We start from the raw sequence: 119,085 nt of genomic DNA on the forward strand, positions 1-119,085 counted from the left end.
TAAGTTATAGGGCAATAAGTACAAGTAGCGTTTTATGATTTCCAAACCTTTCTTTCCAAATCTGGTCATTCTGCCTCCATCTCCTCTTTGGAACATCTTTGAAGCCGGTTCACTCAATTTATCCCCATGAAACCATATATTTTTGGAAACTAGACACTCCAAGGTATTTCAAATGCTGGTATTTTAACCCTTTCCATGCACTAATTGTACAACCACACTTTGTCAAACTTTGTAATAGTATTTAAAAAAAAAAAAAAATTCACACAAATTGGATTTTAGTTATAAATACAAATATATATGGTGTATGTCCCTGTCAAACAACACCCCAATATGTGTTCAGCAACATCTCCTGAGTATGGCGATACCTCGCATGTATAGGTTTGTCGGATTGTTTGGCTGGTAAAAGGCTACTTTTGGGACATGTGTAATTCAGGTTTTCAACACAGACTTTTAGCATCTGGTCATTCTGCCTCCATCTCTTCTTTGGAACATCTTTGAAGCCAGTTAACTCAATTTATCCCCATGAAACCATATATTTTTGGAAACTAGACACTCCAAGGTATTTCAAATGCTGGTATTTTAACCCTTTCCATACACTAATTATACAACCACACTTTGTCAAACTTTGTAATAGTAATTTTTTTTAATTTTTTTTTCACACAAATTGGATTTTAGTTATACATATAAATATATATGGTATATGTCCCTGTCAAACAACACCCCACTATGTGTTCAGCAACATCTCCTGAGTACAGTGATACCCCACATGCATGGTTTGTCAGGTTGTGTGGGGGCTAAAAGGTAACATTTGGGACATGCGTAATTCACGGTTTCAATTTGAAATTTTGACATCCGTTAAAAACTTTTTTTGTACCCAACTTTCGGAAGGGGCAGGCTACAAGAAAGCCTGGCCTTTCTCCAAGAAGGGATTTGATCTAGCACCGTTAAGCGATTCCCTCATGCCATGGGAAAGACACAGAGGTACAAAAAAATCTAAAAAAATATAATAGTGGAACAGGAACAAACAAAAAATAAAAATAAAAATGGGCAGTTGTGTGGTACAGCTTAAAGCAGTTACCAAGGCAGAGTGCAGGTTCTCCAGGGCAATCTGGACAGTAGAACGTGGTGTCCTTTCTTTGCCCCCTGCTGTAGCATACCCTGCATCTTTTTTGGGGACTCTGCTTCTTCTTTGTAGGAGGAAGTCTAAAAAGCCCCAATTCTATTAGACTCTGTCACTGCCCGGGGAACAGGTGCATCTTGGTACAAGATACCCGAAATAACTTGAAGTTGAAACTGCAAAAAAGACAGTTGCATTACGGGATTTGCTTTTTTGTGCAACAAAAAAGCATTGTAGGTCGCAATTTGCATGATATAAATTGCAACCTTCTTGTACCAGGCCTTTGCCTTCCTCATAATGAGGTAGGGCTGTAGGAGTTGATCTGACAGATCAACTCCACCCATGTTCTTATTATAGGCCCTGATGCACACTGGCTTTCTAGTGACCCCAGCTCTGCCACGGACAGAAACCTCCACAGTTTTCTCATCGTGGATGGTGGTCAGCATGCACACCTCTTTTCTGTCCATGAACTTCAATGCCAAGAGCTCCTCTTGACGTAGAGCTGAGGTCTCCCCCTTTCGTAGTCGGGTTTGTGCCAGATCTTGTGGGAAACCCACGCGGTTCTTTCTAATAGTACCGCAAGCTACTGTGTCAAAACAACCCAGCAGCTTGAACAAAGGGACGCTTGTATAAAAGTTGTCAACATACAAGTGGTAGCCTTTGTTCATAAGTGGGAATATTAGGTCCCACACAATCTTGGCACTGGTGCCCAGATGTTCTGGGCAACCTGGAGGGTCAAGGTGGCTATCCTTTCCCTCGTATACCCGGAAAGCCTGAGTATACCCAGTCTCGCTCTCGCAGAGCTTATACAATTTTATGCCATACCTGGAGCGCTTGGAAGGAATATACTGTTTGAATCCCAACCTTCCTTTATACTTCATCAGAGATTCATCCACGCAGATATCCCTTCCAGGTGTATAAGCCTCTGCAAACTTGGCAGCGAGATGGGTAATCAGGGGGCGGATTTTATAGAGCCTGTCAAACTGTGGGTGTTCCTTAGGGGGGCACAGGCTATTATCGCTAAAATGCATGAAATGAAGAATCATTTCATACCTTCTCCTACCCATGCACTGGGTGTAAATGGGGGTACTAAGGATGGGGCTGGTACTCCAGTAGGAGCGGATGGAGGGTTTTTTAATAATTCCCATCAGCATAGTTAACGCCCAGAATTTAAGAAATTCTGGCACGTCAATGGGGGTCCATGGCTGCTTTGCAAAATAGGAGTCGGGGTTAGCAGCACGGTACTGCTGGGCATAAAGGTTTGACTGGGAGACAATGTCTCCCAAGATATCTTCTCCCAAAAAAATCTGCACAAACTGCAATGGGGTGAATCCTGTAACATCAATATTGATGCCAGGAATTGCAGTAAAAGGAGGGATAGCTGGCTTATACCTATTAGGTGCTACCCACTCCTCAGGTGCCCTGCCACCACTACTTGTGGCAGCGGACCCAGCAGCCACAGATACATCACTAGATGTATCTGTGAACTGACCAACATCAAAATCTGACGCTGTGTCAGTGGCCTCAGAATCTGAGGCCAAAAAATCATACGCCTCCTCCGCAGTATACCTGCGCTTCATCATTAACCCCTAGCCGGTAAAATGAAAAAGAAAATAAAATATATATAAAAAAAATACAGTAAGCAAAAAAGGTGCTAAAAATAATAAAACAATATAAAATAAACCTGAAAAAAATGTGGATAAAATAAAAGGGCACAAACAGCAAAAAAGTGCTGATGTGCAATATCACTGCCTATGCAGTGATCAACAGTAAGGAAGGGGTTAAAAAGAAAAAGAGGGGCTCTTATAAGAGCCTTTTGTGTAAATGTTTATTTTTGATAAGATTTTATCAAAGTGTACCTGCTTTCTCACGATCTGTCTCTCTCCCTCACTAAAAGCAAGTGATGGAGGGAGGCAGATCTTTACCGGTCAAAGGCAATGTTTATAAACATTGCCTTTGACTGAGCAAATCAAGATCACTCTCCTGAGTGATCTTTAGGCTTTGGGTGTCAATCAATGGATGCTGATAGCATCCAGCAACACCCCCTGAGTGATGAAAGCGATTTGTAATCGCTTCTGAGGCTACTGCCAGGAGAAGGGCAGCGCCATCTTGGAAGGCAAGGTAAGCATGGCGGCTCCCTGCCACTAGAAACTTAGTTTAAGAAACGATCAAAGGTCGTTTTTTCCACTAAGTTGGTGTTCTTGAAATGCCTCGATATCGAGGCATTTCAGTAACACCAACTTAGTGAAGGAAACGATTGCCGATCGCTTCCTAAACAATTTTACCGGCGGCATGGCGCCGCCATTTTTAAACGAAACGCCGTCTTTTTTATTAACTATTATAAACGCTCCGGGGAGCGATCTAACCGCTCCCCAGCGTTTTTTTTCTGTGTTGCTGAATGCCTCTATGTCGAGGCATTACAGCAACACCATCTGAATGAAGAAAGCAATCTTTGATTGCTTTCTGAAAAAATTTAACGCATGACGTGCCTGACCCGGCAATGGACGTTAAGGGGTTAAAAATGAAATAATACAAAAGGGGGGGTGGCTGGGTTGTGGCATTACAAAATCAATATAAACAGGGGTGTGTGGCTGGGGGTAATACACATGGCAGTGGGGGGCATCAACAATAGACAAGAGTGTGCTTGGGCATCACATTAACCAATACAAATGTGGTTAGTTGGGGCATCACATAAATCAATGCTGGGGGGGCAATACACAAGGGTGTGGGGAGTAAATGCACAGAGGGGGCAATACACAAGGTTGTGTTGTGGGGGGGAAACAGTAATCAATACTAAAGGGGGACCTGGCTGGGGCATCAATACACAAGGGGACAAAAATACAATAGGGGGAGTTAATGACAAAGTAGTGTAGAAAGTAAATTGTTTATGCTTCAGTGTGGCAGATCCTGTCCTGGTGTGTGTATTTGGGTGTTGGTGTGGCAGAGCCTGTCCTGGTGTGTGTGTTCGCGTGTCAGTGTGGCAGAGCCTGTCCTGGTGTGTGTGTTTGGGTGTTGGTGTGGCACAGCCTGTCCTGGTGCGTGTGTTTGGGTGTCAGTGTGTCAGGGTTCGCAAATCAGACCCAGACAAAGTCACTCTCCCGAATACCCACTGTCCACGGGTACTGAATCATCTGACCGTAACGTCATCTAAGCGCGTTTCCTGTCGTCTCCATTCAGGGCCGCATAAAGTTGGTTGACGGCGCGCGCGCACCTAGCGGCAGTCATGCTGGATGAGGAAGCCGGAGGTGCGCGCGCGCCGTCAACCAACTTTATGCGTCCCGAATGGAGACGACAGGAAACGCGCTTAGATGCCGTCACGGTCAGATGACGTCACGGTTGGGGACGAGGCAAGTCGAGACAAATGAAACTATCTCCTACTTAACACAAACATGTTTATGGAACGCCACTAGATGTCACTGTAAACAAGTTACTGAATAGAAGACCATTTTACAAGGAATAATCCTGGGGCAAATGACTCAACATGAATGAATGGAAGAAGTACTCCATGATAAACACCCAAGTGAAGTATATAGTCCTTTGGGAATTATGCACTAAATCGTGCAATTAAATATTTCATCTCTCCATGCACAATGACAAACAGAGGTGTCTATTTTCTAAATGGATAGTTGTCATGGATGGTTTAAACTCTTGCACTTCCCTATTCACCATGAAGGTCCAATCCCAGTGAGCTTCTGGTACATGAAGAGCCTGGCTGCCCTTATATATAAACATTGGAAATAGTGAGATTTCCTTAAATTACCTATACAAAGTGAACTATGCATTATGCAGGGCCAGCCCAGGCCTTCTTAAGGGATAATGAAGAAGAGAGTTATATCCTCAATTTTACAGGCAATGCTCTCCTTTGTGAATAGACCTCAGAGATTTTCTTCTGCAAGAAGGTCTTTAATAATGTATAGTTTATTCATGAGGCCTTTTTGAATTTAAAGGACACTATGCAGGGGTATTTAACTCATTTTACAAAAAACACACACCACTTTCTGTTCAGTTAATAACACCTTTATCAATATGTCCCACAGTGCCGCTAATCTGATTGTTGGGCCCTGGATAAATGATCAAACATGAAACAAACATTTTAATGCAGCCTGTCAGTTAACAAAACATTTTCCCAAGTCTATGTTCTTTGAAGAAACTTATCATAAACTCTCAAAACAGTTTAATATTATTATTGTTTTATATAGCTCCATCAAATTCCGTAACGCTGTACAATGGGTAGACAGGACCTGAGAAGTAGTACTACATAACAATATGGCTTACAGAAACAACTGGTGAGGAGGGCCCTGCTCAAGAGCTTACAATCTTAAAGGAGTTAGGGTCAATATGTAAACGTGCCATTGGTAGGGATGGAGCAGCCAACTAGTATAAGTATTGCAGGAGAGGGACTAGGAAAGGTGAGCTAAGGGAATACGGGAGGGAGTTAATGTGCTATGTTGTAAGCTTCCTTAAAGAAGCGGGTCCTAAGGGATTTTTAGGAAGGACCGAAGGCAGTGGGAGAGACGGATAGACCGGAGGAGAGCATTCCAGAGGATAGGGGCAGCCCTGGAGAAATCGGAAAAGCGTGCATGAGAGCTAGAAATCAGAGGAGAGGATAGAAGGAGACCATTGGATGAGCGGAGAGACCGGTTAGGAGTGTATTTAGAGATGAGCGAGGAGATGTAGGGAGGGGAACCACTATAAAAGTAAGGGATAATGAATCCTGAAGCACACAGGCAGCCAGTGAAGAGACTGACAGAGGGGAGAGGTGTTAGTAAAGTGATGGAAGAGGAAGATAAGTCTGGCAGCAGCATTCATGGTTACGGAGGGGTGAGAGGGAGACTAGCTAAAACAGTTACAGTAATCAAGACGGGAGATAATGAGGACATGGACAAAAGCCTTGGTGGCATCCTGTGTTTAAGATTGTTTCCACTCAGCTGTGATATTTTTGCAACAATCTCACATTTGTTTTGTTTCCACAAACAGGTGAAAGGTCCGACTGCAGTTCTGGACTCTAGCGCACCCTAACATTGTTATATTTACACCCCATATCCTTTGTTTTACCATTTCGTTTTTTGTTTATTAGCTTGTTTAAAGCTCGCTGGATTCCACCGAAAATAATCTGGTAAAGAGCCCAGAGACAGCATTGCTACTCAATTAAGATGGCGCTTTATAAATTAATAATAATAATGCAACAGACAGGCAATATTTCAGCGCTGGTATTTCAGCTGCGACTCCCATGACACAAAGCCAGCCGAACAAGGGGGCGTTAAGCAAGTGTTTGTCTCCTATCAGCCGCGGTTCACACAACCGCGCTACCAAGCCTCGTACGCCTTCTCCAAGGGACGGCGGGTAGGCAAGACCAGCGGACATGACGTCACGGACTGCTTTGAATCTGTTGCCGGGTTGTTGCCTTTCCAGCATCCCATAGAGGAACTTGAAGCCCGTTGGAGCGCTCTTAGCTTTCCCTCAGACATGTCTGCTGTTAGCAGCAGCTCCAGCGACGGGCAAAGTGAAGGCGCCGTGGGCCCACAGGTCCGCCTGTTTGACCGCCGCTCCGACCAGGCAACAGAAGAAGAGAAACGTCTGCATGTCCGAGGCAGCTTCGCACTGTTCCGAGAAGATGTCTGCCAGGTGAGGGACACTGTGCGACATTTGGGTCCCTCATAGAAACTTCTGAAGTGATTCTCTCGTCAGAAATTACGAGGGAACTGAGTGCATAGCAAGGGTGGATAGATATGAGTAGCCGAGGTACATGGCTTTATTTGCATGGGCTTTAATTATATCTATAACTAGGACAATGAAGTCATAAATTACTATAAGCCTATGTTACTATCATATCCTGTCAATAGTGCAGTGTGTGTGTGTGTGTAGTCCTCAGGTATATTTGCCAAAGTAAAGGTAACAAAACGTGTATTTTTCAACTAATTCAGTGTTATTTGTTGTTTATGTAACATGTACAAGGAAGGAATAAGCAACTTCCTATATATGTGTGTGTGTATGTATATATATATATATATATCATTATGGTAAAGAAAAAAAACACATTTCATCCGGGCATTTAAATTACTGTTAAAAAATAGAATGTCTGAAGTCAATACAAATGAGTAAACTGCAACAGCCTAAAAACATGAGCTAATTGAAACTAAATAGAAAAAAACACTGTTCTTGATAATAGTAACACAAGGAAATGGTGGGAGTTCCCCTTTAAGGATATACACATTAATCCAGTGATATAAAAAAAGTGTTTTTAGGGAGAGCTGTCAATAGTATCAATCTTCCTTTGACATTAAAAGTAATAGGAATAGACTATTATGATAGCAGATTACACTCTAAATCAGGGATTATTTCATTTAATGTGAGACCAATATGAAAGGGGACACTTTTTGTGATGGCTGATGGGTGCAAAAGGCCAATCTCAGCAAATCAGTGATCTTTAGAAGTAGTGAGGAACTTTGGCAACCTTATTACTGTTTTAAAGTAGGAAGTGTCTGTTCCCCTGAAAAAAGCAACTTCAAATTTATTAAGCAGAAGATGTATTCTGGCAATTTGGGGTTATTGGGAAAAATAATTATATATTGTTTTTTTCGAGACAAAAAAAATCAACATCCTTTTCCATTAATAGTAAAATATTAGGCTTACGGCACATTTCGAAAACAATTTTTTTTGTTTATGTCAAACCTGATCGTTTGACTCTATTCTTGCCCACTGAATAGAGTCAAACTATCAGGTTTGACATAAACAAAAAAAACTCCAAAGCAGCTCCGCAAATGCTTCAGAAACAAAAAAAAAACAAAACACCCACACAAGCTAGGTTATTTAACAATACCACTTTTCAAACAGTGATTTCCGACCATCGTCTTCTAAAACGTGTGTTAAAATAATAACTGAGTTTCTAAAACGCCATTGCCGTTTAGCCCAGGATTTACTTCACAAGATAGATGCCCCTGATTTGAAACAGGACAGAAATATTCTGGGGGTACAGTAATATACCACATACACTGGTTTTTATGTCTAGGACCGAAAAGGGTTGTCATTATAAGAGGTTTACAGGTGAGCATTAAAGACATAAACAAATATGTTCATTTATTTTTTAAATGATCTTTCTCCCTCTCCTTCCCCTTTTGCATTTTCCTCACACTGACCCATTTAACTTAATTTAGAAACTACTCTAAACTGGGTCCGTGACATACCAGTCAGCTTTTCTTGACCTATAACATGTTTTCTGTTTAGTATTTTTCGATTTGGCGAAAGAAGTTTGATACCCATGTATCACCCATACTACAATACAATTGCTTGCCTTTTAATTATTTTCTTTGGTCTTTTTTTAGGCTTTTGGAATACCTTCCGATGAAATGTTTGTTATCACCACAACAAACAGAAAAGCAGTCACAGAAACCAACTTTAGTAAGTTCCTAGACTAGTATGTCTGAAATAGTTGTGCTTCAAACCTAAAAGGGAGCTCCTGCTACCCTGCCCATTGTTTTCTTAAATAAATGAAGTATGTAAGTAACACATACTTAATGCTTTGTCTTATACCCCCATCATTTTTTTAAATTTGTACTTAATGTTTCATGTGAGTACTTGCCTAACCATGATTCCCTAGCTCACTCCATCCTCTGCCCTTCCTACTTGGAAGCCACCTGGAAATTGGAACACTGCTACGATTATTCCACCTGCAAAGTAGGGTGAGCCATGATTGCGTATGTATGGATAACAAATGGCATCTAGGGTCCCATACAGAAGACCTGTATTGCCAAACAGGCTAAAAAATGCTGACTTTTTTTATATTAGCAATACATGGGTTCACATATGGTGTGTCTGGGATCTATGTTGGATAGTACAGCCCTGTTAAGTCTGGAGTTTGATTATGGGAATGTGATGCTGAATTGCTGTGAAGAAAACATAGCAAGTCATGCACATGGAGGGGAACTAAGGACACCCATGCAGTGTCGGGTAACTATCTACTACGGACATATCACTGGGTACCCTACTCACTGCATAACCACTAACATAATTTTGTAAATATACCATCATTAAGTGGCATGCCCACAGTGTTAGTGTATATACATATACAGCTGTGTACACCAGTAGGCTACAAATGCATGGTTAACATTTCTGTTGCTGTAGTCTAATATGTGTAATCTTGTTTATGGAAATGCACAAAGCCAGGTTATAAATATATTCACATTCTTTTACTTGTATTTTTTTCATACATAAAATTTCTCTATAGTGCTTTTATTAATCTGATGCTAAATATTTTATTTATGTTTAGAACAGTCAAATATAGGCATTGAATTGAAGCTCAAACAAACCTTAAATGCTTAAAAGTAATGTTTGTTACATATGTAACGTATGTATTTTGTAGGTGTGGCTATCAGAGAGGGCACAACATTGTACATTCTCAAGTCTACTGACCAATTACTAATTTTGTCAACAAAAGAGAAAATTGAATTTTTACCGCACTATGATACATTGGTAAAAAGTGGAATGTATGAATATTATGCCAGCGAAGGACAAAATCCATTGCGTAAGTATCTTGTGTTTTCTGCTTTGTTTGTAAATAAATGTATGACACCTGGGACTATCCCAGGGTTCAGTGCATCATTGTATCAATAGTTAAATTGTTGGCAGCTAGTGATCACCTGCAGGGATTTTTGGTCACTCATCTAAACAAAATTCCCACTGGCGACTTAATGAAACTTAATCGTCAGGTGTTTTTTTTTAATTATTAAATGCAAGTTTGCATGCAAAGATAGTTGTGTCATAATGTGAAGCAGCTCAAAAATAAGCAATCCATCAAAAATAGAGAAAAAAAGAGGGAGACTATAAATTAATATTAATCTAAACTCCCAATTTAAATCTGGGTTTGCTGAGAACATGTTCATCATTAAACATTGTAGTTTGGGCACATTGGCTTTTTACATGTATTTTGCTGTTGAATAGGGGCCTTCTAGTCATGAAAATCTTTAGGTTACTTCACATGTATTCCCCATGTCTCACACTGCATACTAAATTCCCTTACATGCAAAGATGATCACACAACTGACATTCTATTTTTTGTCCTGTGCTCAATCACTATCACAGAAATCACCAGGGGCGTAACTAGAAGCCTCAGGGCCCCCGTGCGAGAATCTAAGGGCTCCCCCAACCCAATCTACCCTCCTCTCACACCATCTACCCCCTCTCCCCCCTTCTCAGGCTATCTACCCTATCCCTACCCCCTTCTATCTACATTTTTTTTTTGTTGTTTTTATTTCCTTTTATTCGCCAACCTGACCCCCTCTCAGTTATGCACATCTGCCCCAGGCTTGCCACTCTGCCCCCTGATATGCCTTTTAACCCCCTATATGCCTCTCTGCCTCCAGAAATGGCTTATGCCCTTATACGCCACTCTGGTTAAAAGGCATATAATGGGACAGAGTGGCATATAAGGGGGTATAAGGCATTTCTGGAGGCAGAGTGGCATATAGGGGTTAAAAGGCATTTATAGAGGCAGAGTGGTATATAGGGGTTAAAAGGCATTTCTGGAGACAGAGTGGCATAAAGGGGGTTAAAAGGCATATCATGGGGCACTCTGTCTCCAGAAAAGCCTTATGCCACTCTGCCTCCCCGATATGCTTTATCAGCGTGAGGGGTGAAAGGTCCGTGCGAGGGGGCGGAGCTTTCACCCTTCACGCTGCTCCCATCACTAGGCGGCCATCGCACACGGCTGCTGGGTGCTGATGCCGCCGGCCGGGGCTGCTTTAATACATTTTTAAAATTTAATATGGCAAGCCGGACCAGCTTGCCATATTAAATTAAAAAAACAAGTATTTTAGTAGCGCCGGCCAGCGGCATTAGCACCCAGCGGCCGCTTAGATTAGATTTCGGGCAGCCTGGGGGGCAATTGTCCCCCTGCCCAGCCCGCCCCGGCTTCCAATCCCGAATCTGCGGGCCCACCGGGAACTCCAGGGCCCGGTCGCAGTTGCGACCCCTGCAACCCCGGTAGTTCCGCCACTGGATATCACCTTGTTCCCCCTCTCTGAGCACAACCTGTTACCCAGCTATCTTGCTCTGCATCCTACTCTACCCCATGCCATCTGGTCAACCTTGTCCACCCAAATAACTTAGTCTCCAGCAATTCTCCACAGATCTACTACCCTTACTCTCCCCATCTCAATCTCTTTGCACCTAATTTTAGCTACCTCTGTACAGCTTCACCTCTGTATCTGACTTGAGAAAGTAATCCCAACCATGACATGCTTTCATGACATCACATTTTCAACCCCGGCACATCTTCAATGTTGCTCCAGAACTGCTGAAAGTAGCTGGTGGTAGTCTTAATCTATGTTGAACTTCCTGCAGTATGCATTAATCCTGCTTTCCTATCACTTAGCCTTACATCTTGCCAAGCAAGCCTTCTCATTGTCTTACAACCTTAAACGCTTCCTTAGTACTTCTGGTTTGCTACTACGCCCAGTCACAACCACCCATTCCACTAACCTTAACTGCCTCCAACTTTGCAACTTTAACCCCTTAATGACACGTAATGTCACATCCCTGCAAAAGCATACTTTAAGGACATGGAGGTAATAGTACGTCAGCAACCACTTTAAAAAATTGTAGCAAATTTCTGCCAGGATCGGATGGGGACCACTGCTTTTGGTCTGCCCTGGACTTCCAGCAAACAGCAGCAGTCTCTCCTCTGATCGCAGTGGGAATTGGGCGGGATTGTTAAAAGGAAGCAGGGGACCTAACGTTACGTGCACTGCTACCTTTAAAAAAATAACTTACACTGTGGCTAAGGCTCATGCAGGCTTTACTCTGGGATTGGCAGCTTCAGGGATTTCAGAGGTTATCTTTGGTTCCCACCATGTGTGCAGTCAAAACATTGAAGGGGTTATCTCCTGTGTCTTCCGGTCCCACAGGTCTGTAGGGACCCAGTGACAATCAAGGCTGTGCTACAGTACCCATTATGCACATTTAAAAATAAAATATTTTTAACGTGACTCTAAGAGGTTGGTTATTTTATATTTTTTTAGTTAATATTGTGGTGGGGGTTAGTGGAGAATTATGACTTGATGAAGATTTAGAAAATTAAATTAAATTTAGAAAGGAATCAAATATATTTTTGGTATTCTCCCCCCATTTATACTAAAGCGAATCCTGTTCCTTTAAGGGTTGAGCAGCATAAAGGGATCGTTTGGGATAAATGGGATCGTTTGCTTTTCACTTTCTGACATAGAAAGAAAACAATAGTTTGAGGTGCATCTCTCTATATAATTTTGAAGTTAATTGGGAGAGTCTAAGGTGTTCAAGCAGTAATTGTCTGAAAAAATCCGATAAGTCAGTGTAAATGTAGCAGTGACCTGTTATAAAACCAAAGCATTAATTGGCATCTTTTCATTTGTTTAAGCTTTTGCACTGGCGGAGTTAATTGATAATTCACTTTCGGCTACAGCTAATAATCGAGGTGTCCGAAACATTCAAATAAGATTGGTAAGAAGTTCTGCTGTTTGCATGGTGTTTGTGGGAGTATGATTGCATAGAAATCTTATCTTTTTTCCTGCTTATTTTTTTTTTCCATTAAGATATTTGACGAAACACAAGGAAAGCCGGCAGTTGCTGTCATTGATAATGGAAAAGGAATGAATTCAACACAACTTAAAAACTGGGCTGTATATCGTTTGTCAAAGTTTACAAGAGAAACTGACTTATTAAGGTTAGAATTGGGTACAATCTAAGAGTTGGCTTGGGATATATGTGTGTATGTGTGTGTGTATATATGAATATATAAAATATGTATGTATATAATACACACACACACTATATGTACAAAAGTATTGGGACACTTGACCATTACACAACAGGGACTATTATGACATTCTAAATACATATACATTAATATGTAGTTGGTCCCCCTTTGCAGCTATAACAGCTTCCACTCTTCTGGGAAGGCTTTCCACATGATTTTGGAGTGTTTCTGTGGGAATTTTTGCCCATTCATCCAGTAGAGCATTTTTGAGGTCAGACCCTGTTGAACTGAAGCATTAATATTTTCCTTCACTGGAAGTAAGGGGCCCAAACCCTGAAAAACAGCCCCACACCATTACCAAGACTTAATCACTACTCAATCCGACGCTTGTCATTTTATTGGTGATGTGAGGCTTGCATGCAGCTGCTATGCCATGAAGCTCCTGCCGCACAGTTTTTGTGCTGATATTAATGCCAGTGGAAGTTTGGAATGCCTCAGCTGTGGAATCAGCAGATTGTTGACGACTCTTACACAGCTTGCACCTCAGCACTTTGTGACCCAGCTTTGTGACTTTACATGGTCTTCTGCTTCGTAGCTGCTGTTCCTAAATGCTTCCACTTTCCGATAATACCACTTACAGGGATGAAATTTCACAAACTGACTTATTGCATAGGTGGCATCCTTTCACTGAGCTCTTCAGAACAACCCTTTTTTTTCCAGAAACATTTGTAAATGGAGACTGCATGGCTAGGTGCTTGATTTTACGCACCTGAGGCAATGGATCGGATTGAAACACCTGAATTCAATAATTAAGAGGTGTCTCTCAATACTTTTGTCACTATAGTGCATATATATATATCTGTTAATCAACTTTTAAATGTAATTGCTTGTATTAAATTACACATTGAACAAGGTTAAATGTGTATGAAATTACTGTTTTTTTTCAAATAGTCTTTAAACATTTACTGAAATAACCCTCCTAATTATTCTATTCACTGACCATATGAGTTGCAGAGAGTGCATATGCTTGTATGTGGGTTGATGTGGACTTAAATAGCACATATATACTTTCTGCTTCTCATGCGCAGGCTATTCACTTGGTGCCTAAAAGCGGCCATGCTATGAATTCTTAAGATGGTGTTTTAAGTGTCTGATGGGAGATTGACAAATCCCTAGTTTAGTGAATACATCTCACAACTGTTAACCACATATAACAATTATGGTTTTCTCTTTCTAACCGCAGTGTACATACTCATAAATTAAAACTTTTAACAGCAAGCGTTTAAAGTTTAATGGCAACAATGACTTGTGCTTTTGACCGTTTTTCTTTTCCAGCGGTGAAGTATCCTATGTTCGTCCTCCACCAATGCTTCGTAGCCTAAATAGTGACATCTCCTACTTCGGGGTTGGTGGAAAGCAAGCAGTGTTCTTTGTTGGTCAGTCTGCTAGAGTAGGTATTTTTTTTTAATTTATTTTTTATAAAATCTTACACATAACTTTTGATAGTTCTTTCATTATGAAGACATGTTTGAGAAACATTCCTTAAATGGCAGCAATGGGTCATAAGTATGTTCTGTGTTTTAGGAAAAGCAACCTAGTTTGAGGAAAAAAAAAAGTTAAATTCAGTTGCATGATCTGCTAAAGCTAACCTCTTTATAGCACAATGTGTCACAACCTGTGTCCCATTGTATTATAAGATCTGCTTATCTTTTTCTGTCACACGTGATCATGAGCAAATTTGAAGAACTGCATCTCCATGGCTCCTAAAATTTCAGCCTTAACTTGTTTGTGCTGGTTTTGTATACTCATCCCTGTGGAAATATCCTCTATTTACATGTGCATTGTAGTAAAAAAAAAAAAAGTCTGGGAAAGTAGCAGAAATATTGTACAGCTTTTGTATTTTGAATGATATATGTATGTAATCAGGAATACTGCTTTTATGCGTTTTAGATTATCACCAAGACATTGGACTCACAGGATGTTCATGAATTTGTACTCTCCAAGGAAGATTTTGAGCAGAAAGAAAAAAATAAAGAATTCATTTACAGTGGCTTCATTAGAAATAGAAAGGTAACATTTAAGATTATGTGCATTTTATTTAATTTGTTCATGAGGTACAATGTTAACCTTAATACCAATGTACCCTTAGACGATAAACTACACATGAAATAATCCACATAAATGATAAATTGGGTGTAATCCCATTGAACGATTTATATTCGTTTTTGTTTTGCTGTTACACACTTTTTCTGTTATGCATGTGGACTAAATATGCTTTAATGATGTACTCAAAGTTCTGGAGCTTTTCTTGCAATTTTATGATATACAGTCTTGTGAAAAAGAAAGTACAACAATACATGACATATTACACCGTGTTATGATGTATTCAACAAAAATAAAGCCAAAATGGAGAAGCCCCTTTTTCATTTTTAATGTACCCACACAATAACACATGCTATAACATTTTAGTATAGAGAAAAAAACTGCATTATTTGTTGCTTTGCTATAATGGTCATTAAAGTGGTTGGGTTGACCAAAATATATTAATTTAACCATCTTAAATTTGGAAATGCCTTATATGTATGTATGTTTGGTTTTTTTCTTCAATATAGCCAGCTGATTCTACTCATGTAACAGATGACGAACGCTTCCTTCATAACCTTATTCTGGAAGAGAAAGTAAAAGATAATTTTACAGCCGTGATTATAACTGGAGTACAACCTGAGCATATACAGTACTTGAAGAATTTCTACCACTTATGGACAAGGCAATTAACGTAAGAATTCTAATGTGCTATTATAATAGTGTTTTCAAAGTTTCCGTGTGGAGAGTTTATGCATAATGTGAGTTAAATGCGTTGGGCATAACTTATTTCACATTTTTTGTATTTTTTTTTTTTCTTTCACTTCAGGCACATCTATCATTATTACATTCATGGACCACAAGGAAATGTATTGAATGTTGCCAAAGGAAATAAAAGACCAGGAAGCAATATTGACATTGAGGTGAACACTAATTCCATGTTTATGATAAACTGGCTCCAAGACAGGCCATGAAGAGATTGGATGCATTAAAAGGTTACCATAAACCAGCCATGTGAATATCTGGTTGTTTGAAGTCCTTGTTGTGTGGTCAGATTTTTTTATAAAAACTTTCGGACAGGATCTGGCATTTGTAAGGTGCTTTGCTCACCCGTTAAGTTCAGTCGAAAAAAGATAACTCATGCATCCATATGGGATATATATAAAAGATATATCTTTAAATTAGTAACAAACATATTGTATGTATTTTTTAGCCAAACAAAAAATTAATAATATAAGTCAGTTTGAGGTGTAAAATGTTTGTCCACACTGATTTTGATCTGTGTAGGTCTAAACTTTGTAATTAAATTGTAATATGAACATAAATTATCTTGCAGATCTACATGTTTGAGAAAGGGAAGTTACCCCGGATTATTAACCTTAGAGAGATCAAAGATGACATGCAAACACTTTACATCAACAGTGCATCCGAAAATTTTGAGTTTAAAGCACTTGTTGGGGGAGATGGCGTTGTTGAAGGGATTATACGTTATCATCCATTTTTGTATGACAGGGAAACCTATCCAGACGATCCATATTCTTCCTCAAGTAAGTGTTTTTTTTTGTTTTAATAGGAAACCTAACTTCAACATAATGCTTTCTTTTTATGTCGTTGATAAATTATAGATAGTTACAAGTATAAGAAATTCATAGTTATTATGAAGTACCAGCAATTGGAAACCTTGGACAGTATGTAAGAGTAAGATATAATATTGTAAAACTGCAGGGACGTTATGCATATGAGTTGTAGTGTTTTCTATAATAAAAACTATTAAATTGTGTTAAAAAAAGTTTTACCGTGCTCACTAAGTATATACATTGTGCATAAAAAAAACAATGAGTATATATTTTGTAAATTATATTCTGCACAAATATAACGAATTTTCAAATATATAAATATCTCATTATTCCAAGCTAAAGGAATTAGATTTTTTTTTTTAATGGAAAATGTATTTTTTAGTCATGAAATTAGTATGAAATGTGGTGTGAATTATATTAAAGGTACTAATGTTGCACCATGTATGTCCTGCTCACAGCAACGACTGTTCAATTTGTGCACAAATTACTATGAAAGTTTATCTATGCACTACTTCCTACATAATGATGTTTTATAAAGGAAACAAAAAAAAAAACCTTTTCTGAAATCCAAAAATTATTTCGTTATTGTAGAAGCTACCAGTAGCATTAATTTTAGTTGTCTTCAAAACACATTTCCTACAGTAAATTCAGATGATTGTTCAACTACAATGCATCAACTATGTAGTAAAACCGAAAACTCGTTGTAATTTGTAATTCGATTTTGAGGGATTCCAATTTCTCTATTTGATTTTGTAGGGGTTGGTGAAGACAGTGATGACACAGATGACGAATGCTTCATAATTGAAAAGGGGGGTCGAGGGAAAAGACCAATATTTGAATGTTTCTGGAATGGCAGACTGATTCCTTACACTACAATTGAAGAGTAAGCTTTGTGATTTAAGCCTTGATTACCTTTAGGACACACCTGTATGTCATGTATTTTTCACAGTGGCAGGGACATGCCTGCCTGGACCATCCCTGTCAGCAGCAGCCAACGTTGCTGATTTCCCGCCAACCAATCGTGTAAGGGCGCTCTCACTGTTGCATAAGGAATGCCCGATTAGGCATTCCCTTCTGGTAGGTGTCATTGCATTGCTGACACCTACCAAAAGCTCTTTGGAGGAGTGGAGAGATCCAGTAGGGTCTGTCTATCTGCTGCTGGGATCTCTGTTTGCTCCCCTGCTGGCTAATTGCGCACATTGCGATCAGCAATGCAAGGCTATGCAGCCCTGTTCACTGATCAGTATTACAGCAGCAGAGATCGGGGAAGAGCGTAAGAATCAGTTTCCTTGAAATGTAAATACAAGTTAAACAGTGATGTCATTGTGATATCAGTGGTTATACATAAGATGTACAAGAGACTCCAAAAAGCATCTCTATCCTATATTTAAAAAATATAATCACTACCCCAAACCCCTTAAGACAGATGTATTAAAAATACTAACCTATAGAGCACAACATAAATCGTCATTGTTCATCAGTGGCGGCTGCTGTGTAGAAGAAGTTCTAAGCACAACTGCCAAAAAAGCTTTTAATTTTAATATAGGTTTTTTTACATTATCAAACCTTGGCACGGAAAAGGGTTAAATCCCTTAAAGTAAAGGGATGTGCGCTTCAGAAAGTTGATAGAGTAATGGTGAAAGCTTTTACTAAAGCTTTTTTTAGAATCGCCTGATAGGTGTGCAGACGAAATTGCTAAATGAAATTTGTGTTCATCGGTGCTTAATAATTCACTAATATTTACATTGAAAATATTATACACACACATTTTTAATCAGAAGAATCCCACTAAAAGGGCATCACATTGTTTATTTAAAATATTGTGTGTGTCTACAAATTACACAACTTTCCACCCTTCTCACCTCTTCCTTTTAATCTTGTCTCTTTTTTTCTAGTTTTGATTGGTGTGCTCCTCCAAAGAAGAGGGGGCTGGGTCCGTTGGAGTGTTATAACCGAATCTCTGGCGTGTTGTTTACCAATGACAAGTTTCAAGTCAGTACTAATAAACTGACTTTTCTAGACCTAAGTTTGAAGCTGCAAGAAAAAAACACACTCTTTACAAGAATAATTAATGGACAGGTGAGCATTGCGTGCATATTGCGATTTTAAATAATTTTTATAAATATAGAGTAGATTATACATTGCTGCATTTTAAAGGGACAGTCCATAGCCCTACTATCAATAAGAATGCATATTAAAGTAAAATACTTTATGTATATATTCTTCAGGAACCTTTTTCTATAATATATATATATATATATATATATATATATATATATATATTTTATATAATATATAAGCTACTTGCCTCTCTTGGTCTGATGATTCTTGAAGTTTGATAGACATATAATTTGACAGCAGATAAAAAACATTCAGCACATCTAAATTTTTTAGATTCAAGCCTTAATCAGTGCTTGGTCTTCTCTAAGATTCTTTATTGCTTTATACCTATTGCATGCATTTTGATGTTTAAAGCAGCTACACGGTGTCAGAAAACCTCTCTATTAAAATCAATGGAAGCACAGAAGAGCTTGGTAAATTTAAACGGGGCACTGTCATAGGACACCACCTTTGCCACAAGTCAATTTGTTTGTTTCTGTCCTGCTACACCATAAGTGCTGTTATTGTAAAGTATGTGTGCATGTATAATATATATACATACACACACACGCACGCAAATAATTGAGCTTGCGACCATGTTCAACATTGATATTTCATTATTGAAATTTTTGTGCTCCCACCTCAAAACAGGAGCAGAGGATGAAAATAGACAGGGAATTTGCATTCTGGGTGAAGGAATGCCATGAAAAATATGACAAGCAGATAAAATACATTGGATACAAAGGTACCATCACACGCACAGACGTTGCTTCAAAACGTATGCAAAGTTCTTGGGCCACCTACTCGTCCATAGAATGGGATGGAAAGGCATACAGATCTGGGCAACTGGTAAGATAAATTGTCATCCTGATCCATTAATACATTTGGGATCTGTTGCAAGGTCCATAGTTTGTAAATCAAATTCTGGTTTCATCCTGTCGAATCAGTTTATATTGTTTAAATATGGCTTTTATCCTTACGCCATGAAGAGCACATCAATAGTTAAATAGAAAATAAGAAATCCCTAGAACATCTAAGTACTTCTATAACATGCATTAATATTTAATTATCTATACAAGTAGCAGATGCGGGAAACACCCCTTAAATACCGCCTTTGAGGTACCTTCATGATTTGTTTGTCATGTTTGTCTCGCATGTATAATTATCTTTTTTGTTTTTTGCATTATACAGATTGTTAGGTTTTTCACCATTATCTTAAATTGTGCTTTACTTGGTTAATGGAATTGATTTTTGTGTTAACAATATTGATACCTAGATTGTAAGTCCCTGTGGGAACAGTGCCCTTAATTCTTCTTGTATATCTCTGTCAATTGCTTTTTTTATTTTATTTATGTTTAAGTCCATATTGGAATATATACGTATACAAGTTACATAACCACTAGAAGTAATTTCCATTATTATTTGATGTTCATGTCAGACATTAATTCAATCCAGTATAGGCAGTGGTATCTAATGTGAGCTCAGCCTGGTGTGTCAGGTTTCAGCAGCTTGTTGTGAGAATAAAGCTGAAGACAATTTTGTATTTCTGTAAATTTATTATGGTGTAATAGCATTACATTTTATGTTGCCCATAGGTAAAAACTGTAAAAACTGTGCCTTTATTCTATGGAAGCATAGTAAAGTTTCTTCTACACGGAGATCATGAAGGTGATGTTTACGCTACAGGAGGCGAGGTTCAAATTGCTTTGGTAAGCATTCAAGTGTTTTTAAGGTTGTCCTATGCAGTTGTTTTTATAAAGGAAACAATAAAAATTACCCTGAAAGCCTGTGTTCACTAGAAAGCACACAGCCCTTTTAAATGTAACTGAAGTATGTAAATTTGCCACCACATCAGTTGAAAAAGCATCTCAGATCTTAACTTCCCAGTTGGCATATTTTCAAGCCATATTTGGAAACTCCGTCTTCATAGATGTGATATTCTATTCAGTTTATTAGTACTGCTAATATGTGATTGAATGAGAAGTTTGGGACAGGTATTTTTGTCAGCTGTTCCACTGAATCACTGCAAGAGACTATAGACTGAGAGAAGGATTAAATACAGTTCACGTTAGACAGGCATAAAACATATGATGAAAACAGATGTCCATATCAACTAATCTTTAGTTTTTCCTAATAGGAACCTAAAGAATTATATGATGAAACAAAATGCGTCCCCATTTCAAAACTTGACAGACATGTGTCAATAGCTTCAATTAAGAAATACTTAGAAGATGAAATGGCTCGGTAAGAGAATTGTATGTGGTTTTCTTTATTATAACATCTCAATAGTTGATCAGTTCTACATAAAGATTATCTTGTGTTAGGTTCCCCAAGTCATTGTCGGTGACATGGCCTGAAGGAGATGCCTTACAAGAGAATGATGAGAAAGATGCGGGAACCCCAATAGGTAATTATCAGGAGTTGAAAAGTAAAAATACACTGCCATGTATGTTATGTCGCTTAGGTATTTGTTTCTGAATGCAAAGTGTAGTTTTCATTTTTTTAAGAAGATTACGTTGGCATTTAAATCTGTTAATTATTAGCAATGTGTACTGTTTTGTAAAGTTTTATGCATGTCTTTTGTTTTATGTTGATTAAAACTCATTTTATGTAATGAAACAAATTTCATTTAAGGTGCTTTAAAAGTTGAAATATTGAACAAGAAAGGAGAGCCAATGCAGAAACTTCCAGGTTCAAGCCACGGCACCGCAAAGAAACTCTTAGTGGAACTGAAAGTGATTTTACATTGTAAGTTTGCAAAATGCTGCAAAAACAATATCTATCTCTCTCTCTCTCCAGACTGGAATATGCTGAAGGCAAGATAGAAAGAGGTCCCTGAATTATTATATTGAGAAGCAACATTTTCTCAGTCTCTAGTTAAAATAAAAATAGCTAGATGAATTTAAATAAAAACATAGCTATAGGAAAGAAATTTAAATTGTACAGGTATATTTCCAAATATCACGCAGACTTGCGTATTTCTGCAGTCAGCAATCCTGCAAAGCTAAAGTAAGTAGCTAAACAATAGCAATATATATAGGGACTTTTTAAAAATTGCATTTTTTAATTTGTGTTCCTTAAAGTGTTAAAGTAATGGTTTGCATGACAAAGTGTCATATTTGTTTGGACTGAATTATTAATGTATAATAGTATGAAAAGTAGCAATGTATCTATATTATATTTAAAGCTCCGAGTGGCGATAAAGAAGTTATTTCCCACATCAGTCAGCATGGTGGAAAATGGCCTTACTGGTTTAAAAAAATGGGTAAGTCTCCTCCCTCAAGTCGATGTTTTGGGTAATTGCATATTTTCATCAGGTTTCATGATGCCTATGTGTTGATTTTCATTGTCCTAGAAAACATCACTAAGCTTGGAGAGTATACCCTGAAACTTCAGGTTGTGCTGAATGAAAGTAATGCTGATATGCATGCTGGAAGACCACTGCCATGTAAAAATATTCTGTTTAAAGTAGTAGGTGAGTTTAAAGTTATTGGATTTTTTTTCTGTTGACATAAATGCAAACAAGATTTATCGCAAGTAAGTCTTCCAGGTCATTGTGATATAGTAATTAGAGTAACTGAAAATGAATATATATGAGTGTTTTGTTTATTTCATTCATTTTGTCTCTTACTAGAGGGTAAACCAGTCAGGTTTTCCGTTGGTATTTTGGAGCCTCCTTTTCGGGTTGGCGTGCCTTTCAACATGCCACTGGACTTGCATGATGAATTTGGTCATTCAACATCACCCGTGATTGGAATTAAACCAGTTCTTGAAGCTAGGTGTTGCTTTTTTCTCTCAATTTTTCATCTATATAATTTAAGAGGAGTCTGAGATTTATTTTCTTGATGGGGCTTTTATAAACTTTTTGTTTTGTATTTATTATCTTCAGTGACCTTACAGTTGGTTATGAATCATTAAGGATTGACCCTGGATTTACTATCAAAGGTGTTATTGCTAGAGGAAGGCTGGACAACTACCAAGGCAAGGTAAATTGTTTTAGGATATGTTAATATGTATTGAATTCACTTTAGCTAAAAACAAACAAACAAAAAAAACACTTTGTTTAAAAAAAAAAAAAAAAACACAAGAAAACACACATTTCTTTTTTAATATAAATGGCAAGATTTATTGTTTTTTTACTGTTGCTAGATTTTTTTTTTTAACTACAATAACACATTTACAGTAATGTTTGGAGGATTGTTATATTGCTTTCCCAACCTTCATGTGCAGGGCCGGCCCAAGACTTAATGCCGCCTTGGGCGAAGTTTAAAATGCTGCCCCCCTCCCTGCCGACGCCGGGGGGGTGGGCGGCATTTTAAACTTCGCCGACGCCATTATCTACCCTCCCTCCCTATTATCTACCCTATCCCCCCTCCCCCCCTTTGTACTTACCTTGAAACAGTCCTGCGGCGCCCCTCTCTCTCCTCCGCTTCAAAAAAAAAAACAAAAAAAAACGCTTGGGGCAAAGTGCCGCCCCTTCAAAAGTGCCGCTTGGGGCAATTGCCCCACTCGGCTCCATTGTAGGGCCGGCCCTGTTCATGTGTATGGGTTTTTTTCATTTTATTTATTTTTTCTGATTTTCTACAGAATTTCATACTGAAGGTGACACTACCTGGATTAAAAGAGGACACTCAGAATATCAAGCTACGGTTATTACCTGGTGAGTACCTTTTTTTCCTTTTTCATATTTTGAAATTATTAGGTAAGCTAAACTTGCAAATGAGTTCTGTATAACAGAAAAATGTAAGTCATGTTTTTCTTAAAACTACAGTCAGACCTTGCTTAGCATCTCAGATAGGTTCATGAAACCTGCGACTTTAAGTGAAAGGATATAGGGACACTAAAGTGGTCTGCAGAGAAGGTAGGGAGACATTGACCGCGCGGGTGAGTGGTTATCAACATTAGAACTAAATAATGTTGAACAAAACAACTGAGGACTAACCGTATTACAAAAAGAGAACTTGTTAACAAAAAACTTTGCATAACCTTAGTTTATAGCATGTATAGCATGACTTAATTATTAGCAATACAATGTAGATGCGACTGGATGATATAAACTGCATATCAATTAACCAAAAAAAAATAGAAAAATAAGAGTGACAATAAATAAAATCAATAAAAGTATAAGCTAATTAGCGAACAGAAAAATACCTTATATAAATAGTCTCAGGTTAACTCCACAGTAGGTTAAGCGAGATGTCTGTTTAACAGTTCAATTGAGATTCCTCTTCTAAATCGCCAATGCAATATATGGTTTTCCTAAACTAGCCTTGATGTATAATTCCAAATCAAGAAATTCAGTATGAGTCTTTGATTTGGTTGTGATATGTGTCATCTATGCAGTAGCGCACCTAGCGGGGGGCGGTCCGCACCGGGTGCCGCTCATCAGGGGGGTGCCAATTTGCCGGCACCCCTCCAGAGACGGACAGTAATGTCCGCCGCTGGAGGAGCAGGCTCGCAAGGGAGCGGTATCGGAGGTCTTTAACAGACCTCCGGGTCCCTTGAGTGATTTTAAGCCTGTTCAAGGATCTTCCTTGTCTGCGAGTACCGTATTTGCTCGATTATAAGACGACCCCCCAAAATCTGAATATTAACTTAGGAAAAAAAGAAAAAGCCTGAATATAAGACGACCCTAAAGGAAAAAAGTTTTACCAGTAAATGTTAATTCATGTAAACTATTTTTTTAAATAAAAGCTATGATTGAGAAAAATATTTTTTTTGTTTTTATTTCCTTGTATTTTCCAACCTGTCCCCCAGTTACGCACATCTGCCCCCAGGCTTGCCACACCAATATGGCACTGTGGCCCATGATATGCCTTTTAACCCTCTATATGCCACTGTGCCCCATGGTATGCCTTTTGACCCCCTATGTGCCACTCTGCCTCCAGAAATGCCTTATACCCCTATATCCCATTCTGGCATTTAGGGGGTTAAAATGCATATTATGGGGCAGAGTGGCATATAGGGAGGTATAAGGCATTCCAGGAGGCAGAGTGGCATTTAAGGGCGTTAAAAGCCATTGTATAGAGCACTCTGCCTCCAGAAATGCCTTATACCCCTATATGCCACTCTGGCATTTAGGGGATTAAAAGGCATATTATGGGGCAGAGTGGCATATAGGGAGGTATAAGGCATTTCAGGAGGCAGAGTGCTCTATTAAATGCCCCCTTAACGCCACTCTGCCTCCTGAAATGCCTTATACCTCCCTACAGACATTTGCAATATTTGTATTGATACAATTCTCTGAAAATAAATCCATGAAATAACAGAACAAAGCATTCAGAATTGCCAATTAAGGCCAATATGCATACACATAGTGTAAAAAGTTTTTGTCTTCTGTCTGATTTTATATTTTGTAAAAAAAGAAAAAATGGTTCTGCACTCAACTCCCAGGAAGCTGGGTGCTAGCAGGAAAAAAGGGACAACATAAAACCTCTTGAAGCATACAAACAAAGAAAAGGAACCCCATCACTCCAAACGGCTTCCAGTCTCTAGGACACTTTATTACGCGAGAACAAACAAAAGCAACGTTTCGGCCGAAACGTTGCTTTTGTTTGTTCTCGCTTAATAAATTGAGTCTGTGGGGCAAAATAGAAAATACAAATATCTGGTCTTTAGCATTCTCTACCATATAAATACTTTAATTTCCAAAAAAAAGACTTACTGTTACATGTTCTAAAAACAAAAATGCATCCCAATTTACTGTCGACAGAATCCCAAAGGCATTCAGGCAGGGCAACCAATGTAGAGTGCATTCAGTGCATGAAGCAGCTGGTGCAACTTTCTTGCATTTACTGGACTGACCTGTTTTATTGTCACGTTACCTGACAATGATTCAGTTGCTATGCTTCCCACCTTTTTTCCCCTGCTGCCTTCATCTCATTCCCATAGGTTTTTGGGTATGCCAAACTAAAAATGCAGTGTTCATTATGGCTACTACCTTTAGGCAGAACAGTTTTTTTGTTTTTTTTTATTGTACCAGGGCATTAACGATGTCTGCAACCTGTGTTCTAAAAATTAAGAATTAAAATCGCATCTAAATGTTTCCACAGGGCCGCCAAAGAAACTAAATGTGGCTCCGGATTCTGATGTCTTGTTTATAGAGAATGGGACACCTTTCCCTTTCCGCGTTGAAGTCTTAGATGAGTCCGACAATATTACAGTGCAGCCTAAATTAGTAGTTCAGTGCAAGGTGAGTATGTGTTGATACCTTGTTAATGATTGTAAAATGCAATTTTTATCTTCTACATCAAGGCCAGATTAAGGAACCTGGAGCACTTTCACAAAAGCACCTCTTTTCCGCGTCAACACAAATAAAACCTAACGTAACATAAAATAAAACCTCCGCAGTCCCTCATGATGTGGCAACGGTTCATATTAAGTGCTGGTAACACAATATGTCCCTAATCTAAAGCCTGGTCACTACACTTGATGCATTTCACTGTGAAATGGGCACTGCGCATGTGGAAGACAATGAAGTGCCAATCTGTTGTCACATAAAGTAGGCCTGTAAGCAAGTTGCACAAAACTCCTGATTAAGACTGCCCCATATATAATCTATAACATATTACATTTACCACACAACACAGGTGGGGGGGGGGGAACTAGGCTCTTATGATCCTCTAAGCCTGCCCAGAGTTTTTATCAGTGTTTGCACATCAAGACACTTGTTGCCTTTGGGCTGCTGTGCTCTCATCTGCAGAGTGCCATCTCTTTCGCAGCCTTTGACTGGGCACACAGGCTCATTAAAATGGCGAGTAATAAGAGACGATAAATGAAGGAAGGGAGGGAAGGATGAGACTGAGCTCACTCTGTGACCCAAAGCCCTCAAATTCTTCTTTTGTAATCATGCAGCTAAACCACTTTACTAATGTATCAGTTTGACATCTCTTACGGACCTGGATATTTTTTTTTTTTGGTAAGACATGCATAACATATATATAGATAGATATTAACATAGTTTGGAGAAGGCATATAAGTCTGGTAATGTAGATACATGTTGTAACATGAATGTTGCAGAACCTTGTAATCCCTCTTTATTGATAATTTCTTTTAAGGGCAGGGTTGGTACGGAATGCGTGGGGAGGTTTGTTATAACACCAAAACACCCCCCCCCCCCCCCCCCAAATTATACTGGGCTTGTGTGATTTAACATTTAACCTGTGTGTTTTACTTTGCTGGTCAGAAATGCATTTGACTTGTCATTACAAAATACTGTTAGTCCCATAATTATTATTTAATGTTTTTATATAGTGCCTTCATATTCTGTAGCGCTGTACAACTGGTAGACAGGACATAACAAGTAGTATATAACAACAAGAAACCGGTGAGGAGGGCCCTGCTCAAACGAGCTTACGATCTACATTATATATGTGGCATCTACACTACTGGACTAAAACAGCTACTCCTAACTACACGAGGTTACCTTTTGAAATAAATATCTCCTAAATAAATATACCAATTCACAAACAAAACAGCTATAGGTAAATTTAACCCCTTAAGGACAATGAGCGGTCCCGAAACCCATTGAAAACAATGCATTTTGAGCCTGTAGATGTCATTAAGGGGTTAAAAAATTAGTTATACTAAACACTGGGTATTGATGGGTATCATGAGTGCATGATATAAATGAAAGATGGCATGGCATAAAAACGCAACCTTGAGTAGTTATCTCCTTTCTATGAACTGACAGTGTGTTAAATTCTGTCCTTTCCTTATTTAGCTTTTTTGTTTTTAACATTACACTTCAATTCATTCCATTTCACCCGTACAAATTTTCCTTCAGTTTCATCCTTACTTTTTAGCATTGCTTTTCTTCTCTTCAGTTTATGTTGCATGAAGTACGCATGTGTGCAGTATTTTGAGATGCATAACAATTCTTCATCTTTTTGCTCCCTAATAGTTTTCTGGAGCTTCAGATCTCCCGGTTTACACGCTAGATTGCAGCAATACAGGAACTGGCATTTTAACAGGCCTTGCTATTAGAGTCCAGGATATAAAGAAAGTAAAAACACTGAAAGCAAGGATTGAAATAGTAGTAAGTATTGCATGCTTTATTTTATATCTGGCTTAGTGTGTTATTTTAAAATGTATTTTTACTCCAAGAAATAGTGCATCTTAAGTATCTAACAAATTAGTAAAAAAAAGTTAATATCATGTATTACCTGAGATACTGTAAATGGACTAGACAAATTATTTAGGGTTTTTGCTACGTCTCTATCTCGTGATCTCTCCCCTTTCTCTTTACCCCCTTTATTTGTCCCCTTTCACACTCTCTCTTCCATTTCTCTTTACTTTCTATGTTTCTATATTCTCTCACCCTCATTTTTCTTTTTTTCCTTCTTTCTTTCTTCCCTTTCTCTTTCAACTCATTCTCTCTATCTCTCATTTCTTTATCTCCCCTTCATGTTTATATCAGTTCTTTTCACTTTTTTCTTTTTTATCTCTTATCCTCTTTCTCTCTCCCCATTCCCTTTATTGCTTCTCTGTGTTCTCCCTTTTCTCTCTTTCACTCACCCGTTTCTCTTTTATCTTTCCTGATTTTTTTTGATCTCCCTTTCTCATTATATCTCCTTTTTGTAGTTATCTCATGTCTTCCATTCCTCTTTATCCCTCCTCCTACTTCTCATTATCCCTCCTTCTCTCTCATTATATATCTCCTCTTCTTTATCGCTTCATTTTGTCCCAATCTCTCCTCCTCTTTATTATTATATTTGGCACACACTGTTTCCCTTGCTTCTCTCTAGTAACTCACATATGTACTGACACACACCTTTACACACATTCTCACATTTGTACAGTTACACACTCCTGCTTCTCACTGAGCTGGTTACAAGGGATCTTTGATCTCCCTAGCCAGCCTATTTACACTATGGAGGCTCTGCTGATTTATCACAGCCCTATAGTTTGCGTTAGAAGGTGTCATAGTGCCGAGGAGGGGCAGCTAGGGGGGAGCATTCTTTGTAATGGCACAAGTAAGCCAAAACTTGGGACACTTCTTAGCAGGGATTGCGTTGTAGGACAAGCTATTACCGTATTTGCTTGATTATAACACAACCCTGATTATAAGACGACCACCCAAAATCTGAATATTAATTTAGGAAAAAAGTTTTACCAGTAAATGTTAATTCATGTAAACTATTTTTTTTTTTTATAAAAGCTATGATTGAGAAAAATAGTTTTTTTTATTTCCTTTTATTTCCATCCTGCCATTTCCATTCCAGTTATGCACATCTGCCCCAGGCTTGCCACTCTGCCCCAGAAATGCCTTATGCCCTCTATATGCCAATGTGCCCCATGATATGCCTTTTGACCCCCTATGTGCCACTCTGCCTCCAGAAATGCCTTATACCCCTATATGCCATTCTGGCATTTAGGGGGTTAAAAGGCATATTATGGGGCAGAGTGGCATATAGGGAGGTATAAGGCATTTCAGGAGGCAGAGTGGCGTATAGAGGGTTAAAAGGCATATCTGGAGGCAGAGTGGCATTAAGGGGGTTAAATGGCATTTCATAGAGCACTTTGCCTACAGAAATGCCTTATGCCCCCCATTTAACACTCCCCCCCCACCCCAATTTACCGGTGTTTCTGACTCCCCAGGTAGACGTCTACGCGATACGCGATTCGCGTAGACAACTTCCGCTGCAGCCGGAAGGAGGTGCGGTTAGCAGCGGGGGTTGTCTGCGTCCATCGTGCATACACCCTCCGACTGTCAGAGAGAATTACCCACACCTGTGGTCCCCTGCAGCGCTGTGGGGATCTGGATGTTAGACCTATTTGAGGTCTGATTATAAGACGCCCCGATTATAAGACGAGCATTTGCTCTGGGAAAAACTTCGTCTTATAATCGAGTAAATTTCTGGCCTTTCATGGCTTCTGGAGTTGTTCTCATATCTCTGTCTCTATATCATCAGCCTACCTAATGGCAAATCCAAATTAAAATACGTAGTAAGTATGTCACCTGCTTTGCTATTCTTTTAACCTGCAAGCTAAAGAAAACCTCATCTGCTGAAGATGCTACACCTCCCTTCTCCTATCAGGATTTGTGTGCAGCAAAAATAGAATTGTAAAATGTAAGTGTTAACATGTACCTTAGTTTTTCTCTCCTAATTCTCATTTCCTAGACTTGTTTCATGATATATAGATATGTCTAACTGTATATATTTTTTTCATTAAAGGGATGTAAACAAGTAAAAGCTGTGGAGAAAACTATAAAACTTCAACCCAGCACCCGTGTGGCAAAACTTCTAATTTTATGTGTCGATGGTGAAAAGGCAATCCAAATTAAACATAAAGATGAGATTGAATGGGTTGCAGGTGACACCATGCAGAATCTTATTTTTCAGTTGTATGATGAAGGTGATAGAGAAATTAATATTACTTCAGAACTTGCTGAAAAAGTCAAGGTATGTCAATGTACTAGCTTTTAATATGCATTTAGCACATTTGCGTTTGAATTCGTATTCATGTAGCTAACATCCTGCTCCTGCAGGAATATAGATATATATAGATATATACGCTGAAGCGCGTAACGTGTAAAAATCACTCATCTTTAGCATAGCTTAATACAGAGTTCCAAGCTGCATCTGGAAGCAACACCAGCACTAGCACTGTTCATGGGGAACTTTTATGAAATAGGTTTCCATGGCAGAGCAGCTGCACACAAGTCTGTGCACAAAGCAAGGTCCATAAAAACATGTTTTTGACAACTTTGGTGTAGAGTTCCCAAAGTCCTGACTTTGACGCTATTGAACACCTTAGGGATGAATTAGAACCGCAATTGTGAGCCAGGGCTCCACGTCCACCATCATTGTCTTGACCTCACAAACACTCATTTGGCTGAATTGGCACAAATTCCCACCCACACTCCAAAATCTAGCGGAAAGCCTTCCCAGAAGATTGTAGGCTGTTGTAGCAGCACACAGACAGATTTACCTTCATATCAAATGATGTTTAATGTTTTATGTTTGGTTAACTTTAGGAATAGTATCTACTTCAAAAGAGTAGAAATCTCCCATACAGGTGGTTCTCAAATATCGTATAAAGTTGGTGGACCTTCTTAGCCGGCGCCTTGCCTTTATTTATCTTGCTTAAATTGAGTACTTTTAAAAAAAAAAACAAAAAAAAAAACATTAAGGCTTTCAGTTAGGGCTTTTTTCTGTACCCGCTGTACAGGCCTACAAGGAATTTATCCATGACAAACATTCAATTTAAGCATTAAGAAGACAATTGAAACTTAAATGTCCTTTTGGGATATTTACCAGAACCCAAAAATGCATGTATGGGTTAACTGTATCATTAGCTTTTTATTTAGTTTTCTTTTCTTTTTGACCTTCTTAGGTTAATTGGACCCCCAATGTTCCCAAGGAGAATTTGGTGAAAGGTCTTTTGCCTGATGTTGAAGTATCAAATTCAGTGAAGGACATTCGCTATTGTCAAGTGTCTTTTCATGATGATCATGTATCTCTGGAAAGTGCCTTTACTGTCAAGTATGTGTTGGGGTTGTAGTGCATCAATATAATAAGATAGCCTAGTAAACCTAGCTTATACCCTTGGTGGTGTCGCCAACAGGTTTAGTCCTGCAGTCTGGTTAAATCTGACAGGGTGCTCTGCAAAATAATATCAAACAGAGCAGATTGCGTATACGCAGTTGAATAAAATTTTGCTTATAGGAACAAATTGGACACAGGTCGAATATAGCTCAATGCTACTCGGCATGATTCCATTCAATTAAATATTAAGTCAATCGAGTGTAGCGTTTTCCATTTTTTTAATCTCGTAGATATAACATTAATGCTGTTTTATCTAGCTAAAAAATGTGAATGGCATGCATTTTATGATATTAAGAATAACGTAGGAAGTTTTCAAAAACTATTACTCAAAGGAATATTACACTTGTACTTTGACATTAATAGCAAGGTGTATTTAAGTTAAAATATGACAATGTAATGTTAACATTTTCTGTAGGTGACAGATTCAACTAAAAAAAAGAAAAAAAAAAGCCCCATATTTTTGGAAATATTTACTTAAGTTTATATATACCGTTGTGTGAAAAAGAAAGTACACCCTCTTTGAATTCTATAGTTTTATAAATCAGGACATAGTAACAATCTGTTCCTTAGTAAGTCTAAAAATTTGTTAAACACATGACGTTACAAAAATAAAGCCAAAATGGAGAAGCTGTCACACTACAACTCATAGTACAGCCATACTGCTATTTCAGACCATGTTTGCATTGGGCAGCTGCCTGCAACATCTAATTTAGTATGTATTATACAACCAAAACGTTTGGATCATCGCACACACTGAACACTGATAAATAAACACAACCTGTAAGTGATGTACATTTCACAATCTTATGCAGTTGATACAGTGAGGAGTTGTAAGTGTCCGTGGGATAGGTGTAAGAATTTTTAAACACATAGTAAAGCCAAGGATTGTTTTCCTGAGGTCCCCAAGAGCAGTGGCACGTATTGTTTATCTGCATTGCTATTTCAGGAATCACATTATCAAAATAAACTGCACCAATGCTCTTGTGTTTCGATGGTTACTTTATTTCAGGCCTCTTCCTGATGAGCCAAAGCATTTGAAATGTGAACTGAAAGGAACTAGTGATGTTCATATGGGTGAAGAGCTGAAAAGTGAAATTGGTAAACGACACTTATTTTCAAATTATCAAAACCAAAAAATCAATATAATAACCTACACACATTTCACTGTTGTATATTAAGGAAACCCTACACTTGTGCAATTGCAAAGAGTGCATAAATAAAACATGTATGCATGTATGTTAGCGCTTTCCTGTACATGTCCAATAATAATTATTCAATAACACTACAAATGCACAAGCTCTTTTTGTTTGCTTTTCTGGAAAATCAAAAAACGGAATGTCCTGCTGAATTACAAATGCTTTTCTTTTTGTTTTACAATTTATAGAATTAATGCTTACAGACCAATTTGGTAATAAAATACAGTCACTGTCCTCTTCGTGTGTGAGTTACCTGGGTGTTTCAGGACCAAACCTTGACAAAAGCAATTTAAAAATGACATACCAGGTATGTTAGACAATTTTTATATCTAATATATTATAGTGTGTGTGTGTGTGTGTAGATATATGTATATAGATATTATAATATACTTGTTTGAGTCATGTTTTGCTTTCCAGAATAAATATGGACAATTATATATATATATATATATATATATATATATATATATATATATATATATATATATTATATAACTAATGTCATTAGATGTATTTATTTGACTTATCTTTTTTTTCTTTTTTTTTTCTTTCCTAACAGGAGGCCACACAGTCTATGTTCGTCACTGGGATAAAATTTCACATTGGTCCTCCAGAGGATAAAGAACTCTGCTTTGCATGGCGCTCCTTTTCATGTTACATAAGACTAAGTCTTGTTGCCGGTGTTCCTGCCATGTTGGATGTGGTAGACTGGCCAAAAACAGAGGTAAGTTTGGTATTTCTATAAAAAGTAATATTCACAAGAATTCCTTCCACAAGAGACCAAAAATATAATCTTTATTATCAAGTTTATGTGTACACATTCCTGCTGTCTCTTAATATTTTATTGCAGCGTATTGTGTGACATTTATTAATTAAGAATACTTTATGTGAAATGAAAAGTCTTTTGAAGTGTTATTTAAACAAGTGTTTGTCCAACAATAAATTTGCAATAATTAACAGTAGTTTTTAAATCTATTATGTTTACATTTTTGGTACACAATATTGTCAGATATTTTATCATAGAAAACATGTATTCCATATATTCTGTACTTTACATGAACACAAAATGCAGTCAGAGCCATTTTATTTTACTTAATCATGTAGTGATGATTTCTTTTTGTGTTTGTTCCCTCTATAATAGAGAACAAAGAAGTATTCATGTATATAGATGTTTCAGTATGTATGATACAATTAATGTTATCTTCCATGAGAAAGTTAAGGAGTAGACGCTGCATATCTTTAGAAATGTAATTTGGCATGGGGGATACATGGTAAGACTACCAAGGCCTGAGTTACTATCTAGGAGGTAACACCTGGCGATTAGGGTGACCAAGGATAAATTCCAAACACATATGTAATGGTTTTAAGTTAATTCTTAGACCAGAGCGTCTCTCACAGGTAAATTAAGAAATTACAACGGTGTAAATATGAGTAGAAATCCTAATTTTAATGGGTAAAACCTACCGTTATGATTGGAGAATTCCAATCAAGAGGTGGAGGCTATGATAATAAGCTCTGTTTTTAAGCTTATGTCTTGGATAATTGAAAAAAAAAAGGAAAAGGACGGACTGATTCACCAAATTTACCCCAGAGAATTGGAATCTAAAGATCCTGGCACCATATTTCACTCTTAGAGTTACTTGGAGTTCTAACCTATATAACGTTTAGAAAGTTATATTCTTTCCCACTTAATTTCTTGCCACTGAACCTGGATTAACTTCTACAAGGACCAGTTGGACAACAGCAACAAGTGGTGGTAAATATAATTGTTTTATTATTCTGAATAGAGATGAATTTTGTCTTCTTCATATAGAATTCCCTGTTTCTGGGAAATAATATATTGCATTATTGTATATGACGGCTTGTGAGACTGCAGCTTATAACCCGTGATAATAACAATAATGAAAAGGTATTTTTACCTGTAGATGAAGTTTGACATCATTTGCATCTATTAGGAATTTCACTAATACTCGTAGACATTATTAAATTATTTTTTAATTTGTTATATTAGTTAAACTAATATAAGAGAGATAGTGATATCTTTATTACTGCCCTGATTATTATCAATTTTTGGTTGCTGAGTGGACTGGAAATTAATTGTGTGTTAGACTCATATCGATAATATATTGTATTTAAATTGATTCAATTTTGACATGTTTTAAGAACGTTGTGTTTTATATTATGCACTGTGTGACTCATACATAGATTTGATAAATTGTATTCACAATAAATAAATATTTTTGATTGACTATCGTGGCGATATCTATCTAATTTGAATTCTAATTTTCGGCGATCTGAAAGAATTTAGGATCGGAGATAAAATATAGGGTATCTCCTTAAATTAATATTGTGGATGTGGTACTGCAATGTTTGGTAGCGTCATTATTTTGTGTGTGTGACGAAATTGGTTTTGCCTATTTTGTCTCATTAATATCCCTAACAATATTAAAAATTGCCTAACATACCTGGTATGTATTGACTCTGTCATGTAGTTGCATAGGAGGAGGTTGTCAAGGAGTCTCCTATATGTCTTTGACTGCACGTTTCCTTAATGAGTTCCTAGACAGAATCCAACTGTGTGATACAACCGGATAATAAATAAGGGCAAGTGAAATAGTTTTGTTTTTTTCTGTCCTCTTTGGAATGCAACTAAAATTTCAAATATTTTAACATGTAGGGTAATGTACTTTCATTAGATTTTACTTAATTCTGATGTAGAATAATGCATATTTTACATTTGTTATTTCAGTCAATTATAACAGTCACTGGAAAGCCATTGGAAAAGCCTCTTATTGTCCAGCTGTGTGATGCATGGGGCAATCCAACTTTAGAACCAAATGTGAAAATTGTTCTGGTTAAAGACAATGCACTTAAGGTAATCATACCATGTATAAACTATTCTAATATGGATACTTTTTTTTTTTTTTTCCTTTAAAGATCTAGTTCTCTTTTTTAGTTGGGGATTTATTACCTGTATATTTAGTATTATACTATTTGTTAGAAAACTGTGAAGGCCATTCTATAACATTTAGTTGATTTTGAGGTTTTCTGTTTAAAGTTGTGAAATCCAAATTCTTTCAAGCGTGTTTACTTTCTAGTCGGGTAACATTAGATTTCCATTGTTGATACATAGAAGAAAATGTTGTTCCATTTTGCTGTGCCACTGGTTGTCACATATTTTCAAAGCAAAATAGAGCCATTTTCTTTTTGTAATGTCCGTAATGATGAGATTTTAGCTTGGTTTAACAACCAATGACGTGCCAGTTACATCATGAAAAGTTGTTCCTAGTGTGGTGTTTCACCAAATAGAACACAATAGTTTATCTACATTAAAAGGTATTTATTATAAGGCAACACAGCAAAACACACTTATCCCAAATACGCACACAGCCAAACCCCACAGATCAACAATCCGCTTTTTATCTCTCTTCCCAATCTTTCTCTCGCTCTCTCTTGCCCCCACCTTTTCTCTCTTGCTCCCCACCACCTTTTACTCGCTCACACGCATAGTTTGTGATTTAACTCCATGTCCCCAAACAATGTTTGTAGTCGTAGTTGGTTGCAACTGCTAAAAAACTGCAATGAAAGCAACAGGGAACCAGCTCAGCTAAGGGGGGGGGTGACGACGCTCCAGTGGGTTTATGTAAACTAACCAGGGTAGAATGCATATTAAAGTGCTTTAAAGGGAAAAGAGGAAAGTTGTTTAGGAGAAACTTTTGGTTGCTTTAAGCCGACCAATGGCTTAAGACAGGGGTTATTGTTGGATCCCTAGAACAGTTGTGTTAAACCGTGCTTTAGCTGGTCTGCAGAGAGCAAGAGTGGACCATAATCATGGTTTACATCTGTATAGATTTAAAGAAGTATCATGATCATAGACAGACGCATTCATAAAAAAACAATATGGAAACAGGAGCTCCTAGTTTTTAGACCATGGTTGCAACAATAACATTTTCCGTATTACCATTCTGAATAGATGAGTCCTCAGCAGCATCATCAACATCTGAAAACTAATACTGAAGGTCGCGTGGACATGGGCTTGCTTACATTTACTGCTCCAAGGTAAGTAATATTTTAAAATAATTAAATGTGCTTAGCAATGCCATAGAAAGCATTCTAGTTTCATGCACACAGCCATACATATTGGTGACTATAAGGCTCTGAGTACACATAGAACTTCCTGTCCAGGAATGTGACTCCAATAAGAATTGTATAATAAAGCAAGGATCACATTAAAATAGTTCCTGTTGTGCCATTAGTATTGTTTTCAGAAACTTAATGATGTTTCCACATAGAGGCCCCTTCTGATCTGTTAAGCCCCATATGCTCCTCAGAGAAAGGAGGTTCCTAAGGATAGCCAGATTTTGTAGACCATGAACCTACACTATACACCCAGAGTTAAACCCACTGTACACTGCTTTAACCCTCTATTGTGAAATGCAGAACTATATAAATGAATAGACGGTAAAAATGTGCTGCATATTGCAGCAATTCATCCTGTGAGTCAAAGGATGAGCAATGCTGTGAATTGTTTGACATCTCAGGTGGGGCTAAATTAATTCACAAGGAATGTGTTTGACAACTTTTTGTAGATAATTATCTGAACAAGAATGCGTTTTTTTGGTTTTTTTTCTTTTTAACATTTATTAAATTCTTTAGGGGAGACTATTGTTTACAGCTAAAGGCCACACATAACAAAAATACTCTGGAAAGCCACAAAATAATGCTGAAAGTTACCCCTAATCCCGATGAGCCTTCACACGTTGCAGTTAAATTTGACAAAGGGGTTGAATTAGCGGCTGGGAACATTTTTCCAGGTAAGTAAATTCCAGAGTTCTTTGTGCAATAAGACTCCAATACTAGCGTGCAGCCTGCCAATTTATGTACAGAAAACATGAGGAAAGCATATTAAAGTTGAACAAAGCCATGCTAAAAATGGCAAAAAAACTCCAACCACTTAAGGTAAAGGGGTCACAAAAGAGTTAAGTAACCTTGGAATTTACAGTAGAGATGTTTTCATTAGCATGTTGCTATGCTGCAACTATGATTACTCATAAATTATTTTTCTTTCTCTCTCCTGTGATTAACATCCATTCAGAGCATGGTTTAGGTCAGGGGTGTCCAACCTCCAACCTGCAGCCTCCAGCTGCTGCAGAACTAAATCTCCCATAATGCTCTTTCAGCTAAGGGGCTGACTGAGGAGTATGGAAGATGTAGTCCTGCCGCGGGTTGGACACCCCTGGTTTAGGTCAATGCATTGACGGGTCAGGCACGTCACTCAAAAACGGCCAGGTGACGCGTCATTTCATTAAATAAGCTTAGAAAGTTATCTATGATAACTTTCTTCGCTTAAACGGTGTTGCTGTAAGGCTAGGTTTCCACTTGGTTTTTTTTAGCTAAAAACGCCCATAAAAACGCCAATAGCGCCACCTGGCGTTTTTTTTTGTGAAAAAACGCAGCAGCCAGATGTTAGCTGTTCTTCAATAGGAAATCGCAGAATGCCATATCCACTTGGCGTTTTTTTGTTTGGCGTTTTTTCAGTCCTCTTTGGCGTTTTTCTGCTTTTTTGGGCTCTGTGGCAGTTTTTCAAAATCGCAGCATGTTGACACTCTGGCGTTTTTTGCAGTGGAAATCTTGGCATTTTTCTCCAATAGAAGTCTATGGGAGAGAAAAAACGCCATGAAAAAGCCATGTGGGTTTATTGCCTTGGCGTTTTTATTGGCGTTTTTTTCCACAGTTACAATGCAGAGGATGGACCCGGTATCTGTGTGTCCTACGAGAAATAGGCTGGAAACAAACAGTTTCACACAAAACAAAGTTCATATTGAATTCTACACCATTTGGAACAAACATGCCATTACAAACAAACATACGCGACGCATCAACTGGATCCTGCGTGCCAAAAGCAACAGCAAACAATTTGCACCATCATTTGGGGCCAATCTTCCTAGAGGAGCAGACATTCGGAATAAAGCATGCCTTACAAACCACAGGAAAGTGACAAAAGGGTCCGCCGGGGGGTGTTTAAGTAGAACTCTACCAAGTAAATGACATCAGGGGGCAGATACTTGCCATTTATCCTAATCCCTTTTAAGCTGGGTGAAACTTCTAACTTGTAAAGGCTGGAAAAACTGCCTAAGGTCAAAAAAAGCAATTTCCACAGAAAGGCTAAAACGCCAGAAAAAACTCCAGAAAAAAACGCCAAAACGCAGGAAAATGCAGTGGCAGTTTTCTTGGCGTTTTTCATCAAGAAAAAAAACGCAGGACAAAAACCCAAGTGGAAACCTAGCCTAATGCATGTCTGGCCTCTCCCGGGGCGTCAACATCCGCCATACAGTGTACATACAGCCGACGCCCGTTTTAAAAGATTTAGGAGGCGATCAACGATGTCACTGAAATGCCTCAAAAACACGGAACACTCACACTAGTATGCGCCGTGACACCGCCACTGCGAGTGAATTTGCCAAAAAACGCTAGAGAGACCCTCTTGAGAACTCTGGCTCCACTTGCAGGCTGAATACAGGTACTGCATGAGCTGTTAAAACTCTGCCCCAAAGGGTACAAAAAGTAACAGCCTGGTCCTTAAGGGGTTCACTAGAAAACTTAAAACAAAAAAATTAAAAATATTCAAAGTTTAATTTTGACTTTATGCGAGTACATTAATTTTTTCTCCTCGCGCTCTCTCTCTCTCTGATTCAGAGTTTGTGGTTAGCATTGTGTCCGAAGATAACCAAATTATTAAAAAGCTTAATCAAGCTATCTGTACCATGCAAATGTGGAAGTATCGGACGCCCGAGGCAAGACCGCCTGCAAATGTGAGCTTAACAATGTAAAATATTTCCTGTATATGTGTGGACCCTCACACCATCGCTAAAGCTTCAACACTGATTCACTGTTAATTCTGTAATAGTATAACTGAAAACAGTATATTTGTCCATGGCAATGTTTTGATGTTTTATAGTTGCCATTTTTGCTGATTGTTGTCTCTTTTTCATTTAAAAGAATGTTATAAAGTGTTTGAAAAATGCTTTCCCTTTATGGCTTAATCTGGAATGATCACACCTTTATAGCATAACATAGCATACAAAATCAGGGATAGGCGTTACAGAACAGCTTCTTGTGGTTCAGAATAGAACACTTTACATGTTTTGTATTCATGCAGGCATCCACATTTCATTGCAGTAAGTCAAAAGGCAGCGACATGGAAGGTTGCTTTTACTTTAGGTATGTGTCATGCGTTTTGTTTCCTAATCATTTAGCTGTATTTGCGGATCACCAGACCTTGTAAAGTACTGTACACTTCAAGGGTTTTCCACTCTCTTCATGCAGTTATTTGTCAGATTTGCAAGACTAAAGACCTCAACCCAAAGGAAAAACACATTTCCATTTAAAAATTTGCCCAGATATTCTAAAAAAAATTTTTTTAAAAAAAGCTAAACTGCACATTTTTTGCTGATGACCTTTAGGTCTGGGGTAAACCATACAGAATATATTTGGTACTAAAATGTGGACTATTCTGTTTTAAATTTGAGCACACAAAAAGCAGGGGCCTTGGAAGCAGTAACCAGTAAATCCCCATATAACTACTTATAAAAAGTGGAAACGTGTGTGAATTGCCATAGATAAATAAACTTCAGCCAGCAACATTGAAATATAATGTTGGAAATACTGCATTATATAGGCTTTTTGCATCTCCCTACTATGGTAGTACTTGGGCTTACTTTTGTATATTTTTTTTACTTTTGTTTTACGCTAAACGCTTGTTTTATCATGCATATTTTTATTTGCTTAAGGGACAAAATGATACCAGATCGTGTTGGGAAATATTGTATCCAATTTGTGTTCCTTGCTGAGAAAAACACTCTTCTCAGTGAACAGGTGTGTATGTATTTAATGTAGTCATTGCTTTATCTGCAATGTCTTATTAATCTCTTCCTGATATAACTTTTTTCTTTAAAGTTGGTAATAGATGTTGTTCCGAATATTCCTATGCATTTGGTACCGCACCCACAGCCTGCAACGCCTGCTGTATCGAATGTTAAAGATGAATTCAGCCGAACCCTGGTGAAAAATCTGTCGCTAAAGACTGTGGTTAAGTAGCATTTTTCCCCCCCATTAAATTGAACGCATTTCCTGGAAAGAAACCATTCATATAAACACCCATTTTGTGCTTCTTGTATACCTGCATTTGAGGATTATAACACTAATAACACTCAGTATTTTGGCTAAGTGCCATTTCGGTTATAACTGACTTGCAACAGTGGAAAAAATATTTGTCTCTACAGAGGTTGCTTCATACTTTTAGAATTTGATTTAATGTTTAGTTTGTACAAAAAAAAAAACAGCAGAAGGATCTTTAAAAAAAATAAAATAATAATAATAAAAAAATAAACTTCTTCCTGTTTTATTATTTTTGGCGCAAAATTACATGATTGACAACGTGACTATGTTTTCCTAAAGGATGAGCATAACAACATAGCAGGAGCAAATCTGAATGGCAAGATCATTGCTAAGATAATATGCGCCGCAGAGGATAACATAGAGATTCCACAGTTTGAGTCTAAAGTTGATGAAGTTGAGTTTCCATTTACAAATGGATCAGCTGAGATCGACGTGAGTATCATACGTTGCAAAAAATTTTTTATTTTTTTTTAACGAATGAAAATATAAGTAATGATTGTTTTCATTATTGTTTATAGAGACTTGTTCTTGTTGAAAACAGTCCTGGGAAGGATAGTTCTGAATACCAGCTCATGTTCACGCTTGTATCACCTTCCATGAAAGACCTGAAATTGGATCCATATTGCCTACCATTTATGTTTTATAATGGTAATGTAAAGTGTACTTGTTTTTCCCAATTACAGTTCACACCACATTTATATTTAATAGTTCAGTATTTAACCCCCACCAAAGAATTTTGTTTAAAAAGAAGTTACCACAAAAATGAAGACGTTTATAGACAGTCCAGTGGAATATAGAATATCTAAAATGTTTAATGGGGGAGTCGAGTTCTATTATACAGATTATAGCCCCTAAAGCTAGAAATGTGCATTTCTTCCTGCTGCATCTGCACGTTTTTTTTGTTTTGTTTTTTTTCCAGATTTCCAGAAACAGCAACAGATGGCGGAGCTTACGAAGGAAAAAGATCGACTCTCACTATCCGTTACAGCTTACAGGTGCTTATTTGACACCACAAATCAGCTTATTGATGAAATAAAATGTAAGTCTCTTCTGACAGACTTTTTATCTACTTCCTTCTCTAGCTATCTATTTTTATGGACATGATTGTAGAAAATGGAACGATACATAAAACAGCCTCTGCTTTCCAACTTTAGTGAAACTCATTAACTAGTAAACGCAATAAAATAAAAACGAATGGTAAAATTAAGTTGAGAATCAAAAACTGAAATAACTACTGAAACTACTAATGTGTTCAAATGCAGATATAAATGAAGATATAATAAACAAATGCTGAGCGGCCCACTAAGTGGTACTTACCACTGAAGTCCCAAGTCAAGATTTAAAACTACGTCTACATGATCTGTTTCCTCAGCAACCATCATTAAAATTTTAAGGGAAATGTTGTGCTCAGCAAGACTTTTTACTAAATTTAAAGAGCATTCGCACATTCCAAAAAAATATCAAAATATAAATATGTGGGACATGGTAAGCTATGAAAAGGATAATGGTTCATTGTCAGGGCCACCTTTAATACTGATTGGACCCTGGGCAAGCATTTGCTTGGGTCCTCTGCCACACACTCCCTGGCATACAATTACACCCTCCACTCCAACACCAAAAAAACCCGACAACAAAACAAAAAAGTACTTGCCACACTGCACATAAGGAGGAGACTGTCGGTGCAAAGTCAGTGCAGTCTTCCCTGACCCTAATGTGACTCTTCGTGAGACCTTCTCATGCCACACGCACAGGGCAGGGAAGGCACAAAATACGAGGCTGCGCACATAGCGAATAACGGGTGCAAGTCCAGCTAATGACCTGAGCAAGAGTCATGATCAGGGCCAGCTTTAGGTGTTCAGGCTCCCTGTGTGGGCCACCCCAGGTGGCCCCCTACCCCTGTCATCACCCCCAGAGAGTCTCTTTGCCCCCTCCTTCACTGGACTATACCTCTTTTCCTCCCTCATTGTGAGAGCGCAGCAGGGCCATAGACGTAACGTAAGATGACCCTGCTGAGTTTCTGCTTCCCCTCGGCGCAGTGGGCCCGTACGGAAGTGATCGCAGGGCTTGCCCGGGCCCCCTTGAGTGGCAGGCTCCGTCGCTACCAGTTGCGAGCGAGGTGACTGTGGGCTCAATGGGCTACTGCTGTGGGCTCAATGGGCTACTGCTGTGGCCCCCCCCCCGCCCAGGAGTTACTTGCGTTAGAGGGCCCTGTTCATGTAGAGTGTAGAGAAGAGGCAGATTAACATCTGTAGTAAATTCGTAAAGCATGACTAGCAAATTAGTCAATTAAACACAGGAAAATGATAAACCAAAATGTATTGCTACTAAACCCAAACATAATTATGCATATGTGAGCTGAATTATGCAAATGATCCCAAATAGATACAGGACAATCTGGAATGATCTAGCATATCTAATTTTAATATTTGGAGAAAAAACTCAGACGTAAATCCCCTGTAATGTCCTGTCTGAATTATTGCAACCCCCTATGAACCAATGTCCCTCTCCTCGTTTCACCACTTCAATCCACCTGCTGCCCCGCTGTGCTCCATATTCCACCTCAGAGTTACATTCAAACTCTTGACCTGAGAAGTCCTTAAAAAAAAATCTGCATCCCTTTATAGCTTATCCAAATATTCTACTAACCTTCTATGGTTTGCATATAGATTTTTTAGCGCTGTCATACACCCAGCCCCCATGTAGTATCCCCCGCTTCTTGTAAAATTACATTTACATACTCATGTATACATGGGCCTTAATTGTATCACAAATACCTGCATGAGAAATGAGGTGAACCCATCCCTGTGAATTTGCATCCTTAAACAACCTTATTTTGAATGGAAACAACCCAAAGCTTAATGTCACCCTTGCAATCAGTAACATACTTACCCACACACTAACATACTTATCCAAACACCTACCTTTGTTGGCTCAGCAAGGGGAGTCCAGCAGCCGATGACGGCTATCACTTGCTTCTCCTTATCAGTCCTCACGCTGCCTTACTAAGACTTGGTGCTGGAAAATGGCATCATATCCTGGCACTCCAATATGCCGCAATGCAAAGGCCTCCATTACAGCAGTGGGGCCAGTGAAGAGATTCTATGATCTCCTATGACTGGCTGCACCCCCTATTCTGTCCCTGTGAGGAAATCACTACCCCTGGAGATTGTCCCGCCCCTTGTCATTTATTTACTTTTGATTTAAAAATAGTTTTTAAAATGCAAACACTGGATTTTGCCTCTTTTCTTACATGCAAGACATCTTGAAGAGAACATATCCCCTTCATAATCAAGTGACCGCTGTATGATAACCATATGTTTTATTGTGAGGATAAATACATGTATGTGTTATTGTTGGCAGCGATCTTTTGTGATCTTAGAAGAGTTCCAATCACACTTGTTTTTTACTTCAGGTCAAGCAGATGAAGCTAAAGCCAAAGAGATGCACCTGATGACGGAATTAAAGAAAAAGCAAATAAAATTACCATCTAAAATCCAGGTATGTATTTGCATGTTACATCAATATGTCTTACATGCAAGCAGAACCAGAAGGCCAAATATATGTACTTATTAACAGCTTTGTTCTTTTAACTTTGTGTTCATACAGATATATGTTCATAGTTAATGTTTATATTTCTTTTACAGCTGTAAAATTTGTAAGGGTTATTGAGAAACTATTTTCACTATGTTGTATACCTCAAATACTGATTCCCAGAAACGGCAGTACCAAATCCTTGGACCACAAAATGATTTTGAACTATTTTAAAGATTTTGTCATTATAGAACTATTTGGAACAACTTGACTTTTAATGCATACTTTAATTCTGTATGTTACTTATGTACAGTCTATTTATCAAAGTTTGAAATTCCGTAAGCTAGCCAAGTGACTGGTCCCTAAACAGGGCCCTATCTGATACACACACAGACTTTTGTGCTTGTGAATGTGGCAACATTTAAAGTTGTTGATATTGCTTCTTTTAGGCCAGTGCTGCATAACTTCAGTCCTCAAAAGCAGCAGACGGGCCAGGTACTAGGTGTATCCTTGCCTGACAACAACTTCTTTAATAATATTTTTCATTGAGGTGCCTGCATTCTTACTGAAATATATACCAAAAAATACCCCTCAATGACTAGGGTTGTGCAGCCCTCCTCCGAACTATTTTTGTCGAACATGTTTGTCACACTTTTGTACTTCTCTGTGCTTTAACCACCATTATTCCATAACACAAAAGTTGTTTCCTGACCTATAGTTTATAACTACATGCTGAACATTGTGCTTAGGAACCAAACATAACTGTGGTTTTACTTTTTAGGCTGAACACATTGATGCTGTCATAAAAGACAAGAGCACAGAAAAAGAAGCACTAATGAGCCAGCCTAGAAGAAAATGTTCGCTTCCACAATATCCAAAGAGTAGTACAGATATCTTAGGAAAGGTGAGATTTGCTTTCTGTCTTTGACTGCTGTGACAGAATGAGACAACGAGAGTCATGTTTGGGTCATAATGATTTGAATGCAGCAAGGGTCATGTGGAGATCACAAAGGTGGGCAAGGAACCAATGGGGTTTTCCCCCATGTACGAGAAAAATGATCCCCCAAAACCACCAGGCTTTACAAAAGACTTGGTATGAAAATGATGGTGGTATGGTGACAATGACTGAACAGCCTGATTTATATTTGTTGTAGATTGCTCACTTAGCTCTAATTGAAGATGATGAAGCAGCAAAAGTCATCTCTTGGCATTTGGCTAGTGACATGGACTGTGTTGTGACCTTGACCACAGAAGCTGCACGAAGCATTTATAATGAGACACAGGGCCGCCAGCAAGTTTTGCCTTTGGATTCCATTTATCAAAAGACTCTCCCGGTCTGGGACAGGTATGCAAAATCAATAGACACTAGGAGAAACTGAAGCTGCTAGGAGGAAACAAAGGTATAAAATGAAATAAAAATAATTCATATGAAGTTAACTAAAGGTTTAAAGCTATGAAGTGTGTTACACAGTAAAAATGAGAGAGGCCAAACACATGAGTGTTCTAGGAGTGTTCTGAAAGGTGATGGGCAGATAGTGGTTCAATGCAATGGATCCGTGGATACTTTGTTGTAAAATGTACATCACAAGATATAATGTTGCTAATGAAAATAAGGTTACATTTTAGCTAATGGATAAATAAATTATACTGTCACTTCAATAGATTAAAGGCTAAATTATGTGTATAAATTGCAACATAGATTAATTTTGCTCTTTTTCAGGACATTACCACACATACGTAATGGAAGGAAGGAATTTACACCACTTGGTAATCCAGTGTATGCTAGAGATCTTTTGGTATTCCCTGAAAATACTCAGCATTGCCAGAAAGGTAAATATGTATGTATTTGACATGTACAGAAATGCTCACAGACGTTACATTGAGACTGACTGGCAGAACATTAAGAGATTGTTTCTGGTAGAGTACCTGAGAGGCTGGGCTCTCTTATTTGCTAAATTGTTTCAGATAGGTCTTTCTGCAGATGACAAAAATCAGTTAGTGTTGATGCTGGAAGTTGTTTGTTCCACGTCCCCTTGCTTTATGGGTCCATACATACCATATGAAGTTGGTGGCATGGGACATACTTTTGGCTATATAGTGTATGTGGACACCTGAACATCACCCCTTTACGAGCTTGTATTGAACGTTTGTGAGGTCAAACACTAATGTTGGGCGAGAAGACCTGGCACAAAATCTGCATTCCTATTTATCCCAAAGGTGTTCGATGGGTTTAAGGTCAGGGCTCTGTGCAGGCCACTTCCTCCAAACCAAACTCATCAAACCATGTTCTGCGGACCTGTGCACATGGGCACAGTAATGCTGGAATAGGAAAAGGCCTTTCCCCCACCAATGCCACAGTTGGAAGCATACAATTTTAAAAAGTCTTTGTATGCTGTGGCATCAACATTACCCTTCGCTGGTCTAGCCCAAATCCTGGAAAACAGATGCAGACCATTATCCCTCCTCCATCAATATTCTAGCGTTCTCCCAGCAGCGGACAAACACAGATTTGTCCATCAGACCTCCAGATAGTCCATCAGACACTCGGCATTGCACATAATGATCTTTAGCTGCTTGGCCGTAGAAATGATGATGCTATGGAGGCTTTTTTTATTTTATTCTTTTGGTGGATTTGTATGCGCTCTACACTGCATGTGGTCTACTGTTTTGTGGCTGAGCTGTTACTCTTAGATGTTTGAACTTCACAATAATAGCACTTACAGTTGACCAGGGCAAAAATTTCTAAAATTGTGGCAATAAGTTGCTTTAGTGTGATCCATTCCGCTGCTGATGTTTGACTATGGAGATGGTTGCCCATGTGCTTTTTTTTTATAAACCTGTTAGCAATGTATACAGCTGAAACAACAAAACCCAATTATGATGACGGCTGTCCATGTACTTTTGGCCATACAGTGTATGTTCTTTATTTCTTCTTTACCAAAGCTTTGTTTGGAGTACGCACCTCTATAATTTTGCGTTTGGCATTTATTTCATCTTAATGAGCATTAATATAATGTTTTCCCTTTTTTCTGTTTAGTTTTCGGTATGCTTTTAGGTGATACCATCCTCCTGGATAATTTAGATGTGGCTAATAATTATAGAAGACAGGTAGGTTACATGGTAAAAACTAAAATGAATATGGTGTTTTTTGCTCTCTGTGTGTGTGTTCTATTACTCACTAGATCGGACAATCAGGACAATCTATTAATCAACTTCATTTTGTGCGTATGTTATAAAAACATCAGGTTGCACTTTTTACAGTTGAGTATACATTATAGCATCTGTAACTGTTTATATATATAATGGGAATTTACTTTAATGTGTGAAGCAGTGGCCTGGATTTGCATGATTGTTCCTCCCCTTGGTGTAACTTAGAACTGTGAGTCAGGGTAAAGGAAGATAATTTACCAATAAGCTGGGCAGGTATTGTCACCGATGCCACAAATGTACAGCCCTTATGTAGATTAATACATATTAAATTAATCTGACAGGTCCACTTCTATATGAAAGGAGCACTCAGCGCTTTTTAGTGTTAAATGTATATTGGAGTCCATTTTATATGGGCCCCAGTGCATTTTACTGCATGAAACCTGCAGTATTAAAAATTGAACATCAGCCTCTTAATGTCTCTCCCCAGTTATCTAACCTGAAAGCATGGAGTATACCATGATATGCTTCTCGCACCTGCTCAACAAAACTTCCAGTCTTTTGACTGTCTATAAGTAGCAGCAGCCACTCAAAGGTATTCTATCTGAATACTGATGTTTTGCTAGCGTACATTCAGTTGGACACTGCTTAAGTGACTTAAATGAAATGAAAGTCTATATTCTAAATTATAAAGGTTTTAGTAAAGATAGGGGAGGGGGAAATAAAACAAAAGTAACTGAACATACATGCTTTAATTTGCTTGCAGTAAAATGAATTGGAGTGCTTATAAAACTGATTGAAAAATAAAAACACAGTTTTCAGGGCTAGACTGTCCCTTTAGTAAAGCTGGTCTGTCCCTAGCTCATACAAATGTTCATCTCATACCTGGCAAAGTATGCGTAATATTGCTTTGTAATCCATGTTCTCTTGATAAAATATATAAATTGTTGTCATTCTTGTGTTTGAAGCTTGTGAAGTTTACATACTGCCCAACACTGCTCACCAGAGACGGAGACCGGATCCGCAGCAATGGAAAGTTTGGAGGGCTGCAAAATAAAGCGCCTCCTTTGGACAAACTTAGGGGAATGGTGTTTGGTGCTCCTCTGCCCAAAGAGTGTGACAGACTTTGTAGTGAAATAGGTGAGTACACCATCATTTTGTAATAATAATAAGTAGAAGTCATTCTTTTTATATCAGTGATGAAATTTGATTGATTAATTATAACATTAGTTAACTCCATAAGACATTTGCGTTTGCCCTATATGTGTAGTCAATGCAATGAGATAATATTTTGTGTGTGTATATAATATATATTAGGGCTGAAACAACTAATCGATAAAATCGTTAATAATTGATAATGAAAATCGTTGACAATGATTTTCATTATCGATTAGTCGAATCGATTTTTATTGATTATAAAAAGAGTTTTTTTCAGAGCAAATGCAGAGATCGGATTATAACACTAGATTCCAGATCCCCCGCAAGGGACCTGGATTCCCCTCACTGTTGGCCGGCGGGTGTCCGTGCGATGCGCACAGACAACTTCCGTCTCTCCCCTCCACTTCCGTACACCCCTCCGACTCCTCCCCCCCTCCCATACACCGCTCTGCCTCTCTCCCGACTCCCTGGTATTTTGTGAACCTCCGTTGCTGACTTCATAGAAGCCTCGGCGTAAGTGAAGGTGAGTAACGGAGGCTGTCTGTGCGCATCGTGCCTGTCAGCAACGGAGGTTCACAAGACACCAGGGAGTACACCATTCTGGCTCCTCCCCCTCCCATACGCCACTCTGCCTCTCTACCCGGCTCCCTGGTGTCTTGTGAACCTCCGTTGCTGACAGGAGGCAGAGTGGAGTATGGGAGGGGGGAGGAGGCAGAGTGGAGTATGGGAGGGGGGAGGAGGCAGAGTGGTGTATGGGAGGGGGGAGGAGGCAGAGTGGTGTATGGGGGTGTAATGAATTTCAGGGAGGCAGAATGGCATATCTGGGGGAGTTAGAGTGGTGTATAGGGGAGGTAGAGTGGTGTATGGGGGGTATAATGAATTTGAGAGTGGCATAATTGGGGGAGGCAGAGTGGTGAATCAGGGAGTATAATGAATTTCAGGGTGGTGCAGGGCATTTATGGGGGGCGGAGTGGCATATCAGGGTGCACAGTGGCATATAGGGAGGTATAAGGCATAAATGGGGGCGAGTGGCTTATGGGAAGTTATAAGGCATATAGGGGGTATAAGGCATATCGATATTAGGCATATTAGGGGGGCATAAGACATCTGGGGGTAAAAGGTATATCAGGGGGCTCAGTTGCATATCACTGGCATATAAAAAGATTACCATATGGACAGATTATATGCAATATATAAACACTTGAAAAAGGTTCAGCATGGTTTATTCACAAAAATCTACGATTCAGTCTCAGAGGAGACATTTATGAACGTACCTACTCACCGTTAGAAACAGACTGAAACAGTAACAGCCAAGTGTAAAACACACTAACTCAAGCAACAGGCAACCCATCCTAATTAGGTTTATCTGTATTGAAACCAACTGATCAAATGTTGTATTGCTGCAATCACTATACTAATATATGCATCTCCCATTAAAATTTTTATAAACCAGATGGCTTATTAGTAGAAAACCTGTAAAGACACCAACTTTAAAACAATATGTTATGTATAAAGAGAAATACTATAGTTAACCTCTCGTTATAAATGAGTCCAATATTGCCTAAGCTGTGCTATCGGACTCCCCTATGTGTTAGCAGGCATAGGAGTCCATAGGAACTTTTTTCCATCGAACCCAGAGAGTGCTTACTATTTTAACTGTTTGTATACTAGCCAATAGCACCTGGATACAATTTTTTTACTCTGTGGATGGCAGAGTACAATACGTCTTTTATTCTACAGATTAAACACAAAGCTCAAGTAGATGGCAGTACACAATATATAATAATGATTGCATTATTTCAATTAAAGTTATTACCAAGCAAGGGTATTTAGACATTGATGTGTGTCGTTATATCCACTGACATTTATTTTTGTTCTAAGATCTATTACAGCAATACCGCTCTGCGGTTGTCAAGAGAAACCTTGTAAATATGGAGCTTAGTCAACAACTTGAAACCATGCAATCTTCAGAAATGCAGCAGAAGAAAAAGGAACTGGATGACCAGGAGAAACATCTAAAGGATATAGAAAAGAAACTAGGTTTGTGCTATGCAAGCAGTGGATTGCACTTGCAAACATTGGCTTTTACTAATATGAGATACTAGAAAACCTAATCCATGGGGTAGACACATTTTTACAGTGCAAGATGTGTTCTTTTGCACCCAGTCTGGTTCCCACTGAGTTAACGTGAACTACCCTGGCATGCACAAATCAACAATACATTTTGTGCTGTAATGCTAATGTCAAAAGTATGCGGCGTACACAAATGTCTCCATGACGTTGCCTTATAAGGCTTAGCATTTCTTGTCTGGCATGTTATAATAGACTGTAGCGCACCATTGAAACATTTACAACGGTGCCTTTCTACAAACCTTATAATAGCAACCTTGCTATTATAAACTAAAATTGCCTTTTTAACGAACAGAAACTACCTACCACAAACCATCTGAGAAACACTCAAGATATGGGGCTAGAGCATATAGCAAATGCAAAAAAAAATCTTACCCATCTTAGAGACCCTATGCACACCCATAGCACGTCCCAAATATTTTACCTTTGCGAGCACCTCCTTGTAGATTGGTTTTGAATTGTGTAAATATTAATACCAACCGACGTACATACCACACACACCCATTTAACCGGGCTCTGGATGTTGCACACAATTTAATATAATTATAATAGAATTAAATATTTGAATATCGGTTTTGTGTTTTTTCACTCATGTTCCATTTTATCCAATATTGCATTTTGATTTACAACGTTATATTGATTTGTGCTAAAAAAAAAAAAAAGACAACATTTCAGAAATCTGACTAAGATACTAGTTTTTACAACCGTATGTAAGGACAGAGAAACACAGACCAAAAATAAATTGATGACCCAAAAATGTATGCAATCAAGATTTTACACTTAAATCTTGGTAGACATTCCAAATCCTGAACAGCAGGGATGCTGTGTCCCAGTTCAGTTCTTCATTATATAACCCCAGTTAAACTACAAACTTTCAAAAGCAGTAAACTTTTTGGTCTTAATGTTAAAATATATACTACCAAATTGCAGTGATAAAAAGAAAAGGTTACTTGTAATGTAAAATATATTTCCTTCTTAAATGCAAATATGCCGACGGTCTTTTGCACTGTGAAGACATTACCCATAATAATATAAAGGTTTTTCTGTGTTTCCATATTTCCCCATGTGTGCATTGCAGGAATGACACCAAAAAGTAGAAGCACGGGTACTGTAAAAGCTTCTGAAAGAGACATGTCTGATTCCCCAATACCTACAAAGCGCATGAGAAGAGAGATTACAAAAAGGACAACTAGGTGAAAAATGAACAGGTCTGTCCATTTACTATGAAAAAAATCAGGTGCGCAACTATATTTTTTACTATATATTTTACACAAAACACACACTGGAAGTTTTAGTAATTATTTTACCAGTTTGCCCATTGTTCTGTAAAGAAAACAATCTTATACTTTTGCTGTATTAAAACAATGGGCAACAGTAGTATTCCTGTATTACATTTGGTAGTTGAAGTCTATCGATCTTAAAGTGTTTAGAATACATTTCTAGCAACATCCTGACTATTAACTATAATCTTCAACATAAAGCTATACTTCCTGAAATAAATGTATCCAAGAAACCATGAAACTGTTTGTCCTGCGAAGGGGACTATAAGGTAAAGCTTAGTTGTAATATTTGTAGTAGCATTTTGTATTAAACTTTTTTCAAATGTATTAAAATATAAACAGATTTTCTATGCGATAATTACCCTGTTAAATGAATTTTGCAATAACACATGGCTTGCTCAAATTTGTTTCATTTTTAAAACTGCAACGTTAATGATGCTTAATTACAAAATAATGTGTTGTATATAACATTCTACTTTTATAATTTCTTTTTCAGATTTTGGTTGAAAAGAATCCAATACATTGGCAGCAGATGAAGTAGAAGGGCATACAAAGCATAATTAGCTAAAAAAGCAAAACGAGTGTTAGTTTTGCGATTTGGTTTTTATAATATCCAAGACATTTTGTTTCTGCTGGCAGCTCTTTCTTATGCAATGTCTGAATGGATACAGTTTTGTAATTGTTTTTTTTTTTTTTTTACATGTCAAATTGCAAAAATAGAATACATTTTTCTAAGATTGTTTCCTTTTATTGCAAAGTAATTCTTGTTGCTATGAAACGAGAACAAAAAGCCTGAATTTTGATTTAACAAAAATGTGGTGTTGGATCTTTTACTAAAGTTATTAAGCTGTCTGCGGTGTTTTAGCCCAGTTTAATTATTTTTTCTTTTATCCTGTCACCGATATGATCTAAGAACATATAAATTTATTTACACAACTCGAGGTGCCTATTCAATATCTAATGCCGATATCTAATTTGAGTACAAAAAAAGTGTTCTTATGGAAAACACTGAACCCCACTTAAGTTAAATATGATGTAGGGTAGAAGCACTGTTCTTTTTTATGAGCCCTGTCTTTTGGTCCTAAAACCACCTTAGGGTTGCTATACTTAAAGCACCCCTGTCTTCTGCACCAAAGTATACTTATTAACACTGTGAATGGTACTTCAACTTGTATTTTAATTTTTTTTGATGGCCATTTTACATTAAATTTGCATTTCCTTAACAGTACCAAACTGAATGCTTAACGTTTTTTTTAGGTTTTTTTTCCTTAGTGTCTTTGTTATGTATCAATTCAACAGAGAAGTTAAATGTAAATTAGGATATTTTTGGAGTATATCTCAAATCAAATTTCTGTTGTAAAGTGGAAAATTAAAATGAGTATGCAGATTCAGGATTTGTCTTGATATTCAAAGGCAAATACTTTATTATACTTCTGTGCCTATTTTTTTAAGTTTAAAAAAAACAATAAATTAAAAATATAAAAAATAAACTTTTGCTTGTTTTTTTTCCCTGCCATTTCTAGCAGTTGATGTTGTAAAATCCAATTTCCATTTTTTATATTTCCTAGTATTAACAATTAGTATATAATTGTGTTAAATATTTATCTTTTTGTCAAACCAGTTCAATCACATGTTCCTAGTACTGTATAGTGTGATTCCAGCTGTGACAACACTGTCAGTATACCAAAACACATACCATTGGAAAAACTGCATTTTTGTATGTGCTTTCCTGACTTTTGGTAGAATGTGAGCTAAGAGTATGTGAATGCATAATCACATACTCTCATAGAATTATGAGAGTATGTGAATGCATAATCTGTAGCTTAAGTTTACCTCTAATTATTAAATTCTTGTAAAGTGTGAAAACATATGTAAAAGAGATTTGTCTCATCATGATCTTATTAACTAGCCTTAGTAGACTGGATGTTCTTTGATGGAACATCAAATATGTAATGGGTCTGTGCATCTGCTTTCTAAGTGTATCACTGCATGTGCTTGTTTTTACTGAGGTTGTATACTAATTTAGAGTTTCATCATGGTTTCTCTGATGCTTAACTCCTTGATGACCAGAACTCTAAACCTAAAATCTATATTTCACAAAAGAAAATGTACACTTCCTAGGTGTATGGCTTAATATACCACAAAAAGGGTAGTTCATATTCACCATACTGGGCTTAGTTCATTACATTACCTTTATTTGTATAGCGCCAGCAGATTCCGAAGCACTGTTACTCTTGGTGGAATACTGATTCCTGCTTGGATGAGGATGGATTGATAGGGTCCGGATGACCTGTTGAAATTGTTGATCGTTCAGATCACTTGATTAGGATGATGGCTGAGAGTGTCAGGAGGAAAGGTTGTATGCTTCTCCAAAAAAGTGTGTTTTCAGGGAGCTTTTGAAAGTTGCACATGACTGAGACAGTCTGATGGGATGGCGAAGGGAATTCCACAGAAGGGGTACAGCACGGCTGAAATCCTAAATACGGAGTGTGAAGAGGTAATGATGGTAGAAGAAAGACGCAGGTGTGGGTGGAGTATAGTGGAGGCCCAAGAACCGAGCCCTAACCGAGTGGTAGGGGAGAGGAGTAAGTTCTTGTAAACGAGACACTAAAAGTACAATCAGAAAGGTAAGATTTGATCCAGAAAAGAGCGGTCACAGATGCCCTGAGCATAGAGGGGGGTGGTCAACTGTGTCAAAAGCTGCAGAGAGGTCCAAGAGAAAAAGTAGTGAGAAGTGGCCTTTCTTTTAGCTGCGAGGAGATCGTTAGTAATTTTAGTGGGTGCAGTCTTTGTTAAATGCTGTGAACGGAAACCAGATTGTAGAGGGTCAAGCATAGCGTTCAAAGAGAGGAAATTCGTTAATTGGTTAGTCGTCCCAGCAGTTTGGATGCTAACGGGAAAAGGGAAACTGGACAGTAGTTTGATTGGGATGTGGGATCAAGGGAAGGTTTCTTTATTATGGGAGAGATGATCTGATGGCATGTTTGAATGAGGATGAGAGTACACCAGAGGGCAAAAGATATATTAAAGATGTTGGTCCAGGGAGGAGTACTTGTCTCGTTACTGATATGCAATAAAAGAGAGAGATGGCATGTTGTGGCAGCTAAACCATATCTCAGTTGCATGGGGTGTGCCAAGGGTGCTTATGATTGCAGATAAAGGAGGGCCAAGTGCCCAAATAATTTTTATTTCTGCTCCCCTCCCCCCAACAGTCCTACACCACTAGTTCGGTTTAAGTTGATATGTTTTTATATATGTTTTCGGCTATGTCTAATTTATTTGGTGTTATCAGGACCTGTATCCTTTGTTTCCTATGAACTCATGATTAGAAAATATGATATGAGGTGATATAATTACACATATGCATATCATTACCTATGCATTATGTAGGGCCAGGGATAACCCTTTATAATCCATATTGAATTTGGTGTGTTGAAACCACAGTTTTCTTCTTAATCCCACAGTGAAATAAACTCTCCATTCTTTGCTCACCTTCTCTACATGCTGAGAAATATTTTGCTCTTAGTCTGTCTTTTACATGCTATCTGTGTTACCTCAACGAAGCCTTTAAAACCAATAAAGGATTGAAATTCTCTACCAGCATGTTTTGAACAGTAGGGGGAGACATGTTTCCTTGTATCAGACACACCTTACTATTAGAACATATCAGAATTAGAACGAAAAGAGTAAGTTCTCTTAAAATGTTTCCACAAGGTTATAAATGTGCACATGAAGACATGTACATACAGAAACAGTTTATCAGCTCTTAATATAGCAGTGATTGTGCATTTGGGCATTAAGAGAATCGTTTTCTGTAATATTTTTCTCCTGTCAAAATACTAATATGTGGATGGTTTATTTTTGTTATATATTAATCTGTGTGCATATAGTAAAGCAAGGTCTATGAAGAGATGGTTGGATGAGTTTGGTGAGAAAGAACTTGAGTGGCCGCACAGAGCCTTGAACTCAACCCCATCAAACACCTTTGGGATGAAGTGGAACAAAGATTGCAAGCCAGGCCTTCTCGTCAAACATCAGTGCCTGACCTCACAAATGCTCTACTGGGTGAATGGGCAAAAACTCCCACAGAAACACTCCAAAATCTTGTGGAAAACCTTCTCAGAAGAGTGGAAGCTGTCTATGTATTTAGAATGCAATGTCACCAAAGTTCCGGTTGGTGTAATTATCAGATGTCCCAAAACTGTTATATAGTGTGTAGGTTTAGACATTAACGGCTGTGTTATTTTTATACACATACATACACCAATCAGCCATAACATTATGGCCACTGACAGGTGAAGTGAATAACACTAGTAATGTTATTATGGCACCTGTCAGTGGGTGGGATAAATTAGGCAGCAAGTGAACATTGCGTCCTCAAAGTTGATGTGTTAAAAGCAGGAAAAATGGTCAGGCGTAAAGATCTGGGCAACTTTGACTAGGACCAAACTGTGATGACTAGATGACTGGGTCGGAGCCAGTGGCGTCGGCAGAGGGGGCCATGGCCCCCCCTACATCATGCTGTGCCCCCCAGTTGAAACGCTGTCTTTTTTTTTTTTAATAGAGGCGGACTGGGCTGGGCCGGACGGATGGACAGCAGACGAGCATTCAACGCAGCAGCAAAGTGCAAAACTAAGCGGCTGTGAGCGGGATCGAATGCGGCCGTCTTGCTAGTAGCGTACCTGGTGTGGGGGGGCGGTCCGCCCCGGCTGCCACTCATCTGAGGGGTGCCGGCAAGCCTCCAGAAACAATGCGCGCGGCAACTGTGGCGGTGTCAAATCCCGGCGCACAACACTGAAGCCACGCCCACCGTCTTCTGCGCTCTCTGCACCGGAAGGACAGGACCCAGAAGAGGAGGAATGAAGAGGAGGAGGAGGAAAAGTGACAGAGGAAAGGTAGGACAAGATTCAGGGAGAGTGGATTAGTGAGAGTGATGGGTGTTATGCTGAATGTTTGTGAATGAGGGTTTTAGATAGCATGGATGTGTAAGTGTGGGGGGATAGCATGGCATAGGGAGGCTGTAATCACATTCCTTTCATTCCCAGATTCCAGCATGTAGTGGCTGCCTAGGCATGATAGGAGTGTGATTGCTGTCATCAATTATTTTTTTGGTCCAACTTTGGTGTTAACACTTTTATTGGACAGAATACTTCAATAACAGTATTAATATATATATATATATATATATATATATTTGCAAACAGCAATCACACTCCTATCATGCTAAGTCAGCCAGCACATGCTAGAACCTGAGCATGATAGGATTGTGATTGTTGTTATATATATATATATATATATATATATATATATATTAATATTGTTATAGATTTTTTTTTGTCTAATTATGGTGTTACTTTTAATAAAGTATTTCAAAGTGAATGCTGAATTTTCAGTTTCAGTCCAGAATTTTCATTTCGGTGCATCCCTACTATATACTATGCCAGTCACTGACGTGGTTGGCCTACACCACATAAATGTTTGGCTTAGTATATAGTGATATGGGTTGTACTGCAGTATTGTCAGTGTCTGGCACAATGTATAGGCACACATTGACGGTGGTACCGCATAATCTCAAAGTATATAATAACAATTTTGCTGTACCTCTGTCACTGTTTGCCTAACCATAGAAACTATGCAGTTTTAAAGTGTGTGTGTGGGGGTGCCACATACAGGATCTGCCACAGGTGCCAAATACTCTAGGTACGCCCCTGCATCGTGCGGCAGTCAGACCCAATGGCTGTGCTCTTCGTCCCACGTCTTAAAAGGGGTGGGATGAAGAGCTGAGGCGCGGCCATTGGGCGGCGCGGTGCGTGCACGCCGGCCCCTTTAATTTCATTAGGCGCTGGTGGAGTGACTGCCGCACGGCGGCTGCTTTAAATGTCGCTCGCAGCCGCTTTGATGGCGCAATGGGCCAGTTGACTAGACTTTCCCCCCAGGCCTTAGGCTGCCAGCCCTCCCCTGCCCTTAGTGCAGGTCATACAAACTCTAAACTCTAAATTCTAAGAAGTACACTCTAAATTCCCTAGATAGGGAGGGAGAGAGGATGGATAGGGAGAAGGCAGGGTGGCAAGGATATTGAAATAAAGAATCAGAATGAGAGAGAGAATGAATGGATTAATGTGTGGATGCATTAATGAATATGTGTAAATAATTTGTGTGAAAGAATAAATGATTGAATGAAAGTGAATTAGTGAGTGACTGTAAAAGTGTTTGTGTGAATCATAGGTGTATTATTGATTTGTCAAAAAAGCAAAGATGGTATAAGCAGGGTGTTTAAGCACTGGGGACAAAGATGGCACAGGTAGTGTGTTTATGGGACAAACATGGCGTACGTTCAGCTGTTTGGGGACAGTGTTGACTCATGCTGGGCTGTTTGGCGACAAAGATGGCACTATGTATGTGTAATTTAGGTTCTGGTCAGGTTCTATGTGGGGAATGTGGACGCCAGGGTTGGCTTTGGGGTGTGTGACCAGTGATCTATGCCTGTAATTTAGGGGGTTTATACCTTTTAATGCAGAGTTTATATGAAATTTCCAATTGATATATACCTGCAAACTGGGTTTTTTGTTATTCTGTTGATCTGTATCGGCTATGTTTCCATACATTATTTATGTTTGCCTGCAAATATAGGATTTGTATGTCTTATTCAGTTGATCAATATCTGGCGTGCTGTTTCCATGTGTTGTTTATTGGATCTATACCTTCAGTGCTGAGTGTACATGTGATTTCCAGTTGATCTATACCTGCAATACTGGGTTTGTGTGTTCTGTTGGTTTATACCTGCAGTGCTATGTTTCGATACATTTATGTATACCTGCAAATACAAGGGTTTTTTTTAATCTTATTCCGTTGCATGTGCTGTTTCCATGTGTTGTTTATTTGATCTATACCTGAACTACAGGGTGGAAGTAAAAGAGCGGTATGGTTTAGTGAATGAGGGGACAAAAGGACTCTGGGGATGATTACAGGGCAGAGGACCTCTCGGTGCAGGACTGACTCTCACAGTCTTCCCCTGATCTGCAGTCAGTGTGGCAAATATTTTTTTTGGGTGTGGTAGTGGGGAGTGATTGCATGCAAGGGAGCGTTGAACCTCTTCTGCCTTCCATCTAACGTCTGATAAAGTATATGGCCAATTGTTTACAGTTTTACCCGATTCTTTGATTATATAAGGTTTATTAACATAAGTCTCTTAGGAATCTGAGAAAAAACATATGCACTGCACATTCCAAGTTCTTTAACCTCTTGTTTTTGACAACAGCTTTTTTACATCTTTGTTGACTAACAGGTACTGCCCCATCTTCCAGTTCCTCAAAGTTTTTCTTTCTATTCATGGTTTTAAAAAAAATAATATAGTCTGGTTTCCTTTTCCCAGGCTGGTTTATTCTGTAATTCACCTTGCCTTTTCTTTTGAACACTTGGCTAGAAATGTACATTGCATTGTGGGCACTAGGACTAACACCCTATCCCCAGTTTTAAGTATTCTCAGCCTACCAATCATATTTATAGTAATTTGGTTGAGAAGTTTGGGCTTGCTGCACCTGCATGTGTTGCAATACAGTTAGGAAGACTGCATGTGAGCAATATGATGGAGAGTAGCCTAACTTTACCAAGTCTTCTTAACACCCGGTAGGCCCCTGTGGAGGTCTACCATATAAAAGTTCAAACGGGGTGTAACCAGTGGAGTCCCTGGGTGCTTTCTTTGTGGCAAATGATAAATCATGTATCAGTTGATCCTTATCATCTACCATCTTTGTCTTTGGTGTTTCATAAGGTGCCCGTAATGGGTCTTTTTAAATCTATCTACCAATCCATCTGTTTGCGGATGATCCACTACGGCAAGCAAAAAGGAAATGCTAAGCAAATGACAGAATTCTGAAGTGAATGTGGACATAAAAGGAGTTCTTTGATAGGTAAATATTTATTTAGGTACGCCTACCTGAATAAACAACATTGATTCTATTGCTATGGTACTAGCAGGAGTATTCAAAAGGAGGACTACTTCTGAATATCTAGCGACATAGTCTAAAGTGACAAAGATATTGTTATGTCTGCTGGCAGTTATAGGTAATTAACCTGTAAGATCATTGGCTGTTGTCTCAAATGGTACTTTTATATCACCAGTGAATCTTTTTCGCAGCCAGTTGGTACGCTTATTCACTATTAATAGTCATTCAGAGCATGATTCACAGAGCTGCTCAATATCTTTATAGAAGCTTGGCCAATATAACTGGTTTAATTTGGTGGATTGTCTTTTAATGGAATCCAAAGTGGCCACACTGCCAGTATCCAGGAGTAACATTGTTATAGAAGTTTATATTTTTTATATAGATCATTTTGTTTTGCTATATAAATTGTCAATGTACCCTTACATAAATTCATCTTACAATTTGTCTAGAGGTGAAAAGACTGAAGTGCAACCAAATTTCGCCATATTGGCACTTTGCATGCATTTTGTTTTGGTAGTAATACAAAAAAAAGCAATTTTGCTCTGTGTATATTTCTGAAATCTTTTTAATAGTTTATGGAAAAATATTTATTTTTATTTCTTATTGTGTATATGTATCAACTGAACAGGGCCGGCCCAAGGCATAATGCCGCCTGGGGCGAAGTTTAAAGTCCCGCCCCCCCATTATCTACCCTTCCTCTCCCTCCCTATTATCTACCCTTCCTCTCCCTCCCTATTATCTACCCTATACCCCCCCCTTGTACTTACCTTTCAGCAGTCCTGCGGCGAGTCTCCCTGCTCATTCTCGGTGCCGGCTTGTAATGCTGAGCGGCGGAAATGACGTCATCTTCCGGCGCTCAGCATTACAAGCCGAGACCGAGCTAGAGGGCTCGCATAGGAGAGAGAGGGGCGCCAAGTGGTTAAGTGAAAACCACTCGGCTCCCCTCTCTCTCCTCCGCTTTAAAAAAAAAAAAAAAAAAAAGTAGGGCCGGCCCTGCAACTGAAGATCTACTGGTAAAATACCTTTAAGAGTCATTCCTTACAAATATAGAGTAACGCATATTCCATCAGTTTAAATTTTGCTCAGACTCTGGGAGTCTTGTGTGTTAAACTTTTTCTGGCCATCCAATTCTGAACATTTGATATATTAATTATTGAAATGTTTAAAGGTTCATTGTTGGCCTCTGGACATTACATGTAGCCCACCCAGACATTACTTTGGGTTTGTTCTTAACTGTATTTGTGTAAGCCTATCTTAGTTACAATATTTTATAATATAAATATATTTTTAATGATACTCCTCTTTGCTGAATTACATATGTGATGTAACAGAATGGTATGTAAATCTAAGTAAAAGCTTATGGTCCAGTAAGCTTATAATGACCTAGTAGGCGGCCAATGTAGACAGAAGTATGTTGATATTGAAGATTGAATGTCCAAGACAAATTATAAGCATAATTACACATATAAATGTGCCCAGTTTTCCAAAGAGTTCTGGTCTAAAGATGTGTGTGAATAAAAAAAAAATGCTTATGGCTGTATGTTGTCAACATCAACTACCGGGTTATGGCTGGAGATTATTTTTCTGGAGGAGCTCACATTGATTAATAGGTCATTAATTGTATGGGCTAACTTCTACCGCACCAGCCGATATTAAAGAATGGTTATTTTACATATCTGTTTGCAGAAGAAGCGACTGGGTCTACAAGAGGCAATTGTCTCATGTAGGCCCATTTTGGATATGTTGATAATACACCAGGATTACTAACTGTGTAGTTGAATAAAATAGTAAGGTCAGGGGCAAATATAATTTAAGATAATGGTAATTTAGCACCTCTAATTTGTAAGTATTAACCAAAGTGCGCCTTTCAGAGGTAAAGGATATTGAAAGTAAGGGGTTGAAATCCATCAGAGATTCTGGTGTGAAATAGCAATGTCCATCTCTCCCAGTGCTATTGACATGAGCCTTAGGTGGACATAAGAATAATAGGGCATAAGCTGCACATAACTAGGCAGTCAATTGGCACATAAATTATGTATTGTAAAGATGAAATACCAGGAAATAACAATAAACATTGTGTTTTGGGGTTTATCAGTAGTCTCATATCCTTCAAATCAGATATCAATGTGTTACCAGCTATACAGGCGTTGTTAGCTATGATCGCCATTGAAAAATTGTGAAAAAACAAAATCAAGTACGTACAGCATACATGTCATTCTCTTCATACTTAAATGGGGCCCCACACATGCTTATAATCTAAAGGGAGTGGATAAAGTATTTTTTATATATGTTGCACAACCAGCATATGGAAATACACGATCTTATAATGAAAAAGGCCAACTAACACCAATCATCTATCTTATTATGCCACCCCAATAAAAATACTGGAACTACACCATAAGGATCTCATTGAGCAAGCAGGAAGTGGGTTTAAGTCACTGTGGTGCTTAATTACCATTTAACACATAAACAAAAATAATAGTTTAATAAATACGCAGAGGGGGCTACCAATATTACAAGGCATGCAATGGTCTGGCCCTCTGTTATTAGTGAAGTACGTCACACAATACAGAGCTTATATAGTTTACATCAGCTCATTACAGAGTTTCGGGTATGGGGGGGTGACTGTTGCAAGCCAGAATTATCACCTCTCAGTAGCCTAATAAAAGTCAAATGTAGTTAAGTAAATAATATAAGTTGCAAAATCACTTTTACCTGATGCTAGTGAGAGCATTTACTTGTACTGATGTAAGCACTGTCTTTATTTCTGCTATCTGTCTCTCTCTCCTCAGAACAGTAAGAAACAAAAATTCCCTTTTATTTATTTTTTATTTTCCTTAACCTTAGGTGAATTATTTATACATAATTTTTTTCTGTATATTGGGTGTGGTGGGGGTTATGAAAGGCTAATGTAAAGCTTGGCTAATGTAAATTACATAGGAATATAAGGTAGTTTTGAAATCATATCAAATATATTTTTAGTATTTTTTATTTATGCAAACTGGAGAATTTCTGTACCGGTAAAATTGAATAAATGTGCTTTTTTCAATCACATTTGTAATATAAAAAAAGGAATATGCAAGTTCTTTTGTGAATGTTTTGAATTGGAGGGCAGACCAGCTAGTCCAAGGGGAAACATTTTTTTGAATTTTGAATGTCAAAATGTATTCTACTGTTTGCTTATACATAACAAATAACTTCCTTTTAGTAGCAAGAATCATATACAACATGTAGATCTGGGTATGTAACCTCTTATCTGTGTTTCCTTGTTTAGTAATAGCTCAGCTATTGAACGCAGCTGTTCCATAATTTCTTAAACAATGTCAAAAAAAGTGAAACATTTAATTGGAAATATGTAAACTGTACATGTGGTTTAATGTTTAAAAAGTTCCCAAATGTCAGTGCTTTGAAATTCAGTATATGATCTAAATGACATGCCTACCTTGGAGATAAGATTTACTAAATAATTAAAAAAAATGTCTTTTTAATAAAACAAATGCATCGGAATTTGTTGTTTCCAATGTAAAGACCAATTCAGACAATGTTTAAAATTTTACAGATAGTTTTCTAATGATTTGTGCACTTTAAGGCCGATGTCCGGATATGCGCAGCTGTGTATTATGTTTCTTTGCTGGCACAGAGGCAGATCGGGTAAATATGGAGCGATGTAGGCCAGTGGCCAGCATTTTCCATGGTGTGCCAGTACGGGGCCGGTAGCACTCCTATGATTGCACACAGAAAAACTATTTCTTCAAGAAATTCCAGTGTATGTAATAATGTACAGTGCAGCTGTCAGCCAGCTCCAAATGCTTAAAAGTGTCTGCTTTTACAAAATGTACACATTAACTTAGTCATGCTGATGTTATGACACAGATACGCCTTCTAATTCATCTTTGTGTATAAATTAACAGGACATTTGCTTAGGTGTGGATTTACAAATATAGGTCCCTTGGGCATTAATAGTTTGAGGCAATATATTCCTGCAAGTAACACTTGGTGTTATTTACACCAACACTCTTGGGTTTATTCACTAAACTGGGAATCGGCACAGTGGCTTGGGTGAAGTTCCTCTGTCTCTTAACCCCCATGTTTTCCCTTAAACTTGCCATCCTACCCAAACCTTGAAAACCAAATTGAGTGTTAATTTGTTTGCACAATGGGGTTAAGTATCAATAAAGTGATAACTTCGAGGCAGTCAGATGGCTCATTTAACTGGAGACATTTTAATAAAAGCATTACCAAAGGTTTTAATGCAACTTTTCCAAATTATTTTACTATCTATAGATTGTAAGCTTGTTATAATAATGTCCTGTTAACCAATCAGTTGGTATAAACGGTTTAAACTTTTGCCTGCATTCAGACTCTTTTTGAATTGTTTTGGCATTAAACCCTTATTTAGGGTTAATGCCATCTATATTTAGAGTCAACCATCATTCTAAGTTGAGTAAGCAAACATGAAGATGGGTTTCAGCTGCAGAAAGTCTCATTCTGTTGGGTTTTCATTCATATATGGATTATACACACTTTTTGAAAATGTTAATATATCAAAATCTCATTTACATGGTGAAGCAGAAATCCTGGCATTAGGTTAGTAAATATTTCAGTAAAATCAAAGAAAAGTTTTCTTTGAACTAAACTTCAAAGACCATGCTGTCTGTATATAACTATATAAGCCCATACCACTCGACCCACAGCCTTGATATTTGTAACAGTGTGATCTAAGAAACCCACATCTTAGCCACTTGTTGATAACATTTACTATGGGTTTTCTCATATTTCTTTTGTCTACAAGCTGTTACATCAGTCTTTGTTCCCCCAAGGCTTCATGCTTTCTCTGAAATGCTTCATAGCGATTCAAATGAAACACAATATCAGAACACAGATAAATCATGCTTGCATTGTAGATTCCCCACCAGAACAAACTCAGCAACCAGACATATCTTTAATTACAAGCCAGGTAATGCTGGATAATAAATCTAAAGGCATCCACAGCCAGCTGTCCTCAAATGAAGTCTAATACTTCTCTGATGCTATAAAATGATATATTAATCTTATGACTTTACATTTGGTAACTTCTTTCAAACATGGGATCCATTATCTTATTTGTTTTGCAGAGGATTTGTGACAAATAAAACTATTTATTACTAAATAAGTTGCAAATTAAGCAGATTTTCTCTAGATGGGGTGATTGCAACAGTTTATTTTTTATGCTTATCTGTGCCTTTCAAAGAAGTTTAACTGTACTATGTAGTAGCAGGCTACTTAACTGTGGGCAGTCAGATGGCTCATTTAACTGGAGACATTTTAATAAAAGCATTACCAACGGTTTTAATGCAAATTATTTTACTATCTATAGATTGTAAGCTTGTTATAATAATGTCCTTTTTACCCATTGTACAGCACCGCAGAATATGTTGGGGCTATATAAAACAATAAATAATAAGAGTGCCTGGAGACATCTGATTACCATAAGTCGCAGTAATAATAGGAAGCAGATCTAAAAGATCCATTCCATACCATAACCAGAAACATCCCAGGAATGGCTGCCTGGAGCTCCCTCTATCCTTGAGGTGTGGTTCCCATAAGGGGACACAGCTAGCCACATACAGGGGTACAGCTAATTCTAGTTAAATCTTATCTCCTTCATAAGTATGGAGTATAATATAAGTATAAGTAAGTTTCCCACCCTTAACATCAGATAACCATGTTTTCCTTGTATACTGGGGAAGCCTAGGGTTAGTTGATCCCTCCCATAACTAAAATACAGGCACAAGCTAACACACAGATTCAGACACATGCATACATATACTCCCTCCTTATTTCACCACTAACCCTAGGTTCACCTCTGACACTCTAAAACTGTAGACGCACTCACACTGACACCATGCACTAACATACACACACTCTACCACCATACTCTGACTGACATATTACCACCATACAGTAACATGCACACACACATGCATACCCTCAAACTGCCACCCTACTACTGTGTTGTGTGACCCCACTGGGCAACGCCTCAGTTACCCTTTTGTGTATGGGGTGTTTTGAGATAGAGAAGGCTGCTTTTTTCCTGTAATTTTCTATATCTGGCAGTAGAAGTACAACATATTGTGGTACACTTTTATAGTTTTTATTTAAATGTATTTTATGTTATTATTTACAGCTCCCAGTGCAACATGAATAGATCCCCTGGGGATATTTGTCTATTGTTTTATATCTTATTGTACCCAAGTGATGTCACTGTCATATTGTCAGACAAGACAACTAGGACCATGCATTATTTAGAATATTATGTAATACCACTTCATTACGTCTATGGATGTACTTACAATTTACCCTTTGCCTTGACTAGACAGATTATATAGATAGACATGGAAATAGTTGCTAGTTTAAAGCGCAAAGTATTAATAATATTCTATATAAATATCCAAACTCATCTATAGTTCCCATCTATGGTCCATGGGTTTACTAAGCCTAATTTATTTTGAGAATCATGGAACTATTCTGAAAGGAACTTCAAATACGCTAGTTATAAATGCTTCTAACGCCCACACAGACATTAAAATTTTATTTTATATATTAATCACTTGAAAATTAACTCCGGTAATTAGATGATCTTGTTACGTTTACATCAACTACTTTTAGACGGAGACAAAATGTTCCAGTTGTAATGATAGCCATTTCCTTTATTAGACAATAAAACTTACAAATATGACATTCGGTCAAGTAACGCAAAGTGGTGCTCTCACAGGAAATATGAAAGGGATGAAGAACGCTGGAAGAATACATGGAAATGAAGCCGTAATTCATCTCAGGTGAGTAAGGGAAGAATCGGTGTTGAAGTGACTATTGCAGCTGGGTATTAGGAAATGAATAGTCAACATGGAATCCCAAACACATTTAATGATCCTCATACAATAGTGAATGTAACTTCACACACGTGAAGTACCGTATTTGCTCGATTATAAGACGAGGTTTTTTTCAGAGCAAATGCTCTGAAAAATACCCCTCGTCTTCTAATCAGGGTCGTCTTCTAATCAGACCTCAAATAGAGTCTGATTAGGAGACTAAGATCCAGATCCCCCGCTGCAGGGGACCTGGATCCTCCTGTCTCACCCCCCCCCGATCCGCGTAGACAACGTCCGCTGCAGCCGGAAGGAGGTGTGGCTAGCAGCGGGGGTTGTCTGCGTCCGTCGCGCAAACCTTCCCCGACTGTCAGAGATCAGAGTTCCCCGCACCGGTGCGGGGAACTCTGATCTCTGACAGCCGGGGAAAGTATACGCGACGGACGGATACAAACCCCCGCTGCCAACTCCACCTCCTTCCGGCTGCAGCAGAAGGCGACGTCAACCCGCTGCCCCGGCTGGAAGCACCGGTAAGAGAGGGCTGAGAGGGGAGGGGAGGGGAGAGTGTGTGTGTGTGTGTTAGTTAAATGGGGGTATAGGGTGTGTGTGTGTGTGTGTGTGTGTTAAATGGGGGCATAGGGCATTTCTGGAGTGGCGTTAAGGGGGCATTTAATAGAGCACTCTGCCTCCTGAAATGCCTTATACACCTATATGCCACTCTGCCCCATAATATGCATTTTAACCCCCTAAATGCCAGAGTGGCATATAGGGGTATAAGGCATTTCTGGAGGCAGAGTGCTCTATACAATGCCTTTTAACTCCCTTAATGCCACTCTGCCTCCTGAAATGCCTTATACCTCCCTATATGCCACTCTGCCCCATAATATGCATTTTAACCCCCTAAATGCCAGAATGGGATATAGGGGTATAAGGCATTTCTGGAGGCAGAGTGGCATATAGGGGTATAAGGCATTTCTGGAGGCAGAGTGGCACATAGGGGGTCAAAAGGCATACCATGGGGCACAGTGGCATATAGAGGGTTAAAAGGCATATCATGGGCCACAGTGCCATATTGGAGTGGCAAGCCTGGGGGCAGATGTGCGTAACTGGGGGACAGGTTGGAAAATACAAGAAATAAAAACAAAAAAAATATTTTTCTCAATCATAGCTTTTATTAAAAAAAATAGTTTACATGAATTAACATTTACTGGTAAAACTTTTTTCCTTTAGGGTCGTCTTATATTCAGGCTTTTTCTTTTTTTCCTAAGTTAATATTCAGATTTTGGGGGGTCGTCTTATAATCAGGGTCGTCTTATAATCGAGCAAATACGGTAATTTCTTCTGTTGCCTGTTAACATAATAGTCCTATTGTTTTCTGCTATTACAAAAGACTTTTGGAACAGATTATCCATTTTCTTCTTGACCAGCTAAGCAGATATTCGAAGCATGACTTCATGTGTTGGCTCCAGTCTTACCTTTATCTTGATTGTGTGTACTATTTTAGAACGAAAAACCCCACAGGTTTCCTGTTGTTTAGACAGGCATTTTATACTGGTTTTCATTTACAAGTAAACAGCAAACTACATGGCTAATATTCAGCCCTGATTTCTTTTAACGGAACTTGACAATGATTTGAAGTGCCTCATGTTCTTGCAAGACTTGTGCAACCTTTTAAAGGTATTTTATAGCAAACACAATAGTGGAGCAATTTTGTTTGCTAATTTAATTATTGGATTTTACTAAAACATGACGTAGTCATGATTTTATAAAAGACACGGAGGCGAATATTTTCTCTCCCCTCCCTTTATTCTTGAGTTATCATGTTGCTTTTCTGCAGGTTTGTGGTTCCTGTGGTCTGATGGGATCATTTCCCCTCAGGTTTTGTATTTGGGGTATTTTCTTGTGATGTATATTTCCTCTGCCTTTTTTCATACGTGTTATGTGTTTTTTCGTTTTGCCTTTGCTGTTGTCCTGGAGGCTGGCCGACTAACTCGTGCCCATGTTTTTTCTTCTCACCTTCTGTTTTGCAGGTTCCTCCTTTTGATCCTGGGCTACATTGTGCTGGCTGATGTTTAGTGAGGTCATCTCCTTCCCTTCGGTGTTCCATTGGTTGTTCTTTGCTTTGGAGACGGTTCCTGTTTGGTCAAGTTGGTTTCGTTCCGGATTGGGGAGTCCAGTCTTCGTCGCAGTCTAGAAAGAGGAGGATTTTGGGATGTGTGTCTCCTTTTATGGGATGCATGTTATGTGGGAGGGGTTATGTTATATATACTCCTACTTGATTTTTACTATATACTGTTGTTTTTTGTTTGCTGCTGTTGGGAGTAAAGAAAGGGTTAATGCACAATATGAGCCTCCGTGTCTTGACTTAAAATTGCAATTGTCCCCCACTCTATTTCTCAAGTTATCTATACTGTGGACAAAGAAATAATTTTACCTTTTTCTCTGTTTTCATGTATTATTCATACATAATGAGATATCTTTAAACATGACATACAAAGCTTAGAGTTAGAAAGCAGCAGGCGTTATTTACATACCTCCACAAATGTGCTAGTAGGTTTCTGCTACCAGCAGATCTAATGATTTTTTTAAAGAAAAGTAACAGTGATTAATTGTTTTTGCTTTAACACACTTACAACAAATACAATATGTTCTGATTGCCAAGCTAATGGTAATGTTATATACAGGACTAGACTTAAGATACAAAGTGGAATATAAAACTTATTTGTAAGTTTGTTGTGTGCTCCCTAATAAGAACCGAGTTCATAGTATATATGTATGTAGTAATGCCATGAATGCAAACGACTCTAGCATTTCCAGCATTATCACAACTTCCCCCTGGCATTGCATGCGAGTAGATATCAAGGCCATTACTGGGAGGCAGTTGAAGAGCAACACCAACTGGTGCCTCTCAACGGATCACAAGGGCAGTGTGTGGAGTCAAGCGAGTGGAATGCTACATCACAGCAAACTCAGCTGTGTTCCATTAGTGTGGTGCCCAGTTAACTTATTTTAAGATATTACTCTTAGATATCATGTCCTGGATATATACTGTATGTGCATATCAGAGGACAACTTGCATCTTTGTCAATGTTTTGCCAAAGATTACCTTTTAACCACAAGCACATATTAAATATGTCATTTATAATGTGAATTAGTTTATTTTAGAAGGGTCCCTGATTAAAGGGACTTTCTGGTCAAGCATTCAAACATGGTTTCAAAAACTACCAATACCAAGTATGAACAACAAAAGGGAAAAAAGATCAGCAACATATTTATCTTTTGTACTATTTGTGCTTCTTGATACATTGGCCATATTTCACAGGAAGAATTGATAAATATTGCAACTAAAGCAAAAGCTGTTTAAGTAATGGTCTTAAACTTTTTGGTTAGGTCTTGAACTTATTAAGGATCGGTAACGCATAATTCTTACATTTTGCGCTGCTTTCTATTTTTCCACAAAGAGGCTGATCTTATAGAAAAAGACCTACATCAGTGAGGAGGATTCTAGACCTACACCAGAGAAACCTCTAACTCAATGACAGCCCTTTTGCGATGGTGAAATGATTCTCAATCCTAGCATTCCCACGCTTCTTTCAGTGCATACCATGATATTCAACAGCAGCTGTCGGGGAGTTTACAGGGTACACTGTCAGGTTCCCACATCATATCTAATACGCTTTAGGACAATTTACTGTATTGTTAGTCTGCATATGTTTTCATGTACATTGCACCCTTTACAAAACTGTCGGACAGTCTTTTGGCCTTCCTAAACCAAAACTTAGGTGATGATTAAGAGCGACATTCTCTATGTACAGGCTGTTTCCCAGATCTGTTACTTTTTATTTAACATATATATTTACTTTAATACTGCCATCGCTTCTACCCATTAGCTTTAGATATATGAATTTTGAATGCAGCATTTTAATGATCAAATATTCATTTCTCCAATCCCCACTCCCCGTTTCTTCTGCCTCCCACCCTGATATCCCACAAATTAAAAAGGAAAAAACAAACCTTCAAACCAAAGAACCCAAGGATGTGATTGCCCCCTCGCCCCCCCCCCATCCAAAAGACTGGCAATGATTTAGTAGCCCTCAGTTTTAACTATGATAGTCTATAGTTATCTGTTATCCACTGCCTGATCCTTTGGTGATTTACTTAGCACTATGTTTGGGGTGCTACCACCTGGAGTTGCTGCCAGTGCCAGTAATCACCAATACAAACATCACTGTTATAACTTTGTGCCAATACCTCTTTTAAAATGGGTTACATTTTTAGGTCATTTTACCGTCTTTTAATTAATCCAATAAGGAACAAGGAATATGTGAACAATTTTATATCCTAGGTCACCAGATGTCTTCCGTTACTTTTAATGTAACAGCATGGTCTGCGTTAGTAGATCGTACATCATTATCCAATACAAAAAACAAAGAGATCCAGGAATCTAGGTACTGCATTGAGACTCCTGTTCAGACAAGGGTAACTGGCTGTTAGGTGTCTCAATTGGTATCTAGGGAGGACAACTAATGTGATAAAGTGGATTTTGCAGCAATATCTGAACTTTGAAGTGATAAATAAACTGAGAAAACTGAAAAAAAAAAAACCTCAAGGTATCTGAAATCTGTTAAAGCCATCTGTTCTTTTGAAGCACTATAAAATTATTTATTTATTGTTTTGTATAGCACCATCATATTCCATAGCGCTTTACAATGGTAGACGGGATATAACATGTAGTATATAACATACCAATTTGAGTGAAAGAACAGGTGAGGACGGCCCTGCTCAAACTTACAATCTAGATACAAAGCATTTTTCACTTCTGTATATATATCATTAGATCCTCCTGGTATTCTTACGCTTTACTTGGTTAAACTTTTTTTTAAGTAGACAACCCACATGTTGGAAAAAGTGTTAGAAATAGTTCCGTATTTATTTTTGGCACTGCTCTAGGCCTAACCCCAGGACAGCACCACTAGTTGCCCCTCTGCAATTCTGTCTTAACTGCTGACTACAAGGATATGGCATCATATCCTAGTGCTATTTCTTAAAGACACATGGTGCTGGGTCCTCCGTAGTGCTGAGGGCCCTTTTACTGGCACTACAGGGAGTCTGATCTTCCAATAGGGCAATTGGTTCCCAGTTATCCAACAGAAGAGCTACTGCCCCCTAGAGCTAGTTTCACTAAAACACCACTGGTTCCAACTCATGTCTATTGTATGTTCTGCCACCCGTGGGCTGCGTACACAGAGCTCCTCCTTGTTTATGTATCCTATTTGGATTGAAATGATTGTCTCAGAAGTGTAATTGCACATCTCTTAGTCGTTGTATAATACAAAATATGAATACAAAGTGAGTCTGTTAATAAATATTTACTAGATGTGGTCTTTATGTTATAGTGAGCAATGTTGCGGTGACTTCTCTTAGAAAAATGGGCCCTGAGGATTTGAATATAATCTGGCAACTATAGTAAAAATATATTTAACACTGGTTGAATGAAAGGGTAGACTGTGTCAAGTCCCTTAACACCAAGCACCTATTATGAAACGAGTTTAGTTCTTCATTTTAATTATTCATTTTTTTAAGGGGAGTTTAAATAAGCATGGATCTGATGGTGTCAAAACATGGCTTCTTGCTTCTTATCTTGCTTTCCTTGGTGTGTGTACACACACCATTATATCTGTTTTACTAGCTATGATGGAAGCCTTGTCTCATGTACGGTTACTCCAGTGTGTTACTTCTCCAGATCCCTATGCAATCTTAACATAACAATTAAATAGAATTGTCCCTTTAACTTAGCCATTCTACTTATTGCTACACCATGTATTGTGTTGACGTTATCATTTTTGCTCATGGCAACAGCTTTAAATATATGACTCAAATTTAGATAAAAGTCTGGAAAAAATTATGGTTTAGTAATGTGTTCCCTAGTCAACTCACAGGGTTTCCCACAATAAGCTAATTTATTACACATCCAGCAGTGATATGTTTATTCATTATTTATAGTCACATTTTCTATGTTAAATCACACAGCACATTTTACACAATTGCAACAATCCATATTTTTGCATATAAATGTTTTGTATTTTCTTTATATATTGTCTGTCTGCTCTGGTTTAATATAAGCCACTGGCATGCCCAGATTAATAAAGATCTGAAAATAAAGATTTTCATGGGGCTCTCATCATACTTGATTTTTTTCTGTGTTCTTTCTATGGGTCTTTTATTCAGTCTCTTTCAATAAATGTGCACTGAACAAAATTCAATAGTGTGAGTGTGTGTAGTCTGCATTTGTATCACTATAAAAATGGGCAATAAGGTTGGGTTTGCCCTCCGAGCTGACAATACACCCCAACTTCGGGTACTTCCATACATAGTACTTGTCTGGTGTTTTAAATAACATAAAGAATCAAACATATTTAAAAGGAATGTTCCCTAGAATTAATTTATTAAACCTTGTGCTAACGCCCTGTGACGTGCAGTATATACGCGTCTCATTCTTAATTAGAAGCTGTTGGTTTGTTCCGATTATTGGGTAAAGATTATTTTTGCAATGTTACTGATAGCAGAGCACCACTTTGTAATACTATAGTTTTGAACTGCTCTATTTTATGTAAGGTGGAGAAGGAAAATAGGAGACTTACAATTATATTAATTTAATCAATTCCAAGTGCCAAGTATTTCTACTGATGGCTCAAAATACACCACCCTGACACCAAAATGATAATTGGGACAAATATTTCCTTTTGTGAATAATCATTTTTAATATATTAGGAACTGTAACAATATTCAAAAATCCAATAGTGGAAATAATTCTTGTCACAACTCCCTAGGGGCATCAAACTATGTTTTACCTGTAATAGTCTTAAGTGAGCTAATGTACTGGGGGCAATCGCCTAAAAGTTTCAGCCCCAGGCCAGTATCCACAAATAAGCCTGATCCTGTCAGAGACCGTAAAGGTGAAAAAGCCCACCTCACCTCCCAAATTCATCAGTATTGAGCAAAGGCCAACGGTCTATTTTCGTACAGCCGCTATGTGTAAAAAAACCCCACTTTTTTACCCTAAGAGCCTATTTTTTTTTTGTAGAGCCCACCCAACACTCCCATTGTGGCGCTGTAGAAGCCCCAGAGTCCCTCTACAGGCTGGGTCTCATTCAGATGTACCTCTGATAGCCGTATTGTGTATATGCAAACAGAGGTTTCAACTGAACCATACACTAAGACTAAGGGATATCATGAAATAACCGTATCGTGGGAAGGATGCATCTCCAGCATGTAACCATTTACAGTGGAAATTAACTTTGGGTGCGATTTAAGATAAACAAATGAAGTCAAGAAGTGATGGAAGGCAGCTGTTGACAGTTTGACGTGAACATTTTACTGTTTTTGGTTATGTAAGGGTTGCACGTACATGCGTGTATTAGATGTATTGAGCGTATGTAGTTTTGCAGCACTGTGCGTATAAAGGGTTAATGGCAGATTTAGTATTTCCTGGGCTTTACATATCATTTCTGTGTGCTTTTTTAAGGCACATTTTTGCAGAGTTTAGCCGCACATAATTCGCAGAGAAAGAGCTACTCCAAGCCAAACCAGCACTTGTTCAATGTATCATTTGAAGAAAATGCAAGGCTGTCTTCCAGCTCTGGGCAGGGGAGTCTCACTCAGACAGCCATTAACCCTGTACTTTTTTCTTCCAAGGCTGCAGCTCTTCATAGGGGATGTAGAGATTTTAGTTTTTGGGGAAGACTTCTCATCCACCAACTTCAGCAACAAGGAGTCCCAGAGCAGCCAGCTAATCTAGGAGATATGACGTCACGGGGACCTCTGGGGGAGGAGAAGGAGGAGGAGGAGGTGTGGAGAGGAAGGATGAAGTGGAGCAGATTTCTAGAGACTAAAGAAAGGCATCCCCAGGCAGAGGGAAGTTCTCTGTTATAGAGGATCTCAGAGGCTCTGAGGAATCTAGTCGGGATTATTGCATTTTACTTTTGGAGGATTTCCTAATCTGTTCAGAAGAAGGCAAGGTTCTCCTATGTTCTTCCTTGGAGCTAAAGACTCCACCGTGTCTTTCTAACTTGATCATTTCAGGGAAACTTTAGTCCCTGAGCAGTTTTTATTTTTCTGAGATGAGACCAGTCCTGACGCTGCGCTTTAGAAAGGATGTTACCAGACCCACCATGCTGTGGATTTTTCTCTGTGTGATCTTCAGTGGGATTATCTGGAGTGAAGCCACCCCACACCTCACTTACCACCGACCAAGCCAAAGGGGGAAGTAAGTGCCCTATATCTGCCACTTGCTTCTAGCATAACCCTGGATGTTCAACCTGCTGGTTCTTGATCATGAAGCACGACTCCCATCATGCTCGAACAGCCAAAAGTTTGGCTATGGATGGTGGGAATTGTCCAAATCTGTCCCATGTGTAGATGTGGCTAGAAGCATAGTTTCAGAAAGTTTCCAGTTGCACACGTTACTTACTGGTGTAAAGATTCACCAGTATAAGCCACATGTGCCACTAAGGGGGGGGGGTGAGGTCTCCTAGTGGCTTTGGAAATTAAATCATGGCTATATCTTCTAAAAGGCTAGAGTAGTAGGTTGCTGACCAGGGGCAGTTATTTTATAGTGTCATTCAGTGGGTTCAGTTTGTCACAGTACAAAGGGGTTAAAGACCTACAATTTGTTGGTCAATCCAGTAATTATAGGACTACCTTCAAATCCAGGTGGGATTCTGAGATAATAAATGGACCATTGAAAATAATAATAATAATAATGGAAATAATGTTCTCATTATGGGGCATCTAAAAGTGTTGGGTTCTGAAGGGCATTATCTGCTATACTATTAGAGTTTATAACACGCTGTAAAGAGCTTTTACAGTTTTCTAATGGCTGAATTGGACTAGTGGACAATGGCTACAACTGGTCTCAGTAATCATTCTGTTGCAGCCAGTGGCTTCCAGCATTCCTGAACAATTACACACACACACCCCAGCATTTTTTCCTTTAAAGAAGCACATCTTGTGCATTTACACATGCAGAACAAAAGAGGTTCACTGTCCTCAATGTTAAAACCTCCCATTCAAAAAGGACCATTCAATTTAGCAACCCATATACCCTATTTAAGGTTTTATCAGATTCTATACAAATGGAACAGAAGTGAATGTATTTCCTGTAACTTTCTATTTTACATATAAGTGTTTTAATGGCTGTTTATTTGAATGTATCCTCCGTAGGAACTGGTGCGCCTATATAGTGAACAAGAATGTGAGCTGCACTGTCATGGATGGAACCGAGAGCTTTATTCAACCTCAGTACAAGTGTGCATGGAACCAGATACACTGTCAGCCCATAATGATGTAAGTAAAGGCGAAACTGGTGTGCGGAGGTCTGACAATAGCTTTACAGATAATTAAAACCCTGTTATTTTAAAAGAAGCCTTAAACAATATGATTATGCGTCTATAAATCTGTAATTCTACCTTAATGGATTTTGTGCTTTGATTCTCATATAACCTGTCGGTGTCAGAGATGGAAACAGCACCTCACCTGTGTATAACATTGTTCATGTGATTTTGGGGCAATGGGACTTTTAATCGTGCTACAGAATCTGCTGGCCCTCTATAAATAAAATGTTATGTATGCCTAAAAATTGCCTGCGACATGATGGTTTAGTATAAGTGGAACCACAACTATTATACAAATGGATGTGATACAACAACAATATTTTTTTATGAAATACACACAATTTCTTACGTTAGATCTGTAAACAAAAAGGCACAATATCAAATTTGTGGTGCATGTGTTGCTGACATGACACATTTTTAACAAACTACTTTACAAAACCTGCGTCTAAGGGACTGTCTTACGTATTCCTGGAATGGACTATCGGGATCTGCCAGTTGCTGGCTCCTTTATTTGCTACTGGTTCCCAACCCTAGGATGACACTCGCAGCATGAAGTCATTTAGAACCCCCCCCACATTGCATTGTACGTGACAAATACAGATGCTTTCTGAGAACCCTTGTACACAAAGCATAGCCGCGAATTAAAAAAATAAATAATAATTTTATGAACATATACATTACAAATAAATGTGTCTAAAATATTTTGACAGCTGCCTCTATCTGGAATTAATTAAAGCCCTGAAGCACAATGTTTTATACAATGTTATTAATTATATCTACAACTTGTAGTGTGATTAGTTTTTCCACTCCTTTTATTTATCAACCATATATTTGAACTAATAGAGTATAAAACTATACAAATGTTTAGTGTTTGTGTAACTTTATACAATGTCATGTCTTGGGTGAATAGTTTTTGCATGCCATGTGATGTTCGTGGCATTTTTTTCTCGAGAAAGACAATCTAGCCTTTAAAGTTGCACTGACCGGGAAGCTGCATGAAGCCTTTTCTCATGCAAATCCTGATTTAGGATGCAAATTTGGAATGGAATTTAAATACTCATCAAGGGTAACTGCTACGGGGTGATGCACACAAAGAGGAACAGGAGAATGCAGGGCAACGTCACACATTCAGCTTCAGTAAAACTATATTTTGCCATTTATGGCTATGGATGTGATCGTTTCTATGGCACGGGATGTATCTTGTGATACCCTGCTTTGCTTTCTGCACATTGCGTGATAATAGCTGTTGCTTGAATCTAGCCATATGCAATGCTGTAACAGTATATGATCAACTTTTAAGGAAAATTGGCTAATAACAGTATTAACAGCTATTTTACTGATCTTATTGTCCTTTTCCAAATTGCCGGCTTATTTACGCAGTCTAAAATTTGGTATACATGTAATATGCCTGTGAACAGGAATGAACAGTTTGTTTTAAAGTAGTGTTTCATTTTGTGGAAAACAGGCAAATATTAAAAACTTCTTGTTTGTTTTTTTTGGATTGTCGGTGGCAGCCGACTGCTTTCCTAATCAAACAGTGTTACTCCCAAACTTGTCACCATTTCACAATGAGTTATACTTTCATGGAAGTAAATATGTATATATGCTGTGCCCCTTTTAAACGTAAAGCAAAGGAGAGACAACTATCCATCACTGGAAACAATACAGGAAACTCAAACAGATGTGGGTAATTTTAGCACGAGAAAGGTTACTCCTTTCATGAACACGTACCAAAATGAACGACACTAGTCAATACAATGATATTAAATGACCACTGGCAGCTCTTATGTTTGCTGGAAAATACAGTAGATGTAATAATGTGTATTAAAGTGAAGATATATAATCATGTAATCGTACAACAACGTTTTATTCTTTGGCTACTTGTCCTGCCAACTTTTATGATTGCTTCAACAGGAGCTACCGCAGAAGACATAAAAGCCAACTTGCACCGTAACCTTCATGAAAGCAATTTTACGCGGTTGGTGTCACAAGGATGGGCAGCTTAATTGAAATTAACTTTGATCTATCCATTAACAAAGTGTTTTATGTGTTTGATCAAGTTATGCTTATGCATGTGTGGTTTTAGGATTGTTATTGAATACTGTGTATGCCGTTTAAATGCCTGGAAATTTAGGCAGTAGTGGTACATTCATAAAACAGGGCCTGTTGAGTCTTTGTAATAAAGATGTAATGGGTGCATCGATGATGACCTATTGTTTACGGAAACTGCTGGCGCTATGTAAATAAATGTAATGTAACATTTGAATGAAGCAAACGTCTTAGCGCTAAACCCCATGATGGCTCCATCATAAGTGGAAATAGGAGAACTGTTAATATAAGAGTAGATCACAAAGGATTTTATGAGTTTGAAAAGTATTGTCTCAAAGCACTTAATGCAAGAATATTTGAATGTTTCCAAGCCCATCTGGAGAATGAAGAAGATATATCACAAAACAATTCATTACAACTTGTATTCCAGAAAATTGCTAGTCTATACATTGCAGAAAACATTTATTTTTGGAAGAAATATTATAAGGAGGTAGTATGATACCCAAAATCATTTCATGGCTATTTGATGCGTATAGGAGTCCATTTCCTCCAGAAGGTGTATATTATTCTTGTATGTTCATGTTTCCATTGAGGTCAGCGGGAGCTCCTATTGAAATATGTGTGCACATCTGAATGCCATCACTCTCTGCTGCTTGTATCATTGACTACAATGGTGGCTCCCATTGTCCTTGGTGGAACACTATAGCACATGTGCCAGAATTGTACTTAAGTACACTTCCGGCTTTCAGAGGACTCATGAAAAAGAAGCCAACACACAAGTTATATCAGTGGTGCACTAGTGTCACCAAAATTGTTTTTGTATATCATAAGGCAGAGCATATGAAAACACACAAATGTGTAGTCCTTTAGTTGAGGCAGCCAGGGGGATACAGATGTCTCGTTTTCCAGCTCCAATAATTAAAAAAATGTGTGCAGTAAAATGCAAAATGGACTCCAGTATGAAACTAAGACTGGAGTGTTCCTTTAAGTGTAACCACCTATTTTTTTTTTCATGAAATTCACATTTTCCAGTTATTTGTTCTTACTCAGTTTTGGAAGCTGTGTGTGTGTTACTGCTGCAGGCATGCAGGCATGACACATAAGTAACTGAAGTTCTGAACCTCTGCATGGAAGAGTTTTCTTTTTTGTTTATCAGTTACAATGTTTTAATATACAAGATCGTGGAATCCAAGCCTTTAATGCACAATTGAGGTTTTGTTTCTATTTTTTCTCTTTTTCATTACTGTTCTTTTCCATGCATATTCACAAAAAAATTTTAACAAACAAGTTTGTGTTTTAAGTTCTGTTCTTTATTCACTTCTTGTTGTATTCTTGGATCTCTCTTTCAGACTTGGCTTGTTATTTGTATATACTGGCATTCTCAGGAATATGCCGTTTTGTTGGGTAAGATTTGGCCACTGTTTCCTTTGTAGGAGGTTTAGGATTTAGCACTGGGCCATAAAATTGGCTTTCGTTTTATGTTCGGTGTCTCTGAAATTACATATATGCAGTTCTAAACAGTTTTTTTTTTCGTATTTATTTTCACAATTCTTAGGTTTTGTAAATGCCATGTTTGCAAGTTTAGAGCTAGACTCCTACTGTGAGTTTTAACTCTTCACGTACTTGCGACTTTATATTTTTTTATGGTACTTAATAGCACTACAAAAGAGAAACCTCCAGATCATCTTGATTTGGGCTGTTGCTCTGTATTGTGTGTACCTCTATTCTGTTATGTCATGTGTAACGGTTTTTGTGATGTCACTGACGTCCCAGACATGCTGTGATCGGGTACAAACTAGTGCATTGAAAGAAAATCATGTTTTTCAACAGTTTTCCTGCAAACTGGTCCATAATAGGATCCATGCCACCATCCTGCCCTGAACCTGAATTTATATCATATACCTTAATAGGTCTTAGATCCAGGTCATAGGCCTACATTTCATTGTCTACTCTCATTATAACATGAAATATGAATAAATTATGTTTCAGTAAGAAAGTAGCTAGTAAGGTTATTTTAAAAAGTCTATGAATTGACCCTACACCTATAACCTGGTACAAAACCATACTGAGCTGTGAGAAATCCGCATGTTCAAAGGAAAGTCTGCTCTGTATTTGAAAGTTTTTCGTGGCTGTGGCTGAAAGATAAAATATACAGTAGGTTGTCCATTAACAAAAAATATCTGGTGGATTCACCAATTCATGGTGGAGTACAAAAAAACTGCTTATAAACCATGTAAATAATGGGTGGAGACGTGATTTCTCAATTTTCAGCAGTTCAAAGAAAACGTCTGTAAGAACAAATATAGAAGAAATTCTGCCTACCTAGATTGTAGATGGAAGGTTTAATTTAGAAATGGATTGTACGTTGGCGTTGTAGTTCTTGCCTTGTTCTTGCCGAACCCACCCTTAAGGGACGGAGTGTATGTATATACACTTCCTGTGTCTGTGCATGAAAGTCCCCAGGGAAGGGTACATGCTTATACACTCGACGCTCCTCACCGACTGGGATCATAGAGAAAACCCACAATGTCATGAGGCAGCTTGTAGTATTTCTCATGGAAACACTGCTTATTTAACACTGTTGGCTTGCCTTTGTCAAGGAAACCACTCCCAGCTACAGCTTCTTGATACTAGACTGTTCATTATATCCCAACGCTAGGCAGCTTTAAAGTTGCTATTTGAATATACGTGCCTGAAATGTTGCAAATACTAGTAAACATATCTTAGTAAATGTAACACATATAAGCTAAATATACCTACAAATGAATGTGAACGATACACCCTGCCAAAATGTAAACTTGAAGTTATGAAAAATGAAAAATTTCTGATCACATGACCGCAAATTATATTAAGAAGGAAAACAAATATTTAAATATAGTTGCACTAGAACCTGTAAACATATGTTAACTTTCACTGGAACAGACCTTTTTGTGATGTTACAGTGAGGACTTAACTTTGTTTTTTGTCAATGCTTAGTTTCAGTTTAATGTATGATGTTTGCGGGGGACAATGGAGGGGGAGCATTGGAGTTTTCGTTAATCCATTACTGGCAGAGGATCACGGGATTTGCAGTTGAACCTCAGTTTTGCAGTTTGATTTACTGGTTTGCTCTGCTCATAATGTACTGGTATTTACATTAAATATTTCTGCACTTATACCATTGATATTATTTTTCAATATATAACTATAATATATAACCATGATACAATTGTAAGACTTTAGTAATGGCTCATCACTTAAAAATTGGAAGGACTATATAGGGACTCCTAATAAATCTTTGTTTTATTGCGTAATCACTTAAAGACAGTGTCTCTTTTACTGAAATCCCAATCAATTGCATTTTTTTTAATTAAACTATTATTTGATTTGTAGGAGAAGAAAAAAAAACTGTCTGACCCTACTTGGCCTTATAAGAAAGAGTAATTCCCCCTAAGTTACTAAGTCAATCAATTAACCAAATTTAATTGATAATTGGCTTAAATTTCACTAGACAGATTCAGGCATCATTACTGCCATGCCATTACTTACTGAAATACCTCCAAGAGTGGATCGAAGATTCATCCAGGAGCTCACTTAGTAACCCAGATGAACATGTAAAGAACTACAGACCTCACTTGCCTCAGTTAAGGTCAGTGTTTATGATTCTACAATGAAAAAATGGCATTCATATGAGAGTTTTAAGGCGAAAACTACTGCTGGCCAAAAAGAGCACAAAGGCTCATCTCACTTTTGTGAAAAACGTCTTGATGACCTCCAAGACTTTTGGGATAATATTTTGTGGACTGATGAGTCAAATGTGGAACTTTTTGGAAGACATGGGTCTCGATACATCTGGCGTAAAGCTAACACAGCATTCCACAATAAAAACATCATACCAACAGTCAAACAATATTGATGGAACCATGAATTCTGCTTCCTACCAGAATGTCTGACTATCAGTTTGTGACCTCAAGCTCAAGCGCAGTTGGGTTATACAGCAGCACAATGCTCTGAAGCACACAAGCAAATCCAGCTCTGGGTGGCTCAAAATAACAAAAATTAAGGTTTTGGAGTGGCCTTGTCAAAGTCCTTTCTAATCTGATTGAGATGCTGTGATATTGCCTTAAAAAGTCAGTTTATGCTGGTAAACTCTCCAATGTGGCGGAATTAAAATAATTCCACCTAGAAGAATTAGCCAAAATACCTCCACAGGTAGGAGGCAATAAGGTCTGGCTGTTTTGGGTCGTTAATAGCACCCTTAGTCATAAAGCTGTGCAAGAGAGATATGTGTAGGTGTAGACTTGTCTTATGTGGAAACAACAGCAACCTAGTAGCCACCCTATAGTCCCCAGCATGCTGGCAGATAACATCCACAGCATGGGGCAAAAGGCTGTACTTGCATTTGTTTTGCCCCATTTTGTATAGGCTGTCAGATTTTATTACAGGATTTATCCCCCAGTGCCATTTTTATTAGCATGGGAAAATGTAATTCTCTCTCTAACTGTGTTGCTGTCCAACCATTGGTAAAAGAAGGGGGTTGTTCAGATGTTAGCCCCATCCATCTGTTATCTCCATGAATGCTCCGCATCATGCAACCTATGAACCACCCCTTGCGCAGGGCTAATAACACCCCCTCCCAAAAAATCTGTGGACGTGTATGCGTGTGAAAATGAAGAATAACCACATGGCCAGTAGGGGAGGCTTCCCTAGGGACCCATTATATTTAAATAATTGATTGGCTGTCAGGGATCAGGCCTGGTAAGAATTGAAAAAGTTTGTGGTGACCCCAAAAATGTTTCAGCAGTGCAGCCACCCACTCTCCTTTTATCTTTTGTTCAATTAGCCTCTACCCTTTAAACATTATCTGCAAAATATCTAATTTTATTAACAGTAAACCTGAATTCCAAATCTGCGATGTAGATCGAGTTGTTTATGTTAGAGGTTTCACAATAAGTTTGTATAATTAATTATCCTAACACACCACATCATAGCTTTACACAGTTTGATCCAAAATACAAAAATTACAAAGAGTTTTTGATTATGATTTAGGCGGGTTTTAAGTGGAAAACTTTTAAAATAGGCTCTGCCTTTCTGCTTTATGGCATTATTGATGAGATCAGTGATGATTTTTGTGCTATTTTGTTAGAATTCACATGAAGCAACTGTTCCATCTGCATTATGCGGCTATGCTAAGACGGCCAAGTTCTCAATGTACATTTTATTTTTTAAATAGCACAGGCAGAAGTGACTGTAATGTTAGCTCTAGTTGTTCCCCTGTGACCAAGTACAGTTAACAGAGATAAGTTAGCATTCCTGTTGTACGTTGTAACATGAGTGTCAGGTTGAATTCTGGAAGGATTCCTTGCATGAGGTTTGGAAAGTAACGTGGGAAGACGAAGAACACTTAAGATATTTTTTTCCATATCTGTAAATGGGAAAAACATATTTTGTTTTAACAATTGTTTCTCTTCTTTTTTTCATATGGTTCTTATGATCTTATGTTATAATATACATAGATACAAAATGATATATGTTAAAAAAAATTACCTTTTTCATTTTCTGTTTTTCATTTCAAATATTTGGAAGCATCGCTATGCAGTTGTTTGAATCACTTGGGGTTTCTTAGTTTCTGAAACAAAAGATACGCCTTTTTAGCAGATTTTTTCTGGTTCTTAAGAGAATCCCACTTGGCTGAAATCTAATCTCCAAAGTCCACAAAGAAATCATAATTCATCATTGTGACTTTTTTTTTGTGGTTGCCTGATACCCTCCTCCTTTTGTTATTTTATTGGCAAGCAAAAACAAAGATATACATTTGGGGAGGCTTGAGGCTATTTATAGCAAGCTTTTGCTCCAAAAGACATCCCAGTTTGGATGTTGAAAAAAAAGGACTGATTGCTATTTCAGTAAAAGTGGTGGTAACCCTTTTTTAGCCAAAGAACAGACAGTTAAAGGTGCTGATTAAACCGTTGATACCAAATGCAGAATTAGAACTATTATTACCAGAACTATTAACTGTCAAGACCTTCCCCAAAAAATAATTCTCTAATCATGTAACTTTTTTTCTCAGGGAAAACGTAATTGTCATGTGACACAAGCTTCTTAAACATTTGTGTGTGGTTTTTATTTAATGTACAGAAGTAAGAATACAATGAGAGATCTGCTAAAGGTTATTTGCCTAGCATGCCACAGGGTGCATTAAAGGGTTTACTTAAGCTCCTTGTAGGAAAGCTTTTTTTTTTTTTTGTAGGAAAGATTTTCTTGGAACTGAAGCCGAAGCTATCAGACGGCAGTAAAGAAGCATTTATTGTGTGCGTCATCTTTCAATGGAGTTTAGAGGTAGTTTAGGAGTTGGGTTCTCTGGTTCCACCAATATTACTATAGTCTCCAAGCCCAGCTTTGCTCAGCTGCACACGTGGGATCACTGAGACACGATGCACAACATATCTTCACTACACAAGTGGCCACAACCAGAAATAACATTAGTCACTGTCCTGGAAACTGCAAGTGCAGTTGTTAGTGTGAAAGATTAACCTTTGATTGACAGAGAAGGGTGCGGTGAGCTGAAGGATCAGTTGGCTGAATATAATATGGTCTGGACATTGATTCCGTCGCTTTTAGGCACAGTAACTACAAGCAAAATACAGACAATGGATATCCTATGGAAAATATTTCTATCATGTTTTTTCCTATGCATTCATAATATAGTGTGTTGAAACACTGAAACTCATTTTACTGGCACTAGTTAGCGGTTCAGTCAAACGATGTCAAGGAAGAGGAAAAGTATAATTATTTCCATTTCTCCAAAGCACTTAGCCCCAGGTTTCTGCTAAAAGTTTAACTCGACAACGATCCCACCAGGTTAAGATGTTCAAGCAGCTCTATATAGATTATAAACTGTATAGACACTGTTTCCAAGTAGAACCTGGAGTGTCCCTTTAATGAACTCTAATCTAGGATCTACAGTAGAATGTAGAGTAGGATCTCCTAGTCTCCTAATCTTCTGTGAGGTCAGTTTTTCTTTCATATAATCAGTAAAACAATGAGCATGTCTTAATTTTGAACAATCTGTCCTGTCATCTAAACAGTCCATTTAAGAAATGTGCTAAAGCCTTCCATTTCCTAGCAAAAGGTTGAGAAGTTAACATCGCTTTAAGTACTGGGCTTGAAATATAGTTCAGAAAACCAAAAAAAACTCATCACAGCTATACGGTGTCACTAGTGAAATACACCTCCCAGATATAATTTCCTCATCTAGAAGCACAAATCGTCTTTTGCCATCTCTAGATGACTGCAGATAGTCATCATTTTGTCTTGCAATGAATAAAGCTTTTTATTTTATCATCAATTGCAATTGGCTTATAATATAGGAAAGTAGATATGTTCCAGATGTTGGACATTACGTTGAAAACCTTTTGTTAGTTCTGTTCCAAGTAAATCTATGCTTGTAGGAACCGGTGGACCAATTTTTCGCTGATATCAGATGTACATTGCTTTTGGCAGACTCTTAAAAGTCTTACTGTTTTCATTAAAATCTATATTCTTTTTTTTAATATTGGGTTATAGCTCTGTAAATGAAATGCAGAAAACTTCCAGGAGTGACCTGTAGTTTGTTAGATTGGTGTAACGAAAGTTCCTTATGTTCTTGAAAAAGGACCATGACATGCTTCTAGACCAGACCTGGGCAAAGCACGGCCCGCGGGCCACATCCGGCCCGCTGAATAGCTCGGACCGGCCCGCAAAGAGTGTCCTGGTGACTCACCAATGAGTCCGGTGTCCCCCCCCGCCCCGGTCACTTACCTTAAACTCCTGTGTTGGAAGCGTTTGTCTCGGGTGCCGGCGCTTTACGCTGGGCGCCGGCATATGACGTCAGACGCCGGCGATCAGCAGTGAAGCGCCGGCACCCGAGACAAACGCCTCACGCTTCCAACACAGGAGTTTAAGGTAAGTGACCGGGGCGGGGGGGGAGATCCTGAGAAGGGGGGGTTAGGGAGTTAGAGGGGAGATACTGAGAAGGGGGGGTTAGGGAGTTAGAGGGGAGATACTGAGAAGGGGGGTTAGGGAGGGAGGTCTTACTGTGTGTGTGTGTCTTACTGTGTTTGTGTGTGTGTATCTTACTGTGTCTGTGTGTGTCTCACTGTGTCTGTGTGTGTCTCACTGTGTCTGTGTGTGTCTTACTGTGTCTGTGTGTGTCTTACTGTGTCTGTGTGTGTCTTACTGCGTTCATAGCTTATTCAGTTATTGTAATAAATATTTTAGCCCATTTTTTAGCTCAAAATATTTTTTCCTTTTTTTTCTCCTCTAAAATCTAGGTGCGTCTTATCAGCAGGTGCGTCTTATAGAGCGAAAAATACGGTATGCACTCCGAAGCCTTGTTCATTTTGTTCACTTCTGTGCTGTGGTAATAGTTATTCAGGCCTTACTTATTCAAGCACCTCTACCAATGACGTAGGCTTGAATAACTTTATTAAACAGCACATAAGTTAACAAAATGGACAAGGCTTCGGAGTTTGTAGTTTGTAGAGGTCTGGCCCTCTAAAACCATTCCAATTTCTCATGTGGCCCCATGGGAAAATTAATTGCCCACCCCTGTTCTAGACGGTAACTGTATATTTAGAAGGCAAATTATCCAATGAGTTATTTACTAAAAGTATTTCTCTTGAGAAGCAAATTTACCTAGGAAGATGGGGTGGGTACAGTAAGTATTCACTTTCTTATTGCTGTAACTGGAATTAGTATTAGTTTTCATTTCAATAAATCTCAAGCTCTGGAACAGGCAACCTTGTAATGTTTTCTGTAATGTAATACTATGGAACCTCACACCATCTAGTTTTGTAAGTCACTGGGTAGTGAAACTCACCTTTTAAGGGTCACAAGGAAAACAAAAACATTACATTTTACTTCACTGACAATTGTAGCAAGTATTATCCTAAAATATTGATGTGCGACATTTGAATACTGGTTTGAGGTTACTCATCACTCTTGTACAGTATGTGCAGGAGGTCAGTACCCTTTATGTCGACAAGCTACAGTAAATGTTTCTGGATCATCCCATATTGAGAACCACCCAACTGTAACTATTATGAATCTAAAATACTGGTGAACCACACTTGACATCATTGCCATTTAATTATAAAAAGCTTTATGGATTCCGTGTGTCATCATTGTTAAGTCATGGTTCCAGATGTTCTTGAAATCGTTGATATTTGATGTGACTGCTGCTTGCATAGGGCATGGAAGTCCAGAACACAGCTTGTGCAAATTCTGTACACCAGATCCTGGCAGCATTCAAAGTTGGGTCCAAAAGACTTCTTATTGGATTAGTCCTGCACAGGTGAGCAGGCAGCATCTAGGTAGGGGTCAGTGCCAGGTTAATATTTCAGTATGGAAAGACTATAGATTAAAAAAACAAATTTACATTGCTTAAAAATGTGTTTTTCTCCTATATTGAAGCTCCCAGTGCTAGATAGACCTCGGTAAATCTAAAAATCCCTTTAAAGTTACATTCCAGCCCAATTTTCATGTTACGTGTGTGTTGGAATCCGTTTCATGTGGACTCCAATGCATTTTACTCCATGCAAATTGGTGCAGGCATTCTTTAGTTATTGAAGTAAGAAACAGACTTCTGTCTGTCTGTCTCGGTTAACCCTTCACCTGGCTTCCTCTAACTTCAAGCAGGAAAAAGTCAAATATTTCTTGCACGTTTTTAGGAGATAAGCTTATTCTAAAATCAATTAAAATAGTTCATATGACTAGTTTGAGAACTAAACTGTACCTTTAAGTAACTGCGCAAGTCCCCTTCTTACTACATTTTGTGCAAATTATGTCTGACATATGAAGACGTATTATTAATGTATTTCATTGCCAGTGCATGGCATTTGTCATGGTTAAAAAAAGAATGCAATATACCTCCATGCCTTTTGATAGCTATTTGTTAATCTTCATAATGCATTTTATATGGCACTTGGTTTTTCAGAATGTTATTGGAATTATCTTGTTATTACGCAATTAATTTCACCGCAGTGTGTCAGGATTCAGCTCTGGGGTGTCTGGCTCTCATTTAGGCCGTGTAAAGTGTCAGTGTCTGGGCAGGAATAAGGAAAATGTGTGCCAGAAGCTTTACATAAACAGTGCTACTTTGCTGTAAATTAAAATGTTTAAGGAAGTTCTGTCCCAGGAAATGTAGGTGTGGGCCTCCTGCAGGCTCCCACTGGTGGTAGGCAATCAACTCCGGCTGTAGTCCAATATTAAAGCCATAAGTCACAGGGCATTTACTTCCTTCTTGCTGCTGTTGTCACCACCAACCGGCTTAACAGTTTAACCTATTAGCCAGGGGCAAAACTGCAGTGCCTGGTAACCGATCCATAACTGTGCAATTCAGTGAGCAGGCTCTGCTTAGCGCACTCGATCACTCGTCGATGCAGCCGTATGCGGTATGTACAGTGATGCTCTTTATGTCACTAACTGATTACAGTCAAATCTAAAACAATCCACTGTTGCCAAGCTTTCTAACCAAAACCACAATATTGAGTGTAATGCATAGCAGCTGCACGTCTTAACTCTCAGAATAAGTCATGATATCCTTCATTAACTCAAAATGAAACATAGGTCAGATCCAGACTAGGACTTTTTATTAAAGACACCGTAACCTACCAAAAACAATAAACATGCTGCATCCTAGGGGAGTTATTTTATTAAATCATGGAGTTAATATTCCAGTTGAAATACTCTAACAGACTTTTATGGAGTTTGTAATAGAGTTGGTAGTATGCAGCTTCAGGAAAATAGTTTTTTTCCTTTATCCCTATTTAAATGTGTGTTAATTATGTTTGTTTTTAATATCTTGCATTAAGGCTTTTGTTTGTTTCATCCTGTGAAAACAGTATGGCAAGATGTAGAGGTTGAAGGTGATACTCCTATGGTGTTTCTAAGGTTGAATGGTGTTGAATCTCCATCAGCAACCATTATGTATAAATTAACTGTCAAGGCAACATTTTGCAACATTTAGACAGTAGAAGCTTGTGGGAAATTTTCTCCAGAATCCAAGGAAAGCCACGGGACTAGCCTAATCTAAAGGAGAGATTCCATCACATAATAGTAGACTGTTTTTCATGGAAGACATGTCATATGACCATCCATGAGTAGGACAAATTGAGACTCATAAACTATGTATGTGTATTGACCATCCATGAAGCCTGTAGAAAGAATAGGACATAATATGAACATAAAAACATAATATTTAAATGTGTTCTTATTTTAGTTCTTACTAAGAATGTGTGACTAATGATCATACTGTAGTATTGCAAAATGTTACTAGATGTCTTGGACAGACGTGGGAAATTATCTGGTCCTAGGACTTTACTTCCTTAGATGATCTTCCCTTTACATTTGTCATGGTAAATGGGACTAGATTTATCATAGTGGCCTCGATTTAGGAAACTAAACACACGCTAAATAAATATATGAACAATAGGAAAGATATCTGTTTTGCACTCAAGAGACCCTTTGTCCTGTTTATCTCGGTTCCTGTGGTCAGTTGTTTTCCATAACTAAATTTCCGCCTTGTACTGCTTGCATTTATATCTAATTACTTGTGCAAGCGTTTTCCTCCTATAAATACTTTTTGTCCTGCAAAGATGTTGTTGATGCCAACATTTTTCAAGTACTTATTTAAGATTATAAGAAAGAATCTATGTTTATATTTTTAATATGAATTCATCTATAGATCCTGATGGGGATTTAGCATTACTGATTTGACAGTGACATAGAACTTCATTTTTCATGAAGAGGTGAAGTTAATTCATGAGAATCCATTTCATGAAATCTGGGTTTTGGAGAAATTATTCACAAAATCTCAGTGTAGAGGATTCTGTCGTCTCAGATTCCTTTAGCAAACCTTAATCAAGAACTACAGCCAGGGCCGGCCCAAGGCAAAATGCCGCCTGGGGCGAATTTTAAAATGCCGCCCCCCCCCCTTATCTACCCTTCCTCTCCCTCCGCCCCCCCCTTGTACTTACCTTTCAGCAGTCCTGCGGCGAGTCTCCCTGTTCGGTCTCGGTGCCGGCTTGTAATGCTGAGCGCCGGAAATCTTCCGGCACTCAGCATTACAAGCCGGCACCGAGACCGAACAAGGAGACTCGCCGCAGAGGAGAGAGCGAGGGGCGCCGAGCGGGTACTGACAGCTTGGTAAGCGAAAACCACTCGGCGCCCCTTTGTCTCTTTCGCTTTTAAAAAAAAAAAAAAAAGGGCTTGGGGCGGCAAAGTGCCGCCCCTTCAAAAGTGCCGCCTGGAGCGGTTGCCCCACTTGGCTCCATTGTCGGGCCGGCCCTGACTACAGCCATTGTGTATTTTAGCATAACTCATTTTAATATTAACTATAGTTTGTGCTTTCTGTTTTGCCATCTGTGTAATTGGCTTTGTAGATATATAATTTAGAGATACGAGACTGGCAAGTCATGGCAGAACAGAATTTACATTACCTGTCCTGATTTTATCTCTCACTCCACCTCTGAGCTGTCATCAAAGAGTGACAGTATCCTAACAGAAAATGAGAGATAGCTTAATGAGGAGAAACAATTATCAAAATGCTGAGGACTGGTTGTTACCAGTAATTGATAAAGAATGTGATGATAAAAGAAATAAGGATAATGATGCTAATCACGAGAAAATAACTATAAGATATCTAGTACTGAATGTTATGTATATAGAACTGTAAAATGCAGGATCTGGGAAAAGCTACATATCTGCTTTCAGCATGGACAAAGGTTTCTAGTGTCCTAATAGAAGAGGGAAAATATTCTGGGAAGATTTCTCAATCTACAAAATATACTTGCAACAGGCATTTGTCTGAGGGAGGAAGGAATGCAGGACTGGAGTTTTATGTGTTTTTGCTTAAAAAGTGTTGGTCTATTTTTGACATTGGCATTTCTGAGTCACAATTTCTTTTTGTGAAGTGATATAATTGTTTTGATGCATGGATGAGGTTTGTTTCCCATCTGCAAAATTTCTAATGCATTGAAATACTACATATCTGCTATTGTTAGTATTTGTAGCGACTCACTTTTAAAGGAACAGGGGAATTACCTTTAGAGTGCCAGCTAGATGTGTGGTACTAAGTTGCCAAAATAAGCCTAGGTTGCCACCTGACACATATTCAGTGCCGCTCCATAAGCCCTCCTAGCGTTTTTTCTGTATTGTAGAGGGAGGTGCTGATCGGCTACTAAGTCATGTGACCCTGAGTTAGAAAAGTGGTAGTGTGTGCGGACATGTCTAGGGATCCCTGATGGTCTTAATCTGTTACTGGTAGCCTTTCCCTGCCTCTTCTGGCATAATTTGTGTATGTTTACTTGTTACACAACTTCACGGAGGGGGCAAAATACTAACCATGCCCAAGGAGTGGTGCATAGTTAGGATAAGGTTGAGCATGAGTGGGGCTAATGTGCCAAATTCCAATGGGGCGTGACATCACCAGAATGATATGGAGCTTTGGCACTGCCAACGTTGCTGATCATCACGGTTGATGCTGTAGCAACCTCACTTGTACACACACAATTGTCTATTTTATTTACTACCCCTGCCTGGGCTAGCCTTGTGTGGGAATCGAGCACTGCTCAGCGTTGATCTCTTGGCGAGAGACATGCGTGGTCATGCAGTGCAGCGTGACGTCTACGGGCACGCTGCAGCTCCTCTCTGATATTTAGGTGAATCGCAAGATTCGTCCCGGTATGGTCATGGGTGGGGTGGAAGACAATTGGCCTCTCTTGAACCCCCCCACACCCCTGCAGAAGCCCAGGTTTTCTGTGTTAAAAAAAAGTGTTTAAAAATCATTAAACAGTACAGTAAAAATATCTGATTCAAGATGCCACAGCTGCACCCACACTTTCAAACCCTCCATAATTTATATATACAGTATATAGGTACAAAAAGGGCGTCATACTTTTTTAGCAGAATTATGGAATCAAGATTGGGCATTTCTCTCTCTTCTGAACAGGTAGAGCTAAGGGTAGGCTCACAGCGCTGACATTATTTCATGATGTCATGATGATAAAAGGCCTTTCCTGTGATGGGTTACAAAAATAAACAGTGAAAGAAGAGTAAGTCATGGAAGGAAAATGCCACATTCCCTATCTCCCCAGGAGGAATGTGTAAAGAACGTCTTTGTCCAAGTGAGGGTATAGGGAAGTTCAGGCTTGTTTTGCGGACAATACGCTGCTGGGATTCCAGACTGCCACATGAAAACAACAAACAATCATCAATTTTATTTATTGAATCGTCCATTTTATTTATATATATATATATATATATATATATATATATATATATATATTTAATATGGTCATAGGATGCTAGGAGGTTTCAGTATTGAAGAACATCAGGTAGTAGGGTGCAAACTTAAATATGAAATATGCTATATGTTATATATTTGATTATTCATTTGCAGAACTATAAGCATGTTTATTAAACAAAAAGACTGCAACTAATCAAAGTAAATGATTTACAAACTATTGATCGATTTTTTCCAAATCTTGTTTATAGTTATAAAGTGAGCTTCAGACCAAGGTATACAACATCGTATAAGGTTGTCACAGAGTTGGAGTATAGATGTTGTCCGGGTTTTAAAGGTCAAGATTGCAAGGAAGGCCCGGATGAAAAGACTCAGCTGGTTTCTTTACAAACTCCTCAGCCTAGTGGAGGAAAAAAGGATATAGGTACGTGTATATAGGTGTGTATATGTATGTACATGTGTGTGTATGTAGACACGATGTCAACAAAACAGAGTATTGTAGCATGCAGTGATACCTTTTTTATTGGACTAACATAAAATTTAAAAGACAAGCTGTCAAGAGTTATCCTCTCTTCATCAGGTCTGAAGCCAAGATATCACCGCATACTGCAATAATCAGTATATATATACATATATATATATATATATATATAAAATGTTTTTGTTTATATTATTTTCATATTTAAAAAATATAATAATAATTACAGCCGGTTCCGCTGATATATTAAATGTACACCACATTAGACAACGAAAGACTGAACTGGATTGATCTTATTTACACTTGTCCATACTATGTATAGCATGGCATTCCTACTTTGATTTAGGATGGATAGCTCTAATGTAGACATATCTTCGTATATCTAGATTAACTGTCACTGTAGTACAGATTGGGCAAAAAATATGCAGTGGCTGTACATTAATTGCAGTGTCAACATAGGTTCATTATCTGCAACTTAGTTTATTTTATGTACTAATTTTACTATCACAATACATTTTATTTATAAAGCGCATGCTAGTTCGGAATGATTTCGAAAGGCAGAACAAATTTTAAATAGATAAAACCTATTGCACATACTGAGTTCCAGCTTTTTTTATGACCTTCTTACTGGAACACAGAAAAAGACATGAAGTGCATAAGGGCCAAGAGAAGTGTTTAAATAGCCTGTATTAGGTCCTCGGGCCTTTTATTGACCTCACCATTTAGATCACATCAACTCTAATTTCAGTAACAACGCGTATATGGCAACATGCAGCATGTTCTGTACATTCCTGTACAATCAGATATTTCTGCAGCAGTCCAGTGTTCTTCCAAAGCCAGTGTTATAATCAAAACAAGTATGTAGCAGAAGAAATAGCTAGATATTTGGTTTTATTTTTGTTTCCTGCTCCATTTGGAATGTTAATATGCCTTTCAGGCATGTTCAGGTCATTCTACCTTTCAGTTCCAATGACCTCTAGTTATACAAACACAGCACTATTTAGAGAAAAGAGCAAATTAAGACTCTGAGGGGATTTAATGAATGTGGCAAGAGTAAATCAAACTGCTGTCCAGAAAAAGTAAATTAAACAACATTAACTGTGCCCAAGATAAACTATAAACAGACTTTTAATAATTACTTAGTTGCATTAAAATAATCTGTACAATAAAGCCAATATTCAATAATTTTTGGCAGTCTTATTATAATTCTTAATTCAATTGATATTTACTCTCAGGTGACTTTAGTAACACATAAAGATGTTCTAGTGTCACAGTACATAAAATTGGTTTTAACAATAAGATATTACACACGACATAACAAGTAGTGCATACCATTGGATTCATAGGGGGCGTAACACTGTCCAGCAGCCTCTCACCTGACCACACAACACACTCTCCAGCAGCCACACACCGTGCAACACATTATCCAGCAGCCGCTCATTCCACGCTACACACTATCCAGCATCCACTCACCCCCCCACGCAACATGCTATCCAGCAGTGCTCACCCCTTCCACAATACACTATCCAATAGACACCCTCCACAACACATTATCCAACGTAAACTTACCATGTAAGTAGCAGGCAGTCCAGAGACATACCATGAATGATCAGTTTGTAAATTTGACTTGTAATGCTGGTATATAGCATAAATACATTTTAAATAAGACATATTTCATTTCCTAATAGGAATAACTGGACCACAGAAAAAAACTCAAGATCAGGAATTTCAGGAATTAAATGAAGCACAGGGGAAAAAAATTCAGTTTCTTGAAGATGAAATGCTTCGCCTCACACAGACAGTGATCGATTTACAAACCTCTATGGCAGGAGTAAATGAAAATTTGAAAGTCACTGTTCAAGAGGATGCAAGTAAGATTATATCATCATGGCTTAACAATCTACAACCTACCGCCAGTGCTACTGGAGGTAAGACAGAAACAATCTATTTACCTGGATTTTCTGAAAGTGCTGAAAAAGATGATGGAGTGAGAGACATACTCTCCGAATTATCAAATGCCAAAGAAGAATTGAAAAGCAAAACTGATATGATAGATGAATTAAACAGAAAAATTAACACATATGAGGAACGTTTAATTGAGCTACAGGAAACTTTGCGTCAGCCTGTGGCAACAATGTCTAGTGCCAATGATATAGACAATAAAATTGAGTCATTGAGAGAAGAAATTCTAGAAGGAATGGATCGTAAAATGGCAGATCTTAAAAATTCTTGTGATTATAAATTAATTAACGTTCAGCAGCAGTGTGAGGATCATGAGACCAGTTGTTTAGGAGTAATAGAGCTTCTCAGGGAGAAGGAAACTGCACTTAAGAATGAAATAAATGAACTCAGGTCTCAACTTCAGTTGCAACCAAACAGTCCTGGCTGCTGCAAGAATAGTGATTTTGATAAAAAGTTGAATCATTTAGATGAAAAGATTGAGAAGGTTGCTGAAGCCAACAAGATACTCAACATTAGGTTAGACAATGAAGTAGCCCGGCTAAACAACGTCAACCCAGACAATATGTTTGAAGAAAGATTAAATGAGGTAGAATTTAAGGTAAATGTGACTGAGAAAAATGCAGAAGAGCATTGTTTTTATATTGAGGAAACCTTGAGGGGTTTGATCTCATCTAATCATGATGAAATTAAGGATTTAATAGATAGAAAAGTTGCTCCACTAGAAGACAGATTTGAAAGTGTTTTACTGGAGATTACCAATACTTCTTCAGTTGACGGAACACATTTTGGTCATAATCTTGCTGAACAACAAACAGAACTAAATTCCGTCAAGTTTGCGATTCAGCAGATTGAGGGTCAACTGCAGTCCCTGTTAGAGGAAAAAGAAGGTGATCAGGGCACAGATGACAGACATGGTATCAATTACCAAATTTTCCTTCAGAGAGAAAATGACAATGCAATACTTCTCAAATTCTTAAATGATACAGTGAATGAAAAATTTGAACTAATCCAAAATAACAAGCTAGGAATTGAAACCTTGAATACAAATCTTAATTTTCTAAGATATAGTCTAAACAAAATTGAAGATGATGTAAACGTTTTAAATAATGAGATGATCCTGTTAAATGACCAGCTGATAGAAGTAAACTCTACTGCACGAAACACAAATACTGGTCTTTCTTCAAAAGTAGACGAACTAAGAAGACTCTTTAACCATACCTCATACTCTGTTTCCAATGACAAATGCTGCAAGAGTCTCCAGGACAAGTTTGAACTACTGAATGGCAGAGTAACAGCTGACAAAGGGAAGTGCCCAGATAATACTCAGGGAATTCGAACGGAGATTTCTAAAGTTGATGCAAGAGTTTCAAAGTTGGAAAACGTTTGTGGAAGGCTGGATACTATCTCTGGCAGTTTGCAGAGGATTAAAGATGGTCTAAACAAACATGTTACCAGTCTGTGGAACTGTATACATAGCATAAATGGGACAATAAAATCTCATACAAATGACATTTATGGCCTCAAGAATTCCGTCCAGGTGTTCAACAGTCAAGTCATCAAAATCACTTCTGATCTTCAAGATCTCCTTAAGAGTCAGCCTGGAGCGGGTAAGTGTACTAATCACATATCTACTTGAGTTGATAGTATCCAACATCACTGTTTTGACTTGTTCCAAAGGGTAAGTAGTGTTCATAGTAGCTTATTTGTGACATATCTTGTAACAATGCATATTGTAAAGCAATAGTCAATGATTTAGTGGTCTGTTTTTGATAATTGAGTTTTGTTTTATTGATGTGATGATTTATTCCTTCCTTTTCTTTTCTGGTCAAACATAAAAATGCCTACAAAAATAGAATAGGGAAAATCACATGAACTTGCTTTGTAGAATATTAACCTAATGTTCGCCTAGTACAGTGCTGTAATAGAAACAATAAACAGAACATATTCAAAATATACATGGGGTACATGCAATAGCAAAATTATCTGGATTTATGCATGCAATTGAAATACAAAACAAGCAGAAATTGTGCATACCTCTCAAATGCAGAGGGCAGACATCCTGGGGACACCTTAACATTTTAGGCTGTATGGCTTTTATCAGGCTTTCAAGAAATGCTACTATGAATTAAAATTAATAGCTGAAGATGGGCAGGACCTCAATGCAAATTTGAATACAAATTAAATGTTGCTAACTAGCACAAAGCCTTACGCAACACCTCATTCATTCGACCAGAATACTATGCTTTTGCCTAGTGATTTTAGTGACTTTAGACTCCTAATTTAATTTGACATATGTCCTATAACTTGCACTGCTCTCAAAACCTGAAATCTTTGGATATATGCAAATCACATTATATACAGTAGTAGGTTTGCTGTAAACCACCATGATGCTTATTTAATAGATCACAGATAAGGTAGCAAGAGTGGAGTCATAACCTTTTTATATGTCTCTAGTATTTGTTTTATGAAGTAATTGTTTAGTGCTGTGGATGAAAAAGAACGAGGGGAGCTGTCTGTGAGAATAAGCTGTCCCTTTAAGTAGTATAATGACACCAATGGAATTCATATTAAGGCTTAGGGGGATTCCATCTCAGCAGTTGCCATAACTAAATTAATTTATCAAAAACTACCTTTTTAACTTTTTGTTTCTCAAATCAGTGTGATTTGAAGATATTTATTTTAAAAGTTATGGACTGAGATTGGTCACAGCAGAGCCACACAGTTTTATTTAATTAATGTAGGATTGACAGAACCACTTTAAGTCATCTGTGGTCTGTTAAAATATGCTTAATGGTCATGGTTAAGAACATAAGGGGACACCTTGTAAGGCAATCCCAATATTCAAGATGTGCTCAAAATGTTAATTTGTCCATATGGATGAAGCCACTAATCTGGTAACAACATATGTGCCTGTACAGCATACACATCCTGAGGCCAAATTTAATATAGATTTGATATTAAATATATTCAATCTTCTGTTTTGTTTTCTTTCTAATCTAGGGAAGGAGGTTGATGATACCCAACAAAAGGTTATACCTCCACCACCACCTCCAAGAACACCCCAAAAGCCAGTCTTCCCTCAGGTCCCACAGAAACCTGTTGTACCACAAACCCCTATAGAGCCTGCGCCACCAAAAGCACCAGAGCAGCCACTTAAACCTCAAGTACCTCAGCAACCATCCTACCCCAAACCAAGACCTGAACCATCTCAACCAGTAGCTCCTTTGTTGCCAGGAACAGTCATCACACTACCACTTCCTGGTAACAATGGGATCATACTAGAGACTGGTGAAGCTGGACCTCCAGGAAAAATACTGAAATCAGAATCAGGTCGACCTCAAGGGGTGGATGGACAGCAAGACATGCCAATTTCAACTGGGTTCGCTGGTGCACCAGGTAAGAGGACTGAACAATCTAATTATAAAGATGTAGTGTCTAATATTCATATGTTTCACGCCTCACAAGTTCCATATTGCAAGCAAATTCAAATATTTGTTATTATTAGTGACACATACAGCGAGAGTAGGTAATAGTAGTGTATTTCTTTAACAGATGACAGAAAATAAATTCTGGACCCTAGTTCAGAGCAATTATCTGCCTATTGTAGGTCACGCTACAATATTGAAGAGTGCATTTTCTGGAGATTTTTAAGCTGTGGAAATGACCCACAGTTTTATCAGTGCAGATTCTGTTGTAAGGAGATGGCACACTAATACTTTGATCTTCTCCTTCTCTTTTACCATTATCTGACTTTCTCACTTTTGCGTTTCTCTTCTCTATCCTTTGTCCTGTTTCTCTTTTTGATATGATGGCTGAAAGCTAGCTTATAATTGTTATTATTTTTTTTTAAATCAGAAGGCATAGAATGATTCACCGGAATCTTTATTTATGTGCCCTGTTTCCCAACCCCACAACTCAATTCCTTTCCATGAAATGCAGCTCTGGAGCTGTAGCATTTTTAGAAGTTATTTTTTTTTATACCAAGGACCAACGTTTGGTGAGGCTGTTAGGGGCAGTTTCGTTTGGTTGTTGCAGTAAATACAATAAAAAATGCATAAATAAAGAAAAAATACCACATGTATTAACAACTGAATTATTTCCTTGTTTTGCAGGATACCCCAAACCTACAGCAGACTCCAAAGGTAATTAATAATTCATTTTTCTGCAGAGGCTAGTTCCAAATAAAAATAAATATAAAAGAACTACACTGTAGTTTATTACAGTTATAAGACAGTAGGCTTCTGGATAAACTGTGATACGCTATTTCCATCAGCTTGGACAGGAATGTTATACCTTACTCTCCAAGTTTTCATTCACAGAGTTTCTACACTGTGCTTTATATAATTTTCCTTATTTAAAAAAAGTCAAATATTTATGTTGTTCCTATTTATTTTATTTAATTTATTGGAATCTATATCATTCTCATTACCCATTACTCTCTGAGCAATCTTTCAGGACAATACTGAAAAAATTGCAGTGGCCAATAGCCATGGTATATCAGTGATCCGGGAAGCTGCCAATTTAGTGTTTTCTCTTTTGAAGTACAATTGGAAATGAGTTTAGTGGGTGGGGGTTTCTTGATTAAGAACAACAGCTAATATTTCTGATTAACGAGATTGACTTGTGTTACGGCCTCTGTGATGATCGATGTACCATACAGCACTTTAGTTTTGTTTAAAATACAACTTCATTGATACCATGATTTATACATCTAAAGCTTATATACTTTATTTTTGTTTAAATAATTTTCTCACGTATTTTCCTTTTCAGAGCTTCCAAACATACACATATTTTCAGAGTCACAAGGTAACATTTGTTTTAATATCGTAATATTTGATTTACTGACATATCTGTAGATTCATGAACCTGTATGGATTGGTTCAATAGTACCAATGGGGATATTATCCCATAAGATTACAAGGAGGCTAAAAATGTGTGAAGAATCACCCAGCGGAAGTTTAAAACATCAATTTGGATAAACAAAGTACTATAATGAGTATAATACACTTAGAAGTGCAGTAATTTCAGTTAATACTACAAATCGTTATTGCATCTAAACCCAATAACTGGGCAGAAATGTAGCGCAGCATGAAATATTCCAGTTGTCATCATATCAGACCCCAAAGACAGCGCTGACGAACTTCCCTTAACAAACATTCTTGCTTTAGACCATGTGTTTTCAGGGTTTTCCTTCATAAGGAACCTGGCTCAGTGTGCATCAATGTGTTAAAACAGGCCATATGGAAATCATGTAGTGAGGTCGCTATTGGTGGTTAACGTAAAGGCTTCAGGGCATAAAGATTTTACAGGTTCCTAGAGAGTTCAACAGTCCTGAAGTTAAGCTAAGCAGACATGCTACATTTTTAAACATATATGTAGATGTATGTAGTGTTACAGTCTACCAACAGCTCATAAGGTTTTAATATGAATATAAACATTTTTCGTGTTGGGGGATTTCCGATCCGATTTCTAAACATAAGCCCCTTCACTTGTATGTTACATGAAACACTACTAACCTAGTTCATAATCATAGCTGGAGTATTTTTATTTTATATATTTACATCATTTCCTATATTTCTACATTTAAAAAAAATGCATTGACAGCCATAAAAGTGCTTCATAATTTCTGGTTTGCTTATGTTGCCTTGTTACTGGCACTTAGTAATCTGTATTTTGTCCTGCTTTTAGGAGCCACTTTGTCAACTCCTCTAATATCTTTTTCTGCTGGGCTGATTGAACATCCAAATACTTATGATGTTGGAGTTATTCATTTTAACAAGGTCTTGGTTAATGATGGGGAACACTATAATCCTCTAACAGGTAACATTCCAATACAGACGTTTTGTAAGTAGAGATAAATCATTTTCTGTATGACATGGTATAATTGCACTTGTAGCTTATCCTCTGTGTCCAGGTTCTTCTAACTAGAACAGGGAAAAGAAAAAATGTCGGTGCGCTAAGCTAGTCTCAGGCTCAAATAATACAAATGTATAATATGAGGCCTACCAAACAGTGTGAGCATGTTGCAAATACAGTGTGTTGGCTGTACAATGTATACAAAAAACAAAATACTGTCTGCGCTTCTCACCCTAATAAAGTTGGCAACAAATATATAAACATAATATAAATGAGAGGTTTTGGTTATATGAATTGGCCAAAGCATAATTAAGCTCACCCGCCACGTCAAGGCACACTCTCAATAGGGTGAGAACCTACTCTCACCTCCTGCATAGTGGGCACACAAAGCAGTTTATACTGCTACCAAAACCAGATTAATGTGTTGGGGGAGGTGCAATTAAACCTCCTCCCATTTAACCCCTGGACAGCAAGCTGCAACCAGACTGATGAGGAGCCAACAACCTCAAATATGTGCAAAACAGGGAAAAGAAAAAATGTTGGTGAGCTAAGCTAGTCTCAGGCTCAAATAATACAAATGTATAATATGAGGCCTACCAAACAGTGTGAGCATGCTTCTAACTAGAACTACTTAGAACTTGATTAAAAGTCCAGTATCAGTTCTCTGAAAACTATTATTTTTTTCTTGCAGTCTGTTGCCTATGTATGTAGTACCAAAGAAAAATCATTCAACTGAAAATAATTAATGACTTGTATATCAAGAGTTCTATAATGTTAAAAAACTAGTTTCATATCGAAAGTTCTAAAAGAACGAACATCTCATTAGGACGTTTTTAATAACTCATCTCTCTATATAAGCTATGCTACATCCACAGATGTATGAACATCCCGGTGCTATCTAAAAGGAGGATATTAAGAATGCATTCTTAGCATCTATAATATTATGTCTTTTTTGCATTTATCTGGATAAATGCAATTACAGATACCTTTGAAAATTTGAACTTTATGAATCTATAAAGATTTTTCAGCCTTACTTTGTAAAGTGTAAAGTTTAAATCGCAGCTCTCTTTAATGTGGGGCAAAAGGGGGAGCTGCCCTGGGCCCAGACCTATAGCAACTGTTCCTTGGCTCCTGAAAATAGAAGTCTGTGCAGCCACCAGCACAGATCTCTCAACTAGCACTGTCTTCTATCATGGCCTGCACATCCACTGGTGGACTCCAGAGCAACATGATATCATATCCTGGTGACTCGCAGAAGGAAAATGACTTGTATTGTAGTTTGTGCTGAGAGTGCCTTATCAAAAATTAAAACATTTTTGGGTCTCTTGGTGTGGAAATCATTTTTAAAAGGTCTTAGCACTTTCAGTGATTCTGCACCACATCAAATCCCTTCAATAAATAGTTGTTTTACATCTGGACCTAATGAGTAAATCCTGTTTTATATGACAAGCTTCTTGGTACACCTCCTGCAAAGTTAAGAGCATATAAAAGTTCCTGGAAGTTTTTAACGTCAGTAGCGTATCAAATGATTGTCACTCATTTGCCGTTCCTTATGTTACTTTTGAGGCCCATAAATGGGAGTGTTTTCCTGTGGACTCACATTTGGGAGAGAAAGATTCCATTGCATAATCGTAAGGCTTTCTTACCTCATCTACTGTGAAGTAGGAGTTCACCATCCTGGAACACTTAACAGGACATTAGAACATGAGTCATTGATTATTCCGCTGCATTCCAGTTTACAGTTTCTTTGCCCAGTATGTACTTTTTCTTGATTGTTTGGATACACGTCAGGCTCTGTACTTATATGTATTATTCCAGTTTGGGCACATACAAAACAGCTGTATGTATGACCTGCTATTAAGCTAAATGTTGTATCCAAAGCGTGACGTACAATATATGACGCAAAAAAGCTAAAGTTGAGTCTTACCTACTAGTAGACCACAGAAGGTTTGGTTACCTAATTTCTGTTACTGACCTGTCAGGAGCCAGCGTTACAAAGAGATGAAACAGATTAAGTTATCTTTGAAATGTAACCATTTAAGGAACTTTTCAATTAAAACAATCAGTTTCTGAATTCATTTTAGCTCCTCTTGCCATCCGTTTGTAGACAGAATGTAACCCTCATGGGGCTCCTTTTTCTAGAACATGTTTTTGTCAAGTCAAAAAGTTTGTTTTGTTTCCTTTTAATTTGCTTAGTCGCATGCAAAACACCCAAGGAAACAAAGAAACAGTCATAATAAGCTTCCGCACATTTCTATTTATGTGACAGTTTCCACAAGATGGATCACAAGATTAAAGAATCAGTTACAAAATCATTTGTGTTATTACTAATCCCTTCATGACCAGATATATTTAGCAGCCACAATCTCCAAAGACTAGAGCTTTTGTGCTATCTTTGTTGTGTGTTTGTTCAACAACAATTTTCCCACACTTTGTCTTAACGTTATTACAGAGTGTTATTACAGAATGTTACTAAGCCATTCTATTGTTTACCACAAGGCAGGATTTTAAGGAGCCAGGCTGCTTGTCTAGTCTGGACCACCATGGCATGGAACATCATTTTGGGTGCACTCATTAACCCCTTAATGACAAAGCCTGTACATGTACGGGCTCAAAATGCATTGTTTTCAATGGGTTTAGGGACCACCCATTGTCCTTAAGGGGTTTTTAATGGTCTGTATTATGTACAATCATTATGCATTGTTTAGGTGCTTTTGCTGTTATTAAAGTCATGCAGAAAGTTAATATTTACCTTAAAAGGGATACTTAACTTTATAACACTATTCTTGAGAAAGCTTAATATTGACCTGGAAGTCACATCAGATACGCTAAGTAATAATTCCTACAATATACCACTGCTGAAATGTTTATATTTGTATGGTGAAATATGTACATTAAATTTAGTGAATCACAAAGATTTGACTATGCATTATTATGCAGGGAGTTTGGTCCTCTATGATGCAGTTATATTGAAATTTCCAACTTACCTGCTCACTCGTAGTTTAATTATTACTTGGGAAGGGTAGTGTCCTGTAGATGCATATTTTTTCAGTTTTTGCAGTGTATACCGGGTCTGGTAGTAATTAGTAAGTAGTAACAGAGTTTTCTTCTTATGGCTCTGTTGCAGACACATTATTTACCTTGTAAGAATCTGTTGTCTAGAGAACTTGAAATCACAAGATGTGAAACAGGACTTTATCTAATTCCTCACTGAATGAAGGTCTTGTTCATATGATATGGCGTAAACAACATAAAAACAGATATAGTAGAATATACTAAATCCATTTTTGTTTGATTCATATTTGTTGAGTACCATATTCCATTCTGTATTAGAAAAAAATAGTACAGCAATGATGAAAATAATGCTGCAGGAAACCATCTAGAATATGTATAGCTCTTATGAGTGCTATCTTCTACGAACCATTTCCAGCAACTATCTCAATGGGAACAAATGGATGGTGGCATAGCACCTACCATGCAGGGTCTGAGCCAACGTAGGCTAGTCTGTTATGTCGGTCCATTATTATTATTATTATTATTAACTTTTATTTATATACCGCTAACAATTTACGCAGCGCTTAATACAAAACATATATACAAGGGATATGACAAAACTAGAACTGGCAGACTAAGACAAACCGATACATTAGGTAAAAAAGGCCCTGCTTGCAAGCTTACAATCTAGAGGGGATGGGTATAGAGAACAGGGGGCAGATGAATGGTAGATAATATATGAAAGTTTGAGCCGGTAACATTGTACGCCTCTTTGCAAATTGGTTTTGAGGTATTTCTTAAATATTGAGAGGTAGGGTGAACGCTGGAGGTTAGGCTGAAGTGAGTTCCAGAGATATGGGGCAGCACGAGTGACATTTTGGAAGCAAAAGGGAGGATTAAGAGCTTTAGTCCATGGGAAGAAAGTAGAAATCAAATATTTTTTTATAGGGGCCAAAATGTATAGTGGAGCAATACCATGCAGGGCTTTGTATGTTAGTGTAAGGATTTTAAATGTAATTCTTGATGAATTAGGGAGGGCCTTGGGAGTTAATTAAGTTAACCCTTGCAGCAGCATTTTGGCTAGATAGCAGGGGAGAGAGTGGAGACAAGGTATTATCAAAGGGTTTTGCAATAGTCGAAGCGAGAGATAATACGTGAATGAACTAGGTTTTTGTGGCCCCTTGGGTGAGAAAAGGGTGGATGTGAGTGGAGAGTTAACAGGTTGAGAGTTTAGTGAACAAGCCCCAATGTGTTTGGATCACTAGCACATAAAATATGGCTGCTGTCTATGGAGTGTGCAACATAAACAAACACAGCTGCACAGTGGCCCATTATATCATTTAACCCCTTGATGACAATTGCCGGTCCGGGCACGTCACCGAAATTCAAGTCGTTAACGACAATTGACGTGCCAGGACCGGCACGTCTTTAAACGGGTGCAGAAAGCGATCTATTTTCGCTTTCTGCACCGGACTGGCGTTGCTGTAATGCCTCGACCTCGAGGCATTCAGCAACGCCATGATCGGAACAAAGGGGCCATCTCTGGCCCCTCCCCGGGGCGTCAACGCCCGTTTTAAAAACGATCGCCTCCTAAACTTAAATGGTGTCGCTGGAATGCCTCGATCAGGAGGCATCCAGTGACACCAAACACTTACCTGGGGATGGACTGTGACCGCTCGGGAGAGCGGTCGCAGCTGCCGTTGATCTTCGCCATCGGCAAGATGGCGGCGGCCCGGGAAAAAAACCAATAAAGACGAAAAAGACGAATCAGGAGAACCTTCAAGTTAAAAAATGTTAAAAAATGTTTTTTTTTAAAAAGGCAAAAAAATAAATAAATATATATATATATATAAAAAATATATTTTTGTGAGCAAGTCCTAAAATTAGCATATTAGCTTAAAACAATTCTCGCATGGAAAGAGTTAAAATACTGGGATATTAAATGCCCATGGGGTGTCTACTTTTAAAAAATGTATGATTTGATGGGGTAAATTGAATTGGCCGGGTTCAACAAGATCCCAATTAACACAGAGATGTTGCTGAACACATATTGCGGTGTCGTGTGACAGCGGCATATACCAGGAGCTGTAAATTCATACATAAAGTAGGTGTGTGTGGGAAAAATACACACACACAAAAATACTACTGCAAACTTTGAAAAAATGCTGGTGGTAAAATGTGTGCATGCAAAGAGTTAAAATGCCAGCATTTAAAATACCCTGGGGTGTCTAGTTTTCAAAAATATATGGTTTTGTTGGGCACACTGAAATGGCCCGGCTCAAAGATGTACCAAATAGGGCATGGGCAGTGGATCCCCAAATGCCAAAGTTCAACATTGAAAAATGTGCATGCCCCAAATGTGGCCCTTTTGCCCCCAAACAGCCAGGCAAAATCATTCTTGTGTGGTATCGCTGTACTCAGGAGATGTTGCTAAACACATATTGGGGTGTTTTGTGATAGTGACATATACGAGAACTTTTTAATTCATACCTGAAGTAAAATGTGTGTGAAAAAACAAATGCAAAAAAATGACTACCACAAAGTTTGACAAAGACTGGTGGTAGATATGGTGCATGGAAAGAGTTAAAATATAGCATTTGAAATACCCTGGGTGTCTAGTTTTCAAAAATATATGGCTTTATTGGGCACACTGAAATGGCGCGGCTCAAAGATGTACCAAATAGGGCATGGGCAGTGGATCCCCAAATGCCAAAGTTCAAGATTGAAAATGTGCATGCCCCAAATGTGGCCCATTTGCCCCCAAACAGCCAGGCAAAATCATTCATGTGAGGTATCGCTGTACTCAGGAGATGTTGCTAAACACATATTGGGGTGTTTTATGATAGTGACATATACCAGAACCTGTTTATTCATACCTGAAGTAAAATGTGTGTGAAAAAACAAATGCAAAAAAATTACTACCATAAAGTTTGACAAAGGCTGATGGTAGTATAAGTGCTTGGAAAGGGTTAAAATACTAGCATTTGGAATACCCTGGGCTGTCTAGTTTTCAAAAATATATGACTATATGACAAAGATACCCGAAATGGCACATGGGGGGAAGAATTACCAGATTTGGAAAAAATGGCTTTGAAATAGCAAAACGCTACCTGTACTTATTGCTCCATAACGTGCAGAAAAAAGCAAAAAAACATAAAAACATTGGGTATTTCTAAACTCAGGACAAATAGTAGAATCTATTTAGCAGGTTTTTTTATTACCTTTTATAGATGAATAAAAGTTTTTTCAACTAAAAGTTAGAAACAGTCATTTTTTTCTAAATGTTTCACCATATTTTATACTTTTTTTAATAGTAAATAATATGATACAATCAAAACAATGTCATCTAAAGAAAGCCCTTTTTGTCCTGAAAAAAACTATATCTAATGTGTGTGGGTTCAGTAAACGGGAAAGAAGAGAATTACAGCTAAACACGAGCAGCGCAGAAATGTTAAAACGGCCGTTGTCACGAAGGGTACAAAAAGTAAAATCAGCCTTTGTCACGAAGGGGTTAATGCAATAGTCCACAGCAGTTGCCTGTGGACTAAGACTGGCCCTGCTATAACCGTACATGGGCTTGTCTTATATGCAGGATAGTCCGCCTATACCATACATTTTCCCTTACTGCATTAAACTCTACTACTTCTGCTGAAAGGCTGTTCCATTGATCTACCATCATCTCAGCGCAAGCAGTAAACTGTTCAAGTGATTTTTCTGCAACGTAGACCATGTATATTGTAATTTAAAGTTGCCATGTCAGTTATGACTAACCCCTTTTTTTCTTATTCCCAAAAGGTATTTTTACAGCTCCCATCGAAGGACGTTACATGATCACGGCGGTCCTCACTTCTGCGCAAAATATTCATGTAGAAGCTGTTTTGTCGGTGTCCAATGTCAGTGTAGCACAGATGGACACATCTGGTTACAGAAAAGAGCTTCTGGAATATCACAGAATCGGCTCTAGGCAAACGTGTGGAGGAGTGGGAACTTTCAATCTCATTCTGCACCTGAAGGTTGGCGACGAAGTCAGCATCGTGCTAACAGGAGGCAAACTTGCCCAATCAGACTCTGATGAGATGTACTCTACTTTTAGTGGCATCTTTTTATATCCTTATTCTTCTGAGAGCTAACACACTGTTTAACAAAGACATTCACGAATGATGCTATGCAATTCTTGTTGGAGTGTTAATATATATGATTTACCTATATATATATTTCTTTTGTGAACGGGTATAGGATTTAATTTGTACCCGCTAATATTCTCACTATGCTAAAATGCTTTCAGGTCATTTTCACCTTTGTTTTCTATAATAATTATCTTGAGCACTGCTCTTAGTTTAGCAAAAAACATTATTTTTATCACGGATCTCTTTTGTTAGTAGGCTACGGAAATTGATGTCATCCTGTGTTTGTAATCTCAGGATCCATAATTTGATATTTTTATGGATTTTATTTTTTGGCCATTATTTAATTTTAGGATTCCATTTGACTAATGATTTCCAAAAAACAGCTATATAAAAATGTTTTCTATAGCTTTGTGAAGTGGTTTTGAAAAATCCTTTTGTGAAACTTTTTTTTTATATAATGATCCCAGGCATTGCTGTTATTTTTGCAAACAGTTATTATTTTTACCGATGAAAATGAATATTCAGAATTGTATTTTCCACTGTTTTTGCTTTTCGTGGGTCCAAAATTTAATTTCTGGTATGTGTTTTACATTTATCACCTTTTAATGTTGGTGCATTGACTAGCTTTTTCCAAGTAACTATATATATATATATATATATATATATATATTATTTTTTTTTTTTATTATTTTTTTTCCCACAGCTATGTATACCGTCCCTTTTAATTCAGTGTTGCTTCTCTCAGAAAGCTGTCAGATACCCCCGGACATCTGCACATACTGGGCAAGCAGATTCAGACTTATCTTCTTTTGCATATATCTGGTATAAAATACAAATTGCGGCTGCATGTGGCTTCTCAGAAGGGGAGCAAACTATAAGCCATAAAGGAAACATTTTTAAAGACTACAACATCCAAAAATAGTTGTGTAATAATAATAATAATAATGTATAATTTATTCCAGAAAATAATTACTGTATACGGTTACTGTAAAGGAGCCATGTTATACTGTATATTTTATTAATACTCACTTTATCGTGCTTACTGGTATAGCGATGAGCCAGTGGTGAACACAAATGCTTTTTTTAAAGTTTTTTTTCTTTGATTGAATTGTGAATGTTTTAAATTAATCTAATCGAATTGGACTTTGTATTTAAATGTGACAGGAGTCTATTCAGGAACTGTATTTGTGCAGCCAGGGATAAGGTCACATATCTTTAACAAATCAATCGGCTTCTCACTCAGATTCTTATATAGATTTTTATATATTCTTATATAGACAAAAGTAGAAATATGTCAACTGCACTACATCTAATTAAGAGCTTATGCATAAATGGCTATAGCGTGAAGTGGTAAAAGGGTGCAGTCACCATAGTAACCAATATAATGACAAATTTAACATCCCCTGTACATAACACCCATACTTTGAGTTATTTTTATTAGGTTATAAACATGTGGTATCTTTGAGGTGGGTGGCAAACATTTCTAGTTAGTGTAGAAAGTAATGTACAGGTAAGCAGAGGATTGGTACCTACTTGGCAAGCCTAGTCACCCCCCCCAGTCCATGTCCCACCTTAACTAACATACTTTTACATTCATTCACAATAACACACACTCATACACACTTACCTTGCCTTCATAGCAGCTTGCACGCTGTGCGACTGGCCATTATGTTACTGTATGTTCACATAACGGTATGTTACATGGACCCACTGACTTTCTGCTTCTGTTAAGAATTAGAACTGACCAAGGTGGCAATTACACCCTGGACCAGTATGCCTCTGCAGATAAGAGACGTTTTATATCAATAAACAAACCAAACCACATTCAGTCCATGGTCCTGCCTTGTATTTAGGATAGCCTAATGCATAACCCGTGCATGTAGCCGTATGCCAATTCAATACACTTTGTTAACATGCAACACCTACTGAAAGTCTGTTCCACTCATCTATAACAATCTCAGTGAAGTAAATCCTCATATCCTCTGGAATGATATTTATCATGAAAGCTTGATAGGCAATGTGGTCCAATCATTGTACGGATGCTTTCCCATCCTCTATCACATCTGCATAAATGAATAACAGCTGTTATTTCCATTCACTCAGTACTCACGCTGCCAGATATTGTTTGCTGCCCATTCATTGTATGTGCAGTTATATGTGTAACAACCAAAAGCAGAAAATATGCTCTATATTTCTCTAAAATTGTGATGTCACTATATTTTTGTCAGTGTTTGGGTATGATATGCTCTTTCTAATTAAAATGATATACTATAACTGAATTGTTTTGTTACGTGAGACACTTTATCCTTGGATATGTTTTGCTTGGTTATACATCTAACCTATTCCAAATAGTGTTAAAGTAGAAAGCAAAAAGAAAACCGAATGCTCAGTACAGTTACTATCATCAAATAACCAACATGGTTCCAAAGGGGAAGGTTGTGTGCTTTTTGGGTCTAACACAAGCATGGAAAAGACCAGGCCTGGGGTGGCCAGCTGATGACTAATTGACACTCACCTACTTTTGCTATCTCTCGTACAGCACATTCAGTCCGTGTGTGTGTGTCTGTCTGTCCGTCCATCTAGGGGGTGCCTCCACGTACATCATTTTATTGGCAGCTGGCCTTGAAGTAACAGAGCCAATTTTAATCGTAGTCCAGTCGTAGAAATGTGAGCATAAACCTTTTGAAATGTTCCCAAGTCAGCATCATTCCAAAAATGAATGAAAAAGTCTTAAGATTTCCTCCTAAAACTGAAGTTCCCAAAACCATACATGCCAGCATTACGTTTTAATTTTAAAACTTGTTTTTCTTTCAGTGTTTTATGGGACTCATGCTGGAAGAATCATGTCAGAATCTTATTTGGTGAAAATCATATTAAGGGAAATAAGTATTTGAATGAAAAACTATTCATATGTTTGCTTTTTAGTTTCAAGGATATTTGGACAGAACAGATTTTAAGTCATTGAGCTTCGTTGGACCAAAGTGTTAAATTGTCTCGTTCTCAATAGGATGGATATAAGCTTTGATCTACTCTGGAAAGCAGTGAATTTTTATTGAGTAGCATTTGTTGTGAGGAGTTGGCGCATGTTCCTTGACTGTGTTCCCTGGGAGTTGAGACTACAGCGGCTACAATTTAGTGGTGTTTTTTCAAACAGAACTTGTTGGGTCTTTGAATTTGGCCCACACATTCTTATTGTGATGTGTCTCCTGACTACAATATGATTGAAGAGTATACATTGAAGTGTTGAATTAATGCCGTACAAAGGATACCATTTGCATTAGACCAACTCTTCAGCTTTTCCTGCAGACTATACGTTAAATGATTGTGTGTCTGCGATAATATATAAAATACCAGGACATATCCTGTAAAGCAGAAATTAGCCAATTCAAAGCAATAAATCAGCGGTGTGATATAATACCCAAAGAGTATATAAAACTCTGCGTGTAGTCTCCAAGGAGACATATTCACAGTATGTTAGTTGGTATACACTTCCTAGGTTCTCAGAAACATATGCCTAATGCAAACAAAAAGCAATCATGAGTGTTAATAGGTGCTTCTGAAAACTGGAATGTGTTCCAGGGATTAAATGGCATTTATTATAAACTGCTGTAAACTCACAGAAGGACCCAAAAGTGTCATATATTAACCTTTCAGTGTTTTACGACTTAACTCTTTTCAAGACACTATAGTGACAGAAAATATAATGTAAGTAAAGGTAAGTAAAGATAATGATAAGTAGGGAGAGGGGGTGAGGGGAAGGCAGTTAGAAGGGGCAGAGGGGGGGGAGGCAGTGAGAAAGGGCAGGGGGAAGGCAGTTAGAAGGGGTGGGGGGAGGCAGTTAGAAGGGGCAGGGGGGAGGCATTTAGAAGGGGCAGGGGGGAAGCAGTGAGATGGGACAGAGGGGGGGCAGTGAGATGGGGCAGAGGGGGGGGCAGTGAGATGGGGCAGAGGTGGTAGATAGTGAGAAAGGGGAGTTTTGTGACAAGATTTTTTTCCTTTCATTTTTTGGGATAGGGGGGTCCCACAGGAGTAGTCCGCACAGGGCGCCGGAACACTTAAGGCCGGCTCTGGTCGCATGTGCGTAAGTATAAAACCATAATGTTCTGGGGCCGCTTACACATTCCCCATAGTAGCATTATAAGATTTTCATGACCACTTATGGATCATAATGCCATGTATGGAGAAAATCCAACTAATGCTGTCATTTTTACATTCGCAATGACCAGTAATGCTTAGCTCTGCAATCCACACACACTTTTCATCATATTAAGTATGACAAATAATTTCTCTTATCTTTACCAGAATCAGCATAAATCCTGAGCAAAGACAATACAAAGAAGTGGAAACATATGGTGATGAAGAAGTAGATGGAAAAAAATTAGATTTTGTAATGTTACAAATATTCGCCAACCTTTCTACCATTTTTAGGATCCCTATAGGGGTTCATTCCACCTACTGATACAGTTTATTTTGTTTATTAATATTATCTTTTACTTATATAGCGCCAACAATTTATGCAGCGCTTAATACAATACATATATTCAAGGGTTATGACAAGATGAGAATTGACAGACTAAGACAAACAGAGACACTAGGTGGAGAGGGTCCTGCTTTCTAGTTTATAATCTTGAGGGAAAAGGGTGAAGACAAACATAAGGCACAGAAAAAGGTGAGAGGTAGTGTGGGGCTATATCAGTAACAGGGACGTTCTAGCAGCTAAGATGGCGCAGCTTCTCTGAAGAAGTTGGTATTGAGATTTTTCTCTTGAATGTTGGGAGGGAGGGTGAATGCTGAAGGTTCGTTGGAAGTAGGTTCCAGAGATATGGGGCAGCCTGAGTGAAATCTTGTAGACGGGAAAAGTAAGAGGTGATAAGTGAGGAGGAGAGCCTTAGCCCATGGAAAGAACGTAAGGATTGAGCAGGAGAGTATTTGCTTATAAGGGCAGAAATGTATGGAAGAGCAGTGTTATGGAGGGCCTTATATGTTAGTACCAGGATTTTACATTTAATTCTTAAGGTAATAGGGAGCCAGTGGAGGGAGCAGACGTAGAGTAGTGTGCAGGGAAGATTAGCCTAGCAGCAGCATTTAGGATATACTGCAGAGGAAAGAGTCAAGAAGAGAGTTGCAATAGCCAAGACAGGAAAGGATAAGGGAATGAACCAAAGTGAGGAATGGGCGGATGCGAGAGATGTTTTTTTAGATGCAAGTGGTAGGATCTGGAAATGTGAGGGATGAAGGAGAGGTTTGAGTTAAGGTTCACCCCAATACAGCAGACAAAGAGGGCGGACCGCACCAACACCGAATGTTCCTTATTGCACGAGCAGGACTTCACTAAATACCCACAAATGGTTTAACAAATTCAAAAGACGCTCAGCTATAAAAGGCATCAGGTCTGGTAAGTGGAAGTCATGTTGTTAATGGTGATAGAGAACTCAGGTACTGGGGTGGAGATGGAAGGAGGAAAAAGAATGAGTTCAGTTTTAGAAAGATTAAGTTTCAGGTAAATGGGGGTGTTTCCCACTGACATCAGCGGGAAAGCCCCCGACATCAGCAGGAAAGCCCACTGATGGCCCACCAGCGTCATTGGGACCGCCTGCTGATGTTGGTGGGCAGTCCGTGCCGCGCCCCGCAAGGAAAAGCTCCGGGTATCCGGAGGTCAGAAGTCCTCAGGTATGTATACAGATATAGTGACAGTCTAGATGTCCCCACCAATAAAATAAAATAAATGTTACATAATTATGTATATTACATCATACCTGATAAAAGAAAATACATGGCTTTACTATCATTAAGAAGCACAAATTCTATTATTTTTAAAAGCTTGATTGAATAAGACTTTAATGTGTCTGACACACAACACAAGTATGCAGTAAGCCCCTTCCAAAGATCTCACTTCAGTTATGACATAACAAAAATATCTGTACTTAGAATTTGTTTATAATACTCTGTAAAATAACAGATTTCTCAAGAATAATTTGGACAATTTGTGAACATAGCAGATACAATAGTTTCAGAATGGAGATTATGCAATGTATTGGCAGTGGAACAGAGATGTAACTTGTGCACACATTACAGATGTGTTAGTATTAAGAATCATATTAGAAAGTATAGAATAATTACAGAGTGTGTAATGTAATCATATGGTTGGGTGCAGGAGTTTATTTATCTACAGTACTACCAATTTTGCTGCTAGCTTTAAGGTGTTAAAGATTAGCTTCAAGACATATTTCTCCTTGTTCTTTCCAAGTAACTTGTTCTGCTTCTAGAGCTGGAGTTCAACATGCTGTTCAACAAGATGTGTTTCTTACTTCCAATGGTCATTATTAGGTGGACAGAATTTGTAAACCAGAACAGGGTTGAAGGAAAATTTATTTTTTCGTCCAAGCATGTGGCGAATGACAACTGGTGGCATTTGTGTTAAAATAGATGATCATAAATCTACACTCTTCAATAAAGGTCATTTTGTACACAACATTTTCATTTTAACTATAACATTAAAGGCAGCTCTAGAAAGAATCTTCTGTATCATAGAAAATTTTATCGTGAAATAAACAGTGAGAATGGTTTGAACATTTCCATTGCCGAACAAAACTTTGATAATCTGGAAACCGTGAAGATATAAATGGCATCACCATATCATTTTAAAAAGAGAGTATGTAATATACACCAAAATAATTTAGCCTTCTGAAGTGACATTCAGGAACTCTCATTGCTTTACTTGCAATCCATAAAAAAAAATGTATAGCTCAATTTTGCCAAGCTAATTAAATGGAATGGGGTGCAGCCAACTAGAACCAGCTCCACTATCGGTCCATTAAACGTTTGCCTCCCTGTTTGTTTCTGACATGTAATCCTTCTACATGTGCTATTGTTGATGGAAACACATAATGAATCCCAAAGCAAGCAGCTGGTCTGCAAAACAAGTTTGAGGGAACCTGTCATATTTGTTAAAATCATGAATCTGTGGAAATCTTATCATAATGTCTAACAATTCCCTGCCATCTATGGTACTTCAATTTTAAGCACTACCTAAGTACTTGTTACAAATAACTAGTTCCAAGTTATGTGTTTAAATACAGGACATCTTATTAAACCCATATGGTTTGACTTTAAACCCTTTCTTTAAAAAAAAAAAAAAAAAAAAAAAGGCTGTGGCCAAGGAAATACTGCTTACTTAATAATGGGCACTTATATTACTGAGGATGTAAAGGCAATTTCGCTGAAAATATTTTCCAGCGGTATGTTAATTAACACTAGTGTGTTCGGATTTATACGGCAAATTTGGCGATTCATATAAAGCCACAAAAACAGTACCAGACCCCTCAGAAAATGGTCTGAAATTCACGGGTCCTTTCACTCACACGGTCTCTCACTCTCTCAAGCTCTCTAAATGTTTCCCTACCCTTTCTGACGACCATTTACGCCAACCGTTTCCCCATCTTATTGCTCTTCATCTTCTATCGTTTCTCTTTCATCTTCTCTCTATTATCTTCTTCCACAGGATCGGACATAACCTGGCACGAACTTCCACCAAAATGGTGGAGCTTTCAGCATGTCCTCTCGCCCGATCGTCCAATCGGGAGGGAGGACATCACCAAATGGGCCGCCACTTTGGAATTTCGCACCAGGTTTTTTCCGGTCATCCAATCAGGTAAGGGGATGTCATCCAAAGCACCACAATTTTGTAAAGCAGATTGCAGAATTCATAAGGTGTCACATTTTAAATTGTGAAGGCAACAATCCTTGGCCACTTGATCCATAGCTTGAAAGAACTTTGGAAGTATCCTACTTTTAATGGTTGTTGTATTGAATTACTGTATGAAGTTCAACTTTAAAATCTTAAAATAGCAACGTGAAATACTAGCAACTAAACAGCTTTAATTGCACACAGATTGAATCAATTTCAGTAAGTTTATGAACTCTCCACCAATTAATTTGCACATCAGCTTATTTAGAGATACATCTGTGAAACATATGTTTTTTACCCCTTCTGTGCCAGGCGCCAAAAGCACAACGCAAACTTTAACCCTGTCAATATTCTATGCAGGATATTTTTAAATGTAAAAAAAAAAAAAGAATAATTTCAGCAGCTATTCATGCAATCATCAAATTAAAATGCAGTAACAAACAGAAGATCATTATAACCCCATCTCCCATAATAACAGTATTTAGCATGTCATAGTTTACAGTATGATATTGGGGACATGCAATAAGCGCAGCAGTGTAAGAAGTACAGTAGTCAGACACACAGTCGGACTGGCTATAGCTTGAACGTTGGCTGGATATGCACATATTATGTGTCCAGGCATATCCGGCTGCCGGTCATACGCTTCTTCTTTCTGGCCATATAGTATGTATCCAGCTGCCGACCACATGCTACTTTATTTTGGTCACGTAGTATGTGGCCAGGCGTATGCACCTGCTACCCACACGCTACTTTTTTCTGGTCACATAGTATGCGGCCAGGCTCATCCAGCTGCGGGACACCGGCTCCAGTACCCAATGTGGCACTGGAATTGCAGATTGGGTAAGTATGTAGTGATTTTGGCCGGCAGCCCACTGGGCATTTGCCCAGTGTGGCAGATGGCGAGTCAGGTCCTGGTCTGAAATGTAATGTATACATTAAGTCCCTGCTCTGTATAGTATATAGTCAAGGTGAAATATAATTTTGCATATATGGTGTTTATTCATATATGGCCAAAGCCACTGTATTTTGTATAATGCCTAACATCAGATTTCTTGAGTCATTTCAATGATTTAACCAGAAGTGTACTGGAGTGTGTGTATTGAACATTGGCATTATTAGCTACATATTTTGGGACACTCGGTTGAATAGTGATGGAGCTCCCTGGATTATCTTGGTCCATCGCAGCCATTCTTGCAGGAGGAATTTATTTTAGGTTAATAAATGTGTATTTGATGGGTTAATGAAATAATGAACTTCATATTTATGCTAAATGCTACATTAATCCCTTTAGTTAATGAAGGCATATAATTGTAGCAAATTATATTCTGACTCTTTGGTTAGCTTAATTAGATTTAGGGGAAATAAAGTACAACATTTTGGAAGAAATAAAAAATCCCAAATTCAAGACTTTTTTCTATTTTAACTGGCAGCCAAAAAAAGTTGGTTTAGTCATGCATTCAAATTTTTTTGAGCCAGAGATTTTGGCATTTAGTGACTGTACATTTTTCATTATGCCACATAGTACAGCTTTTAACCCTGTAGGCTCTTAATGTGTTTTGTAAAAACGAGAGGCTTTTTAATTAGTGTTACAATCCAAAATACAGTTTAATAATCATTATCAATTTAACACATGACTGCAAACAAACTTCATAAGAGCAGACAATTTTCACAAAATTACACTTTCTTTTTTCTTAACCAACAAAACAGCATTATAAATTATCACATAAATGAAATAATGTTAAAACATTAACCTTTCAAAATGAAAAAATTGCCCTGGCACCAAACTATAGCCAATAAACCACATGCATGCACTTTTGTAACTGATATAAAAGTGTAGTGTTCAGCCACGTGTATGCTGCAGATGGCCACATACATGTGATATGACCTGAACAATCAGGTCTATGTGGCTGTGCCATAAGGTCGCCACATGGGCCATATTTTCCAAGACACACATTTTTTAAACACTGCTGATAAACTTAATACTCAGTTTTAACTCTCATTATGATATTAATGTAGGCGCTAAATTAATTGATTAAATATAATTCTAACTATATAATTCTCTCTATAATATCAAACAATAATAATAATAGGTTTATATAAAATTTGAATTTTTGTATGTTTTTATGTAAACAATTGTATTATTAAAATTACTATTAATGTGCACCTTTCCATCATTTGTCTTTTAAAACCTGCTTTGCTATGCTAGACTGGCATTGTGCTGGATCGGCAAAATAATCTATCCCGAACCATGCAACTAAGAGAATCTAAGAAAAGAGAACAATGTTTTTTTGTTTTTTTAGGTACAAGACCAGTATCATTTATTCCTGGAAAAATAATTTGATATTACTGCCCCTTTAAGATATTTTAAAATATACCTATTGGACTAGAAGTTTTAAACACTTCATTGTTGGAGGGGTGCGTAAAAGTAACATTTAAACTATCACATATTTACTCACCGTTAACGTTATTATACAGAACTATGTGAATGTTTTGCTAAATCAAAAATTGCCTTTGTAATAATGTAAAGAGAAATGACAATGCAAAACCAAGCATACATTAACATCCTGTTGTCTGAATATAAATGGGAAGCATATGTATCCTTATAGAGGTTTTACAAGGTCACCTGTATGCTAAGATACACAAGTCAGCACAAGTTCCAGAAATATCTGTCATCATATGAAATCATTCTGAACAATGCAGGTAAAGGGTCAATGATCACACCAAGGATAACAGATTTTAAAAATTTGCAAACGCTCTTCACTTTGCATCCTTACTCAGCAGAAGATGGAAGATTTGTAAAAAAAAATATGTGCACATTTTGGCCCCCATATGGAGATACATTATGCAGATATTAAAGATATTAATACAGAAGCATCATATGTGTTTATCGACTGTAAACATACATTGCATGACGATTGTGTATAATGAAATAAATTGACATCAAAAGCATGTGGTCAACTTTGAGAACGTTATGGCAATATTGAATAATTAATGGGCACTGTCACCACTGGCAGTGCTAACATTTGTCAAATGCTCTGAAAAATACCCCTCGTCTTATAATCGAGGTCGTCTTATAATCAGACCTCAAATGAGGTCTGACTATGAGACTAAGATCCAGATACCCCCCAGTGCTGCAGGGGACCTGGATCCTCCTGTCTGGTAACCTCAGATGCTGCTGGCACTTACACAGGGCGTCTATCACCCAGTGCCGGTGAAAGTGCTGGCAGCAGCGGATGTTGTCTACGCGCATACCTTCCCCGGCTGCCAGAGAGGAGAATTCCCTGCAGCGCTGCGGGGAATTCTCTTCTCTTCCAGCCAGTGAACATCCGCTCGATGAACACAGACAACCCCCGCTACTGCTTGTACTTCCGCCGTAACATCTATGACGCAGCACCAGCGTCACATGACCTTCCGGAGCTCATAGAAGTTCTGGCGGAACACCAGGGAGTCAGAAGCACTGGTAAGTCGGGGTGGGGGGAGTGTTGTATGGGTGGCATAAGGCTTTTCTGAAGGCAGAGTGCCCCATGATATGCCCTGTAACCCCCTATATGCCACTCTCCCTCCAGAAATGCCTTATACCCCCCATATGCCACTCTGTCCCATGATATGTCTTTTAACCCCTATATGCCAGAGTCCCTCTGCCCCTCTGTGCACTACAGCAACACAATTTAATGATTTGGAAACTGATATGAAAAGTATTTATATGAA

At 38.1% G+C, this 119,085-nt stretch overlaps 2 protein-coding genes and 1 pseudogene across 2 annotated transcripts; 2 read left to right on the forward strand and 1 right to left on the reverse strand.

Moving 5' to 3' along the window:
* Nucleotides 1–866: 866 nt before the first annotated feature.
* Nucleotides 867–987, reverse strand: LOC149287843 (small nucleolar RNA SNORA35; annotated as a pseudogene).
* A 5,596-nt stretch (nucleotides 988–6,583) lies between these two features.
* On the forward strand, nucleotides 6,584–54,050 carry LOC149287844 (structural maintenance of chromosomes flexible hinge domain-containing protein 1-like). The gene is made up of 48 exons (XM_089492436.1): nucleotides 6,584–6,742; nucleotides 8,440–8,515; nucleotides 9,477–9,638; nucleotides 12,507–12,589; nucleotides 12,682–12,812; nucleotides 14,181–14,295; nucleotides 14,796–14,915; nucleotides 15,458–15,621; nucleotides 15,757–15,850; nucleotides 16,264–16,474; nucleotides 17,261–17,387; nucleotides 18,400–18,583; nucleotides 19,256–19,453; nucleotides 20,200–20,313; nucleotides 20,742–20,848; nucleotides 20,929–21,011; nucleotides 21,239–21,352; nucleotides 21,792–21,869; nucleotides 21,960–22,079; nucleotides 22,239–22,383; nucleotides 22,494–22,590; nucleotides 23,192–23,264; nucleotides 25,657–25,796; nucleotides 27,507–27,641; nucleotides 29,782–30,009; nucleotides 30,944–31,092; nucleotides 32,165–32,253; nucleotides 32,540–32,658; nucleotides 32,911–33,079; nucleotides 35,114–35,226; nucleotides 36,325–36,410; nucleotides 37,008–37,165; nucleotides 39,048–39,163; nucleotides 39,511–39,572; nucleotides 40,142–40,226; nucleotides 40,308–40,439; nucleotides 40,809–40,961; nucleotides 41,048–41,177; nucleotides 41,449–41,568; nucleotides 43,942–44,027; nucleotides 44,842–44,964; nucleotides 45,215–45,405; nucleotides 45,781–45,890; nucleotides 47,098–47,168; nucleotides 48,176–48,347; nucleotides 50,247–50,405; nucleotides 51,574–51,688; nucleotides 53,981–54,050. The coding sequence occupies exons 1-48, from the start codon at nucleotides 6,584–6,586 to the stop codon at nucleotides 54,048–54,050; spliced, it is 6,036 nt and encodes a 2,011-aa protein (XP_089348562.1).
* A 156-nt stretch (nucleotides 54,051–54,206) lies between these two features.
* LOC149287845 (EMILIN-2-like) lies at nucleotides 54,207–107,693 on the forward strand. The gene is made up of 13 exons (XM_089492437.1): nucleotides 54,207–54,360; nucleotides 64,626–64,678; nucleotides 66,418–66,539; nucleotides 74,773–74,835; nucleotides 75,792–75,914; nucleotides 92,525–92,697; nucleotides 94,440–95,627; nucleotides 95,658–96,320; nucleotides 97,714–98,157; nucleotides 98,702–98,718; nucleotides 99,486–99,519; nucleotides 100,402–100,533; nucleotides 107,359–107,693. The coding sequence occupies exons 1-13, from the start codon at nucleotides 54,207–54,209 to the stop codon at nucleotides 107,691–107,693; spliced, it is 3,501 nt and encodes a 1,166-aa protein (XP_089348563.1).
* Nucleotides 107,694–119,085: the final 11,392 nt, after the last annotated feature.

Source organism: Sceloporus occidentalis, unplaced genomic scaffold (assembly GCF_023333645.1).
Source record: "Sceloporus occidentalis isolate IW3139 unplaced genomic scaffold, rSceOcc1.0.p SCAF_56, whole genome shotgun sequence".
NCBI classification, from domain to species: domain Eukaryota; kingdom Metazoa; phylum Chordata; class Lepidosauria; order Squamata; family Phrynosomatidae; genus Sceloporus; species Sceloporus occidentalis.

Excerpts from the sequence above, each read along its gene's own strand:
- LOC149287844 (XM_089492436.1), top strand. The coding sequence starts at position 6,584 with ATGTCTGCTGTTAGCAGCAGCTCCAGCGACGGGCAAAGTGAAGGCGCC. Across the intron at positions 14,296-14,795 it reads TTGTTGGTCAGTCTGCTAGA|ATTATCACCAAGACATTGGA; the intron begins GTAGGTATTTTT and ends TATGCGTTTTAG. Across the intron at positions 21,353-21,791 it reads ACTGAAAGTGATTTTACATT|CTCCGAGTGGCGATAAAGAA; the intron begins GTAAGTTTGCAA and ends TTATATTTAAAG.
- LOC149287845 (XM_089492437.1), top strand. The coding sequence starts at position 54,207 with ATGGCGAAGGGAATTCCACAGAAGGGGTACAGCACGGCTGAAATCCTA. Across the intron at positions 96,321-97,713 it reads TAAGAGTCAGCCTGGAGCGG|GGAAGGAGGTTGATGATACC; the intron begins GTAAGTGTACTA and ends TTTCTAATCTAG. Across the intron at positions 99,520-100,401 it reads CATATTTTCAGAGTCACAAG|GAGCCACTTTGTCAACTCCT; the intron begins GTAACATTTGTT and ends TCCTGCTTTTAG.